The sequence below is a fragment of the Tachysurus fulvidraco genome, chromosome 9, assembly GCF_022655615.1.
Source record: "Tachysurus fulvidraco isolate hzauxx_2018 chromosome 9, HZAU_PFXX_2.0, whole genome shotgun sequence".
In the NCBI taxonomy this organism is placed as follows: Eukaryota; Metazoa; Chordata; class Actinopteri; order Siluriformes; family Bagridae; genus Tachysurus; species Tachysurus fulvidraco.
Window position 1 is genome coordinate 15,462,991 of NC_062526.1, and position 101,513 is coordinate 15,564,503.

At 39.7% G+C, this 101,513-nt stretch overlaps 2 protein-coding genes, 2 long non-coding RNA genes and 1 pseudogene across 4 annotated transcripts; 1 reads left to right on the top strand and 4 right to left on the bottom strand.

Moving 5' to 3' along the window:
* Positions 1-796: 796 nt before the first annotated feature.
* Positions 797-16,326, bottom strand: LOC113639141 (deoxynucleoside triphosphate triphosphohydrolase SAMHD1-like). The gene is made up of 13 exons (XM_047818784.1): positions 16,269-16,326; positions 15,161-15,321; positions 14,577-14,686; positions 9,076-9,143; positions 8,643-8,831; positions 8,334-8,434; positions 8,104-8,215; positions 7,930-8,021; positions 7,649-7,770; positions 2,913-3,049; positions 2,506-2,568; positions 1,909-2,013; positions 797-1,733 (listed from the first exon to the last, which is right to left on the bottom strand). The coding sequence occupies exons 1-13, from the start codon at positions 16,287-16,289 to the stop codon at positions 1,563-1,565; spliced, it is 1,452 nt and encodes a 483-aa protein (XP_047674740.1). The 5' UTR covers positions 16,290-16,326; the 3' UTR covers positions 797-1,562.
* On the top strand, positions 9,743-23,781 carry LOC125145541. Its single transcript, XR_007143939.1, has 3 exons — positions 9,743-10,035; positions 23,237-23,397; positions 23,467-23,781. It is a non-coding gene; the product is annotated as an uncharacterized LOC125145541 (long non-coding RNA).
* Positions 23,782-26,014: 2,233 nt separating this feature from the next.
* On the bottom strand, positions 26,015-86,797 carry LOC113639161 (annotated as a pseudogene).
* On the bottom strand, positions 28,546-48,446 carry LOC113639097 (deoxynucleoside triphosphate triphosphohydrolase SAMHD1-like). Its single transcript, XM_047819051.1, has 13 exons — positions 48,392-48,446; positions 36,561-36,602; positions 33,185-33,345; positions 31,918-32,027; positions 31,343-31,401; positions 31,155-31,205; positions 30,819-30,992; positions 30,572-30,672; positions 30,212-30,326; positions 30,042-30,133; positions 29,834-29,934; positions 29,514-29,671; positions 28,546-28,713 (listed from the first exon to the last, which is right to left on the bottom strand). The coding sequence occupies exons 2-13, from the start codon at positions 36,579-36,581 to the stop codon at positions 28,636-28,638; spliced, it is 1,221 nt and encodes a 406-aa protein (XP_047675007.1). The 5' UTR covers positions 36,582-36,602; positions 48,392-48,446; the 3' UTR covers positions 28,546-28,635.
* Positions 66,734-67,421, bottom strand: LOC113639155. Its single transcript, XR_003439777.2, has 3 exons — positions 67,270-67,421; positions 66,923-67,118; positions 66,734-66,812 (listed from the first exon to the last, which is right to left on the bottom strand). It is a non-coding gene; the product is annotated as an uncharacterized LOC113639155 (long non-coding RNA).
* Positions 86,798-101,513: the final 14,716 nt, after the last annotated feature.

The following is a 101,513-nucleotide window of genomic DNA, read 5'->3' on the forward strand; positions in this document are numbered from 1 at the left end:
CAGCCTTGACAAGCCTGACCTTGACTCACCGCCTCTTCCCAGAGAAAACCCTATATGTGAGACTATGCCTGCCTTTTGTAGCCTACATGGGCCTACATGGGCAGGACTAGCACTAAATAGGTCTAGCACTAAATAGCTACAAGAATAAAAAAAAATCATTAAGTTATTATTAAAGTTGATTATTAAAGTTATTTTTGCCTTTATGGCCTTTGATCATTTATTCACGTTTGAGCACAAGGTTCTTCCGATAAGCCAGAAAATGTGATTAGCTTTTCAATCATAGAGCTGAAGCAAAGGGATTTTTATCTATAACCACAACACTACAGAGCAAATCAGTGTAGTACAGTGAAAGATGCTGTCGTGTCTGTGCACAGTAACGCTAAAGACTTATGTGCATGCCGTAATATCTTCTGCATTGTGAGTGAGTTTAAAAAAAACAAGTATGAAGCTTGTGGGAGAACCACCACATTCTTGATCTGCTCAAGATGTCAATCCTGTTTTGAAACAAGACACTTTTTAAAATGCTACAGTAGAATGAAAATAAAGGCATATCTGTTTTTATAAGATAACCCTTTTCGCAATAGCATCAGAAAGTTTTTAATTTTTTTTTAAAACTTTGTAACCCATTTTGATGAAACTTCCATGAAGGTATTGTATAGCAGTGTTAATTACAGAGCAAGCCTGGATGGTGATATGATATGCTTTTTATGATGAAATGAAGCCAGTTTGCATCATCACAGTACCTAATGTATGGAATCCACACAACATGGAGGAATCCGTGACACTCGTATATAATTGAACATGTTTTTATTGAATATATTTTCTGAATCCCCATAACACCCTCTAAAAATTAATGTTTATTTATACAGCTGCATCCTTCCATCATGTATATTGAAGGGACCTATAGTTACATTTTGAAAACAGCAAAAAGCATTTTTAGGATAATCCACCATTAAGGTAATAAAGATGATTATAGGTAGTGTTTTTATTGTAACCATATTTGCATGAGTGGTTTCAATCCTCATTTTTAAACATATCACTAACATAGGTGAAAAAAAAAAGTCACATAGTTGACCAAATATTTTTTGATATCAAACTAAAACATTTCTCAACCTGGGGTTAAACCTGGGTTTAGAATGAGGAGAACCCAGGTTTAAGCAAAGTGTAAAAAAGACCTACAGAAATCAATAATATCCTTAATTCAAACCTATAATTATGGTAAAAATAAAGATCAGTATGTAAAGGACACATTATTCCTACTTTTATTTTTCCTGTAAACATTTTTAGCACTGTTATTTTGTGAAAATTGTGTGTTTTTTGTACATACTACTACACTATTAGCAGTGTCTGTAATCCAAACTTTCCTGGCTCTTGTGCACAAATTTCTTTCACGTTTTAAGGATAATCCATCCACCTGTGGCCTAATCGTTTGCCTGATCATTTGCAAAGAAAGTAATCTTGTGAATGAAAAGTACGTAAAAAATATTGATGTTTACTAAAGGACTAAATATAGGAAAACTCCGATCACCTGAACACACACACAGTCTAGTGCTTTTAAATTCTTATTCAGTTGTGTTACTGGTACTCTCTTCTTTCTTACTGGTATTTTCTTCTTTCTCTATTAGTTTCCATAACTCGGCAAGCTGCTTATCATTTAGGCCATACGCAGAGCTTTTCGTGTAGAACAGAAAGACCTTGGTTTCCTGAAAGCATGTTGGCTTAATGTAAGAGACCTAGGGAGATACATTAAAATGAACACTCAGATTGCAGATGAAAATGCTTCTCTAGCCATAAAGTAATCTATACCATAAAATGCTTGCCCATTGCAGTACCATTTTTATAGAAGTCATCTAAGATTTATAAAAAAAATTTAAATAATAAGATAACAGTTAAAAAGCAAATAACTACCTCATCCTCCCTCAGCATTATGGCTTTCCCGACATTGTCTTTTCTGTAGAACCACAGAGAATCTATGGGATTTTTCTCTTTCTGCCCGTAATCAAAGTTAATTACCTGAAATAGATGGTACCAAAGTGATTAATCATTCAGCAGCAGTCATGAACAGGTAGTAATGTGGCAACAAATTATTACTTGTGTTGTGGTGAAGGTGTAAATTCAGATAATTTGTGACTAATTCTGATTAATTCATTTAATGTGGTGTCAAAAAAAAAAAGGTTTTCCAAACAAAGCAACATAGTAGTTAACATCATGTTGAATATGCATGCAGTTTAAATTCTAAATGAATATTATATTTTAATTCTCTTACATTGCTCTCATTTAAAATGCTACCTATTGTAACAACTTTGTACATTCAGTATGGTATTACATAGCTTGTAATACAATCGCTGACATTTCTGAAAACTAAAGCCATATTTTGCTACATTACTTGACATTAAAGAAAGTCATAAGTAGCATCATGGCCTGATATTTTTCATCAGGCTTTAAAACCTAAAACCCAAAACCACAGCCCATTGAAAAATATTATGGGTTTTCTGTTCCACTCACTGTGACTCTGAAGTCTTTGGAGCATTGTGTGAACTTGCTCAGTTTTAGACACTTTTGCAGTGTCTGAGAAACACACACAAACACACACACACACACACACACACACACACACACACACACACACACACACACACACACACACACACACACACACACACACACACACACACACACACACACACACACACACACACACACACACACACACACACACACACACAGTAGATAAAATCCCCCCATTCAATAAAACTCTTTCAAATGTTTGTAAGTTAAAGATTTAGAATTGTAAAAAAAAAAAAGACAGAACAAGGAAAAACAGAATATATTTAGAAAGACTGCACAATGACAATGCTGTTAAGCTTTGTAATGTTATTTTAATAATTGCAATAAACATAAATGTAACTTACCTCTTTCATATCAGTGATGTTTGATTTCTTTTTGTATAGTTTGCCACCAACAAATCTGTAAAGATCACGTCTCTCAATTTTCTCAATGAGCTTATTTGCATTTTGTGTTGCATGCTTAATATGATCAAGAATGTTATCTGTTAAACAGAACGAAAAACAGAACAGATAAAAAACATAAAGTACACAGTATAAGTACACAGTATAAAAGTGTGTAACTTTTAACCTGACCCTTGTCTATTTCCTTCTGTATCTATATTATTATTTTTTTCTTCTCTTAAGATTGGTTTATTAATGTTTTATATCTTCCTAAGTAAAAAAAAGTAGGAAGATATACAACATTAATAAACCAATCTTAAGAGAAGAAAAAAATAATAATATAGATTGGTTTATTAATGTTTTATATCTTCCTACTTTTTGAAAAAATGGTTTAGTGAACTCTATAATTTTTTTTCCCTATATTATTGTTCACTAGAATATAACTTTAAAAGTAGTAGAACTTTTGGTGTGATTTTATGTGCATTTGTTTTGTTTAAGTGTTTCTGGGATGCACTATTGGACCTCTTTATAATGTTAATTTGGTGTCTACTTTCTTATTGGTTATTTAAAGTCACATTGAATATTAGTCACATGATCAGAGCAGCCATGTGAATGAATTGAATTGCATTAAGTTTATGATCAGAAAAAATGACTTGATCAAACTATAATAAAATTCAAACTTTAATAAAAGATTAAATTCTATATATTCAATCAAGCTCAGGATCAATCCCAAGATATTGAAGCTGTGCTGCAGCAACATTAACCACTACACTACTATATCTGGTGCGATCTAGTAAACTTTTCAGTAGGGAATTTTCTTGTGAATTGTTGATTATTTGTGTTTATAAATTTGACAAACTGCTGATGTTTCCAAAGTTCAAGTTGCAGAGTCGTTTGTTAAATTTATCTTCAGACTGAATTTAACTGTGTGCTTTAACTGCTGAATTTAACTGTGTGCTTTAACTCTCTACATTTGATTATATTGTCTTCTGGTAAAGTAGGTTCCTGTCTTTTGTATACTATCTGCTTAACTCACTTTGTTCTAGAGTAGTGTGATTTGAATCGTGTTATATTCTATAGCATTGTTGATTTTTATAGTGTTGGTTTTTGTTGTTCTCTCAGCTGATTAATCAGGAGTAGTTTCAGTCTCCCTTAAGGTGTGAATTGGGGGCAGGGCTTACCTATTTAAATTGAAGGTTCTCCGCTACAGACGCTAGCGTCTGTAGCGGTTTGTTAGTAGCTCTCTCTCTCTCTAACATTAGTGTCTAGTACTGTCTTGATATATTCTACCATACCTCAATTCTCACTCTTGTTTGACTACAAATATGTGCCTTAAACCCATCTCTGTACTCAAGGCCTACTCTCGCAGACGCTCTCATCCACAAAGCAGAGGTCACAATCCCAATAACCTCATCTACCCTCCTCTGTTGTGTAAGTCTCAAACAGTAGTGGTAGGTGGGCTCTGGAATTGTCAGTCTGCGGTAAAGAAAGCTGATTTTATCTCTGCTTTAACTTCCCATTACTCCTTTGATTTTCTTGCTCTAACAGAAACCTGGATATCCCCACAGAACACTGCTACACCAGCTGCTTTATCCTCTGCCTATGCTTTCTCTCACTCACCACGAGAAACAGGCAGGGGTGGTGGCACAGGTTTATTGTTGTCAAAGAAATGGTGCTTTACACCTCTACTCTTCTCTAATTTAACCATCTCTTCTTTTGAATTTCATGCCATTTCAGTTACCTCTCCTATCAACCTTGTTATCATTGTTGTCTACCGCCCTCCTGGTCCCCTAGGAAACTTCCTGGAAGAAATGGACTCACTGCTTAGTGCTTTCCCTTCCGATAGCTCCCCCCTGACAGTGCTTGGTGACTTCAACCTCCCCTCTGACAAGCTACATTCTTCTTCCCTCCTGTCTCTTCTCGACTCTTTCTCCCTCACACTCAACAGCTACATCCCCACACACAAAGGAGGCAATGTCCTGGACCTGGTTTTCACCCGTCCTTCTCCAGCTACAGATGTGACTGCTACCCCACTCCACGTCTCTGATCATCACCTGGTATCCTTCACCATCACTCTACCTATCTTACCTAAAACTACCTCTCACCCCCTTGCTCTTACTCGCCGCAACCTTCACTCTGTCTCACCTTCATCTGTAGCTTCTGGCACTCTTTCTTCCCTTCCTGATACTAAGTCTTTTTCCTCACTACCCTTAGACTCAGCCACAGATACTTTCCTCTCATCTCTTTCCTCAACTATGGACTCCCTCTGCCCTATGTTCACTAAACCCAAGAAAACTTCTTCTTCTGCTCCTTGGCTTTCAGATGTGCTGCGCAACAATCGAAGAGAGCTAAGATCATCAGAGAGAAAGTGGAAGAAATCACAACTTGATGCAGATCTTGATTTTTACAGAACACTTCTTGTCAAGTTCTCCTCAGATGTGACTTCTGCCAAGACTTCCTTCTACAAGGAAAAGCTTGAAGCTTCCTCACATGACCCTCGGAAATTCCACAACATCATCTCTTCTCTGCTCAACCCCCCGGCTCCACCTTCTTCATCCTCCCTGACTGCAGAAGACTTTGCTTCTTTCTACCAGGAGAAGATTGAGGAAATCTGCCGGACCTTCACTTCAGCCCCGACTGCACTTACATCTCAGAGTATGGATTCCCCTACACCTTCGTTGTCACATTTTTCAACTGTGTCAGCAGAAGAGATTTTACAACTCATCCAGTCCTGCAATCCTACCACCTGCCCACTGGATCCACTCCCTACCACTATGCTCCAGACCATCTCACAAGACCTCTTGCCCTTCATTTCCACTATCGTCAATAGATCCATAGCATCTGGTCAGGTACCAACTACTTTCAAGAGAGCAAGGGTTATTCCCATCCTAAAGAAACCTGCTCTGGATCCATCAGACATCAGTAACTACAGACCGGTATCACTTCTCTCATTTCTTTCAAAAATTCTTGAACGCATTGTCTATAATCAACTGTCTGTCTATCTCTCACAGAACAACCTCCAAGATCCCAAACAGTCTGGCTTTAAAGCAGCTCACTCTACAGAGACAGCCCTTTTGGATGTCTCTGAGAAGCTACATACTGCTATATCAGCCAAACTATCATCCGTCCTTATCCTCCTTGACCTTTCAGCAGCGTTTGATACGGCCAACCACAAGACTCTCTTATCCTCCCTCAAGAGTCTTGGGATTTGCGGATCAGCTTGGGAATGGTTTGCCTCCTACCTGGAAGGACGCTCATATCAAGTAACATGGAGGGGAGTGACATCTGCTCCACGCAGACTCTCCACTGGCGTCCCACAGGGCTCAGTACTTGGTCCTCTTCTTTTCTCCTTGTATACTCACTCTCTTGGTGAAGTTATTTCATCACATGGGTTCTCTTACCACTGCTATGCTGATGATACACAACTTATCTTCTCTTTCCCACCCTCAGATGCCACAGCTTCTGACCGGATCTCAGCATGTCTGGCAGAAATTTCATCATGGATGACTGCTCATCAGTTAAAGCTCAATCCGAGCAAAACTGAACTGCTGTTCATCCCAGGTGATTCATCCCCAGGTCACGATCTTGCTATATCCTTGCACAACGATCTGATCTCCCCTTCAGCCACAGCTCGCAACCTTGGGGTAACCATGGACAATCAACTGTCCTTTTCCTCTCATGTTGCAAATGTGACTCGCTCATGTCGGTTTCTTCTCTACAACATTAGAAGGATTCGGCCATTTTTGTCCACACAGACTGCCCAGGTACTTGTTCAGTCTCTTGTCATTTCTAGACTGGATTACTGCAATGCACTGCTGGCAGGTCTACCTATGAACGCAATCCGTCCTCTGCAAATGATCCAAAATGCAGCTGCCCGGCTTGTTTTCAACCTGCCAAAGTTCTCGCATACCACCCCGCTACTGCGATCCCTCCACTGGCTTCCGGTAGCTGCACGCATCCGGTTCAAAACACTGATGCTGGCCTACAAAGCCAAAAATGGACCAGCCCCCTCTTACCTCAAAGCCCTCATCATTCCTCGCACTGCACCCCGTAACCTCCGATCTACCAGCACTGCTCGACTGGTTCCACCATCTCTCAGGGTAAGAGGCAAGTATACTACAAGACTCTTCTCTGTACTGGCACCAAGGTGGTGGAATGAACTTCCCATAGAGGTCCGGACAGCCGAGTCACTGGCTATTTTCAAGCGGCGGTTGAAGACCTACTTATTCAGGAAGCACTTCAACTAGCACTTCTTTTTTTATCCTTTGCATTTGAAAAAAAAAAAAAAAAAACTTTCATTGTAACTTTGAACATATCTTTTAAACTCATGGTATCTTAAGTATGTAACCTAGTGAACCAGCATTAATGTATTCAGTGTTAGAGATTTAAGCACTTATGTACGTCGCTCTGGATAAGGGCGTCTGCCAAATGCTGTAAATGTAAATGTAAATTTAAAATCTCTGAACATGATGGCTTTTGGGAAACACTCAGATACAGGAATCCTACTTAACATGCACCCTTCTTTAGGTCTGTTATTTTCTAAGATTCTTTGTTAATGGGAAACTCACTCCACATTAGTTTGTGTGTGTGTGTGTGTGTGTGTTTGTGTGTGTGTGTGTGTGTGTGTGTGTGTGTGTGTGTGTGTGTGTGTGTGTGTGTGTGTGTGTGATTCAGGGCAACAAAGTATTTTAAATGGGAACCTGTGAGTTTCAGGTATGTACTCATGTCAGTACAGTACTCTGTACTCTGTACAGTCTCAGAGATTTTCTTGCCATCCAGCTTAAAGTCTGCATGTTCAGCTGCCAAAAGTGCATCAATAATCCTGGAAAAAGACGTGGGTAGGGGAGGGGTGTTTATCTTCATTACACAAGCACCTTATTTCATTCTGAGTGATTTAAGCATCAGACAGTGTCCTATAGCTAAACACCATTGCTTAAATTGCTTGTGATGTACTTTGACCTGATTTTACTGGTGAACTCACATCCTTTCAATTGCTTTTGTAACCCTGTGTTGGTAGGCGTTTTGGTGGAGCAGGTAGCGAACGTGAAAGAGTTCGTACATATTCAGTGCTTCCTGAAAGAAAAATAAAAAAGTTTTTAATTAAAGGTGATTGTAGCTTACATGATTCCCACATTATTTCATATCATAAGCTCACCTTATCTCTCATGCAGATCTTCTTTTCGTTGTTCTCAGTGGTGCAAACTCGTGCAAACTTCATGTAGCGCTCATGGGAGAAGTTGCTTTTCATTCCCAGATGGAGGCAATCTCTGGGAAAGGAAACATAAATATGCAGCATATACAATACATTTCCCTACTGTCATTTGGAAATTGTACTTTGAACAAAATAAGACTATAAACACTGAATGCTAGCACATCACGACTCACCTACTGAAATAATCCATTTTGTCGACATCAATACCTGTGATTTTATTGGCCACAATATCATACAAGTAGGACTTCTCCTTTGGTCTTCCTTTGTAGTGCCACTGCATTAAATAAGACAAAATATCATATAAACTATATACCATGTAACAGCATGGTAAATTCAAATTATATAACTATATATTCTTTTTCCTGTTAAATCTTGAATCTTTTTATTTATGTCTGTTTATGTATTAATATTAATCTATTTATTATTATTATTATTATTATTATTATTATTATTATTATTATTATTATTATTATTATTATTACATTTGTATCTGAAGATTGCACTAGCAGTTGATTGCTCACCTCAGTAGGTGGATTTGGGTCAAAGATGAGCTCCTTGATAAACACAATATCTTGATCATCAAGTCCATATCCAACCATGATTTCCTTAATTGTTTTGCCATTCTTTTTGTTGATCAGTTGTTCAAACATTTCGATTGATGCTTTTTCATGCTACTCCATGATAACAAAAGCAAAGGAATACGACGTGTTACAGCTTAAAATAATTGAAAGTATTCATTTATATGATCGTTCAGGGATTTTTATCTACAGTGATAATTATTTTCACCACATATTTATTTGCTCACAATTAAAATTGGTTTAGATTCAAGAAAAAAAAGGAAATATTTAGGGAACTAAATATTAAATGAAATTAAAAAGGCAATTATCCATTGTAAAGATAATTGAAACTATTTACCTTCCAATTTAATTCTGGCTTTGCCTCCTTCATGAAGGTCTCAAATGTATGAGAGAAAGGGCCATGACCTTCATTTGAAAAAAGTAGAAAACAGGTTTGAATAATTATCAGTGTGATAATGATGTGGGAATTGACACTGAACTACCCATCACCCTCAGTATGCCATGTGTCTACATCCCATGTCCTAATGATAAGCATAAGTCCTGGTTTTTGTATGTTTCTTTCTTAAGCTATCACTCTTGTCACTATATTGTGCGGATGTTGTGGTGTGTGTTTCACAGCTCATGCCTTTGTTTGCTTCATATCTATTGTTTATGTTTAGGATTCTTGTTAAATGTTTCTACTTGCTACTTTTTTTTATTTGTAAATATTTTTACAATTCATAATAGTTTGTGTTGATTGGGGGCATTTATATACATTTCATGTCCAGGGTGTAACACTACAAACTGTGGAAAGTTTCAATGTGGGTAAATAATAAATAAATAGATAATTGATGTCTTTTATTTGGATTGTGTTATTCCCCAAGCCAGTTTAATAATCATACCTGCAAACTAGTCGCTTTTCGGCGAAATTCGCCGTTTTTAATCAAAATATGTCATTTGTGTGAATCGTGTAGATCCGAAGAGTTTTTAGTTTGGGGGGGGGGGGGGCATGGGTGTTACCGCTTACTTCCATCCAATAATTAGGCGAAGTAGTGCTTAGGCGGCGGTTTTGGGCGCAGCGTAGTATACCATCTAGCAAGATGATGCCTCGCGTCTCTACTTCTAATGACTTTTTATGGCGGATGGCAAACCAACTTTTGGTGCATTCACCGCCACCAAGTGGAACGGAATGTGAAGCACTAGAAAGCAGATGACGCCTCACGTGACGTCTCAATCATCCTCGCGTCTTTTGAGCAATCGGCATTCAGAAGCAAGATAAGGCAATCACCTATTTTTTCTGGACATCGGCAATTCTGAGGTAAGTTAACTAAGTTTGTTTCTAACTATTTTATGCTTTATAACTTGGGTACTAGTTGCTAAAGTTTGCCAAATCAAGTGTTGACTGTTAGTAAGTCAAGTAAGTTTGGCGTGATACATTTTTAACTAACGTTACCGCATCGAACTTTTACCAATCTGTTATTAAGCTTGTTGTCAGGGATGGACAACAGGAACTGACAGGCATGGCTCCCGTACAGAATGTATTTCTTTATTTCTTTACGGTTACTTTTCTCAAATGAGACCGGCTCTATTTTTGCTGCGCTGCTCACTCTCAATTAAAGTGACAGTGCATTGTTTATGGTTTAAATGCTAGTGGATTGACACGAAAAGTCGCATTTTACAATAAAATCATGAATGTGATGGCAAGTGTGTTTTAAACAGTCGTGACTTTGAGCAATTTAAAGTAAGCGATACAATATTTAAAACACACTGTTGCCAGAAGACTGTGCTATCATCTCTGCCCTGCACTAAATGAATCCTCATCTATCTTAATAACCTTAAGAGAAACAGGTACATCTAAAACTTATGCTTGTACTGTTGGAGGGGAACACGAATGCATCATGCTGTCAATCACTGAGTGAACCCCCTTTTTTAATCGTAAACTTCAGAGAAACAAATTTGATAATGTGCCATGGGCTTTTTACGTCTATAATTGTGTATTGTGTAAATATGTTTATATCTGTCATTACATGGACCAGAACAGCACGAAAACAATGTGGATTAACAAACTGGCCCTCTTCACTGTCAAGTTGCCCATCCCTGCTTTAAAATTAACAATAAACTCTGGCAGATTATTTAAATTAGCTGGATATTGTTGGAGTTGGCCCTAACCTTGTTTAATGATGATGGAAAAGGAGCCATGAATCCAGCTGATATCTGAACAGTTCTTTTGCAGAATGAGAGAGCTCAAAGAGGATGATGCTGTTTATGTAGCACAGATTGATTCAGGGCTGAGGTGCAGATGGAGCTGGTCCTGGCTGAAGTTTGAGACCAAAACAGAAATTAAAGGAGTGCAGCACAGCTTTCCGCTGTCACAGTATTTAAAAAAAAAAAGACGAGGCAGGGTATGCAAAATGCAGCCTCTGCTCGAAATAAATTAATTACAGCAACAAAGGTTCTCATGCCCTCTTGGCACACTGCCAAACTGTCACGCTGTGACACGGTGAGACAAAAGCGGGTGAGGATCCAAACGCAGTTTAAGGTTTTTTAATAAACAAAACACAAACAAACAGGCAGGCAACGCGGAACAAACAGGAAACGGGAACACGGACATGCACACACCAACAACGACCAACAACATTGAAGTGAACAGACAGAGTATATATGGTGAACGAGAACCAATCACAAAACAGAGACAGACAAGGACTAAGACAAAACACCTGGGGAAGAGATTGAATGTAATTAGTGTCCATGGTAACAGATAGGTGGGCGGGGTCAACAATTAACACCAGGGAGAGACGGCAGACAGAAACAAGGGGAAAACGCAGACAGACACATTACAGAGCCCCCCCCTACGAGCGGCTTCCAGACGCTCCCCAGTCCACAAAACCCAGTTCAGGCGGGTGGAGCGAAGGCGCAACCAGGGTGGGAGGGCGGGTCGGGTTTGTGTAGTGGTGGCGCCCGCTGAGCAGGAGGCCGGGGTGGCGCCAGCCGAGCCGGAGGCCAGGGCGGCGCCGGCAGAGCCGGAGGCCAGGGCGGCGCCGGCAGAAAAGGAGGCCAGGGCGGCGCCGGCAGAAAAGGAGGCCAGGGCGGCGCCGGCAGAGCAGGAGGCCAGGGCGGCGCCGGCAGAGCAGGAGGCCAGGGCGGCGCCGGGAGAACAGGAGGCCAGGGCGGCGCCGGGAGAACAGGAGGCCAGGGTGGTGCCGGAGGCAGAGCCAGAGACCAGAGCAGGACCGGAGACCAGGGTGGTGCTGGAGGCGGAGCCAGAGACCAGAGCAGGACCGGAGACCAGGGTGGTGTCGGAGGCGGAGCCAGAGACCAGAGCAGGACCGGGGACCAGGGTGGTGCTGGAGGCGGAGCCAGAGACCGGAACGGAGTTGGCAGCCAGGGTGGTGCTTTGGGCCTATGAACAGGGACAGGAGGTAGAAGGGCTGGCAAGTCCAGCGAAGCAAAACACAGGAAAACAGAAACATGCATAGGTTCAGGCCAGGCAGAGAGTTCAGGTAGTTTGGGTGTCATGATGTCGACCGCGTTCTCTGACTCAGTCATTTCGGTCGACCCGGCTGAGTCGGCTGGTTCCGTCAGCTCGGCCGGTTCCTTCGACCCGGTCGGTTCTGTCGACCCGGTCGGTTCCGTCGACCCGGTCGGTCCGGCAGGTTCCGTCGACCCGGTCGGTTCCGGCGACCCGGCTGGTTCCGTCAGCTCGGCCGGTTCCTTCGACCCGGTCGGTTCCCTCGACCCGGTCGGTTCGGCAGGTTCCATCGACCCGGTCGGTTCCGTAGGTTCCATCGACCCGGCAGGTTCCGTCGACCCGGCAGGTTCCGTCGACCCGGTCGGTTCAGCAGGTTCCATCGACCCGGTCGGTTCCGTCGACCCGGTCGGTTCGGCAGGTTCCTTCGACCCGGTCGGTTCGGCAGGTTCCATCGACCCGGTCGGTTCCGTCGACCCGGTCGGTTCGGCAGGTTCCATCGACCCGGTCGGTTCCGTCGGTTCGGCAGGTTCCGTCGACCCGGTCGGTTCCGTCGACCCGGTCGGTTCGACAGGTTCCATCGACCCGGTCGGTTCCGTCGACCCGGTCGGTTCGGCAGGTTCCATCGACCCGGTCGGTTCCGTCGACCCGGTCGGTTCGGCAGGTTCCGTCGACCCGGTCGGTTCCGTCGACCCGGTCGGTTCGGCAGGTTCCGTCGACCCGGTCGGTTCCGTCGACCCGGTCGGTTCGGCAGGTTCCGTCGACCCGGCCGGTTCCGGTGACCCGGCTGGTTCCGGCGACCTGGCTGGTCCAGCTGGCGGCTTAGGGATGCCGGCCGCCCGAGCCGACCTCATCGGGGTATCCGCCAGTTTGGAGACCAGCCGGTTAGCACGGACCTCAGCCGAGCTCGCCGGTACGGTAGCCATGGGAACTGGCTCAATCACGGGTGTGCACGGGACTGGTCTGGGCGGAGGCACTGTGGAGCATTCGGGCGTCCGTGGCTGATTCCACTCTGTGGCCCACGGATCCCGATGCTTGCTGCCCCCCCCCAAAAAATACTTACGGCCGGCTTCCGTCTCTACAGTGCTCAAGGTTAGCGTGGACCCGTCCAGGAGCAATGCCAGGTTGACGAACTCTGAGAATGTTTTGATCTCCCGGGTAGACGGCATCAGATACCGCAGTATATCCCTTAGTCCATGCTTAAAAATGTCTTTTAGGGCCTTCTCCCCAAAGTTGACCTCATTGCATAGGTCCACGAATACCTCCGTATACTCCTCAACTGGGGCGTCCTCCTGACGTAGGCAAAACAGGAGTTCTGCTGGATCCATTGGCGGTTGGTCGTTCTGTCACGCTGTGACACGGTGAGACAAAAGCGGGTGAGGATCCAAACGCAGTTTAAGGTTTTTTAATAAACAAAACACAAACAAACAGGCAGGCAACGCGGAACAAACAGGAAACGGGAACACGGACATGCACACACCAACAACGACCAACAACATTGAAGTGAACAGACAGAGTATATATGGTGAACGAGAACCAATCACAAAACAGAGACAGACAAGGACTAAGACAAAACACCTGGGGAAGAGATTGAATGTAATTAGTGTCCATGGTAACAGATAGGTGGGCGGGGTCAACAATTAACACCAGGGAGAGACGGCAGACAGAAACAAGGGGAAAACGCAGACAGACACATTACACAAACCGAGGTGCACCAGCAAAAAGTGTGCACTATAATGACTACAGCCAGTGTCCTTCCGGTCCTAACCCAAAGTGCAGTTGCTCCTAAGGGCCCTGAAGCTATGAGAGAGCGAGTTTGGGTACCTGTACCTACATTTCAGAGAGTTGCTAATGCATAGGTGTGTATTGACTAAATAGCCTTTCAGGTTTTTGGGTCACTAAATTATAAAGTGATAGGCTACTTGAAATTTGCCATAGTAAATAGTCAGGAGATAGCAATGTGGGATAAACATCTAGAGATCAACTACATCAAATACATATTTAAAATACATAGAGGCTACAACTAGCTTTACAATAACATTTCACAAATATTAAACCATACAGTTACAGGGTTGTAATAAAAGTTTTAATGATGAAATCTAATTTTTTTTTTAATCTTTTAATCTTTTTTTTTGTCTAGGCTATGGTTCTCGCTACTCTTGCAGAACATTCACTTTCTTTTACCTTTGCCCCAGTGATGGTGAAGCTGACCCAAGCTCTGGCTGCAGACAAAGTAGCACTGAGTGGATTGAGGCTGTCACTCACATCAGCAGCTTACAGGTTCCAAGGCACTCAAATTGTACAAATTGTATTTTGAGCCTTGTCACCTTTTTCACCTCATGTGAGTTTGCAGGTATGAATAATAGCCATATAATATACAGGGAATAACTCACCCAGGTCATGACACAATCCTGCAATCTGAACACAGAGTTCATCTTGTTCAGTTATCTGCTCTCCATGACCTCTCAGACTCTGCACAAGTTCTCCTGCTAGATGAGCCACACTGTGAATGAAAGTAAAATGTATTGTTACCTCATCATGATGTGGTATAAATATTGCAAGACATTACATAATGATTTTTCAGCAGCAATTTAATCTGCAGTTTATTAGTAAAAAGATTCAAAGGACCAACTGTTTGCGTGTTTGTTTGTTTTTATTTATTTATTCAAATTGATATTTTATCATTGTTTTCATTCAAAGAAAAGCTTGCCTTGAAAAAATGAATGCTGTGTATGACTGCATAGCAATAGATAGCTAATTATATTCTTTCTTTCTTTCTTTCTTTCTTTCTTTCTTTCTTTCTTTCTTTCTTTCTTTCTCTCTTTCTCTCTTTCTCTCATCCTCATCAGCTCTCCTGGTCCATAATCTTTATTTAAATAATCAGAATATGAATGATCACTTACCATCCATCAAAATCAGCTACTACAAACTTCACATAAAATAATTTAATGTTAGTATGAAAGTATAACACTTTTACCCGATGGAATGTTCAAAGCGGTTGTGAGAAGCTCCTGGAAAGACAAAATAGCCGCCTCCTAGCTGCTTGATATTTCTCAGACGCTGAAACTCTGGTGTGTCAATGATTTTAACCAGCAGGGGATGCAGCCTGATATGGCCATGGACAGAGTCATTGAAGATCTGTGATATAAAAAAATGTCCTCAATTCATTTCTCCCATCGCAACATCTATCAGTGTTAATCCTATTAATGTTTTATTTCGTACTGTTCATATATCTCATCACCAGAAATGTGAAATATTTCATTCTAATGTTATGAAGGTATTCAACAAAATCATCAGCTAGTCTCCTCAAAGAGTTTCTGAGTGTGCAACATGTGGAAGAGACAATAAGCAACTCCTGTCATAATGCATGAGGAGTGATGACAGATAAGTATTATTTTTGAGTTCCTGTGACTTTGGTGACTGAGTTAATATATTTTAAGGTTAAGTGACTTGAGTGCATGAAGAATTTAATTAATTCTGAATTCTGAATACACTATGTATTTATATAATCCAGAAAAGAAATGCTAGTGATAATTTTAGTTCACAAAGCTTCCATAAAAACAACATATTAAAGACAAATCATTGAATGTGCTTCTGAGAGGAGATGATATTTGACCAGTTGGATAAACCAATTTCTTTGGCATATTTGATCTGAAAAACAATGTTATCACTTTGGAATCCCCCAAAAAGTACTTTGTTGATGTTCAGCACCTAAATAACATGTTATGTGTTCTTTGCCACTGAACAGAGGGGTGGCAGTGTTCATAATGAATACAGAAATACGTAACTCCCAGAAAGTCCATTATTCTGGAATTATTCCCCAAAACTTCCTCAGCAAACCAGCACACAATTATTTTCTTATAAAAAGTTCATAGACAGAGTTCAATTTTTAGATACATAACTAGCATTCTAACTTAGATAATGTATTGGACACATGGGCCTCCTTTTAAATTTTTTTTACTATTGTTATTTTGAAATTTTTTTATAGGCCAAACTAATAATCTAATAATCATTGCCTGAACTAATTATAAGAAACCTAAGTTTACGTGCACTGTATGCACCAATGTATGCAAAGAAAAACTCACCTTGTAATTTTCTGTAGCCATTTGTTTGCTTGAAGCTGAATCCTTGTTTCAGTGGACTAGAGTGACAATAATAATTCTTGTTAAGCTTGGACATAGATACAAATTAATATGTCTTATACATATGCTTTCTAGTGCCAGGCTATCATTGGATCCTGCTTCCCAACCTTGCTTACTGTATATATTCTGATAAATATTACACTGTTAAACCTTGTCATTTCTTCTAGCACATGCTGTACATTTCACTACATTCACAAAATCTTTATCTGTGATTTCTCAGTTCAATTTCTTTTTTCCTTTCTCTTCAAGCCTTGTCAACACAAATATGATAAAAATGAAAGTACAGTGTTAGCTGAATTTGAGCTAGAATGCAAAGGTCGTGTGTTCAAATCCTGTCACTGTACAAAATACAGTTTTTTTTTATTGTATATTCATTCAAATAAATTAACTGACAAAATAGAATTCATTAAGTCCATAGAAAAACACTTTAGTTACCAAAACACTTTTTTTATAATGATATTTTTGTATCATTAAAAATGATTAAAACAATTGTAAAGAAGTGAACACTATTTTTGTAGTCTTACTGTAATGATTTGCTTACCTTTCTCCCACGAACCTCTGAATTCCACACAGCAGACTGGTGTGTGTGTGTGTGTGTGTGTGTGTGTGTGTGTGTGTGTGTGTGTGTGTGTGTGTGTGTGTATTTATATACAGCCAAATGAATGCAGTTATGAATCAACAAATTATGGACACACCTTTTACATATACCTTTTACTGTACATATCCGTTCCCAGTGTACACTTGACGTGTTAATAATTCCACGTACACCCCTAGATGTGGTTGTACTGGCATAGACACAGTAAAGTTATATTTTTCTGAGTAGATTTAAAAAAAAAGAAAAAGAAAAAGATACAAGGTGCTATAAAATACAATGAGAAACAAGAACCTACGGACACCATGCAATATTTTTCTTGAGCAATTAGAACCAGATATGTGTGTGATGGTACATATTGCTACACTATTTACTATGTAAGTAATGCTCAGTAAAACTGTCATCAGCCTAACAGTGGAAGCTAATACCATATTTAATTTAGACAACATTTTTTAGAGATGAGTATGCTTAGAGTCAAAGCCAGCAAGGAGACACTACCTAAATCAAAGGCCAGTAGAAGATCATTTACCATTTTAACAAGCACTGACTGTGTGCTATGATGAGTCCTAAACCTGACTGAGACCCTTCATGAATGTAACTCCTATGTAGGTTTTAGCATAACTGTTGTGCTACAAACTTTCCTAGAACATTGAAAATAATGGGGTCAAGTTCATGTTTTTTTTATTTTGTCTTTTGTTTTGTTTTTTGTTTTGAAATTCTGCTAATTTTAATTCTGAAAATCTAAAATTTAATCTAATCATTACACACACCCAGAGATGTTGTTGTACTGCCAAAAACACATTCAGGTTGTACTTCCTGCTTCAATGACGAACATTCTGATGTCATCCTTGCTTCGGCAAAGGTCAAGTCTATTTATATAGAACAGCATGACCTTGAAATCATAAACTATTCTAAAAAAAATCATACCTCGTTAAGTCTTATGGATGTCTAATGGCCAGTTGAGTTGCCCATAAAATTCCATGTCATGAAATTTGTGAATGTTGTGAAATTGGGTGGTCTGATACAAAATAGTCTATGTTTTGTTTAACACATGTAAATGTAAATACCAGGAAATAAAAGTTGAACTTTTAAAACTTAAACTCCTATTTACTTCTTTTGATATTAAACCAAACACTCTTTGGCATATAGCACAAACAAATGAATTGGCTTTAAAATTCCAGTAGCTTTGCAGTTGACTATAATATCTACCAAACATAGGAATCAGGCCCACATCTCCAGAAGGATAAATTCTCGGTTCACCCATGGTACATGGCTAATTATTATATTAAAACTATGATATGTTGTTTGGAATTAAGTACTACCTAATGACTATCAAGCTGTTTGAACATCTTCACCAAGAAGAGTAAATATATATTTTTGGATTGGTTCCCAGTGTACACTCGAAATGTTACTTCCGCATGATAATCATTCCACACACACTCATAGATGTGGTTGTACTGACATGTACACATTAAGGTTAAACTTCTTGCTTCAATGACAAACATATTAATGTCATCCCTGATTCGGCAAAGGTCACGTCTATTTATTTAGAACGGCATGACCTTGTAATCATAAAATATTTCATGCTGAATGTAGAAGATCTGAAGAGAAATATGAATATGAACACAAAAATTGTTTGTTTATAGTTTAATTACTATAGTTTAATTGCACAATAATAATATAAAAGCATGATTTTCTTTGTGTTGAGTAAACCTAAATTTTATAAATATTACTTACATTTTGGAGATATAACTGTCCAGCCATCCAGTTTTTATTCCTAAAACACTACAGTCCAGACTAAAGGATTAAAGTGAATACATGCATTTACATCATGTTGAACTCCAGAGAAAACACACATGAGAAGCGCAGACAAGAGCTTTGTTTTTAAAAATGCCTGCCTTCAGAGACCAAAAGAAAAGTTCCTGACCTGATGATAATTAGTACAGTGTAAAAAATATCTGTAAATTTATACTGTAGAAATGCTACAGTATAAAACCGTATTTCACAAAATATGCAATAAGAGTAGAATTTAGGGTACACACCTGTAATTTTTTGAGTAAGACCTTAAAAATAACATAAATAAAACATATGAAAATACGGTTTATTGTAGTAAAACGAATAATTCATTGTATTACTTACAGTAAAAAAAACACTTTATTTTGTCTTAATATTATTCTTATTGAAAATACATAAATATGTTCAATGTGGACTTAATACCACAAAACAGAACACAGGACATTAACAATATTAACATCTGTGTGTGTGTGTGTGTGTGTGTGTGTGTGTGTGTGTGTGTGTGTGTAAAGTTGACATGTAAGGACTTATATAAAATAAAGGTTTAATTGTCTGCCTAAAACCATCAAAAGATGTCCACCTTAAACTTTGTAAGATTGATTTTGAGGATTGAAATATTGTTTTGCAGCTGTGCAAAATCAACTGTGATTTCATTTACTATTTTTTTTCAGTATTTTCAAATTTCAACACTTTCATTTCTTTCATTTCAGTAAAATCAAACCTATGTTTGTCTCTGCCTCCAGGAATTTATTTTAACTTAAGAAAATCAATTAAGCAAGCATTTAAAAGATCCCTTAAGCATCATCCAGTCAAGATTCATGATGCGCCTTGGCTCAATGTGCAAAAAATTTGACTTTAAATATATTGATTGGTGCTGAGCACACAGTAGCGTTTGCATTTCCATCACACGTACTCTGTTTTCATGAAGCATAAACACACAGACAGTGCATGTTGTCAGACTTGAAAGCGATAAAAAGTTCTGGGATATGAAACAGAATTTAGGTGTTTAAACCAGTAGAGGAGTGTGTGTTTGCGTCATTGAAACATTTAACTGTCATAGAGAGTCTCTAGTTTCAAATACAAGTGTCACGGTGATTCTAGGCCTTACTGACACAAAGTTACAGAGGCTAGAATGGAGGGTTTTGATTTCTGTCTGAGTTGTTTACCTGATAAACTGATTAAATACATTACTGTATTTAATGATGGGAGGTAAACAACTGAGAGTCATAGTGTAATGTGTCTGTCTGTGTTTTCCCCTTGTTTCTGTCTGCCGTCTTTCCCTGATGTTAATTGTTGACCCCGCCCACCTATCTGTTACCATGGACACTAATTACATTCATTCTCTTCCCCAGGTGTTTTGTCTTAGTCCTTGTCTGTCTCTGTTTTGTGATTGGTTCTCGTTCACCATATATACTCTGTCTGTTCACTTCAATGTTGTTGGTCGTTTTTGGTGTTGGTGTTGGTATGTTGTGTGTTTCTGTTCGATGTTCCCATTGCCTGTTCGTTCTGTGTTCTGCCTTGTGTTGCCTGCCTGACTGTTTTTCTGTTTCGTGTATTGGCCGATTAAAACTCTAAAAACTGCATTTGGATCCTCACTCGCCTGTTGTCTCACCGTGTCACGTCGTGACAGAACGACCAACCTCCAATGGATCCAGCAGAACTCCTGTTTTGCCTACGTCAGGAGGACGCCCAGTTGAGGAGTACACGGAGGTATTCTTGGACCTGTGCAGCGAGGTCAACTTCGATGAGAAGGCGCTCAAAGACATTTTTAAGCACGGACTAAAGGAGATCCTGCGGTATTTGATGCCGTCTACCAGAGAAATAAAGACATTCTCGGAGTTCGTCAACTTGGCGTTGCTCCTGGACGGGTCCACGCTGAGCGTGAGCACTGTAGAGACGGAAGCCGGCCGTAAGTATTTTTTGGGGGGGGGCAGCAAGCATCGGGATCCGTGGGCCAAAGAGTGGAATCAGCCACGGACGCCCGAATGCTCCACAGTGCCTCCGCCCAGACCAGTCCCGTGCACATCCGTAATGGAGCCAGTTCCCATGGCTACCGTACCGGCGAGCTCGGCTGAGGTCCGTGCTAACCGGCTGGTCTCCAAACTGGCGGATACCCCGATGAGGTCGGCTCGGGCGGCCGGCATCCCTAAGCCGCCAGCTGGACCAGCCGGGTTGCCGGAACCAGCCGGGTCACCGGAACCGACCGGGTCGACGGAACCGATCGGGTCGATGGAACCTGCCGAACCTGCCAAGCCGACCGGGTCGACGGAACCGACCGGGTCGACGGAACCTGCAGAGCCGACCGGGTCGACGGAACCGACCGGGTCGACGGAACCTGCAGGGTCGGCGGAACCTGCCGAACCGACCAGGTCGACGGAACCCGCCGAACCGGCAGGGTCGACAGAACCTGCCGAACCGACCGGGTCGACGGAACCTGCAGGGTCGACAGAACCTGCCGAACCGACCGGGTCGACGGAACCGTCCGGGTCGATGGAACCTGCCGAACCGGCCGGGTCGATGGAACCGACCGGGTCAACGGAACCTGCCGAACCGACCAGGTCGATGGAACCTGCCGAACCTGCCAAGCCGACCGGGTCGACGGAACCGACCGGGTCGATGGAACCTGCCGAACCTCCCGAGCCGACCGGGTCGACGGAACCGACCGGGTCGATGGAACCTGCCGAACCGACCGGGTCGACGGAACCTGCAGGGTCGACAGAACCTGCCGAACCGACCGGGTCGACGGAACCTGCAGGGTCGACAGAACCTGCCGAACCGACCGGGTCGGCGGAACCGGCCGAGCTGACGGAACCAGCCGAATCGGCCGGGTCGACCGAAATGACTGAGTCAGAGGACGCGGTCGACATCATGACACCCAAACTACCTGAACTCTCTGCCTGGCCTGAACCTATGCATGTTTCTGTTTTCCTGTGTTTTGCTTCGCTGGACTTGCCAGCCCTTCTACCTCCTGTCCCTGTTCATAGGCCCAAAGCACCACCCTGGCTGCCAACTCCGTTCCAGTTTCTGGCTCCGCCTCCAGCACCACCCTGGTCTCCGGTCCTGCTCTGGTCTCTGGCTCCGCCTCCAGCACCGCCCTGGTCGCCGGTCCTGCTCTGGTCTCTGGCTCCGCCTCCAGCACCACCCTGGTCTCTGGTCCTGCTCTGGCCTCCGGCTCCGCCTCCAGCACCACCCTGGTCTCCGGTCCTGCTCTGGTCTCTGGCTCCGCCTCCAGCACCACCCTGGTCCCCGGTCCTGCTCTGGTCTCTGGCTCCACCTCCAGCACCACCCTGGTCTCCGGTTCTGCTCTGGTCTCTGGCTCTGCCTCCGGCACCACCCTGGCCTCCTGCTCTGCCGGCGCCGCCCTGGCCTCCTGCTCTGCCGGCGCCGCCCTGGCCTCCTGCTCTGCCGGCGCCGCCCTGGCCTCCTGCTCTGCCGGCGCCGCCTTGGCCTCCTGCTCTGCCGGCGCCGCCCTGGCCTCCTGCTCTGCCGGCGCCGCCCTGGCCTCCTGCTCTGCCGGAGCCGCCCTGGCCTCCGGCTCTGCCGGCGCCGCCCCGGCCTCCGGCTCTGCCGGCGCCGCCCCGGCCTCCGGCTCTGCCGGCGCCGCCCCGGCCTCCGGCTCTGCCGGCGCCGCCCCGGCCTCCGGCTCGGCTGGCGCCACCACTACACGAACCCGACCCGCCCTCCCACCCTGGTTGCGCCTTCGCTCCACCCGCCTGAACTGGGTTTTGTGGACTTGGGAGCGTCTGGAAGCCGCTCGTAGGGGGGGGGGCTCTGTAATGTGTCTGTCTGTGTTTTCCCCTTGTTTCTGTCTGCCGTCTTTCCCTGATGTTAATTGTTGACCCCGCCCACCTATCTGTTACCATGGACACTAATTACATTCATTCTCTTCCCCAGGTGTTTTGTCTTAGTCCTTGTCTGTCTCTGTTTTGTGATTGGTTCTCGTTCACCATATATACTCTGTCTGTTCACTTCAATGTTGTTGGTCGTTTTTGGTGTTGGTGTTGGTATGTTGTGTGTTTCTGTTCGATGTTCCCATTGCCTGTTCGTTCTGTGTTCTGCCTTGTGTTGCCTGCCTGACTGTCTTTCTGTTTCGTGTATTGGCCGATTAAAACTCTAAAAACTGCATTTGGATCCTCACTCGCCTGTTGTCTCACCGTGTCACGTCGTGACACATAGCCACATGTCTTGGCTTTCACCAAAAAAAAATCAAGTCAAAAGACTCAAAAATGGATTTTCTATGAATATTTTTCTACGGACATGTCCGTCCGTTCATGTTTTTCTGGTTTACTTGTTTACTGTATAACTTTGTATTAAAAGACTGCATGCTCAGTTTAAAAGGCCAAAACAAAGAGAACCCCTCTGCCTAGAAGCGTGCTGTGGTATGTGGTAAGTGGTGGAATTTATGTAAATGCCCATTTTTTAATTGTTCAGTTTGGCAGTACTAATTAAACTGTAATATGTAAATACACAATAAGATTGCTACATGTACATAATTGATGTAGATTGCATTGAAATTTATCCACAGGACTCGCATGCTATTCCATTAATGCTCAGTATGGACTGCAGGATTGTGAATGATGACATCACTACTGTCATCTCTGCTGTTTTTCTAATGTTCAGCAGTTATTACTCTTTTAACATTCACTACCCTACGGAATTGGCGTCACTGCTTAAATTCTTGCTAAGGTATGTAAATACACTTAGGAGGAGAGGTTCACTTTTTTACAGAATTGTCAATGTTGTTTTGATTTTCAGGGTGCTTTTCATCATCAATGCCAAGAAGGTCACAAAAGTCGAGGAAAAGAAGAACAAAAAGCAACTCCCAGTGATGCCAGCCTAATTTCTTACCTCTCTGATCATGAGTGGTGAGAGACTATGTGAACTTTGTGCAGAGGTTTATACTTACAGAATAACATACAAATGGTAATGAGTTGTGTTGTAACTACAAGTTTAGTGGTAATGATGTACTATACCCTGTAAGCACTTATGTTGTGCCTTGTTCTGCTTTAGTAGATTAAATGTACATCTTTGACCTTTACTTGACTTCCCAAACAAGCACAGAAAAAAGTAGTATGTTTTGTCTTCTTAAATGCTTGCCAGTTTTTAATAATAATTATTGGGACCCTGATGTCTAAGTCTTTAATGGATCTTGATGGTTTTGAATTTTTGATTTAGGTTTTCAGATTGAAGCTATTTATCAAGTAGTATAACATTACGCTTAATAGTTTCTTAAAGGAAGAATGTGAATGTTTAGACTGAACTGTGTGATGTACCTTATATTTCTTATTAATCTTTGTATAATGAACTTTTGTACTATGTTTCTTATGTTCTGTAAAGCTGCTTTGAGACAATGTCCATTGTTAAAAGCGCTATTGTCAGCGAACCAGGGTTCAAAATGCAGGATAGTAAAAAAACAAACAAACAAAAAAAACGGTTTATTTATAAAACAGACAAAACCAAACCAATCACGGACAAGACAAAACAAAAGACAACACAAAAGACAAGATTTCTAAATAAATAAATAATAAAGACAATTAGACACATAAGGGACAGGTGTGCTGAGGCAGGAAGGAGTAGACAAGGGATGGGCAGACACATAAACACAGAATGTAAACAAAGAAGCACATGGAAAAATGTCCGGGCTAAATCCTGCCAGTATGATGTGTGATAAGATAATGGTTTTACAGAAACTTAACTGGGGGGGCACGGTGGCTTAGTGGGTAGCACGTTCGCCTCACACCTTCAGTGTCGGGGTTCAATTCCTGCCTTCGCCTTGTGTGTGCAGAGTTTGCATGTTCTCCCTGTGCCTCGGGGGTTTCCTCCGGGTACTCCGGTTTCCTCCCCCGATCCAAAGACATGCATGGTAGGTTGATTGGCATCTGGAAAATTGTCCGTAGTGTGTGAGTGAATGAGAGTGTGTATATGCCCAGCGATGGGTTGGCACTCCGTCCAGGGTGTATCCTGCCTTGATGCCCGATGATGCCTGATGATGATGCACAGGCTCCCCATGACCCAAGGTAGATCGGATAAAGCGGTAGAAAGTGAGTGAGTGAGAGAAACTTAACTGAATTTACCATATGTTACGTTTTTTCTGTAGTTTAAATAGTTTTCTGTTTTCTTTGCATTAATTTTCTTCATCGCTTTTCACTTCACTTGTTTTTGCCTTTTTTGTCACTCTTTCCTCACTAATATCTGCCGGTCATTTTAATGAAAACCTGTCGGCATATCAGATGCGGTGTAGTCGCACAAGATAAAAAATTTTAACGGATCCAACGTTCAAAATCAGAAAGTATTAACATACACTTTAGTGATTTTTAAACTTTATCCAAAACAATCTTTTTGGGGGGGCCAAATCCGACAGTCGTGTTCGTTTGTCGTGTGCAGTGTGAAGGCGGCTTCACGCAGCGCCTTTGCGACTCTCCATAGTAAATGAATGACTTCCGTTTTATCGGACATCGTTTGTCGTGTGCAGTGGAAAGGCAGCTTTAACCTAGTGAGACGCGGGAAGCTGAGGCGGGGGAAACAGAGCACACGTGGTTGTTGGGATCTTTGTTTCGGCGGCGGCACCTCGGATGCTCGTGTCTCAAAAATTTGCTCGTAACTCACGGCAAAAATTTGGTCGAATCACAGCTCGTATCTCAAAAAATTCGTATGTCAAAGCACTTGTATCTCAAGGCATGACTGTTATTCATTTTTATTCACAATTATTACAACAAAAAACTTTAAAATAAACAGTTTCGAGCTGTAAAAGGTTGGTTATGAGCCATGGTTATTACAATGTAATCCTTGAGGTATTATAAACTGTATTTATAACAACATAAACATTAGAGTGTTATGGACCGTAAATAAGACAATTAAACCATTTTTTTTCTGGCAACCAGGTTTTTACCTTAAAAATTACAGTTTAATTTTTAGTGTATGAATATTGCCATTAAATGGATATTAGTAATTTTTTAGCATCAATAATTTTATTTAATAAAAAAAAAACAGATTATCCTTTTTTTAAAAATTTATTTATTTAGTTAATGTTGGAATGTGGAATATCCATGAAACAACTCTCCTGAAGTCTCCCGAGAAAAACGAATAAAAAAAGGAAAACACAGATTGTTACATCTCACAATGAGTCTAGAGGATGACGTAACACATGAAAATGTATTTATTAAGATGCGGTCCAAAGAAAAACTTTGTTTTATTGGTTAATAAAACAAACAAACAAACAAAAAAAAAAACAGTCAAATGTCAACAAAATCATACCAAAGTCATTCAAAATGTTGACATCAAAGTTTAAAGAAAAGCCCAAAAAAAACCTAAACAAATTCACACTATATGAATTAAAAAAAAATCTGTGTATTCATCAAGCGTATTTATGTGCACATTTTTCTTTTTTAATTTGCACAAATCAATTTATATTCTTTAGATTAGTCCAGGCATTTACCCAGGCATCTGGGATTTGAAAATTAAAGCTTCTATTTTTTTTTCCAGCAACAGATTAGTGAATAGCTGGCCACACTTATTACTACAATTAATTTTCACTTGCTTCCTCGTGTAAGTCCCCACTTGCTTCCTCGTGTAAGTCCCCACTTGCTTCCTCGTGTAAGTCCCCACTTGCTTCCTCGTGTAAGTCCCCACTTGCTTCCTCGTGTGAGTCCCCACTTGCTTCCTCGTGTGAGTCCCCACTTGCTTCCTCGTGTGAGTCCCCACTTGCTTCCTCGTGTGAGTCCCCACTTGCTTCCTCGTGTGAGTCCCCACTTGCTTCCTCGTGTGAGTCCCCACTTGCTTCCTCGTGTGAGTCCGCACTTGCTTCCTCGTGTGAGTCCGCACTTGTTTCCTCGTCTGAGTCCCCATTTGTTTTCTCGTCTGAGTCCTCACTTGTTTCCTCGTCTGAGTCATCACTTGAACTAGCCCTTAATATATCCCAAAAGGGCTTGAGTGGTAGGTTTCTTGGTACCTTTCCCAAACCTTTGTAAAAAATCATGCCCTTTATTTCAGAAAAGTTTTTGGGGAGCATGTAGGAAACCTGCAGAGGGGCAAAATAATTAATACACTGGGTTTGTACCATCCATTCATTTTCTGTAGCGTTTATCCTATACAGCGCCAAACTAAATAAATAAATAAAAAACCATGAACTTGCATGAATTTGTCTACCTCATTTTCATCCAGTTTCACTGATTTGTTTGGATTGTTTTTCCTGTAGAATCGAAGATATTTGATTGGATCTTCTGCTTTCTTTCCATAATTTAGTTCAACAAACTGTAATGAATGAAGACAGTTTGTCATGACAAAAGTCATTCTTTTTTAGCAGTAAGAAAAAAAATTAGATGTAACTGAATGTGTTTATGCTGTATATTTATTGCCCACATGCACCTGTTGCTGTTATGACTCTCTTTTTATAACATGGAAAATCGTAAAAAGCATTTCACTGCACGTCATAATGTGAAAGATTATATATGTGACTTGTAGCATTATACTTTGAATTTGTTTCTTTATCCAAAACACCTATACCCAAATTTCTGAAATGTTAACAATAAAAGACGCATTGCAATGCTACTGTGCATTTCTGGTCTGGTCTGCCACAAAAAGCATTTTTGTGGCACCCTTTGTAAACCACAGATCTGTCAAAACAACATCACAAGCATGTACTTTTTAAGTTTGACTTGAGCTGAATGTATTTGAAAAAATCTCAAAATAATCCCTTGACTAGAATTACTGAACCCTCTAAACAAGACTTTAAGGCTAAACCACTTACTTCAAGTAACGAATCCAGATGCGTACCATTATCTGCTTGAAACTGAGTCGGTCCATATGAGAGAAGTTGTAATAGCTTATTGCAGTGTTGATGCTTATATCTATTTTCTAAACTAAAAATTTGGGAACATCTGCTCATACAGTGTGGACAACATTTTTATTGTCTGTGGTGAAGTGAAACAGTGTCAAAAACCTACTCCTAGTGGTTTGTTGCTAATAAGACTGGGGAGGTTCTTTGTTAACATTGTACTTTCAATGCTGGCCAGTGTGTGTATCTATGCAAATAGTAAATTACTTTCCTAAACAGTATGCCAGTTAATTTAATTATGTGCCATTATTACCTATTGCAAACAGAATTATTTTACGTTCCGAACTGTCTCTGAAGGTTAGGTATGGTTTGTTTCCTGTTTCAACCTCTGAACACCACAGTCCTAATTTGAATGTTTACATTTTTAATAGCATGGTTAAGTAAATGATGGGAAAACATTATATGTACAAATTGAGTGAACAGAAAAAAAATCAGTATTTAGTGTGACTAACCTACCAGCATCCATTCTTACACTTGGATTAGAGACAGGTGTATGAGTAAACAAGTGAATAAGTGTATATATGTTTACTAGAACCCTTAGTTCAGATTCCAATATTTTTGTACAATGTACTGTATAATATACAGTATGCACACTGTTCACTTTATGTGGCTAGGACAATTTACTTTAAGTCCTTAGCTCTGTGTTGTTTTTATGTAGATCTGTGTTGATCTATGTAGCACCATGGACCTGGAGAAACGTTGTTTTATTTCATTATGTACTATCTCAGCTATATATGGTTGAGATGACAATAAAATATACTTGACCTGAAAATCAATTATACTAAGCTGTATAGGTGATCAAATATAAATTTGTTTTGAATTTCTTTTCTGTGCATTCACTTTCTATTTTTTAACTGGTAAATGAAATATTTTTGAAAGCTTAATTTATGGCATGTCCCCAATACCTGTTATAAAATTGTATTATTTTTTATATTATTTACCTTGACAGTAAAATCCACCTCGGTTTTCTGATTGATCCACTTCTGCCATTGGCAGTATTTTTTGTCTAAAAAATTATTTATATAAAATAAAAGACAAACAATTGTAAGAGGCCAGGGTTATAGGTTTTTGTGCTCCTCAATATTTTAAAATCAACATAAAACCCAACAAATTCCGATCACATTTTCTGATGTTGTCTGGATAGACCGCAGCCAGTCTTTTACCGCCGCCTGTTGAAAGAAACACACATCAAATATGGAAGTGAGTGGTACAAAAAAAAAATTGTGATGTTTTAAAAAGAGCAAATGTTTTTCTACCTTTATGAAACTGATACCATTTGTACTTATTTTCATTTTACACAATTTGGCTTCTCAATTATCGGTCACTGGTTTATAAGAAACCTCATTCACCAATTATAAACAAACAAACATAAAAAATACTACAAATAATATTACAAGACAGTTTCTTGAAATTTACAAAATATTTCAAAATAATGAGGTATTTTTTATTAAATAATGAGGTATATTCAACACTTGCCACACATTTCCCTCACTTCTAGTGCCAACAGTATTTATTGGTTCTCATTTATATTTACAGTACAAATGCATGTGTCTGCTTTGGTTAATAAAAATCTGCTTACAATATAATATTTATTTATTATTTTTTTTTACATATGTTTCACTGCCTTTAATCAGGTACTGTATCAGCTAATGTTTATTCTGGTCTGGAAAAAATCTGTTGTTTATTAAATTAGTGTACTACAGTTTTAATAGACTTTAGATCAGGTGTGCCAAACTCAAATTCTACTTCCGACTGATTCATGATAATTTTTCCCAAGTTCACATGGGACAAATGAAACCGGGCTGTGGGCCAGATTATCACATACCCCTCAAAATTTATCTGAACAGAATTAGCATGTATGTAGCACATTGAAAATTATAGACAAGCCCAAAATACTAATAATAGTGTTAAAAAATTTATTTGCCCTGACTTTAGTAAAAGAAAATTGGTACAAATGAGCATGACTAACCATCTTTTTAGCTGTTTTCAAGTGGTTTATCTCCCTTGTCTGAAATATTTTGCTACCAACAAACTTGTAAAGCTTGCGTTTCCTAATTCTTCTGATGATTTTCCTTGAGTCTCTGAGTTCTGGGTTTGTTGACTGCATGATATTTATGACGATGTCATCTGGGGACAAAAAACAAAATGATCAATTAAATTTATTACAGTTAAATCATTTCAAATTGCAATTCTAAAATTGCTTTATATTTATACTGCCTGAGATTATTTTTTGTTTGTTAAGGTTGGTAAAAAAAAAAAAAACTGTCTAGAAGAGACAAAGGTGTGAACCTGTGAGTTTCACAAATGTTTCAGGGTCCAAAACTGCCTCAGAGATTGTCTTATCACCCAGTTTAAAGTGACCTTCAGCAACCACAAGTGCATCAGTAATCCTTTAAAGATGACAAAACATGATGAGTATTACATGTACTGTATTTGTATGACAGCAACTATGTTTTTCTAAATCTCACATGATGGTTGATTTTCCAAGTTAACTCACATTGTTTCGATTGCCACATTAACCCTGTGATGGCAGACGGTGCAGTGAAGCATGTATCGACTATGGAAGAGCTCATACATGTTTATCGCTTCCTGAAGAATATAAGAGAGAAATTCAATATGTTTTTTTATATCAAGTGTCTTTCTGCATTTCCATACTTTAAAGTTTACCTTATCTCTCATGCAAATGTGCTTTTTCGATTCATCCTCATTGCAGCAAACTCGTGCAAACATCATAAAGCGCTTATGTGAGAAGTTGCTTTTCATCCCCAGATGCAGGCAATCTCTGGAAAAAAAAAAATATATATATATATATATACACACACACACACACACACACACACACACACACACACACACACACACAAATATATATATATATATATATATATATATATATATATATATATATATATATATATATATATATATAGTACAGTATCATTCATTTAGCAATACTTTAACATTGAATGGCATTATTTAAAAATGATTGTGCATTTTACACACAGAATATGCACAAGTGAAACTCACCTGCTGATATAATCCATTTTGTCAACATCAATGCCTGTGAGTTTATTGGCCACAATCTCATACAAGTATGACTTGGCTTGTGGTCTTCCACTGTAGGGCCACTATATCAGGCAAAACATTTACAGATAATAAAAATGAAACAGAAATTTGCTGCGACTGTTGTCTTGTATTGATTCTTACATCTTTGACCTATTTGACCCTATGATTGTGACTGTGTATGTGTGTGGTGTATTTTTGATATTATTACCTGAGCAGAAGATCTTGAAAGTGGTGGGCCCTCAATAAGTTCATGGATGAACTTGAAGTCTATGTTTTTAAATCTTAATGTTTTACCTTCATACTTGTAATCATGATTTAGCATCTTTTTCTTAATGCCATGTGAGATCAGCAGGTCAAACATTTTGCCTGATTGTTCTTCATGCTATGCCATAGACAAAAAAGAGCAGAATAACTCAATCCATATTTATTATTAAACTACAGTAGTGATAATTTTACAGATCACTTCAAATGAACAAGCTTAACTCTAAAACTGAAAATAAAAAGAATACATAGCATAGTTTGATTACAAACACAAATTCCTCACCTTCCAATTTTTTAATGCCTCTGAAAATACAATTTTCCCTGGTATCGAAGCCTTATTGAGAGAGAAGAACAGCAAAAATAAGGCAAATAACTCTCAATTGAACCAGAACCTTGCATTAATCTTAGCTATTTAAATGGAATATTCAAATTCACTCTGGTGGTAAATTTAATTTTAAATTGTTTAGTTACCAGTTTCTCTGATAGCTCCATCGTGACTTCTTCAAATAAATGTGAAAACGGGCCGTGACCTTCATATGAAAAGTAGATTTTACTGATTAACTTTCAGAATGATATTAATTAGGTATAGACATAATACAGAAGAGTTAAATATTGAATGAAAATATTTCTTTAACAAATTCAAGATTAAATTGTTGGAACATGACAATAGTTGTTCGTGATGACCGAACAACTACAGTGACCACTACCATTTTCCACCCTAACATATATGACAGCATCCCATGCTGCTTCAATTCCATCCTCCAAAAATACAACCTTTCTTAATGACCAGTCCTGGCTGTGTCTGTGTCTATGTTCTGCCTGCTGCTGTTTCTGTGCACCACAACATTACATAATTCCAAGCTTTGTTTCTGTGTTTCTTTGTACACCATGAATTTGACCCTAGATTCTAAATCCCAGTTTCTCAGAGCTCATACTCAGCAGCTACAAAATAATTTTCAAAGAACTGAAAATGATTTTAGATTTGATTTATGTTATTCCATTGTATTATTTAAGTGTTATAGTTTAATGCAGTGTGAATATCTAACCTAGGTCATGGCACAATCCTGCAATCTGAACACAGAGGATATCTTTAATAGAAATATCTTGTCCTTGAGCTTTCAGACTTTTTACGAGTTCCCCTGCCAGATGACACACACTGTTAAAAGAAAAAAGGTGTAGAAATTATTCATGTTAACCATATAATAAATATTGTGAGATATTATTTAATGATGTATTTTGGTGGGTTTTTTCAGCATGTCAAAGGATATATTTGATTGATTGCCCTGTATCAACATTTCTAAATTAAAAAAAACTGCCTCAATGGAGAATGAAGGTGGACCTGCATAGTCACACACTCAGTTTTATTCACAGAGCATTGCTATGTTCTTCCTGGTGTACTGGGAATACTACGGCCCAAAGGACATTCATGATTACTTTCTGATTTCTCAGACTGCCTGCTCTCAGACTTTGAGGCAGGCCCCACTGCAGTAGTGATTTGGCTTTAGGAGCCTCATGACAAGCAGATCATGTCTTTATAGGACATTTCACAACCATACCACAAGAGGGCACCCTCCATAACTTTTAAGATCCACAGCTGTGGCCAAAAGTTTTGAGAATGACACAAATATTAAATTTCACAAAATCTGCTGCTTCAGTGTTTTATATCTTTTTGTCATATGTTACTATGTTGTACTGAAGTATAATTTCAAGCCATTCATAAGTGCAAAGGCTTTTATTGACAATTAGATTAAGCTTATGCAAAGAGCCCAACTTCTAGGCCACATCCTGATGGGTGGCAGACCATTCTTGCATAATCAATGCTTGGAGTTTGTCAGAACTTGTTTGTCCACCCACCCTTTGAGGACTGACCACAAGTTCTCAATGCGATTAAGGTCTGGGAAGTTTCCTGGCAATGGACCAAAATTTTGATGTTTTATTGCCAGAGCCACTTAGTTTTCACTTTTATAGGGCCCTTTTGTGGCAGAGCTAAAATGTAGTGGAAATGTTTTTTTTGTTTGTTTGTTTGTTTGTTTGTTTGTTTTTATTTTGTTTTGTTTTTTTAATAAATTTAATTTTCATGGCAAAGAGGGACTTTGCAATTAAATGGAATTCTGATCTGATCACTCTTAATAACATTCTGGACTATATGCAATATGCCATCATAAAAACTGAGACAGCAGACTTTGTAAAAATTAATAATTGTGTCATTCTCATAACTTTTGGCCAAAATGTATTATTTGTTTCCCATAATTGCAGCTTCTGCCCTCTGGCTAACATAGTCTTTTATTAATATGAATGTGTTGACATTTTCACCCAATGGAGTGCTCAAAACGATTGTGAGAAGCTCCTGGAAAGACGTAATAGATTCCACCCATCTGCTTGATGTTCTTCAGGCGTTGAAACTCTGGAGTATCAATGATGTCCACCAACAATGGATGCATCTTAATATGGCCGTGGACGGAGTCCCTGAATATCTGCAATATGACAAAAATCTCACTTCATTCATAACAGCTAGAAATGCAAATATAGATGCTTATATTATATCTGGCACAGTTTAAGTGTCTTTCAAATGGAGTATTATATAACATTTTGCCATAAATACTGCATATAGCATTATGCACCAGACCTTAAAATATTCTACCTAAGCTGCAATTTAATGTGTTCATAGAAGCATAATGTTTTTGTTTTCTTTGTACTCACATGCTGAGATAAAAGTGAAACAGTGAAAGTTACAGTCTCAAGTTTTCAATGTAACCAAGCTATTACAAGCAAATTTCTTAAGCAGTGCAACATAAAAGATAAGCATGGACGCTGGTCAGGCCTACTAGTTAATTCAAAGAAACAACCCCACAAACCTCCACTTCCAAGTGTATTTCTCACAATCGGCAGATATCTAGCCAACAAAAATGATTAACTACATCTGCTGATTGCCACGAATAACACCATAAAAGAACTGCTGTTTCCTACTTATAACACAGACGTCGCTAAGCCCTCTCATACCCGATTTTGGGGAGGGGTTGGGTGGTGGTGGTGGTGGTGTTGGGGCTCATCATCTATGTACACAACAATTGGTGCACTAACACCAGCATTGCAGACAGTCACTGCTCTCATGATCTGGAATTTCTGATTCTTAAATGCAAGCTCTTCTACCTGCCTTGTGAAATTTCCGCTCTTATGGTAATTAACAAAAAAATTACAGCCGCTTACATTCCACCGGATGCTAATGCTGATACTGCACAAGGCTATCTGCAACATGCTATTCATTTACATTAGACTACCTTCCCTGATGCTGGCTACATCATAGTGGGGGATTTTAATCATGTAGAACTAACAATAGTTCTCCCCAAATTCCATTAACATATCAAATGTGCAATTAGAGGAAAAAATACAATGGATAAGGCCTACTCAAACAGGAAGGCTATAGATCAACACCACTGCCCCACTCTGGTTAGTCAGGCCACATTTCAGTGCTCTTAATTCCAGCATACACACCACTAAGAATAAAATCTCCACTAACATCATGACTGTGAAAAAATGGCCAGAAGGAGCCTCTTTCAAACTTCAAGATTGTTTGGAGAGGACTAACTGGGAGGTCTTTGAGAACCAGGACGTAGAGGAGGAGTACACATCAACATTACTGGGAAATGTTAAAAATATATCCGATAAAGCATCTGAATTTACCCCAACAAGAAGCCTTGGATTAATAAAGAAGTCTTCTTAAAAACCTGCAATGCTGCTTTCAGGTCCAAAGACAAAGCAAGCCCTCTACAGTACAGCTAGAGCTAACCTTAAGACAGCATAGAGGACCACTTCACTCAAAACAACCCACAACGACTCTGGCAGGGTATCCTTGAGAAAGTGTTGTGAACTCTCTTCGCCCACTGCACCGGCAGCCAGGAAGCAAGAGAGTGCAAAAGGCGACGGTTCAGCACCTTGGCCAGCGGCACTAAGCGCGAGCTCCCGAACTTCAGCACCATGGCCAGCAACGCGGGGAATGAAAGAGAGGCGGAGCAGCCGAAACTCCTGCCGAAAATCACGGGCCAATCAGGAGCGCCGCTGAAGCATTCACCCTCCAGGAGGAAAGCACAGCCAGAAGCAAGGCTCAGCGGTTGGAGAGGGGGAAAGGGGGCGTGCCTAACAAAACTAATGCGTATTTTCTCTCTGCTGGGTCTTTTTTTTTTTTTTAAAAAAAGACACATCCAGTTGATCCCGGACTTCAAGATTGTCGACTGAGCCTACGTTAAGCTCTTGGAGAGGACTGCTGCATTTTTTTTACCGCCATCCTCTTCCTGCTGCCTGGGTTTGGAGCCTGGACTGCTGCCTAACTGCCCCCTACAGCCTAAAGGAAGGAACTGTTTATTTTTCCTTGCCTGACTCTTTTCTGCACTTCTAAATACTAAAGAAAATAAATACCACCCCATTATTACGCTAATCCTGTCTCTGTGCCTCTTCTTCCGTGTCCCATCTCTCTAAGAGCCCTACAGTGTTAACTTACTGCATCTCCACAAGGTACACCAGTAGCTCAGAGGTGGACAAGAAAGCCCTTCTGGGGTGATCAACTCAGCATGTAAAATCATAGGTTTCTATCTGCCTTTCTTAAAGGATCCTTATACAGCCTGCTGCCTTAAAAGGGAAGCAAACATCCTAAAGGACCCTTCTCATTCTGGACATCACTTATTTAAATTACTACCCTCTGGCAAACGATTCGGGTCCATCATCTCATGAACCAATAGACTAAAGAACAGCTTCTACCCCAGCACCATATGGTGCATACTAAATGCACCTAGACTTGTGAACACACACATACATGTAATCTGAAGGATTGCAACAATGAAAACATGTCAGTAATTCATTCATTCATTTTCTACCGCTTTATCCGAACTACCTCGTGTCACAGGGAGCCTGTGCCTATCTCAGGCGTCATCGGGCATCAAGGCAGGATACACCCTGGACGGAGTGCCAACCCATCGCAGGGCACACACACACACACTCTCATTCACTCACGCAATCACACACTACGGACAATTTTTCCAGAGATGCCAATCAACCTACCATGCATGTCTTTGGACCGGGGGAGGAAACCGGAGTACCCGGAGGAAACCCCCGAGGCACGGGGAGAACATGCAAACTCTGCACACACAAGGCGGAGGCGGGAATCGAACCCCGACCCTGGAGGTGTCAGGCGAACGTGCTACCCACTAAGCCACCGTGCCCCCCCTCATGTCAGTAATGTAAAGTGCAAAAGAATGTAAACATATGGGGAAAAAAAAGAGAGGAGTAAACACACGCCTGTGTGTGTGTGTGTGTGTGTGTGTGTGTGTGTGTGTGTGTACATGTGTGTTTTTTGTTTGTTTGTTTATATATATATATATATATATATATATATATATATATATATATATATATATATTTTATATGTATGTATGTATGTTTATTTTTAAGCAATTCTAGCCTTTGCATTTAAAATTTCTTGCCTGTAAAGTTCCATTAAATATTGGAAGTGGACTGTTTTGCCTTTGGATCTATTTCTTATGATAATGCCATTCATTTTGAATTATCTCCAACAAATATATGTTTTCCAATACAAATAAATCTAGCCATCCAGCCTCTACTTCCTACATCATGATAAATGTGTACTTAACCATCACATTAATGATAAAATTACAATGTATGCAAGATTAAAACTCACCTTGAATGTTTTTTCATCCATATTTTGCTCTGAACCTGAAGCCTTATTTCAGTGGATTAGAGAAAGGAATTAAGGTTAATATGCTTTATAATTCACACAAATGAAACATATTCAGCTTGGATATAGATAAATATCAATATATCTTAGACATACGTATCTTCAGGAACTGATTTACTGTATTCTAGAATCAGGGTACCACTGAATCCTCCCTTCCAACTATACTGAGTCAATTCTGATAAATAATACACTATTTAATTTTGGCATTTCTTATAGCACCTACTGTACATTCCACTACATTTACATTTGATTTATTGATAGTTTTTTCCTTTCACATCAAACCTTAATTTTTAATTTCAGAGAAATGGCAAGTCTGAGAGGAAATACACAATAAAATGAAAAGAACAGCTCAGTTTATTTGTACCTCATTCTGTGTATAAATTCAAACACTTCAAATATGATAACAATAAAAGTAAAATGTTGATCATAACATAAAATTACTAATAAAAACAGAAACTGCACAGTGAGATGATGCTCGAGTCTGAAAACACAAAATGGTAAATTAACTCTTTTTTTTATTAAATTTAGTAAATTAAATCATTTACCATCAACTAAGTATCAAAATTGTAACAGTAGCTTTGAGCATTAACATTGAATCATAGCTGTATGATGTTTGTGAATATTGAAATAGATGGCAGCCAATTGTGGAATCTTTGATGACTATGACCAGATGTCTATTAGAGAGTAAAACTATCTGACTTGACTTGGTTTTATGCACTTTTCTTTTCTTCTTTCTTTTTCTCATAATTCTGATCAGAAACTGGATTCACTAATGTTTGTGTTTTCTTTGTGCTCATATGCTTGTGTTGACACAAGTGACAACACCCATGAAGTATCGAACTTGCTCACAACACAGCTGATTTACTGAACATGTTACCAGATGCTGTACCTAGACAGCTGGAAGATTTATGCTTTATGGAAGATAAGTTTTATTTATCAGATGTTCAAGAGAACTCTGTTTGCTTTTATTTTGATTTATATGTATCTTTTTACTATAATGGAATGTATTTTTAGAATTATGAATGTTATTATCTTTGAAATAGTTATGTCAACCTATATATTTAAAGGGCAATTTAGGAATTACTCATTTAACCTTCCTTGATGCACAATGTTTTGAAACTATTAGGATATGACTTTCTGGCACAAATCACAGAGAGTGCCTTGAAAGGTTGAAAAAAGGTCAACCACAATATTGCGTGTACCATGCCGTGCCTTGGAAATTGTTGGAAAAAAAGATATATGAGCTTTCCTGGTTGTAGGAAAGGTGTGCTACTGCTACTAAAGGCAAGCTTATGCTTAGTTACTGTACTACATTTGCATTGCTTAAGTATTGTGCATCAGAAAACAAACGTTATTTGATATTATCTTTGCATTTTAATTACTTTTACTTTTGCTAGAATTGTTTGATTATTTGTAATTTTATTTTATTTTATTTACATATATTACATACACATATTTGTATTACATTGCTTTAAATAAAAACAAGGCCTCCCATTGTGGTGACTCTGAAAAGACAAAAAGGTCTAAGTCTGACTCCTTCATCTAAAATTTAAACAATGGACTAGGTAGAAGAACTTGAAGAAGATCCTTTGAAGTTGCTGAGACTTCAAATGACAACCCACTCCAAGGTAAGACCAGTCTTTATTTATACTGTCTGCCATGATAGTAGCTTACTATTGCAAAACATAGGACGCACTCCTTAGTGGGTCTGTAGAAGCCTTGTTTAGGCAGGCCATGAACATTTGTCACTAAGGGACATGCAGGTCAGTACGATTACTTCATGGTGGCTTGTACAGGGAAGAATAACAGTTAATCAAGACAATAAGAAGAAAAATTGTATATTCTTCTTCTTCTTCTTCTTCTTCTTCTTCTTCTTCTTCTTCTTCTTCTTCATCTACCGCTTATCTGGGGCCGGGTCGCGGGGGCAGCAGTCTAAGCATTGATGCCCAGACTTCCCTCTCCCCAGACACTTCCTCCAGCTTTTCCGTGGGAATACTGAAGCGTTCCCAGGCAAGGCGGATTCAGAAGATACACCAATCCGCCTGTCGATTTGGAGCGATTCGGCATCGCCTGTCCCGCTCCATCCTTCCTTCACTCGTAAATGAGACCCCAAGATACTTAAACTCCTCCACTTGAGGCAGGAGCTCTCCACCAACCTGAAGGGGGCAAGCCACCCTTTTCCGACTGAGAACCATGGCCTCGGACTTGGAGGTGCTGATTCTCATCCCCGCCGCTTCACACTCGGCTGCAAACCGTCCCAGTGCACGCTGGAGGTCCTGGATTGAGGAAGCCAGCAGGACAACATCATCTGCAAAAAGCAGAGACGAAATCCTGTGGTCCCCAAACCGGACTCCCTCCGGCCCCATACTGCGCCTAGAAATCCTGTCCATATAAGTAATGAACAGGACCGGTGACAAAGGGCAGCCCTGCCAGAGTCCAACATGCACCGGGAACAAGTCCTTAACAGAGGGCCCCGGACCCCATACTCCCAGATCACCACCCACAGGTCACCACGAGGGACACAGTCGAAAGCCTTCTCCAAATCCACAAAACACATGTGAACTGGTTGAGCAAACTCCCATGAACCCTCCAGCAACCTGGCGAGGGTATAGAGATGGTCCAGTGTTCCATGACTGGGACGAAACCCGCATTGTTCCTCTTGAATCCGAGGTTCGACTATCGGCCGAATTCTCCTCTCCAGTACCCTGGCATAGACTTTTCTGGGGGGGCTGAGGAGTGTGATTCCCCTATAGTTGGAACACACCCTCCAGTCCCACTTCTTAAACAGAGGGACCACCACCCCAGTCTGCCAGTCCAGAGGCACTGTCCCCAAACTCCATGCGATGTCTCATCCACCCCCGGTGCCTTGCCACTGAGGAGCTTCTCAACTACCTCAGTGACCTCAGCTTGGGGAATCGACAAGTCCACAACTGAGCCCCCACCCTCTGCTTCCTCACTGGAAGACATGTCGGTGGGGTTGAGGAGAACCTCGAAGTATTCCTTCCACCATCCGAGGATGTCCCCAGTCGAAGTCAACAAGGTATAAGTGCAAGTAACTCAAGTTATCTTTATTGATGGATCTAGCAGAGAAGGCAAGGTCAAAAAGTGCAATCAATTGCAAATATAAAGGCAAAGTGGTACATTACAAAATAAATGTACCACTGAGGAAAAAGTTCAGGAAATCAGCATAGATTTTGCAGGGCCTCTAAGACCAATGACACCTAAGAAAATTGCTATTTTATAATGATACTAGACAATTTTACTAACTTTAGTGATCTACAGTACCCTACTCCAACTGTGACAGAAGCTTTTGTGGTGAAAAGTGGTGACATCATGGAACTCTGTATTCGGTAAGAGGTGATAATGCTCATAATGTAACTGGAAAAGAAGTAGAAGACTTATTAACTAAACATGGAGTAAAATTGACAAAACAATAAAATACCAGCCAGAGTCAACTGGAATCGCAGAATGAACAATCAGAGAAGTTAAAAACGGGTTTACAAGAAATAAAACCAAATCATGGGATGAACTAATTATACCCTGCCTTTACTATATCAATTACAGGATCAGGACACCAATAGCTGAATCAAGGACAAGAGTCAAATAATTTGAAGACCGGTGACACGGCCTACTTACAAAGAACTGTAAAAAATGGGAGATTTAAAAAAAAGGTAGGGACCGTCGATACAGTAAAAGAAGTGCTTGACAAGCAAACAGTTTTATTAGAAAACAATGGCATGAACTCAATAAGAGACTTAATATGACCCAAGGATCAAGCTCAGAAGCTCTAAACTTTGCAAACACAATAGAACACATTAATACACAGTCAGGATTAGTGTACTTGGAAATATGCCCCCATCACTTAAAAGTGTCAGTTCTGATAAAAGGAAATGAATGTAGAAAGGAAGGCTACAAACTGGAAACGCCAGAAAAGGTTTAAAGATTTAAAGCCCACTGGGAAGATGATGACAAAGAAATAGAAGACTGTGCCATATCTAACATTACGTGTTGTGGAGGATGTAAAGTACCATAAAGTGACACTGATGGAAATGGAAGAATTGTCAAAAGTGTAGTAAATGGAAAGATTATGATGGTACAAAGGGCAACAAGTGCCAATGTTCATGGGATGGAAGAAGCCTAGATACATACAGTATACAAAGTGTAAGGCATTGCAGGACAAAGGGTGGCTGAGAAAAAGAAGCTTTAGGTCGCTACCACCAGAAAGTCAGAAGGATGTTTAAGGTTGATCACCCTTATAGACATCAAAGGACCTCTAGTATATGATAATGAGGGCATGTTAAGCCAAGAATGGCATGGACAAAGTGGACAAAGCCTGGAGGGCTATAACCCACTAATACCAAAAAGAGACCACGAAAGGATGGAATAGAGACACCATCAGCTTTCAGTGCAAGCTACAGGTCACTCCAGAAGAAGGACCGTAGACCAAAAAAGGAACATTCTAGCAACCATTATTAATGTGAATCATTGGATTGTTCGGGCAACTGGTAGCCCAACTCCTTAACCACTAGGCTACCACATACTATGGAAGAGGATCTGTTTTAGTATAATTCTCGAGATTCTCAAGAACAGCCCTCCCTGTAAGAACAGGAGAAAATCATTGTAATGAAAAAGAAAATCATTGTAATGGTAAAGAGATCTGTAGGCCCAACTGTGCAAGGACTCTATAGAACCCTAGAGGGGTAACAGCAGACATTGCTGAGGTAAGAGAGGAGAAAGACTCTCCTAAACCAGTAAAGAAGGCGGGACGAGTTAAGGAATGGTGGTGGATAATAGTTGCCATAATGGAAACTATAATATGCTTAATAATTGGGGTAAAATGTATGCAATGTTGGGTGCAATGCGCAAGATGTTTGCGACTTTGCAGTCCCGCAAACGCGATGACGCAGAAGTGACCTAAAAGAGCAGAGATGGCTACTACTGTCCAAGGTATTAAAACAGATCCACAACTCTGCTGAACTTTTTTACAGAAGTTGAGAGTATATTATGAACCAAATCCTAATGTCACTGACATAGATCCTAGTCAACTCTGGCTGTTGGAAAATAAAACACATACTAGACTCATTACTAAAATGACAATTGATGATTTATATACCCTAATGTCTTCCTCAATGGAATCTCCTTTGACAGCCATGGTAGAATCTGGACCTTAAGGATGAACCAGTAGTGCTGGAACTCATGGAGTTACAGCGACAGGCAGTGTCCTGGCAGACCCTTCAAACCATGCTGAGAGAAAGAGGAAATGGGATTGGAGGCGGATGAGTCCTCTCCAGCCTCGTCTGCTGAATCGAGCTCCTGCTCCCTCGGAGAAGCAGGCCCGATGGCTGCTTCTTCTTCCGGTGCGAGCTGATGGATGCTAGCAAGCCCATGGGCTCCTCACAGCTTGTGCTGTATGAGGAGCTCCTCGAGGTCGTGACACGAGCTGTAGCCAAGCTGGATTTAGACTGGCCGGTGGAGCAGCAGAAGCAGCACGCACACAGTAAACTGGATGAGCATTTCCTGCAACCGGGCGCCGGAGCCTGCCATATTCTCCTCATCACTCCTCGCTCTACGCGAATGCGGTCGGGGCTAAGGCGTGCGGCTACAGGGCGATGCCGTGTGTGGAAGAGATGCTAGCTAGCTATCTCTCCCCTAGCGTAGCATCATCGCTCAAGGCCCCGGTGTTCCCTACTAAGTCGCTACGTGCTACATCAGCCTTGATCGGGAAGGCTTACGCGGCAGCAGGCCAGGCAGCGGGTTGCCTCAACACCATGGGTGTGTTGCAGGCATACCAGGCTGACCTGCTACGTGATTTGGATGAGGGACTTAGCTCCGGGCCCGTGATATTAAGGAGTTGCATCGCACTGCCGACTTAACCCTTCGGACCACGAAACACATGGCGCTGGCCGTTGGTCAGTCCATGGTGGCCCTGGTGGCCACAGAAAGGCATCTGTGGTTCACCTTGTCTGACCTCCCAGACAAGGATCGAGCTGTGTTGTTGGATGCACCGATGGCTCCTCCTGGACTGTTTGGCGACACTGTGAAGGCGGTCGTGAACAAGTTCCAGGAGTATAAAAAGCAGTCGGCTGCGTTTCAGCAGTACCTCCCTCAGCGATCTCGTGGGGCTGTTTGGCGGCAGCCCCAGCCTGGTCCAAACAGAGCGTGGCCACCTGATCTCCGCGGGTGGGGCCTAAGGGCCCAAGGTAATGCCAGGCTGTTGGTTCTGCCCCATGATGTGCTTCAGAACAAGGCTTCCCTCCAGCGGGCACCTCCTTCCACTTCCGCCCAAAGACTCGGTACGGACGGGGGAGACCCGTCGCCTCTCAGGAGGTGTCAACAACCGCAGTACGTTGCTCCGGCCGTTTGGGTCATGGAGGCCGGTCTGCCAGCCCTGCCACAATATGTGCCTCAGGGTGTGGCTTCCCTCCAGCGGTTCGCTCCCCACCTTTCCACCCGGAGGTTCATTGTGGAGGGGAAGGGTCCGCCGCCTCTCACGAGGCACCATCAGCTGCAGGGCTCAGCCCCAGCTGCTCTGAGTGGGTCAGAAGCCAGCCCCAAAGGGCTGGTTCCCCTGAGGAACTTTCTGACAGCTTGAGAGGAGCTGCCAGGAGTCTCCCAGTGGGTCCTGCGGACCATACAGGATGACTACATGGTTCAGTTTGCATCCTCTCCGCCCTGTTTCAATGGGATGTTTCCCACCTTGGTGGGACCCAAGCAGGCTCTGGTCCTGGAACGAGAAGTGAGCACAGTCCTGAAAAAAGGAACCATCGAGGTGATGGTTCGAGGTGAACCCATACTTTGTCGTTCCGAAGAAGGATGGTGGGTTGCATCCCAGTCTAGATCTACGCTCCTTGAACCGCTCTCTCAGGAGGCTCAGGTTCAGGACGCTCACCCTCAAGGAGGTCGTGACTCAGATCAGGTCCGGGGACTGGTTCGTCACAATAGATCTGGAAGATGCATACTTTCACATTTCCAACCTCCCTGCACACAGGAGGTTCCTGAGGTTTGCTTTTAGGAAGGAAGCTTAACAATATTGGGTCCTCCCATTCGGCCTAGCACTCTCGCCCTGCACCTTCACGAAATGCGTCCCACTGCGGCTCCAGGGCATCCGCATTTTAAATTACATCGACGATTGGTTGATTCTGGCTCAATCAGAGCGTCAGGCGATTCGGCATCGAGATGCTGTCTTCGTCTGCATGAAGGTGCTTGGTTTTAAACTAAACGCCAGCAAAAGCGTGCTTTCTCCAGCACAGAGAACCACCTTTTTGGGCGTGGTATGGGACTCGGCCAGGATGCAGGCATGGTTGTCACCTGCTCGGGTCGAAGTCATCCTCACCTCTGTCAGGAGAGTGCGGGAAGGCCAGCCACCCACTGTGAAGCAGTTCCAGAGGCTGCTGTGTCTCATGGAAGCGGTGTTCAGTGTAATCCTGCTCAGCCTCCTGCACATGAGGCCCCTCCAGTGGTGGCTCTGGGGCAGACTGTTTTCTCTCTGGGGAAACCCATATCATTCCATCAAAAAACCCTGACGGTTTACGTGTCTGCAATTGTGGCATATAGCACCCTGCCAGTGGGGCAGTCTCTGGGTAGCACCCATTGGTGACACGTTTCCTCCACGGCGCCCGGAGGCTGAGGCCCGGGACACGACCAAGAGTGCCTGTCTGGGATCTGGCAGTTGTGCTGGCGGCTCTATCGGAGCCCCCCTTCGAACCATTAACCGAAGTGGCCCTTAGGTTTCTGTCTCTTAAGACCACCTTCCTCTTGGCGATTTCCTCCATGAAGAGGATCAGGGATCTGAAGGCCCTGTCCGTGGCACCGTCTCGCCTGGACTTTGCCCCTGGCATGGCCAGACTGTTTCTCTATCCGAAACCTGGGTACGTACCAAAGGTGCCTTCGGCCCCGTCACGACCTGTCATGTTGCAGGCATTCTGCCCTCCTCCGTTTACAGCCCCCGAACAGGAGCGACACAACCAACTGTGCCCAGTGTGAGCACTGGTCACTTACCTCCGCAGGACGAGTCCGTGGAGAAAGTCGGAGCAGTTGCTCGTCTGCTATGGCCCTAACAGGAAGGGTTTCCCGGCTGCTAAGCAGACGTCGAGCAGATAGGTAGTGGATGCGATTGTGTCGGCTCACGAGTCCTCTGGCCTCCCCGCACCGCTCGGGGTTCGAGCTCACTCCACCCAGGGTGTGGCCGCCGATGACGTCACGTCCCAACGCCTATTGGTCAGATTACACACGTGGTTCAGAGCGCGGTCATGCAGGGGCGTTCCCATAGCGTTTCGACGCAGCATCTCTCAGGGAACTAGGGTTACGGTCGTAACCTAGAGACGTTTGTACTTCAATTGATGATTCTGATAAAAAGAGAAATTATGAGAAAATAGGAGACTGTTCTTGTCTGCTTCCTCTTCCGCTTCAGTCTGCTTCCTCTATGGACCGCAGAGCATCTCCAGCTTGTGTTATGTCTTCAAAGACATGATACTCACAACAGAGATGATGAAAGATTTTAATCAGGACTGTAGAATGGTTCCTGTCCATTCAGTACATACACAGCTATTAAACTTAGACAACAATTGGTACAAAATCGTGAAAAAGAACTCAGGGAAAGGAGGAGGTTATATGAACCTAAAACTCCAAGAGGGGGGTGTTGTGAGATCATCCCCAAAAGGTAATAGGATGACGATAGGAGAAAATGGAGTTGTAGGATTCATGGCTCCCCCTCGACTTAAAACTAAGGTACAGCCTATATACACTCTAAGAGAAATTCCTATTCAAAAACAACGTGAACACAAACAGAGAAATAAACTTGTTCATTATAATTGCTGAACTTATATGCTGCAGAAGGACATCAAAATCTACAAGATAAATGAAGACCCAACCAAGATAAATAGTTTCCATTCAGTTTCCCTTTATGTCATTATATCAACCAAAAACCTGTGAGAAAAAAAATATTACAATCTGGTTGCATAAGTGTGCACACTTCTTAATGCTCTAATACTTAATGCACTTTTTGCAGCTCTTGATCTCATGTGTTTTTCAGTGTTTGTTTATTGTTATTGTCAAACGAGTTTTAGTGTTACATTATAAATAGCTACTGTAGTAGACTTTAGCTTACCACTAGCTGCCACTGACAGTACAAACATTTTTCTCTCCAGGTGAACATAGTTTCACTTTTAAAGATAACCTATGCATTCTTGGCTTAGCCATTTGCTTATTCATTAAGGCCTGATTGTGTATGAAAATCTGTTGTCTCACAAGTAGTAAGTGTTTTAAAGTCCATTCAAGTATATTCAACCACAAACCTACAAAAAATACTTCAATCAATCTGTGTATAAACACAGAGGGGTTAAATCATATTGCTAGATGCCTTATCTGGCAATTGCAGGCAAATTAATGCAAGAAATGCTCTTCAGTGTAAGAGACCCTAGTACATACAGTATGACTTGTATGACCTAATGTTAAAAAAAAAACTGCTCTTTATAGCTGTGCACCAATTCAACCAAAAACAATGCATTGCTGTAGGAAGGCACATAATTTAAAACCTAGGCAAAGAGAATGCTGATTAATCCATACAGTCAGAATTAAGGTGGGCCTGTTTGACATGACATTGACATATATGTGAATATGAACATGACATGAATAATAATATAGGAATCCAGAATTAAATACAGTAAGTATTATAAAATCATCGTATCAGGCATGATTATGAATTTTAATCTTGCAATTAATTTTCAATTAAAAAAGATAAAATGGCATAAATTTTTGGCCAGGACTCCTTATAAAGGTGTTTATTTAGAATTAAACCAAGTCTAAATAAAGACAAATATTTTTATATATAGTATATATTATTGCAGTGTCAGTACAGCAATAATCTAAACTTCTCAACTCTGGCATATTTGTGTGCAGGTTTGTTAAACATTAGAGTAACCCATGTCGCTTAGTCATTTTCCTGAATTTTCCTGAAGTCAAAACCAGAAGGAGCTTGTAGTCTAGTGCACATTTTGAATATGAAAATCTGTGATCTTAAAACGAAGGGTTGAAACGTATTTTAAAACTCACTATAATGGCCCAATCGTATAGAGGTATATACTACATACACTAGGTATACAATACACTATACATTTATATAATCCAGAAAAGAAATAATTCAGTGATCAGTTTAGTTCAGAATGCTTCCAAAAAAAAAAAAAAAAAACAACATATTAAAGACAAATCATCAAATGTGCTTCTGAGAGGAGATGATTTTTGACCAGTTGGATGAACCAATTTTTTTTGGCATATTTGATCTGAAAAACAATGTTATCATCACTTTGATGATGTTCAGCACCTAAATAACATGTTATGTGTTCTGTTGCCACTGAACAGAGGGGTGGCAGGGTTCATACTGAATACAGAAAAATTTAACTTCCGGAAAGTTCCATTATACTGGAATTATTCCCCAAAACTTCATCAGCAAACCAGCACAGGATTATTTCATTATAAAGGGTTCATAGACGGAGTTTAATTGTTAGATACATAACTAGCATTCTTTCCCCCTTAGATAATGTATTGGACACATGGGTCTCCTTCTTCAATAATTTACTAATGTTATTTGAATGATTTTTAGAGGCCAAAGTAATAATCTAATAATCATCTCCTGAACGAATTATAAGAAACCTAAGTTTAGGTTTGCACTGTATGCACCAATGTATGCAAGGAAAAAAGTTATTTAATTTAATTTTCTGTAGCCATTTGTTTGCTTTGAAGCTGAATCCTTGTTTCAGTGGACTCGAGTGACAATAATAATTCTTGTTAAGCTTGGACATAGATACATATTAATATATCTTACACATCTGCTTTGTAGAGCCAGGGTATAATTGGATCCTGCTTCCCAACCCTGCTTGTCTATTTGATAAATATTACACTGTTAAAATTTGGAATTCCTTCTAGCACATGTTGTACATTTCACTACATTCACAAAATCTTTATCTGTGATTTCTCAGTTCAATTTCTTTTTTCCTTTCTCTTTAAGCCTTGATTTCTTGTGTCAGGAAACTGGCAAGTCTTAATACACAATAAAATGAAAGTAAGAGCTCAGTTTTTTTAAAAAGGGCCTCATTTTGGATATAAATTCATGAAGTTTGTCAACACAAATATGATAATAATAAAAGCACAATGTTAGCTGAATTTGAGCTAGTTGTGCTGAATGCAAAGGTCATGCATTCAAATCCTGTCACTGTCAAGCAACCATGACTGTGTTCCAGAGCAAGACCTTTAACTTTCAATCTCAGCTGTATTGTGACCTGGTGTAAATGGCTTTGCTTTAACCAGCTAAATGAACAAAATTTACTTGGCTATGTACCATTCATACAATGCATGACATACATAGGAATATGCTATATGTATATGCACATTTAAAATCAGCTCATGGTGGTTCAAATCTGCTCAAGCCCCACTGGTTTTCTTATAGAAATACATTTCCTTCTGTTAGTCATACCTTATTTCTACAAAAGAGAAAATATATTCATATAGTGTGAATACAAAGTGATTTTAATCACTGTATAAAATAAACGTTTTTTTTATTGTCTATTCATTCAAATAAATTAACTGACATAGTATAATTCATTAAGTGCATAGAAAAACACTTTTCTTACCAAACAACAGAGACTATACTAGAAAAAAATGTTGATTGCAGTGAAATTTATTTGTCAAAAACCTTAAGGTATAAAATATATTAAAAATAATATTTAAAAAAATATTAAAAATAATAAAAACATTTGTAAAGAAGTAAATTATTTGCTAACCTTTCTCCCCCGATCCTCTGAATTCCACACAGCAGACTGGTGTGTGTGTGTATTTATATACAGCTTAATGAATGCAGTTATGAATCAACAAACTATGGACACACCTTTTTTTGCGTGTTAATTATTATACTAAAAGAGTAAATATATATTTTTGTATCAGTTCCCAGTGTACACTTGACGTGGTACATTCACATGTTAATAATTCCATGTACACCCCTAGATGTGGTTGTACAGGTATAGACACATTAAGGTTATCATTTTTGAGTTGATAAAAAAAAGAAAAAGAAAAAGATACAAGGTGCTATAAAATAAAACAGGAAACTACGCACCCCATGCAATATTTTTCTTGTGCAATTATAACCAAATATGTGTGTGATTGTACATATTGGTACATTATTAACTATGTAAGTAATGCTCAGTAAAACTGTCATCGGCCTAAAAGTGCAAACTAATACCATATTTACATTCGACAACATGTTTTTAGAGATGAGTATGATCAATAGAGTCAAAGCCAGCAAGAAGACACAACCTAAATCAAAGGCCAGTAGAAGATCATTTATCATTTTAACAAGCACGGTCTCTGTGCTATGATGAGTCCTAATCCTGACTGAGATGAATGTTACTCCTATGTAGGTCTTAGCATAACTGTTGTGCTACAAATTTGTCTAGAACATTGAAAATAATGGGGTTGAGGTCAGGTTTTATTTATTTTGTCTTGGTTGTGTTTTGAAATTCTAAAAATTTTAATTCTGAAAATCTAACAGGTCACAGTTTAATTAATACACACACACACACACACACACACACACACACACACACACACACACACACACACACACACACACACACACACACACGCACGCACACACGCACACACGCACACACACAGGCACACACACCAAAAACTGCATGATAATCATTCCACACACACCCAGAGATGTGGTTATACTGGGATGGTCACATTCAGGTTGTACTTCTTGCTTCATTGACAAACATATTAATGTCATCCCTGATTCGGCAAAGGTCAAGTCAATTTATGTAGAACAGCATGACCTTGAAATCATATCAAAATATTCTATGCTAAATGTAGAAGATCTGGAGAGAAATATTCTGTCAGGACCAATTTGTCAAATGAGAATTTATTAGATGATGGCATACAGTTAGTGTTGGCGGTATGGTTCTGTTCTGGGCAAGAATCCACGCGCCCGTCCGTGCGCATGCATGGGCCGAGCGGGGAGAGCAGCAACTAGAAAATAGAATAGACCCCTCCCCCCCCCCCCAATAACAGAACCATTAATCATGCATAGTTTTTTTTTGGCAAATAAAAAAAATTAATAAATGGATAAATAAATAATTAAATAATTAGAGAGAGAGTGAGAGAAAGAGAAAAATATGATGTAAAATGCTACAATGAACACAGCATGTTTCCCGGCAGTTCCCGGCATGATGGAGTAGTGAAGTGAAGTGATATATGGGTAAGTATGGTGAACCACACTCAGAATTCGTTCTCTGCATTTGACCCATCCAAAGTGCACACACACAGCAGTGAACACACACACTGTGAACACACACCCGGAGCAGTGGGCAGCCATTTTTTTTCAGAGCCTTGGCTCTGCCTATTGAATACCATTTTGGATTAGTTTGTTGTGTAGTTTTGTACAGCAATAAAATACACATATGGATCCAAGATCCTCTGCATTCATTATAGAATACTTCACCTCAAATGGATCCCAGTGGATGTATCACAGCTCCATGCCCTCATCGCTCAACAAGGGGAAATGCTGCTTGCCTATCACGAGGAAATCAAGACAAGTCAACATTCAAGAAGCTTTTATTGTCAATTTATCCATATGTATATCTGAAAATCTAAAACATCACAGGCTAATTATTATAGTAAAACTATGATATGTTGTTTGGAATTAAGTACTACCTAATGACTATCAAGCTGTTTGAACATCTTCACCAAGAAGAGTAAATATATATTTTTGGATTGGTTCCCAGTGTACACTGGAAATGTCACTTCTGCATGATGATCATTCCACACACACCCATAGATGTGGTTGTAGTTTACTGGCACGGACACATTCATGTTATACTTCTTGCTTAAATGAAAAACATATTGATGACATCCCTGATTCGGCAAAGGTCAAGTCTATTTATGTAGAACAGCATGACCTTGAAATCATACAATATTTCATGTTGAATGTAGAAGATCTGGAAAGAAATATGAATATTAACACAAAAATTGTTTATTTATCCTTGGCTATAAACAACCCCAAGTTGTTCTGTTGGCTTTAAAAAAAATCATAACTCATGGTAAGTGTTATGGATGTCTAATGGCCAGTTGAGTTGCCCATAAAATTCTATGTCATGAAATTTGTGAATGTTGTGAATTTGGGTGGTCTGATACAAAATTTTCTATGTTTTGTTTAAAACATGAAAATGTAAATACCAGGAAATAAAAGTTGAACTTTTAAAACTTAAACTCCTATTTCCTTCTTTTGATTTTAAATCAAACACTCTTTGGCATATAGCACAATCAAATGAATTGGCTTTAAAATTCCAGTAGCTTTGCAGGGGACTATAACATCTGCCAAATATACTGTAGGAATCAGGCCCACATCTCCAGAAGGATAAACTCTCGGTTCACCCATGGTACAGAGTCCAGACCCAAGTGCAGGATAAAAATGGACCAAGAACGTTATTAGAAAAAAAAAACAAGTTCTGACCTTTTTGCCTATCAAACTGTTTGAACGTCACTGGGAATAGTAAATATATTTTTTTGATTGGTTCCCAGTGTCCACTGGAAACGTTACTTCTGCATGATAATCATTCCACACACACACCCAGAGATGTGGTTGCACTGGCATGGACACATTCAGGTTGTACTTCTTGCTTTAATGACAAATATATTAATGTCATCTCTGATTCGGCAAAAGGTCAAGTCTATTTATGTAGAACAACATTCTTCAGGACCATGGTGCTACAGAGAATAATAACATAGCTACATAGAACAACACAGAGCTAAGGACTTAAAGTAGTTTAATAAGTATAAATAAATAAATAAATAAATAAATAAATAAATAAATAAATAAATAAATAAATAAATAAATAAATAAAAGACTTTTCGTGAACTAAAAATATATGGGTCAAAATTGACCCTTAACACCATATATGTTACTATAGTTAATAATATTAAAATAAAAAAATTAGGATTACGAGTTGGAGGAGGTAGTTTAAGTCACTGCAGCAGAGATGCGCTGGAATAAACTCTTGGTTCACCCATGGTACAGCGTCCAGACCCAAGTGCAGGATAAAAATGGACCAAGAACGTTATTAGAAAATAAAAACAAGTTCTGACCTTTTTTGCCTGTTTTTTTTTAAGTATTAAATTAAGTACTACCTAATGACTATCAAGCTGTTTGAACATCACTGGGAATAGTAAATATATTTTTTGATTGGTTCCCAGTGTACACTGGAAATGTTACTTCTGCATGATAATCATTCCACACACACCCCAGAGCTAAGGACTTAAAGTAGGTTAATAAAATGCATCTGTGTAACCTAGTGCAAACAGTACAAGACAGAGTCTGTGCAAATAAACAATACAAAACACAAAAAGGCAATACATAAAAGATCATATAAAAGTTGTGCAAAACATCAATTTTTGTATTAATGTTCTATTTTTGAAAAAAAAAATAAAAATAAAAATAAATAAATAAAAGACTTTTTGTGAACTAAAAATATATGGGTCAAAATTGACCATTAACACCATAGATGTTACTATAGTTAATAATATTAAAAGAAAAAAATATATAAAACAAATTTATTTAAAAGATGTGTCCTAATACCACTCAGTAATAGTCAGGCAACATAACAACATTTCATTTATTTATGAAATTCTCTTGAGGTTAATTACACCATTTTATGGTGATTGAAAATATAAAGTATGCTGTCAATAGAAAGGCCCAGGGGCCACACCAAAATTATTAAAACCAATCTTTTCATGGATAAGGAAGCCTAACATGTTATCTAAGAGGTAAGAAACAAATCAGATGATAAATTATTGTTTTGAGGCTATGTTATGACTGATTTAAGACACGGGTCAAAACTGACCCGTTAACATAAGAGATAGTAACAGAAAGCTAACATAAGAGGAAGGCTAAAAGGGAAGGGTTGAAACATACAGTATGTTAAAACTCAGTATAATGGCCAAATCATATAGAGGTACAGGAAGCCATACTTGCCAACTGCTATTCTACCGTACACAGAGGATGAAACACTCTCTGGCCAAAGAAGACAATGAACATGTCAACTGATTTTAATACCATCTACTACACTACATATTGCAAATTTTTTTTACATAGTGTCAATGTACATTATTATGTCATACTTATGACCATTGTATATTTATTTGATACACACACAAAAAAAACTACTCATCATTTGTATCTGACATACAGTTTTCAAACTACCAACTTGTAAATATTTTGCATGCAGTCAATCTGTACAGAGACCTCAGTTACAGTCTGTAAACACACAGCTGTGTATGTGTCTGTCACAAACGTGTTGTGCACTTCATGTGTTGTGTTTTCTTCATGGGTCCTGGTCCTCTAAGTTACATTTGTATTGTGGCTTTTGTGAGACCAAATTATCCCTTGGGGTTAATAAAATCTACCTTACTGTTCTCTAAAGGCATGTTTACACCTGACCATTGCACCCATGTGTGGCCTTCCCCACAAAGTTTGAAGCATACAATTTGTAGATTGTCTTTGAATGCTGTTTTCCCACACTGTAGTTAAGGCAGCATTCAAGTTTCATACAACTCAAAACAAAGGCTTTTTAGTATCTGTATATATTTCTCTGAACATAACGACTCAAATAATATGTTGCACAACACAGGTAAACACTGCTGTAAATGAACAACAGGCAAGGGGAGGAGGGATGTGTAGGCAAAACCCAGGTTTGGGGGGAGATTTCAGTGAAATTGGCCTCAAGGTGTTGCTGTAGCACCTACAGGTCCTCTGCCTGAGCTTGGAGATGAGTATGAAAGCACTGCTCCTACTCTGTACACAGCTCATGAAGGGCCTGATGTTGTGCCTTGTGGTTGCTGGTGAGGGTCTTGACGATTACTGCAAGTGGAGAAAGATCCATGACAGTGGGTAGTCCCCGATTCCAGGACACTTTATGAGGTAGAACAGAAATGAGGATGCCAGAGACAGGCTTGGGACAATTGTAAACAAAAATCTTTAATCTTTCATATTTCATTGCTTTTACATTTCTCCACACAAAACATACTGTGCAAAAGTTTTGGCAAGTGTGAATAAATGCTGTAAAGTAAGAATGCTTTCAAAAATGTGTATTTTAATTGTTTATTTTTTTAAAATCAATTTACAAGTGAGCAAATAAAAGTCTAGCTTGAATGGTCATTCTACCCTAATAGCATCAATTCTTACACTTGCACAAAGTCAGGAATTTTGTATGATCAGAGTCATGATTAACCATTCCAAGCAGGTGATAATGATCATAAATTTCATATGTAGGTTGAAACACAGTCATTAACTGAAACAGAGACAGATTTTTGACTCCAGTCTCTCATTTGAAGCTCAAATAAATAATATCACGTGGTTATCCTACTTCCATTCCAGAAATATTGCAAAGATAAGAAGTATGATGTCACTAAATGATGCAAAAAAACACTAGTTCATGCATTTGGTACCTCTAGGTTATATTATTGTAATACATTTCTGCCTGGATGTTCCAGTGATAGCACAAACAAGCTCCAGTTATTATAGTATGCAGCAGCTAGAGTCCTAACCAGAACCAGAAAATATGAACACATCACCCCTACCTTATCCATACTGCATTGGCTTCCAGTCAAATTTTGCATTGATTATATTATACTATTACTAACCTATAAAGCATTTAATGGTCTTGTGCCACAATAACTAAGAAATCTTTATATATATATATATATATATATATATATATATATATATATATTTATATATATATATATATATATATATATACTACAACTACTACAAAAGATGCTGGCTATTTGGTCGACCTACTTTATCAATCCTGATGCACTACCCGTCGTTTGAGTCTCGTCACCCAGTGTGCACTCTGCTGGGGATTGACCTGCATGGACATCCAGTGACTCCTGGGATTGCTGTGGATGGGACTGCACGGAAAAACTAAAAACTTTGGTTATGGGTAAATACTTATTTGTCTGTCAAAATAATGTAATGAAGTCAAGTTAATTTTATCATTTGCACAGTATGACAGGACATGTAGTGCAGAATATTATGAACACCTGCAAAGAAAAAAAATTAAAAGAAAAGGAAAAAAGAAAATTTATATAAATTAATATATATTTAATATTGCATAGTTAAAGCCTCACACAGCTCAAGATACTGTATATTGCCCACTCAGTAGTAATGCACCTTCCCAGCAGTATTGTGCACAATGTATATAGAACTTTAAAACTTTTTTCTTTAAATTAATCTATTTCATGTTAATTAAGTATGAGAAGGTAAAGTATTAGACAAAATTCATTAAAGACCAGTCATTCATGCTCTATTTTGTCATCTAGACACTTAGAAACCAGGTGGTTGGTTGTGTCAAACACGTCAGTGTCTGCCCTATATGTAAAAAAATTAAATTGGATACCATATATTTCTCGGAACACAACAGAAGTTAAAGATGCAGGCAAATAGTCACTATTCTCTTAAATCAAGGTTTATCTGGAATTGGTGGCCAAAGACCCATTATTACTAAAAAATATTCATCTGCACTTGTCTGAAACAGTTACATGAATAGTAAGTTTATTCTGTACTATTTTCAGCTCTACCCAGTCACAATTTCTAAATGCTGCTTTTTCTTGTTGGTACAGAATTGACCCTGTTTTGTTATAAATGCTTTGTGGTTCAGGAATATTCTTAGTGTGCCTGTTGTAAAACATTACAAAAATTAGCATAATCAATTATGGAATCATTCTCTGCTGCATTTACATCTGTATTATGAAAAACATCCAAATCTCTTGTAGTGGAAATTTTACATATCATGATTGTTCATATGTGTTTTTATAGTAAATTTTGTGTGTTAGACTTGGGAGAGAGAACAGGAGGCCCATGTTCCTGTACTGTAAAATAGTTCTGTTTCTGTAAAATATATAGTAGTATCATGCAGAACTCGATAAACAGTCTGGTGAGTCTTGTTTCTATTTTAAACTTTACGCTGTCATGAGGTGAATCTCAAATAAAAAATTATGACCTTAAATAAAAGGTATTTATTAAACTAAAAAGACAGATGAATGGTACACAAAATAGGGCTTTCAGCACTGAGTATTTTTTTATATTTGTTCAAACACTTACACTTAACTAAACCGGTTACTAATATTTTTAACTCTTGAATAATGATCTACAGTAGAATAGTATGTGATTTGAGAAACAGAACTACAGTACAGTAGTTTGCTTAGCAAATAGAGAGAGGAAAAATAATTGTCCATTTGAACTCATAAGCTGCAGTAGGACATGATGACCTACAGGTGTACAAAAAAAAAAGAAAAGAAAACAAGATAAATAATTTAAGATCTGTTTCCATTTTATTTGAAATAACAAACAAAAAATAATTTTAGAAGAAAAAAAAAGATCTGGTAGCATACACCATTTGTTTGTAATCCATCACCAATATGTACTCCATCACCAAGCATTATTATTATTATTATTATTATTATTATTATTATTATTATTATTATTATTATTATTATTATTATTACCTTAGTTTAATTGTTACATCATAAATAGCTTTTAGCTCACCATTTGCCACCACTGACAGTGCTGGTACAAACATTTTTCTCTCCAGGTGAACAAATTAGTTTCACTTTTTAAGGTAACCAATGCATACTTGGCTTAGCCATTTGTTTGTTTATGAAGGCCTGATTTATGTACTGTATGAAAATCTGTGGTCTCAAAAGTGGACAAGGGATTTATACATTAAGTATATTCCACCACAAACCTACAATCAATCTGTGTATAACAGCACTGATTTTAAATCAGATATATTTCAATAAATGTCATTCACGTTCATGAGTCTTAAAAATGCACCAAAGGATTCCATGGAAACACCACAGAGATGTTAAACCATCACAATCAAAGTTTGATTTAAACTGAACTCTCTTGTGTGTAGCACAAATACTTGAATTAGCCTTACAATTCCAATAGTTTTGGAGAGGACTGTAACATCTTTTCCAAAGTTGTTGTAAAAGATTTCTTGACCCTGTTGTAGCCTAGCCAGTGTTTGTGCTCCTGACCCAGCTCTATTTACTGAACTATTTTCAATCGCCTGTTTTCTCGCCTGATGGGCCTGATGTGCCAAGTGGGCAGATCTCCTTATTACCATTAGAAGCAGGAGTTCATCCATGTTATGTGTATGGTATGTGGGACCTTGCTTGGGCAAAGGAAACGTGGCATGAGCCACACAAACAAATAAAACAAAAATAAGGAAACAATGACTTAGCAAAGACAAACACAAAACAATGGGTGGAACAAGACCTGGTACATTGCCTGGGATGGCCACCACATTTTCCTCAGCATAGATTTGGTTTTGGGTGGCCTAATTATATATACCGTATATAAGCAAATACGTATATATATGAGGCTGACATGGTGGCCTGCTCCACGGCAATGCCCTACAGACCTGCTCCAGCCATCCCAGTCTTGAAAAGCCTGTGACACTCGTAAATAATTGAACATGTTTTTATTGAATATATTTTCTGAATTCCCATAACACCATCTAAAAATGAATATTAATTTATACAGCTGCTTGTACATCCTTCAATCATGTATATTGAAGAGACCTATTTTGAAAACAGCAAAAGGCATTTTTAGGATAATCATCCACCATAAAAATAATAGAGATGATTATAGGTACTTTTATTGTAACCATATTTGCATGAGTGGTTTCAATCCAAGTCACATAGTTCACCAAATATTTTTTGCTATCAAACTAAAACATTTCTCTACCTGTTAGGCGAAGTGAAGGAGGCAGAAGCCGAGGCACCAGCAAAACAGGGTTTAATGAAACGAGCAGGCAGAGTAAACACACAGGAAACAGTAAACAAAAAGGGACGCTGGAATGGAGTGAATGTGGTGCTTAAATAGGACAGTGTAATGAGGAGCAGGTGTGCAAAATCAGTATGTTGGTGATGAGCTCTGAGAAGGCGGGGCGTGCACAGGAGAAGAAGCAGCGTGCTTCCTGACACCACCCCCTCCTCCAGGGGAGGCACCAGACGCCCTGACCTGGCGACGAGGTCGGCCCCTCGACCGGGGCGCCGGGCAGCGTGGATGTGAAGCATGGAACTCCCCAAGCAGCGCCCGATCAGGCACGTCTCGCCGAGCCACCCATGACCGCTCCTCCAGCCCATACCCCTCCCAGTCCACCAGGTACTTGAGGCGACCCCTGCACCGCCTAGAATCCAGAACCTCCTTCACCACATAGATATCGGGCTGGTCCACGATTTCCGGTTGTGCGGCGCCACGGGGACACCAGGGGGTCGAGACACAGGAGAGGCACAAGGTTTGAGCAAGGACACATGGAAGGTAGGGTGAATGCGGTACCTTGGCGGCAGTTCTAGCCGGTAGGACACGTCGTTGACCTGGTTGGCGATTTTGAAGGGCCCAATGAACCGAGGGCTCAACTTGCGGCAGGGCAACTTCAGTTTCAGGTCCTTGGTAGATAGCCACACCAGGTCCCCGGGACGGAAGCGTGGTGATTCCAGCCACCGAGCGTCGGCGTGTGTTGTGGAGGGCTCGACACAGCTGGGTGTGTACAGACTCCCACACCCTACTACTGTCCCGGAACCAGGAATCGATGGCAGGCACATTGCTAGGCTCGTCCGACCAAGGGAACAGGGGCGGTTGGAGCCCAAACACACACTGGAAAGGGGTGAGTCCTGTATGCCCCTTTCCACCGAGGCAGTTCGAGTTCTGGTTCGGAGCCAGAACCTAATTTAGAACCAGTTCTTTCTGTTTCGACCGCCAAAGCACCGGCTCCGAACCAGGAAAAGTGGTTCTTAAGTAGCACCAAAATGTTGCTGGTCTAGACTTAAGAGCTGCTTGCGTCAGGAGCTGTGGGCGGGGCTACTGTTAGCGCATTTGATAATGTACCTTAAGTACACTAATGTTTAATACATTTTTACTTTACCGCGATATGATATATTATCAGCACACATGATAGTAGGTAGCTACATGCTAAGGCAAAAATTTTTTCTGTGTTAACGATAAAATAACGTTATGTACTTTCTCGATTAAAACTTCCGTTTATACAAATTACATGGAGCTGCATGTACACGTTTTATTCGCCGCGTTTGGATGCCAATGTAGGTTCACAAAGCCATGAGCATTAACAGTAAATCAACATCCGCCATTGTTGTTGTGTTTGTGTTTGCCGCTGCTGCGCTAACGTTGCTGGGACATGTGACACATATACAGTGAGCCATCTAGCCATCTAGCCGGTGGAAAGGCAAACCGGTTCTTAGAAGGTTCACCAGTGGAACCAACTTTGAACCAGCACTAGCGCTAGCTCTGAACCAGCACCCGGTTCTTTCCGGTGGAAAAGAGGCAGTAGTGTCCTGGCGGAGTGAGTTCTGGGCATACTCAGCCCATGGCAGAAACCGACACTACTCCCCTTGATCCTGGCTGCAGTAGGTCCTCAAATACGGCTCAGTTCCTGGATCTTTCGACCGGCCTGGCCGTTAGCCCTCGGTCCGAGACGATTTCCTCGGGAAGTCCGAAGTTCCGGAAGACGTGATGGAACAGGGCTTCCACTGTCTCAAGGGCGGTCGGCAGGCTCTTCATGGGGATGAAGTGGCAGGCTTTAGAGAATCGGTCTATCACCACCAGGATGCAGGTGTGGCCCTCCGACCGGGGCAAATCAGTCACAAAATCGATTCCCAGGTGAGACCAGGGGCGCTGAGGGATAGGGAGCGGCATTAGCTTGCCCACGGGCAGGTGGCGTGGGACCTTGGAAATGGCACAGGTGGGGCATTCCTGCGCGTACCATGTGACCTCCTCTGTCATGCCGGGCCACCAGTATCATGCTTTGACGAGCTGGACTGTCCGTTTTTCAACGGGTGGCCTGTGCCCGGTCCTTCGTGGACTGATCTGATGAGACCGTGTCGGTAGGAGGTCGGGACGAAGACACGTCCTTCTGGGCATCACGCAGGTGTGGCCTCGTGGATCGATGCCGTGTGAATCTCGCGGTCGATCTCCCAAACAATGGGCCCCTGGATGAGCCCGGGAGGAAGGATGGGTTCCGGGTCACTGGGTTCGTCCGGCGCGTACATCCGGGATAGGGCATCGGCTTTGCCGTTGAGTGTACCGGCCCGATAGGTGATGTGGAACTGGAACCTGGTGAAAAAGAGGGCCCAGCGTGCCTGTCAGGGGTTGAGCCTCCGTGCCTCTCGTAGGTACTGGAGGTTCTTGTGGTCGGTGACCACAGTGAACGGGTGATCGGCTCCCTCCAGCCAGTGTCTCCATTCATCCAGGGCCAGCATGATGGCCAGAAGCTTGCAGTTCCCAATGTCGTAGTTCTGTTCAGCTGCAGAGAGCTTGTGGGCCCAGGAAGGGGATAGTATGGCGGTGGAACTCACACTTCAGAGAGTTTCAGGTAGGGCCGGTGTGAACGCAGTACCTCCAGGATGGCACGCACGTGTCTCAGGTGTTCCTCCTGATTCCGGGAGAAGATCTATGTAGACCATGATGAACCTCTGGAGATAGGGCCGAAGTACCTCGTTCATGAACCCCCGGAAGACGGCTGGAGCGATGAATAAGCCATACGGCATGACCCGGTATTCATAGTGCCCAGAGGGTGTGATGAAGGCAGTGTTCCACTCGTCTCCCTTCCTTATGCGGATTAGGTTGTACGCGCTCCGGAGATTGAGCTTGGTGAAAACCCTTGCGTCCCGCAGGTCCTCCAGAGCAGCGGGCACGAGTGGGAGGGGGTACGGAAGAGGAGTGATTTGGGAGTTCAGCTGCCGGTAATCAATACAGGGGCGAAGACCTCCATCCTTCTTTCCCACGAAGAAGAAGCTGGATGCTGCTGGGGAGGATGAGTGCATGCTAAACCCCTGATGGAGAACCTGCTGGACGTATTCTTCCATTGCTCGGTGTTCAGGAGTGGACAGCGGGTACACACGGCCCTTGGTTAGCTTAGCAACGAGGAGCAGGTCAATGCAGCAGTCCCAGGGTCGATGAAGGGGGGAGACAGGTGGCAGCCTGGGCACTGAACACGTCCTCGAAGTCCCGGTACTCCTCAGGGATGTTCGCCTGAGTTGTAGACGTAGCCTCCTCCACCCAGTGGAGACTCCACTCCATGGCCAGGCGGCGGTCTCTTTCTCTCCGGGAGAGTCTCTGGGAGCCCAGCTGCAAAGGTTCGGCATCCAGGTCGGCCGTTGCGCCTTGTAGCACTCCCGGTTGAGTAGGAGTGAGAGCGGGATGACAGGCTGCCAGGCGGTGAGAGAGCCCGATGGATTTCTGGATGAAGCTCTCCAGCCCCACTGTATCCTCATGCACTGCCATGGCCTGCTTGATCTCAGGATTTAATCCCTGCCGATAAACGCTGAGAAGCGCTGACTTGTTCCAGCCACTAGATGCCGCCAGGGTGCGGAAACGGAGGCTGTAATCCGAAATGCAGTCATTCCCCTGATGTAAGCTGAGCAGCTGGTCGGCCGTGGTGAGGACGCCAGAGGAGGCACAAAACACTCCCAGGAAGTGTGCGGTGAACCCAGCATAAGATTGCGTAGCCGGGCTAGCGGCATCCCACAGCGATTGTGCCCAAGCCAGCGCTCTCCCAGAGAGGAGGGAAATGAAGAACGCTACCTTGGATTGTTCGATGGGGAATCGCTGTGGTTGCATCTCAATATATAGATTCACCTGGAGCTGGAAAAAGCGGCATTCGGAAGCTTCTCCGGAAAAGGCAACCGGAAGTGCCATGCGGCTGCCGGTGGAAGTGGGGGGGTTTGTTGAGCAGCGGAGGAAGGGAAATCGGCTCAGAGCGCGGCAATGAGGTCCCAAACCGAATCGGAAGCCGTGCTGGGTTGTTGATCCATCGCGAGGTAAGAGCCTGGCGGATCCTGTCCTTTGCTCTCTCTTTTGTCTTTTCGGTCCGTTATTCTGTTAGGCGAAGTGAAGGAGGCAGAAGCCGAGGCACCAGCAAAACAGGGTTTAATGAAACGAGCAGGCAGAGTAAACACACAGGAAACAGGAAACAATAACGGACGCTGGAATGGAGCGAATGTGGTGCTTATATAGGCCAGTGTAATGAGGAGCAGGTGTGCAAAATCATTACGTTGGTGATGAGCTCCGAGCAGGCGGGGTGTGCACAGGAGAAGAAGCAGGGTGCTCCCTGACACTACCTGGGGTAAATCCGGGTTTAGAATGAGGAGAACCCAGGTTTAAGCAAAGTTTAAAAAAAGACCTAAAGAAATCAATAATATCCTTAATTCAAATTATAATTATGGGAAAATAAAAATCAGTATGTAAAGAACACATTATTCCTACTTGTTTTTCCTGTAAACATTTTTAGCACTGTTATTTTGTATATAATTATGTGTTTCTTATACACACCACTACACTATTAGCAGTGTCTGAACATTAATAAACCAAACTATCTTGGCTCTTGTGCACAAATTACTTTCACTTTTTAAGGATAATCCATCCACCTGTGGCCTAATCGTTTGCAAAGTTAGTTGTTTACATAATGTATATATGGAACTCTGTAATCTTGTGAGTGAAAAGTAAGTAAAAAATATTGACGTTTACTCGAGGACTAAATATAGGAACACACCGATTACCTGAACACACACACACACATAATCTAGAACTTTTAAATTCTCATCATATTGTGTTACTGGTATTTAGCCTTCTTGGAATGTGTTGCCTCTTTTTATTCATTCTTTATTAGTTTCAATAACTCGGCAATCTGCTAATCACTTAGGCCGTGGGCAGAGCTTTTCGTGTAGAACAGAAAGACCTTGGTTTTCTGAAAGACTTCTGGCTTAATGTACGAGACCTATGGAGATACATTCAAATGAACACTCAGATTGCAGATGAAAATACTTCTCTGGCCATAAAGTAATCTATACCATAAAAATGCTTGCACATTGCAGGATAATTTTTATAGAAGTCATCTAAGATTTATAAAGACATTTAAAAGACTAAGCTAATGGTCAAAAAGCAAATAGCTACCTCATCTTTATGGCTGTTCCGACATTGTCTCTTCTGTAGAACCACAGAGAATCTATTGGCTTGTTCTCTCCCTGCCCGTAATCAGTGTTAATTACCTGAAATAGATGGTACTAAAGTGATTAATCATTCAGCAGCAGTCATGAACAGGGAGTAATGTGGCAGCAAATTATTACTTGTATTGTTTGAAGGTGTAAATTCAAATAATTTGTGATTAATTCTGATTAATTAATAGGGATGAGTGAGTACAGCATTATCTGTATCTGTATTCGGAGTGGGTGGGGCCTAACCCGGAAGTAGGCGGTGCTTGTCTTGAAACGGGCAGGGCTTTAACTGGTAGGTTATTTTAAGCATGCAATTGATATGGGTTGATCTACGGAGCCCGCCTGGTCACCCCTTGGAGAAAAGAAAACAAGACCCGCAAATCCGTGATCACGGTTTTGTAATTCGTCCCCTCAGTTTATAAACCGTACACACGGATTATTAAACTGTTCCCTCAGTTTATAAATCTTACTCACGGATTACTAAACCGTACGCACGAGTTAACAATCCGTGCTCTCAGATTTGTAAACCGTACCCTGAGTTTTTGTAATCCGTACCCACAAATTCATAAACAGTGCGCACACTTTTTTGCACAACCGTGCGCAATCAGTACCCACGGTTTTGCAAACTGTACTCACGGACTTGTAGCCCCTCGCTCATTTCAGACATCTGTAATCCACAAGCACGTCAACAGAACAAGATCCCGGGTACGTTGTTAATATTATCTGGTTATTCTATACTAATCAATGTATATTCACTGCATGCTTAAATTCCCCATCGTAACGGATAATAGACAACGGATAATGTATATAATGTACATATATGTGTGTGTTTATGAATCAATATTTTAAATAGATTGTACAGAATACTGCCCAACTGTGTTAAGAAAGAAACAGTCACATACTGCCTGACCACCTAGAAGAAACACACAGACAGACATATAATTATCTAATTATAAGATAATATTAGGTAAATAGGCTATAATTAATGAATATAACAGACCAATTCTCTCCCTCTCTCTCTCTCTCTCTCTCTCTCTCTCTCTCTCTCTCTCTCTCTCTCTCTCTCTCTCTCTCACACACACACACACACACACACACACACACACACACACACACACACACACACACACACACACACACACACACACACTCTCTCTCTCTCTCTCTCTCTCTCTCTGTTTACTCTTAGGTGTTTAAAGCTGGCCTCCATCAACTTTGACATCAGATTATTCCTGGGATAGGATGACAGATTTAGTCTAATTCAGTATTACTTTGACCTGGGTCTACATTATAAATAAATCCTTAAATTTTTAAGTGTTAAACATGGAATTAGTATCAGCATGAAGACACTTTAAAAAATCCTAAATAGAATTTACAATCCTAAAAATTTTGACAACATTTTTAAATACACATCATTTTGTTTATTTGATAGGGTTTACAAGGCCCATGAAACAGAGAGAGAGATAATACACAATACTTTTTCTGGCTTTTACAGGAAGAGCTGGATTCGACCAAAGACACGTGGAACAGCCACCTGATTCGTCCATTAAGAAATAGCCTTGTACCCCATGGTCGGCCGGATGTCATGTACACCCTTCCTGAATTATATGAGACAGAAGACTATGTAGCGATTTTGGCTCGCGAAGCAAGGTAAATATTTATAAGTAATTGTAATGTGTTATTGTGACTCTAAATATTTTAACCTAAGTTGAAATTAACGGTAATGGAATTAACGTTACACTTATTTGGTCTGCTCGTCCGCCGAACAGGCCGTGTAACCTTTATTAATTCTATGAAGGAGGTATCTTCCCGGCCCAGGAAGGTTCACTCCCTTTTTACTTCACACCATAATTTGAATTAAATTAACTTAATAGAGCATGTAGTTCAGACCAGATGTTGCAGGTACCTTAATTTGTCAGCAATACTCAGAGACAAGTCACTTGTGGCACAAAAATATGGCATTTAATGAATGAGACAAACACAACATAGAACTAACTACACAAACAAACAAATGAAATCGGGAAAACGAAGATGAAAATAAAGTAAAACAAAAGAAATTAAAATTGGGGAAAGGGAGGAAGAGACTGGAAAGAGGAAATTAGAGAAAGGAAGGAAAGGAATGGCAAGCTGAAATTTCAAAATTAATCACACCCTAACTGGGAAATCGTCACAGAAACTTAAATTCACCTTATGATTCAATGAAAGATTCCTACTTAAAATTACACATCTAAATTGATTGGTAGAGGAAACTTGCATTGGCTTACTGCACAAGAGCCCGGATGCAACAGAGAAATCTCTGAAAAGTCAGTTAGGGTGGGGTCAGACGTGCTTCCAAGTTCTCCTGAAGATCAGAGCAGTTGTCGTTCTTGGAAGTGAAGCATGCTGGAACTTCTTTGAAGGAAGATGGAGTCGTCTTGAAGCTGTTCCGAAAGTCTGACCACGGATTAGTGGTGTTTGTGACAATTTAAAGGTCGTGAACTCCACCCATCTTTGGGGAGATGACCAAAACTTCGGTCAAGGTTTTGGAGTGAAAAACTCCCTTTGTTTCAGGTGTCTGTGGGCGTGGTTTAGCTATCAAACTTTTAGATGACTTTAAAGTTTGATCCAGTGTGTATTAAGACGGTATGGCAGCTTACATGCTCAAATAAAATACACCATTGTTTGAAAAAAGAGTAACCGATAATTTTGTGGTCATTTGGATACTAAACATGAAGGGTAATGATGGTATGAAGGCAGCGGTACATTACATACATAGATCAGTAATCGAAGGGTAACTGATGTTAATACGATATTGTATTCTTATAAAGGCAAAGAAACAAAATGAAACACAAAACAAAATGCACTTTCCTTAGGGAAAAAAAGAAAACGATAGCTTCGTATACATTCTGACATCGGACCTTAAAGGGGCATACAGCATTAGAACAGGTATACATTAACATGCCATGATCAGTATTTGGAGTATAACTGATGTTAAATACAATGTTGTTTCTGACACATGAATAAAATACACCCTTGTCAGGAAATTAAGGAGCAAATAATTTTAAGTCAGGCAAGCCTTAAAAGAAGAACACATTACAAAAAGGGTTATAAGAATGAGAACCTTAGAGTACCTTATCTTCGGGTTTTATTAGTAAAAGGAAAGTCTCATTGTGTTGTGTGCGTGTGTGTGTTCTGATTGAGGGCCCCAGAGAAGCTGCATGTCGTTATCTGGTCTTAGCCAGGTGTGTGTGTAAAACTGGGTTGCTCATCAGTTAATTGATGAGTAGATGTTGAAATTTAGGGTGCCTGGGACATGAAATCTAAAATGACCTGTACCAGACGCTACAACTACCTAAGCCAAGTGCCAGTGGAAGACTGTGACACCTGTGAAGATCAATGTATCCATCGGTCTGACATCCCTTGTGATGAGGACACTTTCACCCTGTGTTCACACATCATGGCACAACATCAGCTTCGTATTCCCAAGGAAAGGTTTACAGCACTTAATCTGTATCTTGCACTAAGACAAGAGCTTACTACAGTGTTAAATATTGTGAGATGAAGACATGTTAAGCCATTAGCACTAAAAAGTTGTTATGGACAGTTTAACAGACAGTTCTTTCATTAAATTATTATTATTAGAGTTCCATTCATTTCACAGATGTAGATATGTCTTAAATTTATTGATAGTCTTGTATACTTCATATGCATAGTTTAATAAAAGGAGACAGCTTTCTTTTTGATTCATTTTCTTTATTTTTTAAAACTGTAGTCAGTTGAATAGTATTAATTAATGTATTATTTAAATTATTTATTATTAAATAGTATTAATTAATTAACTCCTAATGAATAACATTTCAACATTAAATTTTAAACATTAAACTTTTTCTTACAATATATTGTATTGTAGGAATACTATTTAGACAGTGTAAATTCTGAAAACATAAGTACATTTAAACTGAATGTGAATCTGTATGCGCTGTATAACACATATATCACATTGTAACACTGCTGTAAGAACATCTGAGATTTAATGAAACATTATCTTGTGCATGATAGAAAGTTTATATCAGGAAACTGTGTTTGAGGTGGAGACTGTGAATGATACAAAGAAACAGTCATATCCTGCTGCACATACTGTCTGACCACCTAGGATAAACACAGATAGACAGATATAGATAAATGCATGTATAATTAAGGATTATAATAAAGGATAATTAATTAACAGACCTATTCTTTGATATTATTGGCATCCTTACCTTTACACAATATCCATCACCCATATGTTTGCATCAAGGATGTTTATGAACTCCTCTGCAAGCTCAGGGTATGAAGGATAATTGTTTGGAACTTCTAACACACATCCACAGGTGTGGGCCTGGGGAGATCTTGTGAAGGAAGTTTGTGGCTGCACAAATCGGACATGAATAAACCTTGCAACAAGGAGGTCAGCTCCTACCAAGAAAAAATGTATTAATTTCAAATGTATACAAACAATTTAACAGTGCACAACAGCACAAATGCATAACAGTTTATTAAAGTATATGATTTTACAGTTGTATATAAAACTATATATTTAATAAATATAATGAAAGAAACAAAACACCTGTGCAGAAACGCAGAAATTTCCTGAGCCGAACATCACTACAGTGCTTGATGAACCTCTTTAGATAATCCATGACCTGGCATTCTCTGTTATTAAGTGTTTCATGTTGTAATATGGCTATAACTTTTCTTGCTGTTGGAGTAAGGCTCATCATCAATTCACTTAGTCCCCCTGGCGGTAGTTTCAGTTTTTTCAACACCGGACTCCAACATTCTGCTATGTAAGCTGAATCTTGCACAATTTCTTAGTGTGCCACATCAAGTAAGATCTGCTTGGCATTTTTCTCAGTTGTAAGAAGTCTCACATCATGAGCTTCCAAGAATTCAACCCATTCTTCTCGTTCAGAGACAGATGTAAAGTCTCTCATTGCTTCTTCAACAAGCTGCTTTTCCTCTTGAGAAACTATCTCCAGAAATGCTGTTAAGAGCTCATCCTAATCAATGTTAAGTCTAAGACAATAACACAGAAAAGGCTTGGCCAGCACAATGGGAAAGTATTGAACAGAGTTATAACCAAGAACCATCACTTTAGCTACATTTTCCCATTCATCTTTCATATCATGCCTTGTCATGGGTACTTTTAGTGTGTTTCCCGATGTACATTTCATGATAAATGTACCCCAATACTCACTCAATGCATCTCTAAAAATTCCACCATTGTCTTCTCCTTTCTCTGTGCTACCATTAGGTAGGACCATCTCAATTTCTATAAGACAATCATTGACAGATACTAAGCCATCTGTAAAGGCTGCATTAAGATCTTGGAAAATGTTTCCCCTGTGAAGTCTTAACTTTGTGGTTTGTAACTGGTCTTGCACTATTTCAGTGGGTTCCATTGGTAGAGTGTCATCAAGCATATCGTCTTCTAAAACTGCATATCCAAACTGAATTTCTTCATCAACTGAAATTGAGCTATGTATTACATTCATAGTGCCTGGTTCTATCAACACTACACTGTTGTCTGACAAAAAAGGTGAATCAGCAATGGAACGGTTGTCCTCAGTTATGACAACAAGTTCTTCCTCACACTCACATCCCTCAGCAGAGGTAGAAGGACCTTGTTCAACTGCAAATTCATCTACTGTGTTAATGCTTGTACTTGGAGTTGTGTCTATCCTCTTGCAAGATAGATACAGTCTCAGCATCTTTACCTTCCTCAGTTCATATTGTTCACCTAATGTTGTCTGTGGATGTAGTATGACATGTAGGATGACTTCTGTGAAGTCTCTCAATTTCAATTCCAATTCAGCTATATCTCCTAGCTTATTTTTCCCGTTTGGAAAGAACAGCTCCTTGCCACACTCTAACCGTTCTGCCATGGTAGCACTCTTCAAAGCTTTTAAATGTCTGGTTCCACCACCATGCTTTTCTTTGATCTGGACAAAGGAGCCACGAATCTCTTCAAACAGTCCCATTTGGTAACTTCGTTCTGTTTTTTGGGCATTTGAGTTTCCACTGAGCTTTTCTGAACGATTATCACCATTCTTCCTCTTGCAGGCCCGCTTTTCTTGCAATTTTGACATGAGGTTTTCTGTTGCTTTAGAAAATGTAGTGCTATTTCCTTCTAATGCAGCTACTTCTCTTCTGCAGTACTGTCTTATTGCTATCCGGTCTCCAAATCTGGGGACATATGTCAAAAGCTGTTCATCTGACATACTATTGACTGCATTGCAGTCAATCTAAAAGAAGGAGGAAATTTTTTTTTTTAAATTTTTTAATTTTTGCAAGATAATCAGCCAGCAAAAGCTTTATATATGTTTTAAAGGGTTAATGACCCTCATGTTGTTTAAAACCTGTAATTGACTTTCTTCTATGGAACACAAAAGAAGACATTTTAAGAAATAATATTTAAGTAATTGAATTAATTGAAGTAATTGAATTGTATTAAGCCAAAGAATCTGTGCATTATTCGTATTGTATTGGTTTTTACCTTCTCCTCTTGAAAAGTTGACACAGTAAGGTCATCCAACTCTCTGTCATATTTTAGAAAATTAAGGAAATTCTCCATTTAAAAAAAATGAAGCTTAAACACATTGCGTTTGGAGCTGTTGTCGTGCTTGTGGATTACAGATGTCTGAAATGAGGGAGGGGCTACAAATCCGTGAGTACAGTTTGCAAAACCGTGGGTACTGATTGCGAAAACGTGCACACGGTTTATGAATTTGTGGGTACGGATTACAAAAACTGAGGGTACGGTTTACAAATCTGAGAGCACGGATTGTTAACTCGTGCGTACGGTTTATTAATCTGTGAGTACGATTTATAAACTGAGGGAACAGTTTAATAATCCGTGAGTACGGTTTATAAACTGAGGGGACGAATTACAAAACTGTGATCACGGATTTGCGGGTCGTTTTCTTTTCTCCAAGGGGTGACCAGGCGGCTGATTAGAAAAATATTTACAGGACAGCATCAGGATTGAGCTTCAGATCAATGGTTGATCACGATAGCAAACGAATTATATTACAGAACAAGTTTTGCAACAATGAAAACAAAACAATGCAGTTATTACAATGCAACAATTATGAAGTAAAATGTAATGAACGACATAACTTTCTTTTTTAACTTTTAATTTTTTTTTATGATCAGTGTGATTTTTTTTTTTTTTTTTGGTTCTTTTTATTTTTTTTATTTCCACACCAGGTGTGTGTGTGTAGCTGAATAATTAATTTGTAATATTTAAAACACTAACTTACTACCTTTATGCTTTTATGAAATACAGCAAAAAACGTGTCAGACACTCATTGTCTGGTTACTGGTTAGAGACAGCTGAAGGTTTAAAAAAAAAAAAATCTCCAAAAAGGCGAGTCGCATTCCACCAAGCAAGCACCACGTCTGAACGAACCCACGTTTACCAGAACTCTACTGGTTAGTAAGTACGTGTTATTAACGTTACAACCCAAAGTAAAAAGCTGAAGAAACCCTAAATGTTAACGGAAAAAACCCGCGAACCCGAGTGGCCGAGGGAAAGACAGAGAGCTGTTCTGTGTGTGACTGAGTGAGCAGAGCTAGACACAGCAACACAATACATCTGTATGTGTATAGGGGAGGGGCACTGTGACTAGCCTATCACAGAACACTGACACAATCAGCTACCCAATGATGATTTTCATTCAATCTGAGCACAGATATTGACTCGTATTACTCGTATAATACTCATACTCGGCAGAAGTGCATTATCCGTACCGGATACTCGTTTCAGCCCAGTATCCGGCTCATCTCTATTAATTAATAGAGTTGTCAAAAAACAGTTTTCTAGGGAGAAAGAAACATAGTAATTATTATATTATATTGAATATGCAGTTTAAATACTAAATGAATATTATATTAAAATTCTCTTACAATGCTCTCATATAAATTGCTACCTACAGTACTTCACACATTCAATATATTGTATTTCATTATATGTTTATATTATCATTTACATTTTCTTGCTAAATGTGCATGCATTAAATAAACATTTCTAAAAATATATTTTTCATATTACATAGCTTGTTATACAACTGTCGACATTTCTGAAGACTAAAGCCATATCAATTGCTACATTACTAGACATTAAAGAAAGTCACAAGTAGCATCATGGCCTGATATTTTTCATCAGGCTTTAAAACCTAAAACCCAAAACCACAGCCCATTGAAAAATATGAGTTTTCTGTTCCACTCACCTTGACTCTGAAGTCTTTTTCGGAGAGTGAGGGAATGTTCAGTTTTATTAGCCACTTTTGCAGTGTCTGAGAAACACACACACACACACACACACACACACACACACACACACACACACACACACACACACACACACACACACACACACACACACACACACACAAAGCTCCAGTAGATAAAATCCCCCATTCAATAAAACTCTTTAAAATGTAAGTTAAAGATTTATAATTGTAATAAAAAAAAAAGAATATATTTTGATAAAACTGCCCAAAGGTTAAGCTTCTGTAATGTCAGTTTAATAATTGCAGTTTAATAAAAGTAAATATGAATGTAACTAACCTCTTTCATATCAGTGATGTCTGGTTTCCCTTTGTATAGTTTGCCACCAACAAAACTGTAAAGATCACGTCTCTCGATGTTTTCAATGATCTCATTTTGCGTTTCATGTTTAATATCATCAAGAATGTTATCTTTAAAAAGGAAAAACAGAAACAGATAATAAAAAAAACAAGTACAACATGCACAGATTTATGCTCACCACTAGGGGATGAGCCAGAAACAAGCTTCATTGCAGCTTTAAAGCATTAAATCCTCTAAATACACAAAAACTTATTTTTCTAGTAAAGCTTATACTCTCAAGATTTTTTAAGCCCACAGACAAAGCATAATATGATTCATAGCTGGCATACTATTTGAAACAAAATTTGTAGTAAACTGACCTAGGTGGTGCTATACCAGTTTTTCCCTTACATTTAGATGCTTCCCTTTCTTCACTGGGGTAATATGTTCCAAAACAAATATTTCACAAAAATCCCCAAAGGTCCAAGGAACTGGAATCTGTAAGCCTTTTAATCCAAAACGCTTTGGTCGCCTCGCAAATATTCCGTTTGTGATTCAAAAATTACAATGATGCATCATATTTGTAGCCCTGGGCCTAACGAATCAAACAAGCCCTCACTTGAGCCAATCGGCGCTTGATTTGCAGAGATAGATGGCTGAGAAGCCAATGATGTCATGACATCATTTTTGTCTCCTTTGACTGACAATTGCTCCTTCCAATAGCAATGAAATGGTCCGGGACCTCTATAGCTCTTTAGCCAATAAGGAGACGATTCCAACGGTATGCAAAGTAAACAAGAAACAAGGTAAACAAGTAAACAAGAACACATTACCGGATGCACATGTCCGTAGAAAAATGCGTATGAAAAATGCATTTTTTTACTAACGTAACTACTTGTTTTTTTTTTGGTGAAAGCCAAGACATGTGGCTATGGCCCTCAGTTGTTATTTGGTTCCTAACATGTTCCAGAGAAATAAGATTAATCAGTTTATCAGGTAAACAACTCAGGTGGAAATCAAAACCTTTCATTCTAGCCTCTGTAACTTTGTGCCAGTAAGGCCGAGAATCAATCTGACACTTCTCTGAAACTAGAGAATCTCTTCTTTCCAATGAGACCAGGCTCACCCCTGTGTGTTAAAGTATATGGGATCTGTACTACTTTTTGTTGGGTAGGTCATGTAGGCGAAAAACCTGCAAAAAGGGGGCGAGGTCCTGAACAGGTTAAAATGGTCAAACATTCTCATTTATATTGGGTATGATCTATTGTCCTAGTTTTTACCTGAATAAATAACTTAAATGCAATGGTTTGGTGTGATTTTATGTGCATTTGTTTTGTTTATGTAGTTTCTGAGTCCTACTATTGGACCTCTTCATTATGTTAACTTGGTGTCTGCTTTTTTATTGGTTATTTAAAGTCACATTGAATATTAGTCACATGATCATAGCAGCCATGTGAATGGTTTGAATTGTATTAAGTTTGTGATCAGGAAACAAGATTTGATCAAACTATAATAACATTTCTTGAATAAAATAAAATTCTACATATTCAATCAAGCTCAGGATCAATCCCAAGATATTGAAGCTGTGCAGCAGCAACATTAACCACTACACTACTATATCTGGTAGGATCTAATAAACTTTTCAGAAGGGAATTTTCTTGTGAATTGTTGATTATTTGTGTTTATAAATCTGACAAACTGCTTATGTTTCCAACGTTTAAGTTGCAGAGTCGTTTGTTAAATTTATCTTCAGACTGAATTTATAAATCTCTGAACATGATGGCTTTTGGGAAACACTTAGATACAGGATTCCTACTTAACATGCATCCTTCTTTAGGTCTGTTATTTACTAAGATTCTTCGTTATTGGGAAACTCACCCCACATTAGTTTGTGTGTGTGTGATTCAGGGCAACAAAGTATTTTAAATGGGAACCTGTGAGTTTCAGGTATGTACTCGGTATGTACTCATGTCAGATACAGTCTCAGAGATTTTCTTGCCATCCAGCTTAAAGTCTGCATGTTCAGCTGCCAAAAGTGCATCAATAATCCTGGAAAAAGACGTGGGTAGGGAGGGGTGTTGTTTTATTGACATAAACATGCATGTTTTTATCTTTATTACACAAGTACACTTATTTCATTCTGAGTGATTTAAGCATCATGCAGTGTCCTATAGCTAAACACCATTGCTTAAATTGCATGTGATGTACTTTGACCTGATTTTACTGGTGAACTCACATCCTTTCAATTGCCTTTGTAACCCTGTGTTGGTAGGTGTTTTGGTGGAGCAGGTAGCGGACATGAAAGAGTTCGTACATGTTCAGTGCTTCCTGAAAGAAAAAGAAAAATGTTTTTAATTAAAGGTGATTGTGGCTTACATGATTCCCACATTATTTCATATTATAAGCTCACCTTATCTCTCATGCAGATCTTCTTTTCGTTGTTCTCAGTGGTGCAAACTCGTGCAAACTTCATGTAGCGCTCAAGGGAGAAGTTGCTTTTCATTCCCAGATGGAGGCAATCTCTTGAAAAGGAAACATAAATATGCAGCATATACAATACAATACAATACTGCCACTTGGAAATTGTACTTTGAACAAAATAAGACTATAAACACTGAATGCCAGCAAATCACGACTCACCTACCGAGATAATCCATTTTGTTGACATCAATACCTGTGATTTTATTGGCCACAATATCATACAAGTAGGACTTCTCCTTTGGTCTTCCTTTGTAGCGCCACTAACAGCATGGCAAATTCAAATTATATAACTATATATTCTTTTTCCTGTTAAATCTTAAATATTTTATTTATGTCTGTTTACATATTAATCTCTCTCACTCACTCATTCATTTTCTACCGCTTTATCCGAACTACCTCGGGTGACGGGTCTCAGGCGTCATCGGGCATCAAGGCAGGATACACCCTGGACGGAGTGCCAACCCATCGCAGGGCACATACACACACATATTAATCTATTTATTATTATTATTATTATTATTATTATTATTATTATTATTATTATTATTATTATTATTATTATTATTATTATTATTATTAATATTATTATTATTATTATTATTATTATTATTATTATTATTATTATTGTTGTTGTTGTTGTTGTTGTTGTTGTTGTTGTTATTATTATTATTATTATTATTATTATTATTATTATTATTATTATTATTATTATTGTTGTTGTTGTTGTTGTTGTTGTTATTATTATTATTATTATTATTATTATTATTATTATTATTATTATTATTATTATTACATTTGCATCTGAAGCTTGCACTGGTAGTTGATTGCTCACCTCATTAGACACAATGTCTTGATCATCAAGTCCATATCCAACCATGATTTCCTTAATTGTTTTGCCATTCTTTTTGTTGATCAGTTGTTCAAACATTTTGATTGATGCTTTTTCATGCTACTCCATGAGAACAAAAGCAAAGGAATACGATGTGTTACAGCTTAAAATAATTGAAAGTATTCATTTATATGATTGTTCAGGGATTTTTATCTACAGTGATAATTATTTTCATATTTATTTGCTCACAATTAAAATGGGTTTAGATTCAAGAAAAAAAGGAAATATTTAGGAAACTAAATATTTAAAGAAACTAAAAAGGCAATTATCCATTGTACAGATTTTAAACTATTTACCTTCCAATTTAATTCTGGCTTTGCCTCCTTCATGAAGAGCTCAAATACATGAAAGAAAGGGCCATGACTTTCATTTGAAAAAAGTTATTTTTATTTTTAAGTTAATTATCAGTGTGATAGTGATGTGGGAATTTACAGTTGACCCATCTCCCAGCATGCCATGTGTCTACATCCCATGTCCTAATGATAAGCATAAGTCCTGGGTTCTCTATGGTTCTTTTTCAAGCTATCACTCTTATCACTATATTGTGCGGATGTTGTTTCTGTGTGTTTCACAGCCTTGCTCATGCCTTTGTTTGATTCATATCAAGTGTTAATATTTAGGATTCTTGTTAAATGTTTCTACTTGCTACTTTTATTTTTCTATTTGTAAATAAAATAAAAAATATATGATATTTTGTGTTGATCTATGATTTATATATATATATATATATATATATATATATATATATATATATATATATATATATATATATATATATATATATATAAAATCTGTAATGTACTAGTAACAAGATTCAAAGGACCAACTGTGATTGGGTTTATTTGTTCATTCATTCATTATTTATTCAAATTGATATTTTATCATTGTTTTTATTCAAAGAAAGGCTTGCAATAGCTAACTATATTCTTTCTTTCTTTCTTTCTTTCTTTCTTTCTTTCTTTCTTTCTTTCTTTCTTTCTTTCTTTCTTTCTTCTTCTTTTTTGTCATGACACAATCCTGCAATCTGAACACAGAGTTCATCCTGTTCAGTTATCTGCTCTCCATGAGCTCTCAGACTCTGCACAAGTTCTCCTGCTAGATGAGCCACACTGTGAAAGAAAGTCAAATGTTGTATTGTTACCTCATCATGATGTGGTATAAATATTGCATGACATTTTATAATGATTTTGCTGGAAATATTAGTAGCAGTAAGTCAGCAATTATATCTGTAGTGTGGGGTTTTTACACCTGGTCACTTCATGCGTTTTCTGTGATCCGATAGCTATCCGATCGTAAAAAGACCAGGTGTAAATGCCCTCCGAAACGGTTTTGAGACGGATATAAATCCGATCGCTCAAAACACTTCAGGAGGTGGTCTGGGACGCATTTCAGATGTAACTGGACAGGTGTAAATGAATGTGGTTGTTCAAGCCACATACGTCAGCACTATACTTCTCCCAATAGTGATGGGAAGTTCGGTTCTTCTCTGTGAACCGGTTCTTTCGGACAGTTCGTTTTAATGAACCAGTTCAAAAATCCAGTTCACCAGTTCTTTTACATCCTGAAGCAATGACGTCATTCACAATGACGTAATGACGCAAATTCCATCATCACGCTGCCAGCAGATATTAATGCAATCAATTTAACACATTCGAAAAATTCTTTGTAATCATAACTTTAGTTGAATATGTTTCTTACATTTAAGTTTTGCAACTAAAACACCCAGTGCAGGCATTGATTTGCAAATGTGGATGTTTTACATGTCTTAAAGTAATAAAGTTAATAAACTAATCTTCATCAACTTACAAAAAGCGGCATATAAAAATACAGACTAACCTGCACAACAGTCAATAGTAAAATTAACTGACATATATTGAGTGAACAGTTGTATGATTTTTTTTTTTATAAAAATGTTTAATAGCCTATGACTAGTTACTATGCATATTCCAATATGTATAATTTGCTCTGAAGGTTCACGCATGTGCAGTATCAAAAGCTAATCGGTTCTCGGACGCGTCCGAAAGAAACAATTCTAATTTCAGTTTACTGATGATTTGCTGTATCAGTTCAGTGATTCAAGCATGCAAAGTATCAACAGCTCATCGGTTCTCGGACGCATCCGAAAGAAACAGTTCTCAGTTCAGTGTACTGATGATTCGGTTATTCATGCATGTGCAGTATCAACAGCTCGAGCTCACAGTTCTCTCAGCACAACATGTCTCAGTTCAGTGTACAGGAGTTACATATACTCCGGGATATTAGTTTATTTAGAGTTGGACCGACTGTCAGGCATGACCGAAAGTGAGTAACTTTAGTAACTTGTGGATCAGCGCTGACTCAAGACGCGAACTGTTTAGAACGAATCAGTCCGATTTGATGAACAGGTTCATCCAGTTCACTAAAAAGAACCGGTTCAAAAGAACGAGTTGTTCATGAACCGGCCATCACTACCTCCCAAACGGAAGTACGTCACTCACAGGTGACTCACGAGTCATGCATCCCGCCAAAAACAAATATATTTTCCCACCAGTGCTGGCTCCCATCTTTTACCCAGGTGTATCATTGGGTCTTAAAATGCACCGCTGCCACCAGCGAAAATGCAGCAAACAGTAAATGCTGTTTTTTGTAGCAACCGCATACACCAAGGTGTGTTCCATTTCAATTACCCCGGACTCCTGGTCCATAATCTTTATAGAAATAATTAGAATATGAATGATCACTTAAATCAGCTACCACGAGCTTCACCTAAAATAATTTAATGTAAGTATTAAAGTATAACAGTTTTACCCGATGGAATGCTCAAAACGGTTGTGAGAAGCTCCTGGAAAGACAAAATAGCCTCCTCCAAGCTGCTTGATATTTCTCAGTCGCTGAAACTCTGGTGTGTCAATGATTTTAACCAGCAGGGGATGCAGCCTGATATGGCCATGGACAGAGTCATTCAAGATCTGTGATATAAAAAAATGTCCTGTATTCATTTCTCCCCAGCAACATCTATCAGTGTTAATCCTATTAATGTTATATTTAGTACTGTTCATATATCTCATCACCAGAAATGTAAATATTTAATTTTAATGTTATGAAGGTATTCAACAAAATCATCAGCTAGTCTCCTCATAGATTTTCTGATGTAAAGCTGAGTGTGCAGAATGTGGAAGAGACAATAAGCAACTCCTTTCATAATGCATGAGGAGTGATGACAGACAAGAATTATTTTAAGTCCCTGTGATTTTACTGACTGAGTTCATATATTTTTATGTTAAGTGACTTGAGTGCATGAAGAATTTAATGTAACACAAATGTGTCTTTGTTTTTTTCTCAATACACTATATTTCAGTCAGGACCACTTTGTCAAATGAGGATTTATTCGAAGATATGCATATAGTTAGTGTTGGCGGTATAGTTCTGTTCTGGGCAAAAATCCACGCGCCCAACCGTGCGCATGCATGGACAGAGCGGGGAGAGCAGCCACTAAATAAAATAGACCCCCGTATAACAGCAGAACCATTAAGCATGCATAGTATTAAATATGCTCACTTACAAGTTTTGAAAAATAAAATGAACTAGATTTGTAAAGTTCGTCGCGACAAACTTGATGTTGGCTTTGACGATGCAAGTATTCGCAAAGGTCGGAGCATTTTGGAGGCGAGTGGACAGAAAGATTGTGAAAGCTACTGGACCGCTAGGGTGCCAATACTTTTGGAAGTGAGCGGACATAAGCATGTGACATGATCCGAATACCCGTGAGGTAGTTCCCCTCAATATGCTGAGTGTTTTGATATGTCACATGTCCATGTTGTGCAAATTTTTAATTTCGCTTGTTTTGGGGGTGGGGCTACACGTGACGTCACGGGACGTGACCATAATACCCGTGGGGCAGTTCCCCTCATTGTGCTGAGTGTTTTGATATGTCACATGTGAATGTTGTGCAAATTTTTGATTTCGCTTGTTTTGGGGGCGGGGTTACATGTGACGTCACGTGACGTGACCAGAATACCCGTGAGGCAGGTCCCCTCAATGTGCTGAGTGTTTTGATATGTCACATGCCCATGTTGTGCAAATTTTTGATTTCGCTTGTTTTGGGGGCGGGGCTACATGTGACGTCACGTGACGTGACCAGAATACCCATGGGGCAGTTCCCCTTAATGTGCTGAGTGTTTTGATATGTCACATGTCCACGTTGTGCAAATGTTTGAAATGGCTAGTTTTGGGGGCAGGGCTACACGTGACGTCACGTGACGTGACCAGAATACCCATGGGGCAGTTCCCCTCAATGTGCTGAGTGTTTTGATATGTCACATGTCCATGTTGTTCAAACTTTTAAATTTTCATGTAACCTCACGTGACGTCACTTGACCTCACGTGACTTGACCAGAATACCCAAGGGCAGTTCCCCTCAATGTGCTGAGTGTTTTGATATGTCACATGTCCATGTTGTGCAAATTTTTGATTTCGGTTGTTTTGGGGGCGGGGCTACACGTGACGTCACGTGACGTGACCAGAATACCCATGGGGCAGTTCCCCTCATTGTGCTGAGTGTTTTGATATGTCACATGTCCATGTTGTGAAAATTTTTAATTTTCACGTGATGTTACGTGACGTCACGTGACGTGACCAGAATACCCGTGGGGCAGTTCCCCTCATTGTGCTGAGGGTTTTGATATGTCACATGTCCATGTTGTGCAAATTTTTGATTTCGCTTGTTTTGGGGGCGGGGCTACAAGTGACGTCATGTGACGTGACCAGAATACCCGTGGGGCAGTTCCCCTCAATGTGCTGAGTGTTTTGATATGTCACATGTCCATGTTGAGCAAATTTTTGATTTTGCTTGTTTTGGGGACGTGGCTACACGTGACATCACGTTACGTGACCAGAATACCCGTGGGGCACTTCCCTTCATTGTGCTGAGTGTTTTGATATGTCACATGTCCATGTTGTGCAAATTTTTAATTTTCACATGACCTCACGTGACGTCATGTGACGTCTCGTGACATGACCAAAATACCCGTGGGGTAGTTCCCATCATTGTGCTGAGTGTTTTGATATGTCACATGTCCATGTTGTGCAATTTTTTTTATTTCTCTTGTTTTAGGGGCGGGGCTACACATGACGTCACGTGACGTGACCAGAATACCCCTGGGGCAGTTCCCCTCATTGTGCTGAGTGTTTTGATATGTCACATGTCCATGTTGTGCAAATTTTTGATTTCGCTTGTTTTGGGGGCAGGGCTACACGTGACGTCACGTCACGTGACCAGAATACCCATGGGGCAGTTCCCCTCAATGTGCTGAGTGTTTTGATATGTCACATGTCCATGTTGTGCAAACTTTTGATTTTGTTTGTTTTGGGGGCAGGGCTACACGTGACAGCACGGGACGTGACCAGAATACCCGTGGGGCAGTTCCCCTCATTGTGCTGAGTGTTTTGATATGTCACATGTCCATGTTGTGCAAATTTTTAATTTTGCTTTTTTTTGGGGCGGGGCTACATGTGACATCACGTCACGTCACGTGACGTGACCAGAATACCCGTGGGGCAGTTCCCCTCATTGTGCTGATTGTTTTGATATGTCACATGTCCATGTTGTGCCAGTTTTTAATTTTTCTTGTTTTTGGGGCGGGGCTACATGTGACATCACGTGACGTCACGTGACGTGACCATAATACCCGTGGAGCAGTTCCCCTCAATGTGCTGAGTGTTTTGATATGTCATATGTCCATGTTGTGCAAATTTTTGATTTTGCTTCTTCTGGGGGCGGGGCTACACGTGACGACATGTGGTGTCGAGTGACGTCACCAGAATACCCGGTGGGGTGCCAATACTTTTGGCAAAAAGTGGCTACTGAGGGTTTGGACATTTCATGTCAATACTGCATTCATTATGTGTATCTACTTATTATACTGCATAGAACAGTACATCCAATTCTTAATGTTGGATGTATTGTGTGTGTGAGAGCTTAGAGGACTTTTCGGAATTCCCTATTCAAGTCTATGGGATGTTCGATCGCCGACTACGTGAAAACCGAAAATTCCGTCGGAACTCCGGAATAAAAACTTCGTCCGGAGTAAGGTCCTAAAGAACCTGTGGGAGTTCGGTGTAAATCGCTTGAAAACTTGCCGAGTTACAAACCTCAAAAGTTTATAATGGAAGTCTATGGGAAAAAAGGCCACTTTGAGCTTCCGTACCGGGAATGCGGGAATTCCGATCGCTTAGAAAAATAGAAGCAACAAACTTCAGACCAGGGTCTACGACATATCCGAAATTGGTGCATGTGGCTCGAACGTCCTAGGCCGCATTTTTTTAAATAAATTTTTGTCTAAGAAGAATAATAATAACTAGATTTTAAACTTCGTCGCGACAAACTTTGATGTTGGCTTTGACGGTGCAAGTATTCGCAAAGGCAGGTGCATTTTGGAGGCGAGTGGACAGAAAGATTGTGAAAGCTACTGGACTGCTAGGGTGCCAATACTTTTGGAGGTGATCGGCCATGAGCATGTGACGTGATCCGAATACCCGTGAGGTAGTTGCTCTCATAGTGCTGAGTGTTTTGATATGTCACATGTCCATGTTGTGCAAATTTTTAATTTCGCTTGTTTTGGGGGCGGGGCTACACGTGACGTCACGTGCCGTTACCAGAATACCCGTGGGGCAGTCCCCTCATTGTGCTGAGTGCTTTGATATGTCACATGTCCATGTTGTGCAAATTTTTAATTTTCATGTGTCGTCACGTGTCGTCACGTGACGTCACGTGACATGGCCAGAATACCTGTGGGGCAGTTCCCCTCATTGTGCTGAGTGTTTTGATATGTCACATGTCCATGTTGTGCAAATTTTTGATTTCGCTTGTTTTGGGGCGATGCTACACGTGACGTCACGTGACGTGACCAGAATACCAGTGGGGCAGTTCGCCTCGATGTGCTGAGTGTTTTGATATGTCACATGTCTATATTGTGCAAATTTTTTATTTCGTTTGTTTTGGGGGCGGGGCTACACATGACGTCACGTGAGGTCACGTGACAAGACCAGAATAGCCATGGGGCAGTTCCCCTCAATGTGCTGAGTGTTTTGATATGTCACATGTCCATGTTGTGCAAATTTTTGATTTCGCTTGTTTTGGGGCGATGCTACACGTGACGTCACGTGACGTGACCAGAATACCAGTGGGGCAGTTCGCCTCGATGTGCTGAGTGTTTTGATATGTCACATGTCCATGTTGTGCAAATTTTTTATTTCGTTTGTTTTGGGGGCGGGGCTACACATGACGTCACGTGAGGTCACGTGACATGACCAGAATAGCCATGGGGCAGTTCCCCTCAATGTGCTGAGTGTTTTGATATGTCACATGTCCATGTTGTGCAAATTTTTGATTTCTCTTGTTTTGGGGGCGGGGCTTCACGTGACGTCACGTGACGTGACCAGAATACCCATGTGGCAGTTCCCCTCAATGTGCTGAGTGTTTTGATATGTCACATGTCCATCTTGTGCAAATTTTTACTTTTGCTTGTTTTTGGGGCGGGGCTACATGTGACATCACGTGACGTCACGTGACGTGACCATAATACCCGTGGAGCAGTTCCCCTCAATGTGCTGAGTGTTTTGATATGTCACATATCCATCTTGTGCAAATTTTTGATTACGTATTGTTTTGGGGGCGGGGCTACACGTGACGTCACGTGGTGTCGAGTGACGTCACCAGAATATCCGGTGGGGTGCCAATACTTTTGGCAAAAAGTGGCTACTGATGGTTTGGACATTTCATGTCAATACTGCAGTCATTAATGGATCACAGAGAGAGAAGCCGTGCCTGAGCTCTGCGCACGCTGTGTGTGTGAGAGCTTAGTGGAATTTTCGGAATTCCCCATTCAAGTCTATGGGATGTTCGATCGTCGACTACCGGAAAACCGAAAATTCCGTCGGAAGTCCAAAATAAAAACTTTGTCCGGAGTAAGGTCCTAAAGAACCTGTCCGAGTTCGGTGTAAATCGCTCGAAACTTGCCGAGTTGTAAACCTCAAAAGTTTATAATGGAAGTCTATGGGAAAAAAGGCCACTTTGAGCTTCCGTACCGGGAATGCCGGAATTCCGATCTCTTAGAAAAATAGAAGCAACAAACTACAGACCAGGGTCTACGACATATCCGAATTTGGTGCATGTGGCTCGAACGCCCTAGGCCGCATTTTTTTTAAATAAATTTTTGTCTAAGAATAATAATAATAACTAGATTTGTAAAGTTCGTCGCGACAAACTTTGATGTTGGCTTTGACGGTGAAAGTATTCGCAAAGGCTGGTGCATTTTCGAGGCGAGTGGACAGAAAGATTGTGAAAGCTACTGGACCGCTAGAGTGCCAATACTATTGGAGGTGAGCAGACATGAGCATGTGACGTGACCAGAATACCAGTGGGGCAGTTCCCCTCAATGTGCTGAGTGTTTTGATATGTCACATGTCCATGTTGAGCAAATTTTTAATTTCGCTTGTTTTGGGGCGGGGCTACATGTGACATCACGTGACGTCACGTGACGTGACCAGAATACCCATGGGGCAGTTTCCCTCATTGTGCTGAGTGTTTTGATATGTCACATTTCCATGTTGTGCAAATTTTTGATTTCACTTGTTTTAAGGGCGGGGTTACACGTGACCTCACGTGACGTCACGTGACGTGACCAGAATACCCGTGGGGCAGTTCTCCTCATTGTGCTGAGTGTTTTGATATGTCACATGTCCATGTTGTGCAAATTTTTGATTTCGCTTGTTTTGGGGGCGGGGTTACACGTGACCTCACGTGACGTCACGTGACGTGACCAGAATACTTGTGGGCCAGTTCCCCTCATTGTGCTGAGTGTTTTGATATGTCACATGTCCATATTGTGCAAATTTTTTTACTTTCCTTGTTTTAGGGGCGGGGCTACACGTGACGTCACGTGACGTGACCAGAATACCCGTGGGGCAGTTCCCCTCAATGTGCTGAGTGTTTTGATGTGTCACATGTCCATCTTGTGCAAATTTTTGATTTCGCTTGTTTTGGGGGCGGGGCTACACGTGACGTCACGTGACGTGACCAGAATAACTGTGGGGCAGTTTTCCTCATTGTGCTGAGTGTTTTGATATGTCACATGTACATGTTGTGCAAATTTTTGATTTCACTTGTTTTGGGGGGCTGGGCTACACGTGACGTCACGTGACGTGACCAGAATACCCGTGGGGTAGTTCCCCTCAATGTGCTGAGTGTTTTGATATGTCACATGTCCATGTTGTGCAAATTTTTGAATTCGCTTGTTTTGGGGGTGGGGCTACACGTGACGTCACGTGTTGTCGAGTGACGTCACCAGAATATCCGGAGGGGTGCCAATACTTTTGGCAAAAAGTGGCTACTGAGGGTTTGGACATTTCATGTCAATACTGCAGTCATTAATGGATTCTACTTATTATTATACTGCGTGGATCACAGAGAGAGAAGCCGTGCCTGAGCTCTGCGCTCGCTGTGTGTGTGAGAGCTTAGAGGAATTTTCGGAATTCCCCTTTCAAGTCTATGGGATGTTCGATCGTCGACTACCGGAAAACCGAAAATTCCGTCGGAAGTCCGAAATAAAAACTTCCTCCGGAGTAAGGTCCTAAAGAACCTGTCCGAGTTCGGTGTAAATCGCTCGAAAACTTGCCGAGTTATAAACCTCAAAAGTTTATAATGGAAGTCTATGGGAAAAAAGGCCATTTTGAGCTTCCGTACCGGGAATGCCGGAATTCCGATCTCCTAGAAAAATAGAAGCAACAAACTTCAGACCAGGATCTACAACATATCCGAATTTGGTGCATGAGGCTCGAACGCCCTAGGCCGCATTTTTTTAAATAAATTTTTGTCTAAGAATAATAATAATAATAATAATAATAATAATAATAATAATAATAATAATAATAATAATAATAATAATAAGCTTATAACGGAAATCAGAATGTTGGCTTCCACAAAGCCAACATATGAATAACTAGATTTGAAAAAATTTGTCGCGAAAAATTTTGATGTTGGCTTTGACGGTGCAAGTATAGTGGACAGAAAGATTGTGAAAGCTTCTGGACCGCTAGGATGCCAATACTTTTGGAGGTGAGCGGACATGAGCATGTGACGTGATCCGAATACCCGTGGGGCAGTTCCCCTCATTGTGCTGAGTGTTTTGATATGTCACATGTCTATGTTGTGCAATTTTTTTATTTCGCTTGTTTTGGGGGCGGTGCTACACGTGACGTCACGTGACGTTACCAGAATACCCATAGGGCAGTTCCCCTCATTGTGCTGAGTGTTTTGATATGTCACATGTCCCTGTTTTGCAAATTTTTAATTTTCACGTGATGTCACATGACCTCACGTGACGTGACGTGACCAGAATACCCGTGAGGCAGTTCCCCTCATTGTGCTGTGTTTTGATGTGTCACATGTCCATGTTGTGCAAATTTTTAATTTCACTTGTTTTGGGGGCGGGGCTACACGTGACGTCACGTGACGTGACCAGAATACCCGTGGGGCAATTCCCCTCATTGTGCTGAGTGTTTTGATATGTCAGATGTCCATGTTGTGCAAATCTTTGATTTCGCTTCTTTTGGGGGCGGGGCTACACGTGACGTCACGTGGTGTCGAGTGACGTCACCAGAATACCCGGTTGGGTGCCAATACTTTTGGCAAAAAGTGGCTACTGAGGGTTTGGACATTTCATGTCAATACTGCAGTCATTATGGGATTCTACTTATTATACTGCATAGAACAGTACATGCAATTCTTAATGTTGGATGTATTGCATGTGTGAGAGCTTAGAGGACTTTTCGGAATTCCCTATTCAAGTCTATGGGATGTTCGATCGTCGACTACAGGAAAACCGAAAATTCCGTCGGAACTCCGAAATAAAAATTTGGTCCGGAGTAAGGTCCTAAAGAACCTGTCCGAGTTCGGTGTAAATCGCTTCAAAACAAAGCCAAAATAATAATAATAAGCTTATAACGGAAATCAGAATGTTGGCTTCTAAAAATCCAACATAATAAATAAATAAATAGAGAGGGAGAGGGAGAAGAAAAACAAATACATGATGAAGAATTATAACATAAACTGGTACGTAAACAACGGGTTCCAGCTAGGTGGAGTCGGGGTTGAAGGAGGGAGTTTAAATCGCGGCAGCAGCCATGCGCTAGAAAGCGGCTCAATGAATGTGAATTTGAAGGGTCGGATAATATGGATGTCGTAACCGGATTGGTGCACGTCATGAACAGCTGATTATCAGCTGATGCAGCTTGACGACGTGGCCTACCTGAACTAACGCAATGCTTGATATTTATATAATCCAGAAAATAAATAATTCAGTGATCAATTTAATTTACAAAGCTTCCATAAAAACAACATATTGAAGACAAATCATCAAATGTGCTTCCGAGAGGAGATGATATTTGACCAGTTGGATAAACCAATTTCTTTGGCATATTTGGTCTGAAAAACAATGTTATCACTTTGGAATCCCCCAAAAAGCACTTTGGTGATGTTCAGCACCTGAATAAGAGAGGTAGCAGGGTTCATACTGAATACATAAAAATTTAACGTTCTGTTATACTGGAATCATTCCCCAAAACGTCTTCAGCGAACCAGCACAGGATTATTTTGTTATAAAGGGTTTTATTGACAGAGTTAAATTGTTAGATACATTCTTTCTCTGTCAGGATCCAGCCCGGACTTTGGCCACGTGTATTGTTTATATTCTGTGTCACGTGTCTGCCCCGCCCTTGTCTCTTCCTCCCCACCTCTGCACACCTGTTCCTCATGTGTTAATTGTGTTGTGTATTTAACCGTGTCGTGTTGCCTATTGCAGCATAGAATCCTTGTCATCTGTTGTCTTGTGTCAAGCCTCTTCATGTCTTTGGTTGTCGTGTCTTTGTCCCTGTGTTTTTTTTTTGTTAATGAACCTTTTTAATCTTACGCTATCTGGCGTTTGGGTCTTTTATCCCTGTGCTGCTGACATTTTCACTTAGATAATGTATTGGACAAATGGGCATGACATGTTTTAATAGGCCAAACTAATAATTTCATAATCATTGCTTAAACTATTTAGCAGAAACCTAAGTTTAAGTGCACTGTATGCACCAATGTAGGCAAGGAAAAACTCACCTTGTAATTTTCTGTAGCCATTTGTTTTCTTTGAAGCTGAATCCTTGTTTCGGTGGACTAGAGTAGCAATAATAATTCTTGTTTAGCTTGGACATAGATATATATTAATATATCTTACACATATGCTTTCTAGTGCCAGGGTATCATTGGATGCTGCTTCCCAACCCTGCTTGTGTATTTGATAAATATTACACTTTTAAATTTTGGCATTTCTTCTAGCACATGCTGTACATTTCACTACATTCACAAAATCTTTATCTGTGATTTCTCAGTTCAATTGATTTTTTTTCTTTCTCTTTAAGCCTTAATTTCTTCTGTCAGAAAACTCGCAAGTCTTAAAGAAAATACACAATTTTTTAAAAGGGCCTCATTTTGGATATAAATACATTAAATTTGTCAACACAAATATGATAATAATAAAAGTACAATGTTAGCTGAATTTGAGCTAGGTCATGTGTTCCTATCCTGTCACTGTACAAAATAAAAGTTTTTTTTATTGTATATTCATTCAAATAAATTAACTGACAAAATAGAATTCATTAAGTCCATAGAAAAACACTTAATTTACATTAAAGTATAAAACATTAAGGTATAAAACATATTTTACTATTCATTTAATTTATTACTGAACATTAACAATTAACAATAACATTAAGACAAAATAAACAATAAATTTTTGGATTATTAGAAATGAAAAAAAAACAATTGTAAAGAAGTGAACACTATTTTTGTAGTCATACTGAAATTATTTGCTAACCTTTCTCCCGCGATCTTCTGAATTCCATACAGCAGACAGGTGTGTGTGTGTGTGTGTGTGTGTGTGTGTGTGTTTGTGTGTGTGTGTGTGTGTGTGAGTGTGTGTGAGTGTGTGTATTTATATACAGCCTAATGAATACAGTTATGAATCAACAAACTTTGGACACCCCTTTTTGCCTGTTATTTTTTATAGTAAAAGAGTAAATATTTATTTTTGTATCCATTCCCAGTGTACACTTGACGTGGTACTTTCACATGTTAACAATTCTACGTACACCCCTAGATGTGGTTGTACTGGCATAGACATAATTTTTGAGTCGATAAAAAAAAAAAAAGAAAAAGAAAAAGATACAAGGTGCTATAAAATACAATGAGAAACAAGAAACTATGCACACCATGCAATATTTTTCTTGTGGAATTATAACCAGATGTGTGTTTGATGGTACATATTGCTACACTATTACTATGTACGTAATGCTCAGTAAAACTGTCATCGCCCACATGGAAAGAACCTATATAAACATATATGTTTCAATATAGGTTTTGATATAGGTTTTTGATATATGTGACATATATAAAATTGGCCGTTTCCCTATATTATATGTACATATATGCGCGCATATATGTACGCATATATGGGCTGCATGTGGATAACGTCATCGTCACTACGCGACGCTGTAGCGGTCGATCTAAGCTTGCCAAATAACGTTATGGAAATAAGACACAAGAAAAGCATTAGTATGGATCCACAGTTGCCAAAATGAGATATGAGCTACAAAATGATTCTGCCATTAGCTGTATAAAAGACATATCTTGTATGTATAGGGCTAATATGTGGATATATGGGAAGCAATAGGAGGCCTGTATACGCATATATGCACCTCACTTTTGCCTATATGTGGCATATATACGCATATATGCAGCATATATGCAATATATATACGCATATATGCAGCATATATGTGCATATATGCAGCATATATGAAACCTATATACGAAAACAGGATTTATTTACTAACAAAAACACGAAACAGGACAAAGACAAAACCAGACATGAAGACAATTGGATTCCGCGCTGCACAAGGCAACGCGGCTTAACTAAATACTAATAATAATCAAGACACATAAGGGACAGGTGTGCAGAGGCGGGGAGGAAAAGACAAGGGGGGGGCAGACACGTGAACACCAAACATAAACAAAAACACATGGCCACAGTCCAGGCTGAGTCTTGACAGAGTATGCTTAATAGAGTCAAAGCCAGCAAGGAGACACAACCTAAATCAAAGGCCAGTAGAAGACCATTTACCATTTTAACCAGTGCTATCTGTGTGCTATGATGAGTCCTAAACCTGACTGAGACCCTTCATGAATGTTACTCCTATGTAGATTTTAACTGTTGTGCTACAAATTTTTCTAGAACATTGAAAATAATGGGGTCGAGTTCAAGTTTTTTTTATTTTGTCTTTTGTTTTTGTTTTGAAATTCTGCTAATTTTAATTCTGAAAATCTAAAATTTAATCTAATCATTCCACACACACCCAGATATGTGGTTGTACTGGCATGGACACATTCAGGTTGTACTTCCTGCTTCTTTGACAAACATTCTGATGTCATCCTTGCTTCGGCAAAGGTCAAGTCTATTTATATAGAACAGCATGACCTTGAAATCCTAAACTATAATAAAAAAATCAGAACTCATTTTAAGTGTTATGGATGTCTAATGGCCAGTTGAGTTGCCCATAAAATTCCATGTCATGACATTTGTGAATGTTGTAAAATTGGGTGGTCTGATACAAAATGTTTTTTAATTTTTGTAAATTTAAATACCAGGAAATAAAAGTAAATAAAAACTTAAACTCCTATTTACTTGTTTGATATTAAACCAAACACTCTTTGGCATATAGCACAAACAAATGAATTGGCTTTAAAATTCCAGTAGCTTTGCAGTTGACTATAACATCTGCCAAACATAGGAATCCCATGGTACAGAGTCCAGACCCAAGTGCAGGATAAAAATGTACCAAGAACTTTATTAGAAAAAAAACAAGTTCTGACCTTTTTGCCTGTTCCTTGGCTCTGCCTATTGAATACCATTTTGGATTTGTTCTTTGTGTAATTTTGTACAGCAGTAAAATACACATATGGTTCCAAGATCCTCTGCATTCATTATAGAATACCTTAAATGGATCCCAGTGGATGTTTCACAGCTCCATGCCCTCATCGCTCAACAAAGGGAAATGCTGTTGGAAATGCTGGAAATCTGGTCCAAATTCGTCAGGATCATCATAATCATCACCTTTTAAATTCACTCTATTCCTGGCCTCTTTTTGTGTGTTTGGGTGGGCCGTTACTTTTATAACAGCCAGAGGGGGTTAAGCCCCGTACTAGGAGGTGCAGATGGCGGAGGTGGCGAAGGCACCTTTTTTCTATTCGAATATGGGGGTGGGTTAGTAGATGAGGTTGGGGGAGACCCAGAATCAGAGCAACTTGACGCCTTTTTAGGTTTGGGAACCGAATTTAAAACTTTCTTGGGCGTATAATTTTTTTTCAATTCATCCCAAACCTTTTTCATATCATACCAAAGACCATAAGACTCTTGCATATAATTGTAATCCCACTGTGGATCTCCCATACCCTCAAAAATCATGCGGTATGCGGAGGCTAAATAACCAGGATCAAAAGTACCATCATGTGGGTATGGTGGAATCTGAGGATTGGCCTCAGTCCAGCCAGCCAAATTCTCAACAAATGGTTGTGCATAATATCCTAAACCACATCATATAATCCAATCATATGGTGTTTCACCAGGCATAGGCTTGGGATACGAGTTCCCCATTATGAACAAACAAAATATTACAACAGGCAAAGAAAAGAGGCGCGGAGAAGTCAAGAGAGGAAATATATATATATATATATATATATATATATATATATATATATATATATATATATATATATATATATATATATATATATATATATTTGGTATCAACCATTACCAAAAGGTATCTGAAAGGACCCTGTCTAGGCATGTGTGTGAAATCGATCTGCCATTCTTGAAAGGGAGTGTCAGGTGTGGGAAGGTGTTGATGTGTGATGCACTTCTGGTTAGATGCTAACTGCATTTTATTGGCTCTGTACATGTACCTTGCACAATGACAATAAAGTTGAATCTAATCTAATCTAATCTAATCTAATCTAATCTAATCTAATCTAATCTAACAAGAGAAAATCCTAGCAATTTGATAGAACATTTGGGAATATAAGGTTTTATGTGAAACATCATACTTATAATAATAATAATAATAATAATAATAATAATAATAATAATAATAATAATAATAATAATAATAATAATAATAATAATAATAATAATAATAATACTTTACTTATAAAGCACCTTTAAAAACAGCCACAGATGACACAAAGTGCTGTACATAATAAAATACCCAGGTCAACAGGGGAGACTGAGAGGAGCCTCTTGGGCCAAACAACATCACCTCTGCCTTGTTATTGTAATAACCTGATTATCCAGCAATCAGTATATTTTGTGTTCATCTTTTGTTTATAGGAATGTTTTTTATTTTGCTGTATTGGTGCGTTGGGCTATTTGATGTACAGTATTTTGTTACATCATAAATAGTTGGAAGAATTCATAGTTTATTTATAAGATGAAAAAACCCAGATGTAATTCATTTGTTGTTATCCCATGATGCCCTGAGTGTACACTGTAAGACCAGAAGTGTAGAAGAAGAGAGAGAGAGAATAATCAAAAAAGCACAAAGCACTGAACATGTGATGCCGATGCCCGCATAAGGCATGTGTCCGGGAAAACCATTTCGGCAAGCTTGGAAAACTGTTCCTTGCTCTAGTGGACCACAGAGGAGTTTGAGGACAATCAGCGCTGTTTGGGAGTGAGTTGAACTGTGTTTCCAAGGACAGAGCTGAGCGAGTTAAGTTAAGCTATGCTAAAGTTGCAAAGTCACCTGCATTGAGGACAACAGCTAGGGAAGTGGGATTCTGTGTGCACATCGCCATTGCTCCTTAGACAGTGAGGACAAAAGATATCTTCAGACTGGTATGGAATCCAATGTACAGTATTTTCCAAAGGATATGAGCTCCAATGCGTGCCATCGATCTTAATTGCAACAACATATAAAACACTAAGAATGCACTCTGACTTGAGGTTAAAACTTTTATCAAAAACATTTTTTTATGCAAACATTCTTTCTACTGGGTAGTCCTATGTTAATGTGTGTGTATCATTTGTTAGCTGATAACTGGGGGGGGGGGGGGGGGGGCTTAGTGGTTAGCACGTTCGCCTCACACCTCCAAGGTTGGGGGTTCAATTACCGCCTCTGCATGGTGTGTGGAGTTTGCATGTTCTCCACGTGCCTCAGGGGTTTCCTCCGGGTACTCCAGTTTCCTCCCCCGGTCCAAAGACATGTATGGTAGATTGATTGGCATCTCTGGAAAATTGTCCGTAGTGTGTGTGTGATTGTGTGAGTGAATGAGAGTGTGTGTGTGCCCTGCGATGGGTTGGCACTCCGTCCAGGGTGTATCCTGCCTTGATGCCCGATGACACCTGAGATAGGCACAGGCTCCCCGTGACCCGAGTAGTTCGCATAAGTGGTAGAAAATAAATGAATGAATGAATGAATGGTAATTTAAGGTTCATATTTTGAGTTATTTAATTATTATGATTTCTGGGAAGCTTCTAAATAAATGTTTTAAAGGTGAGAGTCATACTTAACCCTAGACATCGGAATGTCTCTTTTGCCATAGGGTTAACTGGAAATTGAAGGGGCTCTATATCAAATAGTTATTCCCTTATTATAACAAGCCTGGTGGTGAAAAGGTTACATTAAAATGAAGGAAGTTCAACGCCATCCAAGCCTTAATGTCATCAGGACATGCAAGAAGATGTGAAATATGATCCCAGGGGAGGCAAATAAAGTGAAAAATGGCCCCATAACCAAGCCCTATGGAACCCCATAGGAAACCTTCAAGACCCATAGAAAAAGTTCTATTTGTTAAATAGGACCTGAAACAGGGCCAAGAATACCCACAAGTTGATCTAGAGGAGATATTAAAATGTAGGATGAGAATCATAAAGTCACCAGCATCGTGCATATGCAGTGTTTTAAAACCAGACAGAAATACCTCCAGGATGTAGTGTTCTATATCCACATCCACAGGGGTCTGTTCTCCCATTTTCTGTCTTACTTTCCTTGCCTTATTCTGAAAGGTTGTTATTAAAAGCAGTACATTTACAAAACATATTCCACATTAAAAATTTATATCTATTGTAATATTTAAACATTTTTAATGTTAGTTACATAAGTGACTACCAAAAAAAATGCTGAAATATCCCTGGTCATCAGGTTTTGTATAATGGTTAGCGATATCATGCACAACATGATGTTAAACAAACTGATGAGTCCTCTTTCTATTTTAAAATTTCTGCTGTCATAAGGTGCAGCAGAAAGTTAACTAAAAGCTTTGAGAGTTTCTTTTCAATTCAAACACTAGCCCTAATAGGAAAACCAGTTTTAATAAAACTGTATATGAAGACCCATGCAAGATAAATAGTGTACGTTCATTTTCCCTTTATTTGATTATATCAACCAAAAACCTTTTAGAAAAAAAATTACAATCTGGGGGGGCTAAATGAAGGGCTGTGGCAATGGCATCGTCCGTGGAACGGTTTGGACGATACGTGAACTGTAGGGGGTCCAGTGAGGGTGGTAACTGGGTCATGATGTGCCTCATGACGAGCTTCTCGAAGCACTTCATAACGATGGGTGTGAGTGCCACAGGACGATAGTCATTGAGGCAAGACTCTGTAGACTTCTTTGGGACGGGGACAATGGTGGTTGTCTTGAGGCATGTAGGAACAAAGGCGCTGCTCGGGGAAATGTTGAAGATGTCAGTGAAGACATCAGCTAGCTGTTCTGTGCATTCCCTGAGCACCCTGCCATTTTTGGGCAGGACTCTGTATAAAGGTTTTTATTTAAACTGAAACAAAGTCTAAATATAGACATATATTTTTATATACAGTATATATTATTGCAGTGTCAGTACAGCAATAATCTAAACTCCTCAGCTCTGGCACATAGATTTGTTTCACATTAGAGTAACCCATGTGGCTTAGTCATTTTACTGAATTTTCCTGAAGTCAAAACCAGAAGGAGCTTGTAGTCTAATGCACGCTTTGAATATGAAAATCTGTGATCTTAAAAGATAAGGGTTGAAACTTATGATAAAACTCTCTATAATGGCCAAATCATATAGAGGTACAGGAAGTCATACTTGCCAACTGCTATTCTACCATACACACAGGATGAAACACTCTTTGGACAAAGGAGACAATGAACATGTCAACTGATTTTTTATACCATCTACTACACTACATATTGCTCTTTTTTTTAAACATAGTGTCAATGTACATTCTTACATTTGTTATTGTTATTGTTACATTTGTATTGTGGCTTTTGTGAAACCAAATTTCCCCTTGGGGTTAATAAAATCTACTCTACTGTTCTCTAAAAGCATCTATACACTTGACCATTGCACCCATTTGTGGCCTTCCCCACAAAGTTTGAAGCATAGAATTTGTAGAATGTCTTTGAATGCTGTTTTCCCACACTGTAGCTAAGGCAGCATTCAAGTTTCATACAACTCAAAACAAAGGCTTTCTAGTATCTGTTAATATTTCGCAAAACATAATGACTCAAATAATATGTTGCACAACACAGGTAAACACTGCTGTAAATGAACAACAGGTAAGGGGAGGAGGGATGTGCAGACAAAATCCAGGATTTGGGGAGAGATTTCAGTGAAATTGGCCTCAAAAGCTGTTGATGTAGCACCTACAGGTCCTCTGCCTGAGCTTGGAGATGAGTCTGAAAGCACTGCTCTCTACTCTGTTGTGCCTTGTGGTTGCTGGTGAGGATCTTAACGATTACTGCAAGTGGCAAAAGCTCCATGACTGTGGGTCTTCTTTCTCAGTCCCTGGGTCCAAGACACTTTATGAGGTAGAACAGAAATGAGGATGCCAGAGACAGGCTTGGGACAATTGTAAAATGCTCTTGATTCTTTGTCATTATTCTTTCATATTTCATTGCTTTTACATTTCTCCACACAAAACATACTGTGCAAAAGTTTTGTGAAGAAATGCTGTAAAGTAAGAATGCTTTCAAAAATTTGTATTTTAATTGTTTAATTTAAAAAAAAAATCAATTTACAAGTGAGCAAATAGAAGAAAAATCTAGCTTGAATCAATATCTGGTGCTTCTACACTTATACTGTAGCATCAATTCTTACACTTGCACAAAGTCAAGGATTCTGTATGATCAGAGGCATGGTTAACCATTCCAAGCAGGTGATAATGATCATACATTTTATATGTCATTAACTGAAACAGAGACAGACTTTTGACTCCAGTCTCTCATTTGAAGCTCAAATAAATAATATCACAAGGTTATCCTACTTCCATTCCAGAAATATTGCAAAGATAAGAAGTATGATGTCACCAGTTTTGGGCAGTAATGTTGTGAAAAATCTTAGTAGAAATAATTAAAGTATTATTCCTTACAATTCTATAACCAAAGTAAAGTATTAGGCCTTGCAAAATAGTACAATTGGTGTCATAAGACATATGTAGGCGATGTTGTAGGCCAAAGATGTTTATTGTAATCATAAACTTAGTAAAAGTAACCAGATTCGGTGCTGTCAGGCCTAGTTAGTCTGAGCTCTCTGATCAACAATGTGTGAGGAAGTGAAAATCAAAATACAAAGCAACATTATAACAGCAAGGGCTTAGCGAAAGCAGTAATACAACATAACCAATATAATCAAGAACTTTTATAATAGCAAGAAATGAAATGAGGAAACTTGCTCATTGTAGCTGTAAAAAAAGGATTAATCCTACACTGTGACCAGTAAGTAAGGCTCTTTTGAGCACATTTGTAATAACAAATACAAAATTGTTATGTAGAATGAAGAAGAGCAGGGTTCTCAGACCTTAGCTCATAACTATAACTTGTTATGTAGAATGAAAAAGACATTGGTTCACAGACCTAGGTCCTGAGAACTAGGGGGAGGAAAATCCATAAATGGGCATATGGGAAAAAGGTGATGGGAAATAAGGGGAAATTAGGTCAGTGTATTTAGAAAACATAGGAGGTGATGCCGGTAAGTAAGGTGATATGGCACCGTAGGACTCCAAGAAATACTGGGAACCAAAGAGGAGGCTAGGAGCGCCAGGGTATATATTGAGAAGATATCTGGGGCTCGGGGGTGAAGCTGTGTGTGTCAAATTCTTCTGGCCAGATGAAGGAGGCAGCCCTGCGTGCGCGTGTGCCTGTGTGTGTGTGTGTGTGTGCACGTGTGTGTGTGTGCGTGTGTGGTGTGTGTGCGTGTGTGGAGGTGTGTGTGTTTTTTACTTTTGCAAGAACGTCGCGAGAGTTTTTGTTTTTGATTGATTTTTGCATGACATGCTCTTTTTGGGGTTTTCATTTGTTACTTTCAACTTGGCAATTTCTCTTAGAAGATTGTTGGCTGATTGACCACAATAAAGAAGTTTGCTCATTCTTATCCAGGTCTGAGGAGTTTTCTCAGTGTTTTTTGTAGTAATTATAGAGTTATCAGTTAAGTCTAACTAAAACAGTCTTTAGTAACCAAAAAGTCTAAGTGTGGAGATCACCCTGCGATGTGTCGACTTGGAGGCGGCTCTGAGTTACGACAGTAACACGTCACTGTTACGCAGTTACTTTTGACAGTAACTAATACTCTAATGCGTTACTTTTTAAATAAAGTAACTCCATTACCATTACCATATGGGGCATTTGTCCGTTACTTTTTAAATTTGTTCATTTTGGCTGAAGTGTAGCCTACATCCTAACCTATTTACAGCAGCGACGCATTGTAGGATTGGTGGAGGCCAACCCCTGTAAACACGAAGATGCCGCGCTGTGGGCATGTTTCCATTTATTCAAGTATGTGCGGCAGTAATGGATAGTCAAGGCGAGAGCAAGACGAGTTTCTCAAATTTGAAATATGCTCATTATTTCACTTTAGTTGAGAATAAAGACAAAAACCTTTTAATCAAATGCAAGCTCTGTCTTTCTGGTTCGAAGGTCCTATCTACTGCGATAAACACCAACTCCAATCTGGAGGTAAAAACTACATGCCTTCGACGAAGCTAGAATCTAACCCGGTGATGGTGAACATACTCAGAGTGAGTCAAGCCCCTCCAGCCAAACAACAGCGACTAGATTTTAACTGGACTGTTAGCCAGGCACAAATAAAAAAAAACAGTTTTGTGTTTGTATAGACCATAACGCATAAAAGGGCATTAATGGGAACTAAAAAGTTACTATTAACAGTAATGCGTTACTTTTTGGTGAAAGTAATCTACAAAGTAATTTTTTGAATTAACTTTTTTTTATTATTTTTTGAATGAAGTAACTAGTAACGGTAACTAGTTACTATTTCTTAGTAACTAGCACAACACTGGATGTCACTTTGCACAGTATGACAGGACATGAAGAGCAGAATATTATGAAAACCAGCAAAGAAAAAAAGAAAAGAAAAGGAATAAAGCAAATTAATATAAATTAATATATATTTAATATTGCATAGTTAAAGCCTCACACAGCTCAAGATGTATTGCCCACTCAGCAGTAATTGTACACAATGTATATAGAACTTTAAAACTTTTTTCTTTAAATGAATCTATTACATGTTAATTAAGTATGAGAAGGGAACGTATTAGACAAAATTCAATAAAGACCAGTCATTCATGCACTATTTTGTCATCTAGACACTTAGAAACCAGGTGGTTGGTGGTGTTAAACTCACCAGTGTCTGCCCTATATGTAATAAAGTTAAATTGGATACCATATATTTCTCGGAACACAACAGAAGTTTAAGATGCAGGCGAATAGTCACTATTCTCTTAAATCAAGGTTTATCTGGAATTGATATTAATACTGTTGACATTAATACAGAAAAATATTCACCTGCACTTGTCTGAAACAGTTACATGAATATTAAGATAATTCTGTACTATTTTCAGCTCTACCCAGTAACAATTTCTAATGTTGCTTCTTTGTTGTTGGTACAGAGTTTACCCTGTTTTGTTATAAATGTTTTGTGGTTCAGGAATATTCTTCTTAGTGTGCCTGTTGTAAAACATTACAAACATTAACATAATCAATTATGGAATTATTATCTGCTGCATTTACATCTGTATTATGAAAAACATCCAAATCTCTTTGTTTATATGTGTTTTTATAGTAAATTTTGTGTGTTAGACTTGGGAGAGAGAACAGAAGGCCCATGTTCCTGTTCTTTAAAATAGTTCTGTTTCTGTAAAATATTTAGTGGTATCATACAGAACTTGATGTTAAACAGTCTGGTGAGTCTTGTTTCTATTTTAAACTTTCTGCTGTCATGAGGTAAATCTCAATTATGAGATGAAATTATGGCATTAAATAAAAAGTATTTACTAATCTAAAAATAACAAACACAAAATAGGGCTTTCAGGATTGAGTATGTTTTTTATATTTGTTCAAACACTTATGCTTAACTAAACCAGTTACCGATATTTTTAACTCTTGAATAATGATCTAGAATAGTATGTGATTTGAGACACAAAACTAGTTTGCTTAGCAAATAGAGAAAGGAAAAATAATTGTCTATTTGAACTCTTAAGCTGCAGTAGGACATGATGACCTACAGGTGTACAAAAAATAAAAAATAAAACAAGATAAATAATTTAAGATCTCTTTCCTTTTTATGTGAAATAACAACCAAAAAAATCATTCATTCATTCATTCACTCACTCACTCACTCATTTTCTATCACTTATCCGAACTACCTCTGGTCACAGGGAGCCTGTGCTTATCTCAGACGTCATCGGGCATCGAGGCAGGATACACCCTGGACGGAGTGCCAAACCATTGCAGGGCACACACACTCTCATTCAGTCACGCAATCACACACTACGGACAATTTTCCAGAGATGCCAATCAACCTACCATGCATGTCTTTGGACCGGCATCCAGTGCTAACCACTAAGCCACCGTTGCGCCCCACACACACACACACACACACACACACACCAAAAAAATCATTTTAGAAAAAAAAAAGATCTGGTAGCATACACCATTTGTTTGTAATCCATAACCAATACAGCACTTATTGATTTGTTAAGCAGCAGCATTATTATTATTATTATTATTATTATTATTATTATTATTATTATTATTATTATTATTATTATTATTATTATTATTATTATATAAATAGCTTTTAGATTTTAGCTTACCACTAGCCACCACTGACAGTGCTGGTACAAACATTTTTCTCTCCAGGTGAACAAATTAGTTTCACTTTTTAAGGTAACCAATGCATACTTGGCTTAGCCATTTGTTTGTTCATGAAGGCCTGATTTATGTATGAAAATCTGTGGTCTCAAAAGTGGACAAGTGTTTTATACATTAAGTATAATCCACCACAAACCTACAATCAATCAGTGTATAAAAGCCCTGATTTTAAATCAGATATATATCAATAAATGTCATCCACATTCACGAGTCTTAAAAATGCACCAAAAGATTCCATGGAAACACCACAGAGATGTTAAACCATCACAATCAAAGTTTGATTTAAACTGAACTCTCTTTGGTGTATAGCACAAATTCTTGAATTGTCCTTACAATTCCAATAGTTTTGGAGAGGACTGTAACATCAAAGTTGTAAAAGATTTCTTGACCCTGTTGTAGCCTAGCCAGTGTTTGTGCTCCCAGCCCAGCTCTATTCACAGAATTATTTTCAAAGTTTTCTCACCTGATGGGCCTGATGCGCAAAGTAGGCAGATCTCCTTATTACCATTATAAGTAAGAGTTCATTCATGTTATGAGTATTGTATGTGAGACCTTGAGAACTTACTTGGGTGAAGGAAACGTGACATGAGCCACAAAAAAATAATACAAAAATATGGCAACAATGACTTAGCAAAGACTAAGACAATACAGTGGGTGGAACAAGACATGGTACAGGGCCTGGGCTGGCCACCACATTAGCCTCAGCATAGATTTGGGTTTTATATATATATATATATATATATATTATGGCATGCCGTTTAGGAAATTATTCATGAGAGAATTGAATGAAAATTCTGAATATATTGAATGGATTCTGATTATATTGAATGAAAAGTCTGAATATATTGAATGGATTCTGATTATATTGAATGAAAATTCTGAATATATTGAATATATTGAATGAAAAGTCTGAATATATTGATTGAATCCTAACGTCATCAAGACGTATCCGATATTTTGTACTTTAGGCAGAATGACTGTCAGCGATAAACTTTTTGCTGCAATTTTAAGAAATGAAGAGATGGTTAACACGTTTAACACGTTTAATACTGCGCGTACGGCCCAAACCCACACTAGTGTCAGACTACGGATGAAGAAATGTATTTGCTATTTCACTGAGGAAGGTGAAGGAAGGTTTCACCTATTTACATATCTAACAGACAGGGATCAAGATCACTAATTTGTATCTCTTTTGGTGTCCCCTTCACTACTGTCTGTCTATTGCACCTGGCCGGGGAGCAGCTGGGGGGTCCGGTGCCTTGCTCAAGGGCACCTCAGTTGTGGCCGGTCCGAGACTTGAACCCACAACCTTAAGGTTAGGAGTCAAACTCTCTAACCATTAGGCCACGACTTCCCCCACCCTATTCCCCATTCCTCAACCCAATTGAGGAGTTCTATTCAGCATGGAGGTTGAAGGTCTATGATTGCTAGCCACATATTCAGATGACCCTGCTGGCTGCCATGGATGCAGCATGTGAGGACATCATAGCGGAAGCCTGCAGAGGCTGGATAAGACATTCCAGAAGTTTTTTTCCACGCTGTATCGCAAGGGATGATATCTGTTGTGATGTGGATGAAAATCTGTGGCCCGACAGACTGGGACATCAGGGGGTAGAGACAGATTGCCTTGTATATGCACTGCGGTTCTGCCCAAGAAGTGTTTCCTATGTTTAACTTTTGGAATTTTTATTTGTGTCTTTATATTTTCTATCACAGTGACATTATATTGTAATTTTTTCAGTCCACTAGTAAAGAAAAAAAAAGAAGTGTGAATCCTGTCCAGCCTCTTACAATCAATATCCCATATACAGCAATGTATAAATTTGTGCTGTTAAAATTTATAGTTGCCACTTAGAAGAAATTCAGCCGTGTGCATTTTCGATACTTGTAATCCAAAACATAGTTTACATCAGGAAATACTAAAATAAAGCATTGTCATATTGAAAAAAATGGCTAAACATTTTCACTAGCTTGATTGTAAACAATGACTTGTTATTTTGATGGCAATGATATGTTCATTGACACAAATACTTACTTTTGAGAGAAGTACTAAGGATTTTAAGCAAATGACAGGCTTTTGCAAGAAATCCAATGTATTGTGCTGTTTGTACACATTGTTTAGATTTGCAAATTTACACTTACTGATTTGCAAATCTTAAGTATGTTTAGAGAAATGCTCCAAAGCAACTGAGAAAAACTATAAATACTGGTCTAGCACTAAATAGCTACAAGAATAAAAAAATCATGAAGTTATTATTAAAGTTGATTATAAAAGTTATTATTACATTCATGGCCTTTGATCATTTATTCACATATGAGCACAGGGTTCCTCCGATAAGCCAGAAAATGTGTTTATCTTTTCAATCATAGAGTTGAAGCAAAGGGATTTTTATCTATAATCACAACACTACAGAGCAAATCAGTGTAGTACAGAGAAAGATGCTGTCATGTCTGTGCACAGTAACGCTAAAGACTTATGTGCATGCCGTAATATCTAATGCATTGTGAAAGAGTTTAAAAAGAACAAGTATGAAGCTTGTGGGAAAACCACCACATTCTTGATCTGGTCAAGATGTTAATCCTGTTGG

Excerpts from the sequence above, each read along its gene's own strand:
- LOC113639141 (XM_047818784.1), bottom strand. The coding sequence starts at position 16,289 with ATGGCTACAGAAAATTACAAG. Across the intron at positions 8,435-8,642 it reads TGCAATCTTCAGATACAAAT|TGGCACTACAAAGGAAGACC; the intron begins GTAATAATAATA and ends TATTTAATGCAG. Across the intron at positions 8,022-8,103 it reads AGATCTGCATGAGAGATAAG|GAAGCACTGAATATGTACGA; the intron begins GTGAGCTTATGA and ends TTTTTCTTTCAG.
- LOC113639097 (XM_047819051.1), bottom strand. The coding sequence starts at position 36,581 with ATGGATGAAAAAACATTCAAG. Across the intron at positions 33,346-36,560 it reads TGGATGAAAAAACATTCAAG|ATATTCAGGGACTCCGTCCA; the intron begins GTGAGTTTTAAT and ends GTCATATTGCAG. Across the intron at positions 28,714-29,513 it reads TGAAAACAGCTAAAAAGATG|GCGGCGGTAAAAGACTGGCT; the intron begins GTTAGTCATGCT and ends TTCTTTCAACAG.